The sequence below is a fragment of the Nerophis lumbriciformis genome, linkage group LG09 (genome assembly GCF_033978685.3).
Source record: "Nerophis lumbriciformis linkage group LG09, RoL_Nlum_v2.1, whole genome shotgun sequence".
NCBI lineage: Eukaryota > Metazoa > Chordata > Actinopteri > Syngnathiformes > Syngnathidae > Nerophis > Nerophis lumbriciformis.
In genome coordinates, this window is record NC_084556.2 from 33,037,150 (window position 1) to 33,143,955 (window position 106,806).

Here is a 106,806-nt window from a genome sequence, read left to right on the forward strand (position 1 = left end):
CAAACTGTCATATGGGATCATGACAAGCAAACCGCTAATACAGCAATCTTGAATGCAAACGGGTGGAGCGATCGACACAAATATCAACAGTAACAATACTAAGTATAATATCAGAATATGGTGGATACCACAGTGATTAGATCAAATTGTTTTTTTTAAATCACAAAATAGTTTTTGGATATTTTTGTTTTTGTTTATATACTAAGGAAATAAGAATCAACAGTAGTTTTTGGTTTTGTTTAGTTATTTTGCTGAATGTCAAAATTGCGAATGGCGAATGTAAATGTTAAATCTAAATATTACATGTAAATATTAAATTTAAGGGTTACATCTAAATGTTAAATATATATATATATATATTAACCGCGATAAACGATTGACAAATGTATATTCAACAAGAGTTATAAGAGTCAATATATAGAGTTAACATTTATATTTAACATTATATATATATATATATATATATATATATATATATATATATATATATATATGTTAAATATAAATGTTAACTCTATATATTGACTCTTATAACTCTTGTTGAATATACATTTGTCAATCGTTTATGGCGGTTAATTGGGGCCAAAAATGACCACAATATGTTACACACTGAAAAGGTGAACAAAATGATAAGCAGAAACATAAGCTGAGAACTTTTGTGTGAATCTTTGCTGAAGACAAGAAAAACCTGTTACCTGGATTGTACATTTTAATTATTACTATAATTTTTTGTATACTGCTTTGTTGATTTTGTGTTGTTGAACTGTAAATCTTTTTAGTATAAAGTTAAAGTTAAAGTCCCAACGATAGTCACACACACACTAGGTGTGGTGAAATGATCCTCTGCATTTGACCCATCCCCATGTTCACCCCCTGGAAGGTGAGGGGAGCAGTGAGCAGCAGCGGTGGCCGCGGTCGGGAATCATTTTGGTCATTTGACCCCCAATTCCAACCCTTGATGCTGAGTGCCAAGCAGGGAGGCAATGAGTGCCATTTATATAGTCCTTGGTATGAATAGGAAATTTACAAATCTACACACACAATCAAATGGAGCCAAACATCGAGCCAACATTCCCATCACTAGTAAAAGGGAGCAGATTTGATTTAATTATATCCAACATTCGAGGTCATTGTTTGATAAGGACAGACTGTTACGTACGGGAGGAGTATAGACGGCGCAGACACAAGGGGGCGATGTCGCTCTATGATTTATTATATATATATATATATATATATATATATATATATATATATATATATATATATATATATATATATATATACAATATAATATATATAATAATGAAACAATACTAATAAATGAACTACATAATGGTGTGTGACAAAATCCAAGAGTGTGTATGGTGTAAGACTATGTGTAGGAATTAATTGCTGAGTGTTTACCAGAAGTGATGAGTGAGAGGCGGATGATCAGGAAGACAAGGCAGAGCTTGGAGGTCCGTGAGGCGAGCAGAAAGTCGGGGGCTAAGCGGGGTGTCAACAGGTCTGTGTCCAAAGCGAGGGGTCGAGATCCAAGGGGCAGCCAGAGAACCAGAGAGGAAAAACGAGGAAGACGAGACGAAGATGAGACGCACAGCTCGCCACACAGGAACGGGGATTTGCTGCAGGAACGACACGACGCGACAATGAAACACGGAGGGGAAAACAGAGACAGAGCAGGATTGCATCAAGCATCAGATCCCTTACTGTACGCCAATAGAAGGTTACGTTCTGGCACGGGATAGCAGCTTTTGAAGGCGGGTCTGATCATCAGCTCCGGGTTTGCTGATTGCCGGCAATTGATTGCAGCTGCTCGCTGCTGCCGACCTGGCGCGCGCTTTGTGCGCTCTCGGCGCTGCGCCCGGGCCGTGACACAGACAAGAAATAATGTATAATAAATTATACCAAAGTACTTACTGACAGAAGCATTCTGTAACAATGATAATAATATACTTTATTTGTAATACAGTTTACATTTCAATGAAATCTTAAAAATTCTAGTGATGAATAAATACAGAAAAACAATCATTATTAATAATGATAGAATAGATACAGGAGTTAACACTGATAAGCAATATATAATGAATGAAGAATAGAGTATATAGTAAATAATAAATGATAAACTAATGTTACATGAATAAATGAAGGAGTTAGTGGTATGAGACACTGTGGCTCGAAGCACTTTGTTTCCTCTGTTTACCTAAAAAGCAAAACTGTGTACTATTTCTTAAACTTGCTCATAATATGTCATTGCTTATATTCTATTGCCGGGGACAGCATGGGTCAGGAGGTCGAGTGGGTCGCCCAGTAACCATGTTCCAGTCCTGCCTCCTTTACCTCCCTCCCATCCCTTGGGCAGGATGCATAATCCACACTTCCCCCCTAGAGAAGCCCACACATGGAAGATTTAAGGACCCAGTTGCTGGCGTCGGACCCGGATTTGATCCTCAGGTGGCAAACAATTGGCTGAAATGCAGAGACACAATTTTTCATTGTGATTTTCATGTGACAATAGAAATCTTATATGTTATATGTTCCTCAATTTTACTGCTATTACTGCTGTATGTTTCTCATGTTGTGCGGTCAAACTGTTTTAATTATATTTTTACTTGCAGTCATACTCTTCTCTTGTTGTAAAAACTGTTATCCAGTATCAGAGGGCAGGCTTGAAAGAACCAGATCTAGGAATTTTAATATGCAAATATATTCTGTATTTAATATTTATTAAATTCCAGTTGTTAATGTATGTTTCTAATCTATTATGGCACTTATAGACATTTATTTTTAACACCTTGTCAATGACAACACCAATTATCTGTTTTGCAGTATCTTTTCTGCAATTGTCAGTAAACATTATTTTAGTTTGAATGATGTTCTGTTTTAACCATACTACAGTTTTTTGTTTTGTTTTAATTATTTCCCTTGAACTAAATGTAGCAGTGTCATCTGCAAGTATTGCCTTGTGTTATAACATATTGTGGTTCCAATCCAATCCAAAAAATGCATGTAATACTGTCCAAAAAGAAAAAGAGAACTACTGTAGTTAAATACATGTGGTGGAAGCACATAGGACAGGACTATTCAACTGGTGGCCCGGGGGCAAAATCCAGCCTATTAATGACACCATACCGACCCCGATTTCAGTTCAAAGCTTTGGGAACAAATATTTTTTCAGTAAATTTCTAAAAACACTAGAGAGCTCCTGTTGTATAGAGAAACTTGGACCACTGTAAACACATTGAGATCCTTGCATTGACTTATTAACCTTAATAGCAAACACTGGAGTCCAAACTTGTGATTTACACATAACTGAGAAGTTCCCCTCAAGTCCTCTTGTTTTTGGCAGTTGCAAATGTTTTTCGTAAAATGATTGATGTAATTAAGTTGCTCTCGCTTGTTGACAGCACAAGGCAGACTCTTTTGATGGCAGCTCATCAAAAAAGAACACAGAAGGTAGAAGAGAAGTGAAAGTAGACTAGGAAAGTGGAGAAACGCAGATCAAAATTGGCTGCTTGGCCTCCTCAGATGCTGTAACCATCATCAAGGAATAATATGTGCATCTTTGAAAATATGAAAGTATGCTTAAAAGTGAGAAGTTGTTCCTTCTTTTTGTTACTGTTCCATTTCATTTTTGCATGTAGTCTTCATAGTACTGTATTTTATGTATTTGTATGTGTTCTGTATAAACAGTGTGAGTGTTTTTAGTCTTAATTTAAATATAGGTTCCGACTTACACTACTACTACTTACATCGCTGTCTTAGGAACAAAACATGTGCACAGACCGAGGAATGGTATGTCTTTTGAAACCTTAGAGATTTAATATATTTGTAAAATGTGGACCCAGAATTGATCCTTGGGGTGTTCCACAAAATTGTATGCAAGCATTATAATGTATGCTCTGTCACAAGAGATGGGATTTATGGCTTCTTGAAGGGAGCCGGATCTTGAGAAGCTGTTCCTTTCAAAGAGCCGTGAAAAAGACTGGTTTGTTATGATGGTTATAGTAAACAATTACTGGTAGAAATTATACTTGGATCAGAATACATCAAATGTATACCAGTATTGACTAGAATTAGATTATTGTTGTTTTCACTGTAAACAATACATAAGTTGGTGCCATATCACCATGGGTTGACAGTGACATCAGTATTTGGAGATTTATTTTTTATTTTTTTTATTGTAGCACAAGAGCATTTTAACAATACAGAAATAATACCTTATAATAAAATGTCATATGTACATAAAAAGTAGAAAAACAACTAGAAAAAAATTAGGACATAGTAAAAAAGTGAATACAACATTGTATTAACCTACCTGGTGTGTGTATGCTTGAACTACTTTACACACGCCATACAGCAATAGATGACATCTGCCTATTACCTGACATGTTAGCTACTTCTCTTTGTTTATAATGTTTATAACGTCTATTTTCTACTTCCTGTTGGATCTACTCTCTATTTTATGCTGCTGCTGTCACATATACTGTATATACTGTAATATTGTACATGGTCATTGGTATACATTGTATATATGTTATAGACATAATATAATATATTTGTATATATATTATTCTGTACACACATTGTGCATATATTTGTATATATGTTAGATTTTTTTTTTATATCGCTATATTAGTCTATTTATACCTGCATTGTCCTTTCCATCCTTACACTTTCCATCATTGTAACTGAGCTACTGTGTTGAACAATTTCCCTTGTGGATCATTAAAGTTTGTCTAAGTCTAAGTCTAAGTCTATAACCTCATTAGAACAATAAACCAGAAAATGTAACAACTCGGCTTCATTTTCCAATCTCCTGTCGGGTGGCACACGCATCTGTGTGTGTACATAAAAAACGAATGGCTCGATAATGTACGTGACTCGGTTCTCATTGGGGACGGCGTGGCGAAGTTGGTAGAGTGGCCGTGTCAGCAATCGGAGGGTTGCTGGTTACTGGGGTTCATTCCCCACCTTCTACCATCCTCGTCACGTCCGTTGTGTCCTTGGGCAAGACACTTCACTCCTTGCTCCTGATGGCTGCTGGTTAGCGCCTTGCATGGCAGCTCCCGCCATCAGTGTGTGAATGGGTGAATGTGGAAATACTGTCAATGCGCTTTGAGTACCTTGAAGGTAGAAAAGCGCTATACAAGTATAACCCATTTATCATTGTTTTACTTAAACGAGCCGGTCAAAAGATTTGATTTGTTCGTTAGCAATTATAAATAATTGTATAAATAGTAATATATAAAAATACTCCATGATGTCATGGGTGATTTCCTAATTTATTTTGATTAGTGCCAAGTGCAACAATGTTAAATTGCATGTTTTATGTTTTTATTGGCTGAGGTGGGTATAATAATGGGTTACATCATATCTAGTTTTGAGGCTGATCCGAATCACCATCTGGATTCAGGGCTTTTTTTTAAAATACTATTTGGAGATACATGCTCTCTCTCTCTCTCTCTCTCTCTCTCTCTCTCTCTCTCTCTCTCTCTCTCTCTCTCTCTCTCTCTCTCTCTCTCTCTCTCTCTCTCTCTCTCTCTCTCTCTCATACACACAAACGCGCGCATGCACACAGGTGACTTCACACTTCCTCACTCCTTAAGAGCTTGCGATGGACATCTGGTTGACGGCTCTTGCTTTTAGCTCGATGCCTAGCGCTCTGAAACTCTCATGTGGCGGACCTATGTTCGTGTCCCAGGCGGAACTGAACTCAGGACTGGACCAGGCGAGTTACACATGACTATTTTTGCTTTGTAATTCTAAAGTAACAGTAGTCTGACTTCAGTCCAATTTTTGGCAAGCCTGCCCACCCCAGCTTATTAGCTATCCGATAGTTTTATCTGTGAATTTACCCTTAATAGTTTATTTAACTGTAGACGTCTGGACGTTGTAAAAAAAATGAAATTTACCAGATTGAAACGATGTGGGGCGGGGGCGTGGTTAAGAGGGGAGGAGTATATTTACAGTTCACCAAGTCAAGTATTTCATATATATATAAGAAATACTTGACTTGTGAATTCTAGCTATATATATATATATATATATATATATATATATATATATATATATATATATATATATATATATATATATATATATATATATATATATATATATATATTTATTTATTTTATTATGTATATATATATATATATATAAATAAGAGAAATACTGGAATTTCAGTGTTCATTTATTTACAAATATACACACACATAACACTCATCTACTCATTGTTGAGTTAAGGGTTGAATTGTCTATCCTTGTTCTATTCTCTGTCACTATTTTTCTAACCATGCTGAACATCCTCTCTGATGATGCATTCTGCTTCGTCTCCTTGTTGCGTGCATTGTTGTGCACTGCACTCTCTAAAAGCCCTAGATGTTATTGTCACATATGCATGTACAGTAGATGGCAGTATTGTCCTGTTTAAGAGTGTCACAACATTGCTGTTTACGGCAGACGAACTGCTTTACGGTAGACGAAAACATTACTGCTGTTGTGTGTTGTTACCGTGCTGGGAGGACGTTAATGAAACTGCCTAACAATAAACCCACATAAGAAACCAAGTTCTCGCCCTCGATCATTCTACAGTTGTAACGTGATTGGGCAGGCACGCTGTTTATATTGTGGGAACGCGGACGTGAAAACAGGCTGTCGACACGTCACTCAGGTCCGCCTGAATTTGCGGAAGATTTTCGGGAGAAAATTTGTCCCGGGAGGTTTTCGGGAGAGGCGCTGAATTTCGGGAGTCTCCCGGAAAATCCGGGAGGGTTGGCAAGTATGACTGTTAATGACTCCAACTTGCTAAGGGAATATGTCGGAGGGAATAAAGGAAGCGATTTATTTTGACACCGGAGCTTTGTTTTGAAATTTTCCGTTGCAAAAGAGGAAATTGGTGTGCTCTCGCACACATGGTTTTTACAGGGATGTTTGTAACGGTAATATATATATTGCCGTCACATATTTATATATATATATATATATATACATATATATATATATATATATATATATATATATATATATATATATATATATATATATATATATATATATATATATATATATATATATATATATATATATATTATAATATATAAGAAGGAATGTCTGTCGTTAGAGAGTCCAAAACTTATTGGTTGAAAAGGCATAAAGGTATTTAGTTTGAGCATAACAGTTCGAATATTAGTTGCTGTTTATTCTCCTGTGTTGTTGTTGTTCGATGTTTGATGTAATTGCACTGCTAGTGCTAAGCCATTAGTGCAAACCTGGGAAAATTAAGGCCCGGGGGCCACATGCGGCCCGTTGAGCTTTTCAATCTGGCCCGCTGGACATTCCCAAATAATTTTTTTAGATCTTTAAGATGGAAAGTGTAGCTGCCATTATGATGTGCAGTGATGTTTTCTAATGACCGTAAGTCTTCAACTATACTAAGTCTTTCAATGCTTGGAATCTGCATGATATACTAGTTACTATGGTCATCTAATTAGTTACTATGGTAATGTAATTAGTTACTATGGTCATCTAATTAGTTAATATGGTAATGTAAGTCACAGCAGCTCAGACGAGGCACCAAGCAGTGTGGGTGGGGAGCGTTTCCACAGAGTGTTTCCAGAGCGGCCAGCCTGAAATGCGGGTGTCAGGGACAGACGTGAAAAGAGATTTTTACAACACAGTTCTAAAGCTTAGTGATGTATCAGATATATCAGATTGTAGGTGGGTTTTTTCATGTTTATATTTCGCTGTGTTTGTTGCATTTTTGTTGTGTTTCGCTTGATTGTAAAATATGTGCATTGAGAGGGTGTGTGACGTTCATATGTTGTCAATATTCAGTGTTTTGTCCTTCATAGTTAATATTGTAAACCACACTTTCTTTATTTTCATGTACATTCTGGGTGTCTCATTCAGTAAAAAAATGTTAAATTTCATTCCGTTTTTTTAAGGTGGTCTGTCATCACGTTTTTAGCATTCATTCAGACATTATTGTGAGGTTTTGTGTCAGTGTTCCTAAAAATAGAGATACCGGCCCCCAGACACATTTTTGTCTCTAAATTTGGCCTCCCGAGTTAAAATAATTGCCCAGGCCTGCGTTAGTGTGTCACCGCCCTAAAGGGGAAGTGCACTTTTTTTTTCATTTTTTTTTTTCACATTCATTATGAAAGACATGACAATTGATGTATTTTTTTGAAATGCAAGGGACAAGTGGTAGAAAATGGATGAATAGATGGCATTCTAACTTGTAAATAAATGTCTGCTTACAGTGGAGCCAATGGGAGGTCCTCTATTTCGCCCATCCATCCATCCATCCATCCATCCATCCATTTTCTACCGCTTGTCCCTTAAAATCCAATAAATAGCCATCCAAAAAGCACCAACAATACTCCATTTACATTTCGTGACTTGAACATTAATAAAGTATTACTGATATTGTAATATAAGCGTTAACACAGAATAACTATTTATAGCGGCGCCGTGATTAGGAGCTGTTTCCTCTCTTCCTTTGCTCGTGAATGTTTATTGTAGATCATAAATCATGCTTTTTACCAGGATTGAAGAAGGATCATATTTCATGGGTTTTGAGTGGGTATGTACTCTACGCAAAAATTAAGGCAAAGGTGTAAATATAGATTTGATTAAATAATATAGATGAATAGCATACAGTAAGATTTATTTTTGGAACATACAAGTGTACCTCAATTTAAGAGTGGCCAAACTTAAAGGGGAATTGCATTTTTGGGGGAATTATGCCCATCATTCACACTCCCTATGTAAGACAAGAACACTCATGTTTTTCTTTTTTATATGCATTCTAAATCATAAAATAGTGGTAGGTGGCTAAGAATGTAGCTTATAGGAGTACACTATTCCGCTCATAAAGCCCTCTAAAAAAACATAAAAAAACCGCCAACAATACTCCATTTACATGTCGTGACCTGAAAATTAACCATGTATTAGTGATATTGTTAATATAAGCGCTAACGGAGACAAAATATTTTGAGCCATGCCATGATCACAGAGCAACAACTAGCTTACGCTGCTATATTGACATATTGAGCCGGTGAGCTGCAAAGTCGCCTCTGAGCTGGTGAAAGTTAATTTTAGATTATAAATCATGCCTCTTACCTGGACAGTAGAAGGTTGTGGCCATAAACCGAGAAGTTGTTCAACTTTGACATTCAGCTTATACCCGGAGATGGCGACAAAAACACGAAAATATGCTTGTTTGCGATACGTTTTTTTTTTAACCCCTTTGTGAGGATTAAGATAAATTCTTTATCTTAACGGGAAGATATAAACATCCCATCAGTCAGTATCCCAGTGACAGCACACATTGTACAGTAAGTGATTGTTTTTTATGTTCATTGTTTGTATTTATTGTTTAACAATATGGTTACATGATGTTTAGTGTTTCACCAAGATGGATTTCTTTAGCACACAGCTTTTAAACTTGGAGATCATCCTCCTTATATTCAGGCTCAAAAATATAAAATTGTAGATCATCAAGTAGTCGTTGTTGGCTCTCATGAAGTCTGACATGATTAGTAGTGTTGTTGACTAAGAGAAAAGCGAACGCTTTGATGCATCTGTGAAATTAAGACACCGCCGTATGCTTAAAATTAGGAAAATATATCAACATTACAAGTTATTATGAATGTGCCTGTTACTACCTTACAAATAAGCTTAGGACCAGATTTATCAAAGGTTTGCGTGTACTAAAACACATGCAAACCTGATAGCACACGCAAATCCGATCTACTAAACGTGCAAAGTGGATTGTGTGTGTTAAGTGAGCAGAGAAAGGTGTGCACCCATTTTGCGTTTCTGTCTTCATTAGTATGCACAAATTATGCTGATCATAAAAACGGCCACAACATTGGGAAGAGAAAATGCAAATATATATAACAGCACGCGCAATGTTATTTATCAACACTTGTCACTAGGGATGATGTTCATAATCGGTTCTCCCGGTTGTTCGATAAGAAAAGAACCGATTCCATGGACTCGAATCCCTTTTTGAGAACCGGTTCCCGTTATCGAGGCCACTATAGTAAAGAAAAAGAGTTGGTTCTTTATTCGAATCCCTGGGAACGAATCCCTTCCCACGTACAGGAAATGCCCTGTGGGACCTGCAATGTTATGCCCATTTGATTGTAGACTCTTACTGACACCTTGTGGCGATATGAAAATACTACGCGTCATTAGTTTGGGCACTTCCGGGTTGAGACAATTGAGAAGTAGACAAGTTGTGTTAGCTCTTACAAGCCTTGGAAAAGATACGTCTGTCAGTAAACTGTTTAACTTGTTTATGTAACTCAATATTAAGGTGGAAAGTGTTTAAGTTTGATACTAAGATGTTTATCGAAAAACGATTTTTGTGCACTGTTTCAATGGATGTTTTGAGGACTTGAAATGGCTGCCAGTCGTGTATTTCCACCATCGAAATAGTTTCAACACTCAGAAGTATTTGTTTGATGATAGTACTGTATATTTGTGTGAAGCTAATATTTATATATTGTGTATTACATTCCAGTATGTTAATTGAATCACATAGCTTATACATTTGTCATTGTGTGTATTTCAGTTAAAAAAAAAAAAATAACAGTCCAGTGCAAGACAAAAGTAAAGATAGGAAAAGACATAGCAAGACCAACATCAATAAAGAGCCTAAATGGATTAATCTGCTTTGGATTGTTTGTTAGCTGTCTGCCAAGCTGTATAACCTCAACACGTATAGTGAGGGCAGAACAGGCAATATGCAATTATTGCCAGGCTTCGCTCTCATGTAAGGGGGGAATAATTGTTGATTGATGACTGTGGTGTTCTTAGTGTCATAGTGTGTGTAGCTAGTATGTTCCAATAGCAGCAGAAGTGCACTTTTTGGAGAGCTGTATTATTTTCAGTTTTGTGCCCAAGGGACTGATTTTATTTATCCATCCATCCATCCATCCATCTTCTTCCGCTTATCCGAGGTCGGGTCGCGGGGGCAGCAGCTTAAGCAGGGAAGCCCAGACTTCCCTCTCCCCAGCCACTTCGTCCAGCTCCTCCCGGGGGATCCCGAGGTGTTCCCAGGCCAGCCGGGAGAGATAGTCTTCCCAGCGTGTCCTGGGTCTTCCCCGTGGCCTCCTACCGGTCGGACGTGCCCGAAACACCTTCCTAGGGAGGCGTTCGGGTGGCATCCTGACCAGATGCCCGAACCACCTCATCTGGCTCCTCTCGATGTGGAGGAGCAGCGGCTTTACTTTGAGCTCCCCCCGAATGACAGAGCTTCTCACCCTATCTCTAAGGGAGAGCCCCGCCACTCGGCGGAGGAAACTCATTTCGGCCGCTTGTACCCGTGATCTTGTCCTTTCAGTCATGACCCAAAGCTCATGACCATAGGTGAGGATGGGAACGTAGATCGACCGGTAAATCGAGAGCTTTGCCTTCCGGCTCAGCTCCTTCTTCACTACAACGGATCGATACAGTGTCCGCATTACTGAAGACGCCGCACCGATCCGCCTGTCGATCTCACGATCCACTCTTCCCCCACTCGTGAACAAGACTCCGAGGTACTTGAACTCCTCCACTTGGGGCAAGATCTCCTCCCCAACCCGGAGATGGCACTCCACCCTTTTCCGAGCGAGAACCATGGACTCGGACTTGGAGGTGCTGATTCCCATCCCAGTCGCTTCACACTCGGCTGCGAACCGATCCAGTGAGAGCTGAAGATCTTGGCCGGAGGAAGCCATCAGGACCACATCATCTGCAAATAGCAGAGACCTAATCCTGCAGCCACCAAACCAGATACCCTCAACGCCCTGACTGCGCCTAGAAATTCTGTCCATAAAGGTTATGAACAGAATCGGTGACAAAGGGCAGCCTTGGCGGAGTCCAACCCTCACTGGAAACGTGTCCGACTTACTGCCGGCAATGCGGACCAAGCTCTGACACTGATTATACAGGGAGCGAACTGCCACAATAAGACAGTCCGTTACCCCATACTCTCTGAGCACTCCCCACAGGACTTCCCGGGGTACACGGTCGAATGCCTTCTCCAAGTCCACAAAGCACATGTAGACTGGTTGGGCAAACTCCCATGCACCCTCAAGGACCCTGCCGAGAGTATAGAGCTGGTCCACAGTTCCACGACCAGGACGAAAACCACACTGTTCCTCCTGAATCCGAGGTTCGACTATCCGGCGTAGCCTCCTCTCCAGTACACCTGAATAGACTTTACCGGGAAGGCTGAGGAGTGTGATCCCACGATAGTTGGAACACACCCTCCGGTTCCCCTTCTTAAAGAGAGGAACCACCACCCCGGTCTGCCAATCCAGAGGTACCGCCCCCGATGTCCACGCGATGTTGCAGAGTCTTGTCAACCAAGACAGCCCCACAACATCCAGAGCCTTAAGGAACTCCGGGCGGATCTCATCCACCCCCGGGGCCTTGCCACCGAGGAGCTTTTTAACTACCTCGGCAACCTCAGCCCCAGAAATAGGAGAGCCCACCTCAGATTCCACAGGCCCTGCTTCCTCATAGGAAGACGTGCTGGTAGGATTGAGGAGGTCTTCGAAGTATTCTCTCCACCGATCCACAACATCCGCAGTCGAGGTCAGCAGAGCACCATCCCCACCATACACGGTGTTGACACTGCACTCCTTCCCCTTCCTGAGGCGGCGGATGGTGGTCCAGAATTGCTTCGAAGCCGTCCGGAAGTCGTTTTCCATGGCTTCCCCGAACTCCTCCCATATCCGAGTTTTTGCCTCTGCGACCGCTGAAGTCGCAGACCGCTTGGCCTGTCGGTACCTGTCCGCTGCCTCAGGAGTCCTATGAGCCAAAAGAACCCGATAGGACTCCTTCTTCAGCTTGACGGCATCCCTCACCGCCGGTGTCCACCAACGGGTTCTAGGATTACCGCCACGACAAGCACCAACTACCTTGCGGCCACAGCTCCAATCAGCCGCCTCGACAATAGAGGCGCGGAACATGGTCCATTCGGACTCAATGTCCAGCACCTCCCTCGTGACATGTTCAAAGTCGTTCCGGAGGTGGGAATTGAAACTCTCTCTGACAGGAGACTCTGCCAGACGTTCCCAGCAAACCCTCACAATGCGTTTGGGCCTGCCAGGTCTGTCCGGCATCCTCCCCCACCATCGCAGCCAACTCACCACCAGGTGGTGATCGGTAGAAAGCTCCGCCCCTCTCTTCACCCGAGTGTCCAAAACATGAGGCCGCAAATCCGATGACACAACTACAAAGTCGATCATGGAACTGCGGCCTAGGGTGTCCTGGTGCCAAGTGCACATATGGACACCCTTATGTTTGAACATGGTGTTCGTTATCGACAATCTGTGTCAGGCACAAAAGTCCAATAACAAAACACCGCTCGGGTTCAGATCCGGGCAGCCATTCTTCCCAATCACGCCTCTCCAGGTTTCACTGTCGTTGCCAACATGAGCATTGAAGTCCCCCAGTAGCACGAGGGAATCACCCGGGGGAGCACTCTCAAGTACTCCCTCGAGTGAATCCAAAAAGGGTGGGTACTCTGAACTGCGGTTTGGCGCGTAAGCGCAAACCACAGTCAGGACCCGTTCCCCCACCTGAAGGCGGAGGGAAGCTACCCTCTCGTCCACCGGGTTGAACTCCAACGTACAGGCTCTGAGCCGGGGGGAAACAAGAATTGCCACCCCAGCCCGTCGCCTCTCACTGCCGGCAACGCCAGAGTGGAAGAGAGTCCAGCCCCTCTCGAGAGAACTGGTTCCAGAGCCCTTGCTGTGCGTCGAAGTGAGTCCGACTATATCTAGCCGGAACTTATCCACTTCGCGCACTAGCTCAGGCTCCTACCCCCCCAGCGAGGTGACGTTCCACGTCCCAAGAGCTAGCTTCTGTAGCCGAGGATCGGACCGCCAAGTGCCCTGCCTTCGGCTGCCGCCCAGCTCACATCGCACCCGACCTCTATGACCCCTGCTATGGGTGGTGAGCCCATTGGAGGGGGGACCCACGTTGCCTCTTGGCCGGGCCCCATGGGGACAGGCCCGGCCACCAGGCGCTCGCCATCGTGCCCCACCTCCGGGCCTGGCTCCAGAGGGGGGCCCTGGTGACCCGCGTCCGGGCGAGGGAAATCTGGGTCCTTGTTTTTTATTATTCATGGAGGTCTCCGAGCTGCTCTTTGTCTGATCCCTCACCTAGGACCAGTTTGTCTTGGGAGACCCTACCAGGGGGCATAAAGCCCCCGGACAACATAGCTCCTAGGATCATTGGGACACGCAAACTCCTCTACCACGTTAAGGTGGCAGCTCAGAGAGAAGTGCACTTTTTGGAGAGCTGTATTATTTTCAGTTTTGTGCCCAAGGGACTGATTTTATTTAACACTATATTATTATTTATACACCTATAGTGATCACAGAGACAGGCTGTTTTTGTGTTACTGTATATATTTGTTTTTCTGAAAAATCCCACTTAATATACTTTGGCTAAAAACAGTCAATATATATATATATATTTTTTTAGGGTGGTAACAGTCAATATTTATTTATTTATTTTATTTTATTTTTTCTTATAAAATAAAAGTGAGCTTTTGTTAAACCAAATGTGTTTTTTTCCATATACAACAACCTATCTGGATTTGATAAGAGAATCGACAAGGAATCGGTTCGATAAGAGGATTCGATAATGGGCTCAAACTCGATGACTTCTTATCAAACATCATCCCTACTCATCACCGTTTTGTGAGCTCTATTTTGCTTTTTATTTAGAAGGTGTTAGAAGGATGTGCGAACTGACACAGACACACGGCTGTGAGAAGAGAGGTGCTCACGCTGCAAAGACAGATGATGGACAGATGAGAATCCTAAGTGTGTGTCAACATTTCGGATTGACAATGCAGTTGAAATCCAGTGCCCCCCGCAACCCCAAAAAGGACAAGCGGTAGAAAATGGATGGATGGATGGAATTTCGTTTCATCATTTTATAGCTGCTGGATGACTTAGGGGGCTGATCATAAAAATTAAATTGATGCGTCTTGGACTACGTTTACACTGCAGGCCAAAGTGGCTCAAATCTGATTTTTTTGCAATCTGATTTTTTCCAGCTGACTGTTTACACTGCAAGTGAAATGTGATTTTTATCAGACTCCAGTGTAAACATGCACAGACCCCAATATGGCCCCAATGTGCCTCAACGTCACTTGCATGCGAGTGAAAACAAAGAAAGGTGACTGCAGGAAGTCGCTCCTACTATAAAATAAAATAAAAGTCGCAAGACCTTAAAATGAATGTTTTTTTTACGTGAAAGTAAATTTAATTAATAATGTATGAATATAGTGTAATATGTTGGAGAGGGTTGTAATCTTTCTATGGCTGTTAAGTAGAGGAGACACGGTCATCAGCGTGGATCTACGTGACCTTTATTTTTCAACTCACATGTAAGCAAATGTGCCACAGCGTCAATTCTGGTCTTTCAACAATTTCTTCAGTATCAAAATTTATATTCGTATATTACAAATAGCCTATTATTTGCACACTATTGACAAGTGATGCACCGAAAATTTGGTCTTCTTAAATAGACTTTGCTCACCGAAACCGAATGTTGTGATGAAATATCCATTTCCGCTGGCGACTGCGTTTTTCCAGCGCACACGAATGACATAGCTCACCCAAAGCTGACGAAAAAGTCACATTAGGGTCACATTAGGTCGCATTGCGTTTAAGATGAAGTCACATTTAAAAAGATAAGATTGGATTCCCGACTACCTCCTGATGTGGCTTGAATCTGATGCCAAAAGCTCAGATTTGAAGCACTTTGGAGCATTCGGACTGGCAAAAAATATCAGATCTGTGTCACTTGAGGGCAAAAAAATCAGATTTGGTGTGCAGTGTAAACAGGGCTTTAGTGTCTGCTGGCGTTTTTTTTAATGTTGTTTGATTTTTTTTAAATTTAGGAAATATAAAACTATAATATATCTCCTCATGAAAATAAATCTTTTATCTTGCATTTTCTTGTTTTTGAGTCCTTTTCCAGATGCTCAAATGTGCTGGTGATGCGATCCACAGCATTGTGCACAGAATTAAGTGTCAGTGAGTGTACAGTATGTTTCTGTTGTCTAGATTGCGATTAAGTAAAGCTGTTACAGATTATAGATGTGTGCTGCTGGTTCCACATATTGCACACAGGTAGGACTCCTACACATTCATGTTACCATGTTCCTAAGTAGGTTAGATACAATTACTGAATAAGATTAATAAAATCAAGTGTAAGATTACTAATTCAGTGTTGGAAAAGTTGGGCCCCGAGGTTAAAAAGGTTAAGAACCCCTGTTCTATTGCATTGTTTTTATACAATATTTCAAATCTAAACTTTTGTTTTTATTTAAAAAACAAAAACATTACATGTTGAAAGTGTGCTGTATTGAGGGGTCAAACACCAATTAAATTAATTTCAATGGGAAATGTTGATTTGAGATACAAATGTTTGAGCTAAGAGCTCCATCACAGAACCAGTTAAACTTGTAAATTGAAGTACTACTAGATTTACATGTGGATTGTTTTTCTTTATAGCTCTCAAAGTTTTTCCATTAATAAGGACGTATTAATAAATATATAGATCATCAGTGCAAAAGAGTCAGTGATTCCACTGGGGATGCTACATGTACTGTATATTATTGTTTTGGAAGTCTCTTTAACAACCTTTTTGTGTGTGTTTCCTCCCACAGTCCAAAAACGAGTTCACCATGCCAAAAGTCAGCTGAGTCAGGTTCCAAATCACCCGAAAACCTGAAAAAGAAATTAAATTAATTGGATGGTGAAGTGGTTGTTTCTCAACCTAAAAGGGTGCATGTGGCCTCAGTCTGCTGTGGCTATATTTAACCATCTACTTACCACTTGTCTCATTTATCCTCCGCACATGGCTTCCTGAAGTTTCCACAGCAACATTTGTTATAATAACACTGGAGACGATACAAAAGTCCACTGAATGTATTGGTTGCTAATTTTGTTTTCCCAGTCTTTGTCTGCTCTTCATTAATTATGTTGTATCCATCTGTTGTCATAGCCATCTGAAGTGTTTGGGTAGCTGTATCACTAGTTTTCAGGGCTCTGGTCATATGTTCTTGCTTGACAATGAGAGTCTCAATATCACTAAGCATCTCAATTTTGAGTTTTTGAAGGTCTAAGCATTTTTCATCTTCTCTTTTGTCCTTGGTCTTTGAGTAACTTTGCGATGTGTCACCAACTCCTTGATTTAAGGTCTTCTTTTTCACAAATGTATATTCCTTTTGTTTCCAATATGATTTAACAATCGGGTTTATCACATGCAATTGTTTCTCCAGGTTCTTTTTCATCTCATGACCCTGACACTTCATCTGATCAATATTCCTCTTTTCTGTTTTTATATCTTTCCAGATTTTCCGTAGACAATCGCTTTTAGAAATTCTGGTTACTGGGGAAACACCTCTTTTTATCACTAAATCGGGTATAGTACAAAGCCTCTGTTTGAGTTCATTTTCCACTCCAACACTTCTGGATACAATGAAATTATTATCTTTTGCAGATTGCATGCACTGGTAAGTTACATCCGAATGTTGCTTATTTTCTTCAAGCCTGCACTTCATTTCAAATAGTTCATTTTTCATTGCCTTGTTTGATTTTGCCAAAACAAGATGGGTTGTCTTTCCTTGTTTCAGGATTTCTTTCTCTTGTTTAATGTTGTTCTGCAGTTTGTCTAGGTTTTGTTTTTCCACCAAGAGTTTTGTTTTCAGATGTTTTATTTCTTCTGTTTCTTTCACTATGCTTGAAAGCAAAATGTCCAGCTGAATCCTTCCTCCCATTATTAGTTTGTTGTGGATTGATATTCGATCTCGGCCTTGATTACTATCTTCCATAATGTGCTTTATTCTAAGCAACAATTTTGGTATACCTTCAATCTCTTTGCTCTTTTGACAATGTTCTTGTCTGCGAACACCAAAGTCCTTATGTTTCTGATCCAATGCACATCTGTTGTCATTGACTTCATCTCTTTTAGTCACGACATCCATGTTTAAGTGATAAATATTTTTCTTTTCCTTCTTCATATCCTCAACTAATGTGTCCAATCCTGTTTTATTCTTCTTGAACTCATTTTCTCTGATTTCAAGATCAATGTATCTCTCTTTAGTTATGCGTTGATTATCTTCCAATGTGATCACTTGTTTTTGCATATCAGACTCCAACAAGTCCAGCTCCAGTTTTCCTTTGCTCATTATCCTATAAATTTCCCTCATGATTTCTTTCTCTTGTTTAATGTTGTTCTTCAGTTTGTCCAGGTCTTGTTTTTCCAACAAGAGTTTTGTCTTCAGATGTTTTATTTCTTCTGTTTCTTTCACTACGTTTGAAAACAAATTTCCTACCATTGTTAGTTTGTTGTTGATTGATATTTGATCTCTGCCTCTATTACTGTCTTCCATCATGTGCTTTAATTCAAACAAGATTTTCGGCATACCTTCATTTTTTGCTTCTAAAATGACACATTTTTTGTCAATGTCCTCAAATTTCTTCTTATACTTTGCCTTTAAAACATCTCCCACTCTTTCCATTGACAGGATACAAGACCGAAAGTGATCTTGCAACACCTTTTGCTCAGATTTCAGTTTTTCCATCCGCTTCGTGTCTTTGGCATGCAGTATTTTTTCGGTTTGAAATTTAGCCTTCATTTTGAAAAGCTTTTCCATCTCTGTACTTATTTTGGTTCTGGTAAATGCAATCTCTTTGCTCTTTTGACAATGTTCCTGTCTGAGAACACACAAGTCCCTATTTTGCTGTTCCATTGCACATTTGTTGTCATTGACTTCATCTCTTTTTGTCCCAACACCCATGTTTAGCTGAAGAATTTGTTCCCTTCCCTTCTTCATCTTCTCAGCTATTGTGTCCAGTCCTGTTGTATTCTTTTTAAACTCATTTTGTCTGATTTCAAAGTCAATGTATCCCTCTTTAATCATGCGTTGATTCTCCCCCAATGTGATCAATTGTTTTTGCATATCAGACTTCATCAAAACAACCTCCAGTTTTTCTTTGCTCATGAGCTCATTGGCTTTGCTCAGGATTTCTTTTTCTTGTTTAATGTTGTTCTTTAGTTTGTCCAGGTTTTGTTTTTCCACCAAAAGTTTTGTTTTCAGATGTTTTATTTCTTCTGAGTCTTTCACTACATTTGAAAACAAATTGTCCAGCTCAATCTTTCCCCCTACTATTAGTTTGTTGTTGATTGATATTCGATCTCTGTCTTGATTACTATCTTCCAGCATGTGCTTAAATTTAAGCAACAATTTCGGCATACCTTCATTTTTCGCTTCTAATTTGACAAACCTTTTGTCAATGTCTTCAAGTTTCTTTCTATACTTTGCCTTTAAATCATCTCTCACTCTTTGCATTGACAGGATACAAGACTTAAAGTAATCTTGCAACACTTTCTGCTCAGATTGCAGGTGTTCCATCGTCTCCGTGTCTTTGGCATGCAGTATGTTTTCGGTTGCAAAATCAGCCTTCATTTTGAGTAGCTTTTCCATCTCTGTACTTTTTTTGGTCCTGGAAAATGCAATCTCTTTGCTCTTTTGACAATGTTCCTGTCTGAGAACACTCAAGTCCCTATTTTGCTGTTCCATTGCACATCGGTTATCATTGACTTCATCTCTTTTTGTCACAACGTCCATGTTTAGCTGATGAATTTGTTGCCTCTCTTTCTTCATCTTCTCAGCTATTCCGTCCAATCCTGTTTTATTCTTTATAAACTCGTTTTCTCTGATTTTAAGGTCACTGTATCTCTCTTTGGTCATGCGTTGATTCTCTTTCAATGTGATCAATTGTTTTTGCATATCAGACTTCATCAAAACAAGCTCCAGTTTTTCTTTGCTTATGAGCTCATTGGCTTTGCTCAGGATTTCTTCCTCTTGTTTAATGTTGTTCTTTAGTTCGTCCAGGTTTTGCTTTTCCATCAAAAGTTTTGTTTTCTGATGTTTTAATTCTTCTGATTCTTTCACTACATTTGAAAGTAAATTGTCCAGCTGAATCTTTCCTCCTACTATTAGTTTGTTGTTGATTGATATTCGATCTCCGTCTTGATTACTATCTTCCAACATGTGCTTAAATTTAAGCAACAATTTCGGCATACCTTCATTTTTCGCTTCTAAATTGACAACCTTTTTGTCAATGTCTTCAAGTTTCTTTTCATACTTTGCCTTCAAATCATCTGCCACTCTTCTCATTGACAGGATACAAGACCTAAAGTGATCTTGCAACACCTTCTGCTCAGATTGCAGTTGTTCCATTGTCTCTGTGTCTTTGGCATGCAGTATTTTTTCGGTTTCAAAAGTAGCCTTCATTTTGAGTAGCTTTTCCATCCCTGTACTTATTTTGGTCTTGGCAAATGCAATCTCTTTGCTCCTTTGACAATGTTCCTGTCTGAGAACACTCAAGTCCTTATTTTGCTGTTCCATTGCACATCGGTTATCATTGACTTCATCTCTTTTTGTCCCAACATCCATGTTTAGCTGGTGAATTTGTTCCCTTCCCTTCTTCATCTTCTCAGCTAGTGTGTCCAGTCCCATTGTATTCTTTTTTAACTCATTTTCTCTGATTTCAAGGTCAATGTTTCCCTCTTTAATCATGCGTTGATTGTCCTCCAATGTGATCAATTGTTTTTGCATATCAGACTTCATCAAGGCCAGCTCTCGTTTTTCTTTGCTCATGAGCATATTGGCTTTGCTCAGGATTTCTTTCTCTTGTTTAATGTTGTTCTTCAGTTTGTCCAGGTTTTCTTTTTCCACCAAGAGTTTTGTTTTCAGATGTTTTGTTTCTGCTGTTTCTTTCACAATGTTTGAAAGCAAAGTGTCCAGCTGAATCTTTCCTCCTACTATTAGTTTGTTGTTCAATGATATCTGATCTCTGTCTTGATTACTATTTTCCAGCATGTGCTTTATTGTAAGCAACAATTTCGGCAAACCTTCATTTTTCGCTTCTAATTTGACAACCTTTTTGTCAATGTCTTCAAGTTTCTTTTTATACTTTGCTTTTAAATCATCTCTCACTCTTTCAATTGACAGGATACAAGACTTAAAGTAATCTTGCAACACCTTCTGCTCAGATTGCAGTTGTTGCATCGTCCCTGTGTCTTTTGCATGCAGTATTCTTTCGGTTTCAAAATCAGCCTTCATTTTGAGTAGCTTTTCCATATCTGTACTTATTTTGGTCCTGGCAAATGCTATCTTTTTGCTCTTTTGACAATGTTCCTGTCTGAGAACACTCAAGTCCCTATTTTGCTGTTCCATTGCAAATCGATTATCATTGACTTCATCTCTTTTTGTCACAACGTCCATGTTTAGCTGATGAATTTGTTCCCTCTCTTTCTTCATCTTCTCAGCTATTTTGTTCAATCCTGTTTTATTCTTTTTAAACTCCTTTTCTCTGATTTTAAGGTCACTGTATCTCTCTTTGGTCATGCGTTGATTCTCTTTCAATGCGATCATTTGTTTTTGCATATCAGACCTTATCAAAACAAGCTCCAGTTTTTCTTTGCTCATAAACTCATTGGCTTTGCTCAGGATTTCTTCCTCTTGTTTAATGTTGTTCTTTAGTTTGTCCAGGTTTTGTTTTTCCTCCAAAAGTTTCTTTATTAGATGTTTTATTTCTTCTGATTCTTTCAATACATTTGAAAGCAAATTGTCCAGCTGAATCTTTCCTCCTATTAGTTTGTTGTTGATGGATATTCGATCTCTGCCTTGATTACTATCTTCCAGCATGTGCTTAAATTCAAGCAACAAATTTGGCATACCTTCATTTTTCGCTTCTAATTTGACAACCTTTTTGTCAATGTCTTCAAGTTTCTTTTCATACTTTGCCTTTACATCATCTGTCTCTCTTCTCATTGACAGGATACAAGACCTAAAGTGATCTTGCAACACCTCCTGCTCAGATTGTAGTTGTTCCATCGTCTCCGTGTCTTTGGCATGCAGTATTTTTTCAGTTTCAAATGTAGCCTTCATTTTGAGTAGCTTTTCCATCTCTGTACTTATTTTGGTCCTGGCAAATGCAATCTCTTTGGTCTTTTGACAATGTTCCTGTCTGAGAACACTCAAGTCCTTATTTTGCTGTTCCATTGCACATCGGTTATCATTGACTTCATCTCTTTTTGTCCCAACATCCATGTTTAGCTGGTGAATTTGTTCCCTTCCCTTCTTCATCTTCTCAGTTATTGTGTCCAGTCCCATTGCATTCTTTTTTAACTCATTTTCTCTGATTTCAAGGTCAATGTTTCCCTCTTTAATCATGCGTTGGTTCTCCTCCAATGTGATCAATTGTTTTTGCATATCAGACTTCATCAAGACCAGCTCTAGTTTTTCTTTGCTCATGAGCATATTGGCTTTGCTCAGGTATGCTCTCTCTTGTTTAATGTTGTTCTTCAGTTTGTCCAGGTTTTGTTTTTCCACCAAGAGTTTTGTTTTCAGATGTTTTGTTTCTGCTGTTTCTTTCACAATGTTTGAAAGCAAAGTGTCCAGCTGAATCTTTCCTCCTACTATTAGTTTGTTGTTGATTGATATTTGATCTCTGCCTTGATTACTATTTTCCAGCATGTGCTTTATTGTAAGCAACAATTTCGGCATACCTTCATTTTTTGCTTCTAATTTGACAACCGTTTTGTCAATGTCTTCAAGTTTCTTTTTATACTTTGCCTTTAAATCATCTCTCACTCTTTCAATTGACAGGGTACAAGACTTAAAGTAATCTTGCAACACTTTCTGTTTAGATTGCAGTTGTTGCATCGTCTCTGTGTCTTTGGCATGCAGTATTTTTTCAGTTTCAAAATCAGCCTTAATTTTGAGTAGCTTTTCCATATATGTACTTATTTTGGTCCTGGCAAATGCAATCTCTTTGCTCTTTTGACAATGTTCCTGTCTGAGAACACTCAAGTCCCTATTTTGCTGTTCCATTGCAAATCGGTTATCATTGACTTCATCTCTTTTTGTCACAACGTCCATGATTAGCTGATGAATTTGTTCCCTCTCTTTCTTCATCTTCTCAGCTATTCTGTCCAATCCTGTTTTATTCTTTCTAAACTCGTTTTCTCTGATTTTAAGGTCACTGTATCTCTCTTTGGTCATGTGTTGATTCTCTTTCAATGCGATCATTTGTTTTTGCATATCAGACCTTATCAAAACAAGCTCCAGTTTTTCTTTGCTCATGAACTCATTGGCTTTGCTCAGGATTTCTTCCTCTTGTTTAATGTTGTTCTTTAGTTTGTCCAGGTTTTGTTTTTCCTCCAAAAGTTTCTTTATTAGATGTTTTATTTCTTCTGATTCTTTCAATACATTTGAAAGCAAATTGTCCAGCTGAATCTTTCCTCCTATTAGTTTGTTGTTGATGGATATTCGATCTCTGCCTTGATTACTATCTTCCAGCATGTGCTTAAATTCAAGCAACAATTTTGGCATACCTTCATTTTTCGCTTCTAATTTGACAACCTTTTTGTCAATGTCTTCAAGTTTCTTTTCATACTTTGCCTTTACATCATCTGTCTCTCTTCTCATTGACAGGATACAAGACCTAAAGTGATCTTGCAACACCTTCTGCTCAGATTGTAGTTGTTCCATCGTCTCCGTGTCTTTGGCATGCAGTATTTTTTCAGTTTCAAAATCAGCCTTCATTTTGAGTAGCTTTTCCATCCCTGTACTTATTTTGGTCCTGGCAAATGCAATCTCTTTGCTCTTTTGACAATGTTCCTGTCTAAAAACACTCAAGTCCTTATTTTGCTGTTCCATTGCACATCGGTTATCATTGACTTCATCTCTTTTTGTCCCAACATCCATGTTTAGCTGGTGAATTTGTTCCCTTCCCTTCTTCATCTTCTCAGCTATTGTGTCCAGTCCCATTGTTTTATTTTTTAACTCATTTTCTCTGATTTCAAGGTCAATGTTTCCCTCTTTAATTATGTGTTGATTCTCCTCCAATGTGATCAATTGTTTTTGCATATCAGACTTCATCAAGGCCAGCTCTAGTTTTTCTTTGCTCATGAGCATATTGGCTTTGCTCAGGTATGCTCTCTCTTGTTTAATGTTGTTCTTCAGTTTGTCCAGGTTTTGTTTTTCCACCAAGAGTTTTGTTTTCAGATGTTTTGTTTCTGCTGTTCCTTTCACAATGTTTGAAAGCAAAGTGTCCAGCTGAATCTTTCCTCCTACTATTAGTTTGTTGTTGATTGATATTTGATCTCTGCCTTGATTACTATTTTCCAGTATGTGCTTTATTGTAAGCAACAATTTCGGCATACCTTCATTTTTCGCTTCTAATTTGACAACCTTTTTGTCAATGTCCTCAAGTTTCTTTTTATACTTTGGCTTTAAATCATCTCTCACTCTTTCAATTGACAGGATACAAGACCTAAAGTAATCTTGCAACACCTTCTGCTCAGATTGCAGTTGTTGCATCGTCTCTGTGTCTTTGGCATGCAGTATTTTTTCGGTTTCAAAATCAGCCTTCATTTTGAGTAGCTTTTCCATATCTGTACTTATTTTGGTCCTGGCAAATGCAATCTCTTTGCTCTTTTCACAATGTTCCTGTCTGAGAACACTCAAGTCCCTATTTTGCTGTTCCATTGCAAATCGGTTATCATTGTCTTCATCTCTTTTTGTCACAACGTCCATGATTAGCTGATGAATTTGTTCCCTCTCTTTCTTCATCTTCTCAGCTATTCTGTCCAATCCTGTTTTATTCTTTCTAAACTCATTTTCTCTGATTTTAAGGTCACTGTATCTCTCTTTGGTCATGCGTTGATTCTCTTTCAATGTGATCATTTGTTTTTGCATATCAGACTTCATCAAAACAAGCTTCAGTTTTTCTTTGCTCATGAGCTCATTGGCTTTGATCAGGATTTCTTTCTCTTGTTTAATGTTGTTCTTCAGTTTGTCCAGGTTTTGTTTTTCCACCAAAAGTTTTGTTTTCAGATGTTTTATTTCTTCTGATTCTTTCACTACATTTGAAAGCAAATTGTCCAGCTGAATTTTTCCTCCTATTAGTTTGTTGTTGATTGATATTTGATTTCTGCCTTGATTACTATCTTCCAGCATCTGCTTAAATTTAAGCAACAATTTCGGCATACCTTCATTTTTCGCTTCTAATTTGATAACCTTTTTGTCAATGTCTTCAAGTTTCTTTTCATACTTTGCCTTTAAATCATCTGTCACTCTTCTCATTGACAGGATACAAGACCTAAAGTTATCTTGCAACACTTTCTGCTCAGATTGTAGTTGTTCCATCGTCTCCGTGTCTTTGGCATGCAGTATTTTTTCAGTTTCAAAATCAGCCTTCATTTTGAGTAGCTTTTCCATCCCTGTACTTATTTTGGTCCTGGCAAATGCAATCTCTTTGCTCTTTTGACAATGTTCCTGTCTAAAAACACTCAAGTCCTTGTTTTGCTGTTCCATTGCACATCGGTTATCATTGACTTCATCCCTTTTTGTCCCAACATCCATGTTTAGCTGGTGAATTTGTTCCCTTCCCTTCTTCATCTTCTCAGCTATTGTGTCCAGTCCCATTGTTTTCTTTTTTAACTCATTTTCTCTGATTTCAAGGTCAATGTTTCCCTCTATAATCATGTGTTGATTCTCCTCCAATGTGATCAATTGTTTTTGCATATCAGACTTCATCAAGGCCAGCTCTAGTTTTTCTTTGCTCATGAGCATATTGGCTTTGCTCAGATATGCTCTCTCTTGTTTAATGTTGTTCTTCAGTTTGTCCAGGTTTTGTTTTTCCACCAAGAGTTTTGTTTTCAGATGTTTTGTTTCTGCTGTTCCTTTCACAATGTTTGAAAGCAAAGTGTCCAGCTGAATCTTTCCTCCTACTATTAGTTTGTTGTTGATTGATATTTGATCTCTGCCTTGATTACTATTTTCCAGTATGTGCTTTATTGTAAGCAACAATTTCGGCATACCTTCATTTTTCGCTTCTAATTTGACAACCTTTTTGTCAATGTCCTCAAGTTTCTTTTTATACTTTGGCTTTAAATCATCTCTCACTCTTTCAATTGACAGGATACAAGACCTAAAGTAATCTTGCAACACCTTCTGCTCAGATTGCAGTTGTTGCATCGTCTCTGTGTCTTTGGCATGCAGTATTTTTTCGGTTTCAAAATCAGCCTTCATTTTGAGTAGCTTTTCCATATCTGTACTTATTTTGGTCCTGGCAAATGCAATCTCTTTGCTCTTTTCACAATGTTCCTGTCTGAGAACACTCAAGTCCCTATTTTGCTGTTCCATTGCAAATCGGTTATCATTGTCTTCATCTCTTTTTGTCACAACGTCCATGATTAGCTGATGAATTTGTTCCCTCTCTTTCTTCATCTTCTCAGCTATTCTGTCCAATCCTGTTTTATTCTTTCTAAACTCATTTTCTCTGATTTTAAGGTCACTGTATCTCTCTTTGGTCATGCGTTGATTCTCTTTCAATGTGATCATTTGTTTTTGCATATCAGACTTCATCAAAACAAGCTCCAGTTTTTCTTTGCTCATGAGCTCATTGGCTTTGATCAGGATTTCTTTCTCTTGTTTAATGTTGTTCTTCAGTTTGTCCAGGTTTTGTTTTTCCACCAAAAGTTTTGTTTTCAGATGTTTTATTTCTTCTGATTCTTTCACTACATTTGAAAGCAAATTGTCCAGCTGAATTTTTCCTCCTATTAGTTTGTTGTTGATTGATATTTGATTTCTGCCTTGATTACTATCTTCCAGCATCTGCTTAAATTTAAGCAACAATTTCGGCATACCTTCATTTTTCGCTTCTAATTTGATAACCTTTTTGTCAATGTCTTCAAGTTTCTTTTCATACTTTGCCTTTAAATCATCTGTCACTCTTCTCATTGACAGGATACAAGACCTAAAGTTATCTTGCAACACTTTCTGCTCAGATTGTAGTTGTTCCATCGTCTCCGTGTCTTTGGCATGCAGTATTTTTTCAGTTTCAAAATCAGCCTTCATTTTGAGTAGCTTTTCCATCCCTGTACTTATTTTGGTCCTGGCAAATGCAATCTCTTTGCTCTTTTGACAATGTTCCTGTCTAAAAACACTCAAGTCCTTGTTTTGCTGTTCCATTGCACATCGGTTATCATTGACTTCATCCCTTTTTGTCCCAACATCCATGTTTAGCTGGTGAATTTGTTCCCTTCCCTTCTTCATCTTCTCAGCTATTGTGTCCAGTCCCATTGTTTTCTTTTTTAACTCATTTTCTCTGATTTCAAGGTCAATGTTTCCCTCTATAATCATGTGTTGATTCTCCTCCAATGTGATCAATTGTTTTTGCATATCAGACTTCATCAAGGCCAGCTCTAGTTTTTCTTTGCTCATGAGCATATTGGCTTTGCTCAGATATGCTCTCTCTTGTTTAATGTTGTTCTTCAGTTTGTCCAGGTTTTGTTTTTCCACCAAAAGTTTTGTTTTCAGATGTTTTGTTTCTGCTGTTTCTTTCACAATGTTTGAAAGCAAAGTGTCCAGCTGAATCTTTCCTCCTACTATTAGTTTGTTGTTGATTGATATTTGATCTCTGCCTTGATTACTATTTTCCAGCATGTGCTTTATTGTAAGCAACAATTTTGGCATACTTTCAATTTTCGCTTCTAATTTGACAACCTTTTTGTCAATGTCCTCAAGTTTCTTTTTATACTTTGCCTTTAAATCATCTGTCACTCTTCTCATTGACAGGATACAAGACCTAAAGTTATCTTGCAACACTTTCTGATCAGATTGTCGTTGTTCCATCGTCTCCGTGTCTTTGGCATGCAGTATTTTTTCAGTTTCAAAATCAGCCTTCATTTTGAGTAGCTTTTCCATCTCTGTACTTATGTTGGTTCTGGCAAATGCAATCTCTTTGCTCTTTTGACAATGTTCCTGTCTGAGAACACTCAAGTCCCTATTTTGCTGTTCCATTGCACATCGGTTATCATTGACTTTATCTCTTTTTGTCACAACGTCCATGATTAGCTGATGAATTTGTTCCCTCTCTTTCTTCATCTTCTCAGCTATTCTGTCCAATCCTGTTTTATTCTTTCTAAACTCGTTTTCTCTGATTTTAAGGTCACTGTATCTCTCTTTGGTCATGCGTTGATTCTCTTTCAATGCGATCATTTGTTTTTGCATATCAGACCTTATCAAAACAAGCTCCAGTTTTTCTTTGCTCATGAACTCATTGGCTTTGCTCAGGATTTCTTCCTCTTGTTTAATGTTGTTCTTTAGTTTGTCCAGGTTTTGTTTTTCCTCCAAAAGTTTAATTTTTAGATGTTTTATTTCTTCTGATTCTGTCAATACATTTGAAAGCAAATTGTCCAGCTGAATCTTTCCTCCTACTATTAGTTTGTTGTTGATTGATATTTGATCTCTGCCTTGATTACTATTTTCCAGCATTTGCTTTATTGTAAGCAACAGTTTCGGCATACCTTCATTTTTCGCTTCTAATTTGACAACCTTTTTGTCAATGTCTTCAAGTTTCTTTTCATACTTTGCCTTTAAATCATCTGTCACTCTTCTCATTGACAGGATACAAGACCTAAAGTGATCTTGCAACACCTTCTGCTCAGATTGTAGTTGTTCCATCGTCTCCGTGTCTTTGGCATGCAGTATTTTTTCAGTTTCAAAATCAGCCTTCATTTTGAGTAGCTTTTCCATCCCTGTACTTATTTTGGTCCTGGCAAATGCAATCTCTTTGCTCTTTTGACAATGTTCCTGTCTAAAAACACTCAAGTCCTTATTTTGCTGTTCCATTGCACATCGGTTATCATTGACTTCATCCCTTTTTGTCCCAACATCCATGTTTAGCTGGTGAATTTGTTCCCTTCCCTTCTTCATCTTCTCAGCTATTGTGTCCAGTCCCATTGTTTTCTTTTTTAACTCATTTTCTCTGATTTCAAGGTCAATGTTTCCCTCTATAATCATGTGTTGATTCTCCTCCAATGTGATCAATTGTTTTTGCATATCAGACTTCATCAAGGCCAGCTCTAGTTTTTCTTTGCTCATGAGCATATTGGCTTTGCTCAGATATGCTCTCTCTTGTTTAATGTTGTTCTTCAGTTTGTCCAGGTTTTGTTTTTCCACCAAAAGTTTTGTTTTCAGATGTTTTGTTTCTGCTGTTTCTTTCACAATGTTTGAAAGCAAAGTGTCCAGCTGAATCTTTCCTCCGACTATTAGTTTGTTGTTGATTGATATTTGATCTCTGCCTTGATTACTATTTTCCAGCATGTGCTTTATTGTAAGCAACAATTTCGGCATACCTTCATTTTTCGCTTCTAATTTGACAACATTTTTGTCAATGTCTTCAAGTTTCTTTTTATACTTTGCCTTTAAATCATATCTCACTCTTTCAATTGACAGGATACAAGACTTAAAGTAATCTTGCAACACCTTCTGTTTAGATTGCAGTTGTTGCATCGTCTCTGTGTCTTTGGCGTGCAGTATTTTTTCAGTTTCAAAATCAGCCTTCATTTTGAGTAGCTTTTCCATATCTGTACGTATTTTGGTCCTGGCAAATGCAATCTCTTTGCTCTCTTCACAATGTTCCTGTCTGAGAACACTCAAGTCCCTATTTTGCTGTTCCATTGCAAATCGGTTATCATTGTCTTCATCTCTTTTTGTCACAACGTCCATGATTAGCTGATGAATTTGTTCCCTCTCTTTCTTCATCTTCTCAGCTATTCTGTCCAATCCTGTTTTATTCTTTCTAAACTCATTTTCTCTGATTTTAAGGTCACTGTATCTCTCTTTGGTCATGCGTTGATTCTCTTTCAATGTGATCATTTGTTTTTGCATATCAGACTTCATCAAAACAAGCTCCAGTTTTTCTTTGCTCATGAGCTCATTGGCTTTGATCAGGATTTCTTTCTCTTGTTTAATGTTGTTCTTCAGTTTGTCCAGGTTTTGTTTTTCCACCAAAAGTTTTGTTTTCAGATGTTTTATTTCTTCTGATTCTTTCACTACATTTGAAAGCAAATTGTCCAGCTGAATTTTTCCTCCTATTAGTTTGTTGTTGATTGATATTTGATTTCTGCCTTGATTACTATCTTCCAGCATCTGCTTAAATTTAAGCAACAATTTCGGCATACCTTCATTTTTCGCTTCTAATTTGATAACCTTTTTGTCAATGTCTTCAAGTTTCTTTTCATACTTTGCCTTTAAATCATCTGTCACTCTTCTCATTGACAGGATACAAGACCTAAAGTTATCTTGCAACACTTTCTGCTCAGATTGTAGTTGTTCCATCGTCTCCGTGTCTTTGGCATGCAGTATTTTTTCAGTTTCAAAATCAGCCTTCATTTTGAGTAGCTTTTCCATCCCTGTACTTATTTTGGTCCTGGCAAATGCAATCTCTTTGCTCTTTTGACAATGTTCCTGTCTAAAAACACTCAAGTCCTTGTTTTGCTGTTCCATTGCACATCGGTTATCATTGACTTCATCCCTTTTTGTCCCAACATCCATGTTTAGCTGGTGAATTTGTTCCCTTCCCTTCTTCATCTTCTCAGCTATTGTGTCCAGTCCCATTGTTTTCTTTTTTAACTCATTTTCTCTGATTTCAAGGTCAATGTTTCCCTCTATAATCATGTGTTGATTCTCCTCCAATGTGATCAATTGTTTTTGCATATCAGACTTCATCAAGGCCAGCTCTAGTTTTTCTTTGCTCATGAGCATATTGGCTTTGCTCAGATATGCTCTCTCTTGTTTAATGTTGTTCTTCAGTTTGTCCAGGTTTTGTTTTTCCACCAAAAGTTTTGTTTTCAGATGTTTTGTTTCTGCTGTTTCTTTCACAATGTTTGAAAGCAAAGTGTCCAGCTGAATCTTTCCTCCTACTATTAGTTTGTTGTTGATTGATATTTGATCTCTGCCTTGATTACTATTTTCCAGCATGTGCTTTATTGTAAGCAACAATTTTGGCATACTTTCAATTTTCGCTTCTAATTTGACAACCTTTTTGTCAATGTCCTCAAGTTTCTTTTTATACTTTGCCTTTAAATCATCTGTCACTCTTCTCATTGACAGGATACAAGACCTAAAGTTATCTTGCAACACTTTCTGATCAGATTGTCGTTGTTCCATCGTCTCCGTGTCTTTGGCATGCAGTATTTTTTCAGTTTCAAAATCAGCCTTCATTTTGAGTAGCTTTTCCATCTCTGTACTTATGTTGGTTCTGGCAAATGCAATCTCTTTGCTCTTTTGACAATGTTCCTGTCTGAGAACACTCAAGTCCCTATTTTGCTGTTCCATTGCACATCGGTTATCATTGACTTTATCTCTTTTTGTCACAACGTCCATGATAAGCTGATGAATTTGTTCCCTCTCTTTCTTCATCTTCTCAGCTATTCTGTCCAATCCTGTTTTATTCTTTCTAAACTCGTTTTCTCTGATTTTAAGGTCACTGTATCTCTCTTTGGTCATGCGTTGATTCTCTTTCAATGCGATCATTTGTTTTTGCATATCAGACCTTATCAAAACAAGCTCCAGTTTTTCTTTGCTCATGAACTCATTGGCTTTGCTCAGGATTTCTTCCTCTTGTTTAATGTTGTTCTTTAGTTTGTCTAGGTTTTGTTTTTCCTCCAAAAGTTTAATTTTTAGATGTTTTATTTCTTCTGATTCTGTCAATACATTTGAAAGCAAATTGTCCAGCTGAATCTTTCCTCCTACTATTAGTTTGTTGTTGATTGATATTTGATCTCTGCCTTGATTACTATTTTCCAGCATTTGCTTTATTGTAAGCAACAGTTTCGGCATACCTTCATTTTTCGCTTCTAATTTGACAACCTTTTTGTCAATGTCTTCAAGTTTCTTTTCATACTTTGCCTTTAAATCATCTGTCACTCTTCTCATTGACAGGATACAAGACCTAAAGTGATCTTGCAACACCTTCTGCTCAGATTGTAGTTGTTCCATCGTCTCCGTGTCTTTGGCATGCAGTATTTTTTCAGTTTCAAAATCAGCCTTCATTTTGAGTAGCTTTTCCATCCCTGTACTTATTTTGGTCCTGGCAAATGCAATCTCTTTGCTCTTTTGACAATGTTCCTGTCTAAAAACACTCAAGTCCTTATTTTGCTGTTCCATTGCACATCGGTTATCATTGACTTCATCCCTTTTTGTCCCAACATCCATGTTTAGCTGGTGAATTTGTTCCCTTCCCTTCTTCATCTTCTCAGCTATTGTGTCCAGTCCCATTGTTTTCTTTTTTAACTCATTTTCTCTGATTTCAAGGTCAATGTTTCCCTCTATAATCATGTGTTGATTCTCCTCCAATGTGATCAATTGTTTTTGCATATCAGACTTCATCAAGGCCAGCTCTAGTTTTTCTTTGCTCATGAGCATATTGGCTTTGCTCAGATATGCTCTCTCTTGTTTAATGTTGTTCTTCAGTTTGTCCAGGTTTTGTTTTTCCACCAAAAGTTTTGTTTTCAGATGTTTTGTTTCTGCTGTTTCTTTCACAATGTTTGAAAGCAAAGTGTCCAGCTGAATCTTTCCTCCGACTATTAGTTTGTTGTTGATTGATATTTGATCTCTGCCTTGATTACTATTTTCCAGCATGTGCTTTATTGTAAGCAACAATTTCGGCATACCTTCATTTTTCGCTTCTAATTTGACAACATTTTTGTCAATGTCTTCAAGTTTCTTTTTATACTTTGCCTTTAAATCATATCTCACTCTTTCAATTGACAGGATACAAGACTTAAAGTAATCTTGCAACACCTTCTGTTTAGATTGCAGTTGTTGCATCGTCTCTGTGTCTTTGGCGTGCAGTATTTTTTCAGTTTCAAAATCAGCCTTCATTTTGAGTAGCTTTTCCATATCTGTACGTATTTTGGTCCTGGCAAATGCAATCTCTTTGCTCTCTTCACAATGTTCCTGTCTGAGAACACTCAAGTCCCTATTTTGCTGTTCCATTGCAAATCGGTTATCATTGTCTTCATCTCTTTTTGTCACAACGTCCATGATTAGCTGATGAATTTGTTCCCTCTCTTTCTTCATCTTCTCAGCTATTCTGTTCAATCCTTTTTTATTCTTTCTAAACTCATTTTCTCTGATTTTAAGGTCACTGTATCTCTCTTTGGTCATGCGTTGATTCTCTTTCAATGCGATCATTTGTTTTTGCATATCAGACTTCATCAAAACAAGCTCCAGTTTTTCTTTGCTCATGAGCTCTTTGGCTTTGATCAGGATTTCTTTCTCTTGTTTAATGTTGTTCTTCAGTTTGTCCAGGTTTTGTTTTTCCACCAAAAGTTTTGTTTTCAGATGTTTTATTTCTTCTGATTCTTTCACTACATTTGAAAGCAAATTGTCCAGCTGAATTTTTCCTCCTATTAGTTTGTTGTTGATTGATATTTGATTTCTGCCTTGATTACTATCTTCCAGCATCTGCTTAAATTTAAGCAACAATTTCGGCATACCTTCATTTTTCGCTTCTAATTTGACAACCTTTTTGTCAATGTCTTCAAGTTTCTTTTCATACTTTGCCTTTAAATCATCTGTCACTCTTCTCATTGACAGGATACAAGACCTAAAGTGATCTTGCAACACTTTCTGCTCAGATTGTAGTTGTTCCATCGTCTCCGTGTCTTTGGCATGCAGTATTTTTTCAGTTTCAAAAGTAGCCTTCATTTTGAGTAACTTTTCCATCTTTGTACTTATTTTTGTTCTGGCAAATGCAATCTCTTTGCTCTTTTGACAATGTTCCTGTCTGAGAACACTCAAGTCCTTATTTTGCTGTTCCATTGCACATCGGTTATCATTGACTTCATCTCTTTTCGTCCCAACATCCATGTTTAGCTGGTGAATTTGTTCCCTTCCCTTCTTCATCTTCTCAGTTATTGTGTCCAGTCCCATTGCATTCTTTTTTAACTCATTTTCTCTGATTTCAAGGTCAATGTTTCCCTCTTTAATCATGTGTTGATTCTCCTCCAATGTGATCAATTGTTTTTGCATCTCAGACTTCATCAAGGCCAGCTCTAGTTTTTCTTTGCTCATGAGCATATTGGCTTTGCTCAGGTATGCTCTCACTTGTTTAATGTTGTTCTTCAGTTTGTCCAGGTTTTGTTTTTCCACCAACAGTTTTGTTTTCAGATGTTTTGTTTCTGCTGTTTCTTTCACAATATTTGAAAGCAAAGTGTCCAGCTGAATCTTTCCTCCTACTATTAGTTTGTTGTTGATTGATATTTGATCTCTGCCTTGATTACTATTTTCCAGCATGTGCTTTATTGTTAGCACTAATTTTGGCATACCTTCATTTTTCGCTTCTAATTTGACAACCTTTTTGTCAATGTTTTCAAGTTTATTTTTATACTTTGCCTTTAAATCATCTGTCACTCTTCTCATTGACAGGATACAAGACCTAAAGTGATCTTGCAACACTTTCTGCTCAGATTGTAGTTGTTCCATCGTCTCCGTGTCTTTGGCATGCAGTATTTTTTCAGTTTCAAAATCAGCCTTCATTTTGAGTAGCTTTTCCATCTCTGTACTTATGTTGGTTCTGGCAAATGCAATCTCTTTGCTCTTTTGACAATGTTCCTGTCTGAGAACACTCAAGTCCCTATTTTGCTGTTCCATTGCAAATCGGTTATCATTGACTTCATCTCTTTTTGTCACAACGTCCATGTTTAGCTGATGAATTTGTTCCCTCTCTTTCTTCATCTTCTCAGCTAATCTGTCCAATCCTGTTTTATTCTTTCTAAACTCGTTTTCTCTGATTTTAAGGTCACTGTATCTCTCTTTGGCCATGCGTTGATTCTCTTTCAATGCGATCATTTGTTTTTGCATATCAGACTTCATCAAAACAAGCTCCAGTTTTTCTTTGCTCATGAACTCAATAGCTTTGCTCAGGATTTCTTTCTCTTGTTTAATGTTGTTATTTAGTTTGTCCAGGTTTTGTTTTTCCCCCAAACGTTTTGTTTTTAGATGTTTTATTTCTTCTGATTCTTTCAATACATTTGAAAGCAAATTGTCCAGCTGAATCTTTCCTCCTACTATTAGTTTGTTGTTGATTGATATTCGATCTCTGCCTTGATTACTATCTTCCAGCATGTGCTTAAATTTAAGCAACAATTTCGGCATACCTTCATTTTTCGCTTCTAATTTGACAACCTTTTTGTCAATGTCTTCAAGTTTCTTTTCATACTTTGCCTTTAAATCATCTGTCACTCTTCTCATTGACAGGATACAAGACCTAAAGTGATCTTGCAACACTTTCTGCTCAGATTGTAGTTGTTCCATCGTCTCCGTGTCTTTGGCATGCAGTATTTTTTCAGTTTCAAAAGTAGCCTTCATTTTGAGTAGCTTTTCCATCCCTGTACTTATTTTGGTCCTGGCAAATGCAATCTCTTTGCTCTTTTGACAATGTTCCTGTCTAAAAACACTCAAGTCCTTATTTTGCTGTTCCATTGCACATCGGTTATCATTGACTTCATCTCTTTTTGTCCCAACATCCATGTTTAGCTGGTGAATTTGTTCCCTTCCCTTCTTCATCTTCTCAGCTATTGTGTCCAGTCCCATTGTTTTCTTTTTTAACTCATTTTCTCTGATTTCAAGGTCAATGTTTCCCTCTTTAATCATGTGTTGATTCTCCTCCAATGTGATCAATTGTTTTTGCATATCAGACTTCATCAAGGCCAGCTCTAGTTTTTCTTTGCTCATGAGCATATTGGCTTTGCTCAGGTATGCTCTCTCTTGTTTAATGTTGTTCTTCAGTTTTTCCAGGTTTTGTTTTTTCACCAAGAGTTTTGTTTTCAGATGTTTTGTTTCTGCTGTTTCTTTCACAATGTTTGAAAGCAAAGTGTCCAGCTGAATCTTTCCTCCTACTATTAGTTTGTTGTTGATTGATATTTGATCTCTGCCTTGATTACTATTTTCCAGCATGTGCTTTATTGTAAGCAACAATTTCGGCATACTTTCATTTTTCGCTTCTAATTTGACAACCTTTTTGTCAATGTCCTCAAGTTTCTTTTTATACTTTGCCTTTAAATCATCTGTCACTCTTCTCATTGACAGGATACAAGACCTAAAGTGATCTTGCAACACTTTCTGCTCAGATTGTCGTTGTTCCATCGTCTCCGTGTCTTTGGCATGCAGTATTTTTTCAGTTTCAAAATCAGCCTTCATTTTGAGTAGCTTTTCCATCTCTGTACTTATGTTGGTTCTGGCAAATGCAATCTCTTTGCTCTTTTGACAATGTTCCTGTCTGAGAACGTTCAAGTCCCTATTTTGCTGTTCCATTGCAAATCGGTTATCATTGACTTCATCCCTTTTTGTCCCAACGTCCATGTTTAGCTGATGAATTTGTTCCCTCTCTTTCTTCATCTTCTCAGCTATTCTGTCCAATCCTGTTTTATTCTTTCTAAACTCGTTTTCTCTGATTTTAAGGTCACTGTATCTCTCTTTGGCCATGCGTTGATTCTCTTTCAATGCGATCATTTGTTTTTGCATATCAGACTTCATCAAAACAAGCTCCAGTTTTTCTTTGCTCATGAACTCAATAGCTTTGCTCAGGATTTCTTTCTCTTGTTTAATGTTGTTATTTAGTTTGTCCAGGTTTTGTTTTTCCCCCAAAAGTTTTGTTTTTAGATGTTTTATTTCTTCTGATTCTTTCAATACATTTGAAAGCAAATTGTCCAGCTGAATCTTTCCTCCTATTAGTTTGTTGTTGATTGATATTCGATCTCTGCCTTGATTACTATCTTCCAGCATGTGCTTAAATTTAAGCAACAATTTCGGCATACCTTCATTTTTCGCTTCTAATTTGACAACCTTTTTGTCAATGTCTTCAAGTTTCTTTTCATACTTTGCCTTTAAATCATCTGTCACTCTTCTCATTGACAGGATACAAGACCTAAAGTGATCTTGCAACACTTTCTGCTCAGATTGTAGTTGTTCCATCGTCTCCGTGTCTTTGGCATGCAGTATTTTTTCAGTTTCAAAAGTAGCCTTCATTTTGAGTAGGTTTTCCATCCCTGTACTTATTTTGGTCCTGGCAAATGCAATCTCTTTGCTCTTTTGACAATGTTCCTGTCTAAAAACACTCAAGTCCTTATTTTGCTGTTCCATTGCACATCGGTTATCATTGACTTCATCTCTTTTTGTCCCAACATCCATGTTTAGCTGGTGAATTTGTTCCCTTCCCTTCTTCATCTTCTCAGCTATTGTGTCCAGTCCCATTGTTTTCTTTTTTAACTCATTTTCTCTGATTTCAAGGTCAATGTTTCCCTCTTTAATCATGTGTTGATTCTCCTCCAATGTGATCAATTGTTTTTGCATATCAGACTTCATCAAGGCCAGCTCTAGTTTTTCTTTGCTCATGAGCATATTGGCTTTGCCCAGGTATGCTCTCTCTTGTTTAATGTTGTTCTTCAGTTTTTCCAGGTTTTGTTTTTCCACCAAGAGTTTTGTTTTCAGATGTTTTGTTTCTGCTGTTTCTTTCACAATGTTTGAAAGCAAAGTGTCCAGCTGAATCTTTCCTCCTACTATTAGTTTGTTGTTGATTGATATTTGATCTCTGCCTTGATTACTATTTTCCAGCATGTGCTTTATTGTAAGCAACAATTTCGGCATACTTTCATTTTTCGCTTCTAATTTGACAACCTTTTTGTCAATGTCCTCAAGTTTCTTTTTATACTTTGCCTTTAAATCATCTGTCACTCTTCTCATTGACAGGATACAAGACCTAAAGTGATCTTGCAACACTTTCTGCTCAGATTGTCGTTGTTCCATCGTCTCCGTGTCTTTGGCATGCAGTATTTTTTCAGTTTCAAAATCAGCCTTCATTTTGAGTAGCTTTTCCATCTCTGTACTTATGTTGGTTCTGGCAAATGCAATCTCTTTGCTCTTTTGACAATGTTCCTGTCTGAGAACACTCAAGTCCCTATTTTGCTGTTCCACTGCAAATCGGTTATCATTGACTTCATCTCTTTTTGTCACAACGTCCATGTTTAGCTGATGAATTTGTTCCCTCTCTTTCTTCATCTTCTCAGCTATTCTGTCCAATCCTGTTTTATTCTTTCTAAACTCGTTTTCTCTGATTTTAAGGTCACTGTATCTCTCTTTGGCCATGCGTTGATTCTCTTTCAATGCGATCATTTGTTTTTGCATATCAGACTTCATCAAAACAAGCTCCAGTTTTTCTTTGCTCATGAACTCATTGGCTTTGCTCAGGATTTCTTCCTCTTGTTTAATGTTGTTCTTTAGTTTGTCCAGGTTTTGTTTTTCCTCCAAAAGTTTATTTTTTAGATGTTTTATTTCTTCTGATTCTTTCAATACATTTGAAAGCAAATTGTCCAGCTGAATCTTTCCTCCTACTATTAGTTTGTTGTTGATTGATATTTGATCTCTGCCTTGATTACTATTTTCCAGCATGTGCTTTATTGTAAGCAACAGTTTCGGCATACCTTCATTTTTCGCTTCTAATTTGACAACCTTTTTGTCAATGTCTTCAAGTTTCTTTTCATACTTTGCCTTTAAATCATCTGTCACTCTTCTCATTGACAGGATACAAGACCTAAAGTGATCTTGCAACACTTTCTGCTCAGATTGTAGTTGTTCCATCGTCTCCGTGTCTTTGGCATGCAGTATTTTTTCAGTTTCAAAATCAGCCTTCATTTTGAGTAGCTTTTCCATCCCTGTACTTATTTTGGTCCTGGCAAATGCAATCTCTTTGCTCTTTTGACAATGTTCCTGTCTAAAAACACTCAAGTCCTTATTTTGCTGTTCCATTGCACATCGGTTATCATTGACTTCATCCCTTTTTGTCCCAACATCCATGTTTAGCTGGTGAATTTGTTCCCTTCCCTTCTTCATCTTCTCAGCTATTGTGTCCAGTCCCATTGTTTTCTTTTTTAACTCATTTTCTCTGATTTCAAGGTCAATGTTTCCCTCTATAATCATGTGTTGATTCTCCTCCAATGTGATCAATTGTTTTTGCATATCAGACTTCATCAAGGCCAGCTCTAGTTTTTCTTTGCTCATGAACTCAATAGCTTTGCTCAGGATTTCTTTCTCTTGTTTAATGTTGTTATTTAGTTTGTCCAGGTTTTGTTTTTCCCCCAAAAGTTTTGTTTTTAGATGTTTTATTTCTTCTGATTCTTTCAATACATTTGAAAGCAAATTGTCCAGCTGAATCTTTCCTCCTACTATTAGTTTGTTGTTGATTGATATTCGATCTCTGCCTTGATTACTATCTTCCAGCATGTGCTTAAATTTAAGCAACAATTTCGGCATACCTTCATTTTTCGCTTCTAATTTGACAACCTTTTTGTCAATGTCTTCAAGTTTCTTTTCATACTTTGCCTTTAAATCATCTGTCACTCTTCTCATTGACAGGATACAAGACCTAAAGTGATCTTGCAACACTTTCTGCTCAGATTGTAGTTGTTCCATCGTCTCCGTGTCTTTGGCATGCAGTATTTTTTCAGTTTCAAAAGTAGCCTTCATTTTGAGTAGCTTTTCCATCCCTGTACTTATTTTGGTCCTGGCAAATGCAATCTCTTTGCTCTTTTGACAATGTTCCTGTCTAAAAACACTCAAGTCCTTATTTTGCTGTTCCATTGCACATCGGTTATCATTGACTTCATCTCTTTTTGTCCCAACATCCATGTTTAGCTGGTGAATTTGTTCCCTTCCCTTCTTCATCTTCTCAGCTATTGTGTCCAGTCCCATTGTTTTCTTTTTTAACTCATTTTCTCTGATTTCAAGGTCAATGTTTCCCTCTTTAATCATGTGTTGATTCTCCTCCAATGTGATCAATTGTTTTTGCATATCAGACTTCATCAAGGCCAGCTCTAGTTTTTCTTTGCTCATGAGCATATTGGCTTTGCCCAGGTATGCTCTCTCTTGTTTAATGTTGTTCTTCAGTTTTTCCAGGTTTTGTTTTTCCACCAAGAGTTTTGTTTTCAGATGTTTTGTTTCTGCTGTTTCTTTCACAATGTTTGAAAGCAAAGTGTCCAGCTGAATCTTTCCTCCTACTATTAGTTTGTTGTTGATTGATATTTGATCTCTGCCTTGATTACTATTTTCCAGCATGTGCTTTATTGTAAGCAACAATTTCGGCATACTTTCATTTTTCGCTTCTAATTTGACAACCTTTTTGTCAATGTCCTCAAGTTTCTTTTTATACTTTGCCTTTAAATCATCTGTCACTCTTCTCATTGACAGGATACAAGACCTAAAGTGATCTTGCAACACTTTCTGCTCAGATTGTCGTTGTTCCATCGTCTCCGTGTCTTTGGCATGCAGTATTTTTTCAGTTTCAAAATCAGCCTTCATTTTGAGTAGCTTTTCCATCCCTGTACTTATTTTGGTCCTGGCAAATGCAATCTCTTTGCTCTTTTGACAATGTTCCTGTCTAAAAACACTCAAGTCCTTATTTTGCTGTTCCATTGCACATCGGTTATCATTGACTTCATCCCTTTTTGTCCCAACATCCATGTTTAGCTGGTGAATTTGTTCCCTTCCCTTCTTCATCTTCTCAGCTATTGTGTCCAGTCCCATTGTTTTCTTTTTTAACTCATTTTCTCTGATTTCAAGGTCAATGTTTCCCTCTATAATCATGTGTTGATTCTCCTCCAATGTGATCAATTGTTTTTGCATATCAGACTTCATCAAGGCCAGCTCTAGTTTTTCTTTGCTCATGAGCATATTGGCTTTGCTCAGATATGCTCTCTCTTGTTTAATGTTGTTCTTCAGTTTTTCCAGGTTTTGTTTTTCCACCAAGAGTTTTGTTTTCAGATGTTTTGTTTCTGCTGTTTCTTTCACAATGTTTGAAAGCAAAGTGTCCAGCTGAATCTTTCCTCCTACTATTAGTTTGTTGTTGATTGATATTTGATCGCTGCCTTGATTACTATTTTCCAGCATGTGCTTTATTGTAAGCAACAATTTCGGCATACCTTCATTTTTCGCTTCTAATTTGACAACCCTTTTGTCAATGTCTTCAAGTTTCTTTTCATACTTTGCCTTTAAATCATCTGTCACTCTTCTCATTGACAGGATACAAGACCTAAAGTGATCTTGCAACACTTTCTGCTCAGATTGTAGTTGTTCCATCGTCTCCGTGTCTTTGGCATGCAGTATTTTTTCAGTTTCAAAAGTAGCCTTCATTTTGAGTAGCTTTTCCATCCCTGTACTTATTTTGGTCCTGGCAAATGCAATCTCTTTGCTCTTTTGACAATGTTCCTGTCTAAAAACACTCAAGTCCTTATTTTGCTGTTCCATTGCACATCGGTTATCATTGACTTCATCTCTTTTTGTCCCAACATCCATGTTTAGCTGGTGAATTTGTTCCCTTCCCTTCTTCATCTTCTCAGCTATTGTGTCCAGTCCCATTGTTTTCTTTTTTAACTCATTTTCTCTGATTTCAAGGTCAATGTTTCCCTCTTTAATCATGTGTTGATTCTCCTCCAATGTGATCAATTGTTTTTGCATATCAGACTTCATCAAGGCCAGCTCTAGTTTTTCTTTGCTCATGAGCATATTGGCTTTGCCCAGGTATGCTCTCTCTTGTTTAATGTTGTTCTTCAGTTTTTCCAGGTTTTGTTTTTCCACCAAGAGTTTTGTTTTCAGATGTTTTGTTTCTGCTGTTTCTTTCACAATGTTTGAAAGCAAAGTGTCCAGCTGAATCTTTCCTCCTACTATTAGTTTGTTGTTGATTGATATTTGATCTCTGCCTTGATTACTATTTTCCAGCATGTGCTTTATTGTAAGCAACAATTTCGGCATACTTTCATTTTTCGCTTCTAATTTGACAACCTTTTTGTCAATGTCCTCAAGTTTCTTTTTATACTTTGCCTTTAAATCATCTGTCACTCTTCTCATTGACAGGATACAAGACCTAAAGTGATCTTGCAACACTTTCTGCTCAGATTGTCGTTGTTCCATCGTCTCCGTGTCTTTGGCATGCAGTATTTTTTCAGTTTCAAAATCAGCCTTCATTTTGAGTAGCTTTTCCATCCCTGTACTTATTTTGGTCCTGGCAAATGCAATCTCTTTGCTCTTTTGACAATGTTCCTGTCTAAAAACACTCAAGTCCTTATTTTGCTGTTCCATTGCACATCGGTTATCATTGACTTCATCCCTTTTTGTCCCAACATCCATGTTTAGCTGGTGAATTTGTTCCCTTCCCTTCTTCATCTTCTCAGCTATTGTGTCCAGTCCCATTGTTTTCTTTTTTAACTCATTTTCTCTGATTTCAAGGTCAATGTTTCCCTCTATAATCATGTGTTGATTCTCCTCCAATGTGATCAATTGTTTTTGCATATCAGACTTCATCAAGGCCAGCTCTAGTTTTTCTTTGCTCATGAGCATATTGGCTTTGCTCAGATATGCTCTCTCTTGTTTAATGTTGTTCTTCAGTTTTTCCAGGTTTTGTTTTTCCACCAAGAGTTTTGTTTTCAGATGTTTTGTTTCTGCTGTTTCTTTCACAATGTTTGAAAGCAAAGTGTCCAGCTGAATCTTTCCTCCTACTATTAGTTTGTTGTTGATTGATATTTGATCGCTGCCTTGATTACTATTTTCCAGCATGTGCTTTATTGTAAGCAACAATTTCGGCATACCTTCATTTTTCGCTTCTAATTTGACAACCCTTTTGTCAATGTCTTCAAGTTTCTTTTCATACTTTGCCTTTAAATCATCTGTCACTCTTCTCATTGACAGGATACAAGACCTAAAGTGATCTTGCAACACTTTCTGCTCAGATTGTAGTTGTTCCATCGTCTCCGTGTCTTTGGCATGCAGTATTTTTTCAGTTTCAAAAGTAGCCTTCATTTTGAGTAGCTTTTCCATCCCTGTACTTATTTTGGTCCTGGCAAATGCAATCTCTTTGCTCTTTTGACAATGTTCCTGTCTAAAAACACTCAAGTCCTTATTTTGCTGTTCCATTGCACATCGGTTATCATTGACTTCATCTCTTTTTGTCCCAACATCCATGTTTAGCTGGTGAATTTGTTCCCTTCCCTTCTTCATCTTCTCAGCTATTGTGTCCAGTCCCATTGTTTTCTTTTTTAACTCATTTTCTCTGATTTCAAGGTCAATGTTTCCCTCTTTAATCATGTGTTGATTCTCCTCCAATGTGATCAATTGTTTTTGCATATCAGACTTCATCAAGGCCAGCTCTAGTTTTTCTTTGCTCATGAGCATATTGGCTTTGCTCAGGTATGCTCTCTCTTGTTTAATGTTGTTCTTCAGTTTTTCCAGGTTTTGTTTTTCCACCAAGAGTTTTGTTTGCAGATGTTTTGTTTCTGCTGTTTCTTTCACAATGTTTGAAAGCAAAGTGTCCAGCTGAATCTTTCCTCCTACTATTAGTTTGTTGTTGATTGATATTTGATCGCTGCCTTGATTACTATTTTCCAGCATGTGCTTTATTGTAAGCAACAATTTCGGCATACCTTCATTTTTCGCTTCTAATTTGACAACCTTTTTGTCAATGTCTTCAAGTTTCTTTTCATACTTTGCCTTTAAATCATCTGTCACTCTTCTCATTGACAGGATACAAGACCTAAAGTGATCTTGCAACACTTTCTGCTCAGATTGTCGTTGTTCCATCGTCTCCGTGTCTTTGGCCTGCAGTATTTTTTCAGTTTCAAAATCAGCCTTCATTTTGAGTAGCTTTTCCATCTCTGTACTTATGTTGGTTCTGGCAAATGCAATCTCTTTGCTCTTTTGACAATGTTCCTGTCTGAGAACACTCAAGTCCCTATTTTGCTGTTCCATTGCAAATCGGTTATCATTGACTTCATCTCTTTTTGTCACAACGTCCATGATTAGCTGATGAATTTGTTCCCTCTCTTTCTTCATCTTCTCAGCTATTCTGTCCAATCCTGTTTTATTCTTTCTAAACTCGTTTTCTCTGATTTTAAGGTCACTGTATCTCTCTTTGGTCATGCGTTGTTTCTCTTTCAATGCGATCATTTGTTTTTGCATATCAGACCTTATCAAAACAAGCTCCAGTTTTTCTTTGCTCATGAACTCATTGGCTTTGCTCAGGATTTCTTCCTCTTGTTTAATGTTGTTCTTTAGTTTGTCCAGGTTTTGTTTTTCCTCCAAAAGTTTATTTTTTAGATGTTTTATTTCTTCTGATTCTTTCAATACATTTGAAAGCAAATTGTCCAGCTGAATCTTTCCTCCTACTATTAGTTTGTTGTTGATTGATATTTGATCTCTGCCTTGATTACTATTTTCCAGCATGTGCTTTATTGTAAGCAACAGTTTCGGCATACCTTCATTTTTCGCTTCTAATTTGACAACCTTTTTGTCAATGTCTTCAAGTTTCTTTTCATACTTTGCCTTTAAATCATCTGTCACTCTTCTCATTGACAGGATACAAGATCTAAAGTGATCTTGCAACACTTTCTGCTCAGATTGTAGTTGTTCCATCGTCTCCGTGTATTTGGCATGCAGTATTTTTTCAGTTTCAAAATCAGCCTTCATTTTGAGTAGCTTTTCCATCCCTGTACTTATTTTGGTCCTGGCAAATGCAATCTCTTTGCTCTTTTGACAATGTTCCTGTCTAAAAACACTCAAGTCCTTATTTTGCTGTTCCATTGCACATCGGTTATCATTGACTTCATCTCTTTTTGTCCCAACATCCATGTTTAGCTGGTGAATTTGTTCCCTTCCCTTCTTCATCTTCTCAGCTATTGTGTCCAGTCCCATTGTTTTCTTTTTTAACTCATTTTCTCTGATTTCAAGGTCAATGTTTCCCTCTATAATCATGTGTTGATTCTCCTCCAATGTGATCAATTGTTTTTGCATATCAGACTTCATCAAGGCCAGCTCTAGTTTTTCTTTGCTCATGAACTCAATAGCTTTGCTCAGGATTTCTTTCTCTTGTTTAATGTTGTTATTTAGTTTGTCCAGGTTTTGTTTTTCCCCCAAAAGTTTTGTTTTTAGATGTTTTATTTCTTCTGATTCTTTCAATACATTTGAAAGCAAATTGTCCAGCTGAATCTTTCCTCCTACTATTAGTTTGTTGTTGATTGATATTCGATCTCTGCCTTGATTACTATCTTCCAGCATGTGCTTAAATTTAAGCAACAATTTCGGCATACCTTCATTTTTCGCTTCTAATTTGACAACCTTTTTGTCAATGTCTTCAAGTTTCTTTTCATACTTTGCCTTTAAATCATCTGTCACTCTTCTCATTGACAGGATACAAGACCTAAAGTGATCTTGCAACACTTTCTGCTCAGATTGTAGTTGTTCCATCGTCTCCGTGTCTTTGGCATGCAGTATTTTTTCAGTTTCAAAAGTAGCCTTCATTTTGAGTAGCTTTTCCATCCCTGTACTTATTTTGGTCCTGGCAAATGCAATCTCTTTGCTCTTTTGACAATGTTCCTGTCTAAAAACACTCAAGTCCTTATTTTGCTGTTCCATTGCACATCGGTTATCATTGACTTCATCTCTTTTTTTCCCAACATCCATGTTTAGCTGGTGAATTTGTTCCCTTCCCTTCTTCATCTTCTCAGCTATTGTGTCCAGTCCCATTGTTTTCTTTTTTAACTCATTTTCTCTGATTTCAAGGTCAATGTTTCCCTCTTTAATCATGTGTTGATTCTCCTCCAATGTGATCAATTGTTTTTGCATATCAGACTTCATCAAGGCCAGCTCTAGTTTTTCTTTGCTCATGAGCATATTGGCTTTGCCCAGGTATGCTCTCTCTTGTTTAATGTTGTTCTTCAGTTTTTCCAGGTTTTGTTTTTCCACCAAGAGTTTTGTTTTCAGATGTTTTGTTTCTGCTGTTTCTTTCACAATGTTTGAAAGCAAAGTGTCCAGCTGAATCTTTCCTCCTACTATTAGTTTGTTGTTGATTGATATTTGATCTCTGCCTTGATTACTATTTTCCAGCATGTGCTTTATTGTAAGCAACAATTTCGGCATACTTTCATTTTTCGCTTCTAATTTGACAACCTTTTTGTCAATGTCCTCAAGTTTCTTTTTATACTTTGCCTTTAAATCATCTGTCACTCTTCTCATTGACAGGATACAAGACCTAAAGTGATCTTGCAACACTTTCTGCTCAGATTGTCGTTGTTCCATCGTCTCCGTGTCTTTGGCATGCAGTATTTTTTCAGTTTCAAAATCAGCCTTCATTTTGAGTAGCTTTTCCATCCCTGTACTTATTTTGGTCCTGGCAAATGCAATCTCTTTGCTCTTTTGACAATGTTCCTGTCTAAAAACACTCAAGTCCTTATTTTGCTGTTCCATTGCACATCGGTTATCATTGACTTCATCCCTTTTTGTCCCAACATCCATGTTTAGCTGGTGAATTTGTTCCCTTCCCTTCTTCATCTTCTCAGCTATTGTGTCCAGTCCCATTGTTTTCTTTTTTAACTCATTTTCTCTGATTTCAAGGTCAATGTTTCCCTCTATAATCATGTGTTGATTCTCCTCCAATGTGATCAATTGTTTTTGCATATCAGACTTCATCAAGGCCAGCTCTAGTTTTTCTTTGCTCATGAGCATATTGGCTTTGCTCAGATATGCTCTCTCTTGTTTAATGTTGTTCTTCAGTTTTTCCAGGTTTTGTTTTTCCACCAAGAGTTTTGTTTTCAGATGTTTTGTTTCTGCTGTTTCTTTCACAATGTTTGAAAGCAAAGTGTCCAGCTGAATCTTTCCTCCTACTATTAGTTTGTTGTTGATTGATATTTGATCGCTGCCTTGATTACTATTTTCCAGCATGTGCTTTATTGTAAGCAACAATTTCGGCATACCTTCATTTTTCGCTTCTAATTTGACAACCCTTTTGTCAATGTCTTCAAGTTTCTTTTCATACTTTGCCTTTAAATCATCTGTCACTCTTCTCATTGACAGGATACAAGACCTAAAGTGATCTTGCAACACTTTCTGCTCAGATTGTAGTTGTTCCATCGTCTCCGTGTCTTTGGCATGCAGTATTTTTTCAGTTTCAAAAGTAGCCTTCATTTTGAGTAGCTTTTCCATCCCTGTACTTATTTTGGTCCTGGCAAATGCAATCTCTTTGCTCTTTTGACAATGTTCCTGTCTAAAAACACTCAAGTCCTTATTTTGCTGTTCCATTGCACATCGGTTATCATTGACTTCATCTCTTTTTGTCCCAACATCCATGTTTAGCTGGTGAATTTGTTCCCTTCCCTTCTTCATCTTCTCAGCTATTGTGTCCAGTCCCATTGTTTTCTTTTTTAACTCATTTTCTCTGATTTCAAGGTCAATGTTTCCCTCTTTAATCATGTGTTGATTCTCCTCCAATGTGATCAATTGTTTTTGCATATCAGACTTCATCAAGGCCAGCTCTAGTTTTTCTTTGCTCATGAGCATATTGGCTTTGCTCAGGTATGCTCTCTCTTGTTTAATGTTGTTCTTCAGTTTTTCCAGGTTTTGTTTTTCCACCAAGAGTTTTGTTTGCAGATGTTTTGTTTCTGCTGTTTCTTTCACAATGTTTGAAAGCAAAGTGTCCAGCTGAATCTTTCCTCCTACTATTAGTTTGTTGTTGATTGATATTTGATCGCTGCCTTGATTACTATTTTCCAGCATGTGCTTTATTGTAAGCAACAATTTCGGCATACCTTCATTTTTCGCTTCTAATTTGACAACCTTTTTGTCAATGTCTTCAAGTTTCTTTTCATACTTTGCCTTTAAATCATCTGTCACTCTTCTCATTGACAGGATACAAGACCTAAAGTGATCTTGCAACACTTTCTGCTCAGATTGTCGTTGTTCCATCGTCTCCGTGTCTTTGGCCTGCAGTATTTTTTCAGTTTCAAAATCAGCCTTCATTTTGAGTAGCTTTTCCATCTCTGTACTTATGTTGGTTCTGGCAAATGCAATCTCTTTGCTCTTTTGACAATGTTCCTGTCTGAGAACACTCAAGTCCCTATTTTGCTGTTCCATTGCAAATCGGTTATCATTGACTTCATCTCTTTTTGTCACAACGTCCATGATTAGCTGATGAATTTGTTCCCTCTCTTTCTTCATCTTCTCAGCTATTCTGTCCAATCCTGTTTTATTCTTTCTAAACTCGTTTTCTCTGATTTTAAGGTCACTGTATCTCTCTTTGGTCATGCGTTGTTTCTCTTTCAATGCGATCATTTGTTTTTGCATATCAGACCTTATCAAAACAAGCTCCAGTTTTTCTTTGCTCATGAACTCATTGGCTTTGCTCAGGATTTCTTCCTCTTGTTTAATGTTGTTCTTTAGTTTGTCCAGGTTTTGTTTTTCCTCCAAAAGTTTATTTTTTAGATGTTTTATTTCTTCTGATTCTTTCAATACATTTGAAAGCAAATTGTCCAGCTGAATCTTTCCTCCTACTATTAGTTTGTTGTTGATTGATATTTGATCTCTGCCTTGATTACTATTTTCCAGCATGTGCTTTATTGTAAGCAACAGTTTCGGCATACCTTCATTTTTCGCTTCTAATTTGACAACCTTTTTGTCAATGTCTTCAAGTTTCTTTTCATACTTTGCCTTTAAATCATCTGTCACTCTTCTCATTGACAGGATACAAGATCTAAAGTGATCTTGCAACACTTTCTGCTCAGATTGTAGTTGTTCCATCGTCTCCGTGTATTTGGCATGCAGTATTTTTTCAGTTTCAAAATCAGCCTTCATTTTGAGTAGCTTTTCCATCCCTGTACTTATTTTGGTCCTGGCAAATGCAATCTCTTTGCTCTTTTGACAATGTTCCTGTCTAAAAACACTCAAGTCCTTATTTTGCTGTTCCATTGCACATCGGTTATCATTGACTTCATCTCTTTTTGTCCCAACATCCATGTTTAGCTGGTGAATTTGTTCCCTTCCCTTCTTCATCTTCTCAGCTATTGTGTCCAGTCCCATTGTTTTCTTTTTTAACTCATTTTCTCTGATTTCAAGGTCAATGTTTCTCTCTATAATCATGTGTTGATTCTCCTCCAATGTGATCAATTGTTTTTGCATATCAGACTTCATCAAGGCCAGCTCTAGTTTTTCTTTGCTCATGAGCATATTGGCTTTGCTCAGATATGCTCTCTCTTGTTTAATGTTCTTCTTCAGTTTGTCCAGGTTTTGTTTTTCCACCAAGAGTTTTGTTTTCAGATGTTTTGTTTCTGCTGTTTCTTTCACAATGTTTGAAAGCAAAGCGTCCAGCTGAATCTTTCCTCCGACTATTAGTTTGTTGTTGATTGATATTTGATCTCTGCCTTGATTACTATTTTCCAGCATGTGCTTTATTGTAAGCAACAATTTCGGCATACCTTCAATTTTCGCTGCTAATTTGACAACATTTTTGTCAATGTCTTCAAGTTTCTTTTTATACTTTGCCTTTAAATCATATCTCACTCTTTCAATTGACAGGATACAAGACTTAAAGTAATCTTGCAACACCTTCTGTTTAGATTGCAGTTGTTGCATCGTCTCTGTGTCTTTGGCGTGCAGTATTTTTTCAGTTTCAAAATCAGCCTTCATTTTGAGTAGCTTTTCCATATCTGTACGTATTTTGGTCCTGGCAAATGCAATCTCTTTGCTCTTTTCACAATGTTCCTGTCTGAGAACACTCAAGTCCCTATTTTGCTGTTCCATTGCAAATCGGTTATCATTGTCTTCATCTCTTTTTGTCACAACGTCCATGATTAGCTGATGAATTTGTTCCCTCTCTTTCTTCATCTTCTCTGCTATTCTGTCCAATCCTGTTTTATTCTTTCTAAACTCATTTTCTCTGATTTTAAGGTCACTGTATCTCTCTTTGGTCATGCGTTGATTCTCTTTCAATGCGATCATTTGTTTTTGCATATCAGACTTCATCAAAACAAGTTCCAGTTTTTCTTTGCTCATGAGCTCATTGGCTTTGATCAGGATTTCTTTCTCTTGTTTAATGTTGTTCTTCAGTTTGTCCAGGTTTTGTTTTTCCACCAAAAGTTTTGTTTTCAGATGTTTTATTTCTTCTGATTCTTTCACTACATTTGAAAGCAAATTGTCCAGCTGAATTTTTCCTCCTATTAGTTTGTTGTTGATTGATATTTGATTTCTGCCTTGATTACTATCTTCCAGCATCTGCTTAAATTTAAGCAACAATTTCGGCATACCTTCATTTTTCGCTTCTAATTTGACAACCTTTTTGTCAATGTCTTCAAGTTTCTTTTCATACTTTGCCTTTAAATCAACTGTCACTCTTCTCATTGACAGGATACAAGACCTAAAGTGATCTTGCAACACTTTCTGCTCAGATTGTAGTTGTTCCATCGTCTCCGTGTCTTTGGCATGCAGTATTTTTTCAGTTTCAAAAGTAGCCTTCATTTTGAGTAACTTTTCCATCTTTGTACTTATTTTTGTTCTGGCAAATGCAATCTCTTTGCTCTTTTGACAATGTTCCTGTCTGAGAACACTCAAGTCCTTATTTTGCTGTTCCATTGCACATCGGTTATCATTGACTTCATCTCTTTTCGTCCCAACATCCATGTTTAGCTGGTGAATTTGTTCCCTTCCCTTCTTCATCTTCTCAGCTATTGTGTCCAGTCCCATTGTTTTCTTTTTTAACTCTTTTTCTCTGATTTCAAGGTCAATGTTTCCCTCTTTAATCATGTGTTGATTCTCCTCCAATGTGATCAATTGTTTTTGCATATCAGACTTCATCAAGGCCAGCTCTAGTTTTTCTTTGCTCATGAGCATATTGGCTTTGCTCAGGTATGCTCTCTCTTGTTTAATGTTGTTCTTCAGTTTGTCCAGGTTTTGTTTTTCCACCAACAGTTTTGTTTTCAGATGTTTTGTTTCTGCTGTTTCTTTCACAATATTTGAAAGCAAAGTGTCCAGCTGAATCTTTCCTCCTACTATTAGTTTGTTGTTGATTGATATTTGATCTCTGCCTTGATTACTATTTTCCAGCATGTGCTTTATTGTTAGCACTAATTTCGGCATACCTTCATTTTTCGCTTCTAATTTGACAACCTTTTTGTCAATGTTTTCAAGTTTATTTTTATACTTTGCCTTTAAATCATCTGTCACTCTTCTCATCGACAGGATACAAGACCTAAAGTGATCTTGCAACACTTTCTGCTCAGATTGTAGTTGTTCCATCGTCTCCGTGTCTTTGGCATGCAGTATTTTTTCAGTTTCAAAATCAGCCTTCATTTTGAGTAGCTTTTCCATATCTGTACATATTTTGGTCCTGGCAAATGCAATCTCTTTGCTCTTTTCACAATGTTCCTGTCTGAGAACACTCAAGTCCCTATTTTGCTGTTCCATTGCAAATCGGTTATCATTGTCTTCATCTCTTTTTGTCACAACGTCCATGATTAGCTGATGAATTTGTTCCCTCTCTTTCTTCATCTTCTCTGCTATTCTGTCCAATCCTGTTTTATTCTTTCTAAACTCATTTTCTCTGATTTTAAGGTCACTGTATCTCTCTTTGGTCATGCGTTGATTCTCTTTCAATGCGATCATTTGTTTTTGCATATCAGACTTCATCAAAACAAGCTCCAGTTTTTCTTTGCTCATGAGCATATTGGCTTTGCTCAGGTATGCTCTCTCTTGTTTAATGTTGTTCTTCAGTTTGTCCAGGTTTTGTTTTTCCACCAACAGTTTTGTTTTCAGATGTTTTGTTTCTGCTGTTTCTTTCACAATATTTGAAAGCAAAGTGTCCAGCTGAATCTTTCCTCCTACTATTAGTTTGTTGTTGATTGATATTTGATCTCTGCCTTGATTACTATTTTCCAGCATGTGCTTTATTGTTAGCACTAATTTTGGCATACCTTCATTTTTCACTTCTAATTTGACAACCTTTTTGTCAATGTCTTCAAGTTTCTTTTCATACTTTGCCTTTAAATCATCTGTCACTCTTCTCATTGACAGTATACAAGACCTAAAGTGATCTTGCAACACTTTCTGCTCAGATTGTAGTTGTTCCATCGTCTCCGTGTCTTTGGCATGCAGTATTTTTTCAGTTTCAAAAGTAGCCTTAATTTTGAGTAACTTTTCCATCTTTGTACTTATTTTTGTTCTGGCAAATGCAATCTCTTTGCTCTTTTGACAATGTTCCTGTCTGAGAACACTCAAGTCCTTATTTTGCTGTTCCATTGCACATCGGTTATCATTGACTTCATCTCTTTTCGTCCCAACATCCATGTTTAGCTGGTGAATTTGTTCCCTTCCCTTCTTCATCTTCTCAGCTATTGTGTCCAGTCCCATTGTTTTCTTTTTTAACTCTTTTTCTCTGATTTCAAGGTCAATGTTTCCCTCTTTAATCATGTGTTGATTCTCCTCCAATGTGATCAATTGTTTTTGCATATCAGACTTCATCAAGGCCAGCTCTAGTTTTTCTTTGCTCATGAGCATATTGGCTTTGCTCAGGTATGCTCTCTTTTGTTTAATGTTGTTCTTCAGTTTGTCCAGGTTTTGTTTTTCCACCAACAGTTTTGTTTTCAGATGTTTTGTTTCTGCTGTTTCTTTCACAATATTTGAAAGCAAAGTGTCCAGCTGAATCTTTCCTCCTACTATTAGTTTGTTGTTGATTGATATTTGATCTTTGCCTTGATTACTATTTTCCAGCATGTGCTTTATTGTTAGCACTAATTTTGGCATACCTTCATTTTTCGCTTCTAATTTGACAACCTTTTTGTCAATGTTTTCAAGTTTATTTTTATACTTTGCCTTTAAATCATCTGTCACTCTTCTCATTGACAGGATACAAGACCTAAAGTGATCTTGCAACACTTTCTGCTCAGATTGTAGTTGTTCCATCGTCTCCGTGTCTTTGGCATGCAGTATTTTTTCAGTTTCAAAATCAGCCTTCATTTTGAGTAGCTTTTCCATCTCTGTACTTATGTTGGTTCTGGCAAATGCAATCTCTTTGCTCTTTTGACAATGTTCCTGTCTGAGAACACTCAAGTCCCTATTTTGCTGTTCCATTGCAAATCGGTTATCATTGACTTCATCTCTTTTTGTCACAACGTCCATGTTTAGCTGATGAATTTGTTCCCTCTCTTTCTTCATCTTCTCAGCTATTCTGTCCAATGCTGTTTTAATCTTTCTAAACTCGTTTTCTCTGATTTTAAGGTCACTGTATCTCTCTTTGGTCATGCGTTGATTCTCTTTCAATGCGATCATTTGTTTTTGCATATCAGACCTTATCAAAACAAGCTCCAGTTTTTCTTTGCTCATGAACTCATTGGCTTTGCTCAGGATTTCTTCCTCTTGTTTAATGTTGTTCTTTAGTTTGTCCAGGTTTTGTTTTTCCTCCAAAAGTTTCTTTTTTAGATGTTTTATTTCTTCTGATTCTTTCAATACATTTGAAAGCAAATTGTCCAGCTGAATCTTTCCTCCTATTAGTTTGTTGTTGATTGATATTCGATCTCTGCCTTGATTACTATCTTCCAGCATGTGCTTAAATTTAAGCAACAATTTTGGCATACCTTCATTTTTCGCTTCTAATTTGACAACCTTTTTGTCAATGTCTTCAAGTTTCTTTTCATACTTTGCCTTTACATCATATGTCACTCTTCTCATTGACAGGATACAAGACCTAAAGTGATCTTGCAACACCTTCTGCTCAGATTGTAGTTGTTCCATCGTCTCCGTGTCTTTGGCATGCAGTTTTTTTTCAGTTTCAAATGTAGCCTTCATTTTGAGTAGCTTTTCCATCTCTGTACTTATTTTGGTCCTGGCAAATGCAATCTCTTTGGTCTTTTGACAATGTTCCTGTCTGAGAACACTCAAGTCCTTATTTTGCTGTTCCATTGCACATCGGTTATCATTGACTTCATCTCTTTTTGTCCCAACATCCATGTTTAGCTGGTGAATTTGTTCCCTTCCCTTCTTCATCTTCTCAGTTATTGTGTCCAGTCCCATTGTATTCTTTTTTAACTCATTTTCTCTGATTTCAAGGTCAATGTTTCCCTCTTTAATCATGCGTTGGTTCTCCTCCAAAGTGATCAATTGTTTTTGCATATCAGACTTCATCAAGGCCAGCTCTAGTTTTTCTTTGCTCATGAGCATATTGGCTTTGCTCAGTAATGCTCTCTCTTGTTTAATGTTGTTCTTCAGTTTGTCCAGGTTTTGTTTTTCCACCAAGAGTTTTGTTTTCAGATGTTTTGTTTCTGCTGTTTCTTTCACAATGTTTGAAAGCAAAGTGTCCAGCTGAATCTTTCCTCCGACTATTAGTTTGTTGTTGATTGATATTTGATCTCTGCCTTGATTACTATTTTCCAGCATGTGCTTTATTGTAAGCAACAATTTCGGCATACCTTCATTTTTCGCTTCTATTTTGACAACATTTTTGTCAATGTCTTCAAGTTTCTTTTTATACTTTGCCTTTAAATCATCTCTCACTCTTTCAATTGACAGGATACAAGACTTAAAGTAATCTTGCAACACCTTCTGTTTAGATTGCAGTTGTTGCATCGTCTCTGTGTATTTGGCGTGCAGTATTTTTTCAGTTTCAAAATCAGCCTTCATTTTGAGTAGCTTTTCCATATCTGTACGTATTTTGGTCCTGGCAAATGCAATCTCTTTGCTCTTTTCACAATGTTCCTGTCTGAGAACACTCAAGTCCCTATTTTGCTGTTCCATTGCAAATCGGTTATCATTGTCTTCATCTCTTTTTGTCACAACGTCCATGATTAGTTGATGAATTTGTTCCCTCTCTTTCTTCATCTTCTCAGCTATTCTGTCCAATCCTGTTTTATTCTTTCTAAACTCATTTTCTCTTATTTTAAGGTCACTGTATCTCTCTTTGGTCATGCGTTGATTCTCTTTCAATGCGATCATTTGTTTTTGCATATCAGACTTCATCAAAACAAGCTCCAGTTTTTCTTTGCTCATGAGCTCATTGGCTTTGATCAGGATTTCTTTCTCTTGTTTAATGTTGTTCTTCAGTTTGTCCAGGTTTTGTTTTTCCACCAAAAGTTTTGTTTTCAGATGTTTTATTTCTTCTGATTCTTTCACTACATTTGAAAGCAAATTGTCCAGCTGAATTTTTCCTCCTATTAGTTTGTTGTTGATTGATATTTGATTTCTGCCTTGATTACTATCTTCCAGCATCTGCTTAAATTTAAGCAACAATTTCGGCATACCTTCATTTTTCGCTTCTAATTTGACAACCTTTTTGTCAATGTCTTCAAGTTTCTTTTCATACTTTGCCTGTAAATCATCTGTCACTCTTCTTATTGACAGGATACAAGACCTAAAGTGATCTTGCAACACTTTCTGCTCAGATTGTAGTTGTTCCATCGTCTCCGTGTCTTTGGCATGCAGTATTTTTTCAGTTTCAAAAGTAGCCTTCATTTTGAGTAACTTTTCCATCTTTGTACTTATTTTTGTTCTGGCAAATGCAATCTCTTTGCTCTTTTGACAATGTTCCTGTCTGAGAACACTCAAGTCCTTATTTTGCTGTTCCATTGCACATCGGTTATCATTGACTTCATCTCTTTTCGTCCCAACATCCATGTTTAGCTGGTGAATTTGTTCCCTTCCCTTCTTCATCTTCTCAGCTATTGTGTCCAGTCCTATTGTTTTCTTTTTTAACTCTTTTTCTCTGATTTCAAGGTCAATGTTTCCCTCTTTAATCATGTGTTGATTCTCCTCCAATGTGATCAATTGTTTTTGCATATCAGACTTCATCAAGGCCAGCTCTAGTTTTTCTTTGCTCATGAGCATATTGGCTTTGCTCAGGTATGCTCTCTCTTGTTTAATGTTGTTCTTCAGTTTGTCCAGGTTTTGTTTTTCCACCAACAGTTTTGTTTTCAGATGTTTTGTTTCTGCTGTTTCTTTCACAATATTTGAAAGCAAAGTGTCCAGCTGAATCTTTCCTCCTACTATTAGTTTGTTGTTGATTGATATTTGATCTCTGCCTTGATTACTATTTTCCAGCATGTGCTTTATTGTTAGCACTAATTTTGGCATACCTTCATTTTTCGCTTCTAATTTGACAACCTTTCTGTCAATGTTTTCAAGTTTATTTTTATACTTTGCCTTTAAATCATCTGTCACTCTTCTCATTGACAGGATACAAGACCTAAAGTGATCTTGCAACACTTTCTGCTCAGATTGTAGTTGTTCCATCGTCTCCGTGTCTTTGGCATGCAGTATTTTTTCAGTTTCAAAATCAGCCTTCATTTTGAGTAGCTTTTCCATCTCTGTACTTATGTTGGTTCTGGCAAATGCAATCTCTTTGCTCTTTTGACAATGTTCCTGTCTGAGAACACTCAAGTCCCTATTTTGCTGTTCCATTGCAAATCGGTTATCATTGACTTCATCTCTTTTTGTCACAACGTCCATGATTAGCTGATGAATTTGTTCCCTCTCTTTCTTCATCTTCTCAGCTATTCTGTCCAATCCTGTTTTATTCTTTGTAAACTCATTTTCTCTGATTTTAAGGTCACTGTATCTCTCTTTGGTCATGCGTTGATTCTCTTTCAATGCGATCATTTGTTTTTGCATATCAGACTTCATCAAAACAAGCTCCAGTTTTTCTTTGCTCATGAGCTCATTGGCTTTGATCAGGATTTCTTCCTCTTGTTTAATGTTGTTCTTCAGTTTGTCCAGGTTTTGTTTTTCCACCAAAAGTTTTGTTTTCAGATGCTTTATTTCTTCTGATTCTTTCACTACATTTGAAAGCAAATTGTCCAGCTGAATTTTTCCTCCTATTAGTTTGTTGTTGATTGATATTTGATTTCTGCCTTGATTACTATCTTCCAGCATCTGCTTAAATTTAAGCAACAATTTCGGCATACCTTCATTTTTCGCTTCTAATTTGACAACTTTTTTGTCAATGTCTTCAAGTTTCTTTTCATACTTTGCCTGTAAATCATCTGTCACTCTTCTCATTGACAGGATACAAGACCTAAAGTGATCTTGCAACACTTTCTGCTCAGATTGTAGTTGTTCCATCGTCTCCGTGTCTTTGGCATGCAGTATTTTTTCAGTTTCAAAAGTAGCCTTCATTTTGAGTAACTTTTCCATCTTTGTACTTATTTTTGTTCTGGCAAATGCAATCTCTTTGCTCTTTTGACAATGTTCCTGTCTAAAAACACTCAAGTCCTTATTTTGCTGTTCCATTGCACATCGGTTATCATTGACTTCATCCCTTTTTGTCCCAACATCCATGTTTAGCTGGTGAATTTGTTCCCTTCCCTTCTTCATCTTCTCAGCTATTGTGTCCAGTCCCATTGTTTTCTTTTTTAACTCTTTTTCTCTGATTTCAAGGTCAATGTTTCCCTCTTTAATCATGTGTTGATTCTCCTCCAATGTGATCAATTGTTTTTGCATATCAGACTTCATCAAGGCCAGCTCTAGTTTTTCTTTGCTCATGAGCATATTGGCTTTGCTCAGGTATGCTTTCTCTTGTTTAATGTTGTTCTTCAGTTTGTCCAGGTTTTGTTTTTCCACCAACAGTTTTGTTTTCAGATGTTTTGTTTCTGCTGTTTCTTTCACAATATTTGAAAGCAAATTGTCCAGCTGAATTTTTCCTCCTATTAGTTTGTTGTTGATTGATATTTGATCTCTGCCTTGATTACTATTTTCCAGCATCTGCTTTATTGTAAGCAACAATTTCGGCATACCTTCATTTTTCGCTTCTAATTTGACAACCTTTTTGTCAATGTCTTCAAGTTTCTTTTCATACTTTGCCTGTAAATCATCTGTCACTCTTCTCATTGACAGGATACAAGACCTAAAGTGATCTTGCAACACTTTCTGCTCAGATTGTAGTTGTTCCATCGGCTCCGTGTCTTTGGCATGCAGTATTTTTTCAGTTTCAAAAGTAGCCTTCATTTTGAGTAGCTTTTCCATCCCTGTACTTATTTTGGTCCTGGCAAATGCAATCTCTTTGCTCTTTTGACAATGTTCCTGTCTAAAAACACTCAAGTCCTTATTTTGCTGTTCCATTGCACATCGGTTATCATTGACTTCATCCCTTTTTGTCCCAACATCCATGTTTAGCTGGTGAATTTGTTCCCTTCCCTTCTTCATCTTCTCAGCTATTGTGTCCAGTCCCATTGTTTTCTTTTTTAACTCATTTTCTCTGATTTCAAGGTCAATGTTTCCCTCTATAATCATGTGTTGATTCTCCTCCAATGTGATCAATTGTTTTTGCATATCAGACTTCATCAAGGCCAGCTCTAGTTTTTCTTTGCTCATGAGCATATTGGCTTTGCTCAGGTATGCTCTCTCTTGTTTAATGTTGTTCTTCAGTTTGTCCAGGTTTTGTTTTTCCACCAACAGTTTTGTTTTCAGATGTTTTGTTTCTGCTGTTTCTTTCACAATATTTGAAAGCAAAGTGTCCAGCTGAATCTTTCCTCCTACTATTAGTTTGTTGTTGATTGATATTTGATCTCTGCCTTGATTACTATTTTCCAGCATGTGCTTTATTGTTAGCACTAATTTTGGCATACCTTCATTTTTCGCTTCTAATTTGACAACCTTTTTGTCAATGTTTTCAAGTTTATTTTTATACTTTGCCTTTAAATCATCTGTCACTCTTCTCATTGACAGGATACAAGACCTAAAGTAATCTTGCAACACCTTCTGTTTAGATTGTAGTTGTTGCATCGTCTCTGTGTCTTTGGCATGCAGTATTTTTTCAGTTTCAAAATCAGCCTTCATTTTGAGTAGCTTTTCCATATCTGTACGTATTTTGGTCCTGGCAAATGCAATCTCTTTGCTCTTTTCACAATGTTCCTGTCTGAGAACACTCAAGTCCCTATTTTGCTGTTCCATTGCAAATCGGTTATCATTGACTTCATCTCTTTTTGTCACAACGTCCATGATTAGCTGATGAATTTGTTCCCTCTCTTTCTTCATCTTCTCAGCTATTCTGTCCAATCCTGTTTTAATCTTTCTAAACTCGTTTTCTCTGATTTTAAGGTCACTGTATCTCTCTTTGGTCATGCGTTGATTCTCTTTCAATGTGATCATTTGTTTTTGCATATCAGACTTCATCAAAACAAGCTCCAGTTTTTCTTTGCTCATGAGCTCATTGGCTTTGATCAGGATTTCTTCCTCTTGTTTAATGTTGTTCTTCAGTTTGTCCAGGTTTTGTATTTCCTCCAAAAGTTTTGTTTTCAGATGTTTTATTTCTTCTGATTCTTTCACTACATTTGAAAGCAAATTGTCCAGCTGAATCTTTCCTCCTATTAGTTTGTTGTTGATTGATATTTGATTTCTGCCTTGATTACTATCTTCCAGCATTTGCTTAAATTTAAGCAACAATTTCGGCAAACCTTCATTTTTCGCTTCTAATTTGACAACCTTTTTGTCAATGTCTTCAAGTTTCTTTTCATACTTTGCCTTTAAATCATCTGTCACTCTTCTCATTGACAGGATACAAGACCTAAAGTGATCTTGCAACACTTTCTGCTCAGATTGTAGTTGTTCCATCGTCTCCGTGTCTTTGGCATGCAGTATTTTTTCAGTTTCAAAAGTAGCCTTCATTTTGAGTAGCTTTTCCATCTCTGTACTTATGTTGGTTCTGGCAAATGCAATCTCTTTGCTCTTTTGACAATGTTCTTGTCTGAGAACACTCAAGTCCCTATTTTGCTGTTCCATTGCAAATCGGTTATCATTGACTTCATCTCTTTTTGTCACAACGTCCATGATTAGCTGATGAATTTGTTCCCTCTCTTTCTTTATCTTCTCAGCTATTCTGTCCAATCCTGTTTTATTCTTTCTAAACTCGTTTTCTCTGATTTTAAGGTCACTGTATCTCTCTTTGGTCATGCGTTGATTCTCTTTCAATGCGATCATTTGTTTTTGCATATCAGACCTTATCAAAACAAGCTCCAGTTTTTCTTTGCTCATGAACTCATTGGCTTTGCTCAGGATTTCTTCCTCTTGTTTAATGTTGTTCTTTAGTTTGTCCAGGTTTTGTTTTTCCTCCAAAAGTTTCTTTTTTAGATGTTTTATTTCTTCTGATTCTTTCAATACATTTGAAAGCAAATTGTCCAGCTGAATCTTTCCTCCTATTAGTTTGTTGTTGATTGATATTCGATCTCTGCCTTGATTACTATCTTCCAGCATGTGCTTAAATTTAAGCAACAATTTTGGCATACCTTCATTTTTCGCTTCTAATTTGACAACCTTTTTGTCAATGTCTTCAAGTTTCTTTTCATACTTTGCCTTTACATTATATGTCACTCTTCTCATTGACAGGATACAAGACCTAAGGTGATCTTGCAACACCTTCTGCTCAGATTGTAGTTGTTCCATCGTCTCCGTGTCTTTGGCATGTAGTATTTTTTCAGTTTCGAATGTAGCCTTCATTTTGAGTAGCTTTTCCATCTCTGTACTTATTTTGGTCCTGGCAAATGCAATCTCTTTGGTCTTTTGACAATGTTCCTGTCTGAGAACACTCAAGTCCTTATTTTGCTGTTCCATTGCACATCGGTTGTCATTGACTTCATCTCTTTTTGTCCCAACATCCATGTTTAGCTGGTGAATTTGTTCCCTTCCCTTCTTCATCTTCTCAGTTATTGTGTCCAGTCCCATTGTATTCTTTTTTAACTCTTTTTCTCTGATTTCAAGGTCAATGTTTCCCTCTTTAATCATGCGTTGGTTCTCCTCCAATGTGATCAATTGTTTTTGCATATCAGACTTCATCAAGGCCAGCTCTAGTTTTTCTTTGCTCATGAGCATATTGGCTTTGCTCAGGTATGCTCTCGCTTGTTTAATGTTGTTCTTCAGTTTGTCCAGGTTTTGTTTTTCCACCAAGAGTTTTGTTTTCAGATGTTTTGTTTCTGCTGTTTCTTTCACAATGTTTGAAACCAAAGTGTCCAGCTGAATCTTTCCTCCTACTATTAGTTTGTTGTTGATTGATATTTGATTTCTGCCTTGATTACTATTTTCCAGCATGTGCTTTATTGTAAGCAACAATTTCGGCATACTTTCATTTTTCGCTTCTAATTTGACAACCTTTTTGTCAATGTCCTCAAGTTTCTTTTTATACTTTGCCTTTAAATCATCTGTCACTCTTCTCATTGACAGGATACAAGACCTAAAGTGATCTTGCAACACTTTCTGCTCAGATTGTCGTTGTTCCATCGTCTCCGTGTCTTTGGCATGCAGTATTTTTTCAGTTTCAAAATCAGCCTTCATTTTGAGTAGCTTTTCCATCTCTGTACTTATGTTGGTTCTGGCAAATGCAATCTCTTTGCTCTTTTGACAATGTTCCTGTCTGAGAACACTCAAGTCCCTATTTTGCTGTTCCATTGCAAATCGGTTATCATTGACTTCATCTCTTTTTGTCACAACGTCCATGATTAGCTGATGAATTTGTTCCCTCTCTTTCTTCATCTTCTCAGCTATTCTGTCCAATCCTGTTTTATTCTTTCTAAACTCGTTTTCTCTGATTTTAAGGTCACTGTATCTCTCTTTGGTCATGCGTTGATTCTCTTTCAATGCGATCATTTGTTTTTGCATATCAGACCTTATCAAAACAAGCTCCAGTTTTTCTTTGCTCATGAACTCATTGGCTTTGCTCAGGATTTCTTCCTCTTGTTTAATGTTGTTCTTTAGTTTGTCCAGGTTTTGTTTTTCCTCCAAAAGTTTCTTTTTTAGATGTTTTATTTCTTCTGATTCTTTCAATACATTTGAAAGCAAATTGTCCAGCTGAATCTTTCCTCCTATTAGTTTGTTGTTGATTGATATTCGATCTCTGCCTTGATTACTATCTTCCAGCATGTGCTTAAATTTAAGCAACAATTTTGGCATACCTTCATTTTTCGCTTCTAACTTGACAACCTTTTTGTCAATGTCTTCAAGTTTCTTTTCATACTTTGCCTTTACATCATATGTCACTCTTCTCATTGACAGGATACAAGACCTAAAGTGATCTTGCAACACTTTCTGCTCAGATTGTAGTTGTTCCATCGTCTCCGTGTCTTTGGCATGCAGTATTTTTTCAGTTTCAAAATCAGCCTTCATTTTGAGTAGCTTTTCCATCTCTGTACTTATGTTGGTTCTGGCAAATGCAATCTCTTTACTCTTTTGACAATGTTCCTGTCTGAGAACACTCAAGTCCTTATGTTGCTGTTCCATTGCACATCGGTTATCATTGACTTCATCTCTTTTTGTCCCAACATCCATGTTTAGCTGGTGAATTTGTTCCCTTCCCTTCTTCATCTTCTCAGCTATTGTGTCCAGTCCCTTTGTATTCTTTTTTAACTCATTTTCTCTGATTTCAAGGTCAATGTTTCCCTCTTTAATCATGCGTTTATTCTCCTCCAATGTGATCAATTGTTTTTGCATATCAGACTTCATCAATTCCAGCTCTAGTTTTTCTTTGCTCATGAGCATATTGGCTTTGCTCAGGTATGCTCTCTCTTGTTTAATGTTGTTCTTTAGTTTGTCCAGGTTTCGTTTTTCCACCAAGAATTTTGTTTTCAGATGTTTTGTTTCTGCTGTTTTTTTCACAATGTTTGAAAGCAAAGTGTCCAGCTGAATCTTTCCTCCTACTATTAGTTTGTTGTTGATTGATATTTGATCTCTGCCTTGATTACTATTTTCCAGCATGTGCTTTATTGTAAGCAACAATTTCGGCGTACTTTCATTTTTCGCTTCTAATTTGACAACCTTTTCGTCAATGTCTTCAAGTTTCTTTTCATACTTTGCCTTTAAATCATCTCTCACTCTTTCCATTGACAGTATACAAGACCTAAAGTGATCTTGCGACACCTTCTGCTCAGATTGCAGTTGTTCTATTGTCTCCTTGTCTTTGGCATGCAGTAATTTTTCAGTTTCAAAATAAACCTGCATTGTAAGTAGCTTTTCCAGCTCTGCACTTATTCTGGTTCTGGCAAATTCAAACTCTTTACTCCTTTGACAATGTTCTTGTCTGTTAACATATAAGTCCCTATTTTGCTGTTCCATTGCACATCTGTTATCATTTACTTCTTCTGTTTTTGACATAATATCAATGTTTAGCTGATGAATTTGTTCAATGCCCTTTTTCAACTTTTCACCTATTGTTTCCAGTCCTGTTGTATTCTTTATGACCTCTTGTTCTTTTATTTCAAGGTCAATGTATCTCTGTTTAATCAAGCTTTCTTTCTCTTTCAATGTGATCAATTGTTTTTGCATATCGGACTTAATCAAGTTCAGCTCCAGTTTGTCTTTACTCATAAGCCTATTAGCTTTGCTCATGTATTCTTTCTCTTGTTTAACATCGTTCTTCAGTTTGTCCAGGTCTTGTTTTTCTCCCAAGAGGTTTGTCTTCAGATGCTTTATTTTTTCTGTTTCTGTCATCATGTTTGAAAGCAAGTTGTTCAGCCAGATCTTTCCTTCCAGTATTAGTTCGTTGTTGATTAAAATATGATCCCTTCCTTGATTACATTCTTCCAGCATATGCTTCAATTCAAGCAACATTTTTGGCATACTTTTAATTCTCTCTTCTATAATGACAACTTTTTTGTCAACGTCTTCAAGTTTCTTCTTAAACTTTGTCTTCAAGTCATCTGCCACTCTTTCCATTGACTGTATACAAGTTCTAAAAGGATATTGCAACACCTTCTTCTCGGATTGCAGTTTTCTCATCGTCTTTTTGTCTTTGACATGCAGTATTCTTTCTATCTCAGAGTTAGTCTTACTTGTATGTAGCTTCTCCACATCTGTTGTATTTTTTATCTTGGCAGATTTAGACTCCTCTCTTTTTTTATCATTTTCTTTTCTGATAGATTTTGTTGCTTGCGTTTGCCCTAAGTTATTTGATACATTCGGGTCATCTCTTTTCTCAATGGAACATGATTGAAATTCAAGGCCTTGCCTTCTGAGCTTAGTTTCAAATCCTTTTAAAATATCAATTTTTTTACTTTTTTCCTTATTTTCTTTTTGAGCAACACTTTTTTCTTCCCTTGGATCTGTGTTTATTAGATTCTGTGCTTTATTTTTAGTCTTTTGCATATGGCCTTGCAGGTGATTTATTTCCATTATGATTTTGTTAATCTCACAATAAAATGTCCCCATGCCCCCTATTGATTGATTGATTGTCTTTTGCAGTTGTTGTTCTTGCTCCATCAGTTTATGTATTTCATTGTTAATGTGATCCTCTTCTGTTATCAAATCACGAACAATACCTGTTTTGTCATCCATTTCATTCCAATTTACTGGCATGTCATCTTGTTCAACTTTATTTGTTATTTTGTTGAAGGAGTCTTTGTTTGTCTTACACATGTCTTCTTTAAGTTCATATGGAATTGCAGAAGAGGGATTTTTGATTGAAGAGCTTCTAAATTTCCATGCAATGTTCTGAGTAGTAATCTGTAAGCCAAAAAGGATACATATTTTATTAAAAATGAATGAAGAGAGAAAACATTGTATTTGCTGTAATTGCTTCATTACACTGTATACATAATCAATTAGGTATTGATTGTAGATTGGAAGCATTCATTGTTCAATTATAAAAGATATGACCTGATTTCTCTGCGTTTATAGCAACATTACATCTGAAAACTTTGAGAGGAAAATCCAAACCTCCTTAAAACCCCAAAATAAAAATTTTAGCTAATAGGAGTCACCATTTTAGCAAGAAAATATGCGTTGTTACAGTTACTGGGGGATTCATTTACCCCAAAATGTTCAAAGAGATTTTTATTGTATTCACATATAGTAATTCTATAACTGTTGCTACTGATAATTATTGTAATTTGTTTTATTTCTCTAAAAACAGAATAATAAGTTAAAAAAGGGAATTCAAATCAAAATGCATAAAAGTTCATAAGAAGGCTATATTTAAGTTACTATGGTTAAAAATGTAATTGCATGCCTTTTTGTTAAGTTTGTGGGCATACTTTTATTTTGAAGTGTCTCGTTTGGTCTGTCTGATGTAAGGAAGCTACTTCCGGGTATGAGTAAACATTTTTGATGCCATGTGAAGGCAGAAAAAGAGAGACTGACTGTCACAAAGACTAAAAAGTGTCACAAGGACTCTAAGCGTTTGGGCTATAAGAGCCTGAAGATCACAATTTCCTCCTAAAAGAAGCATGCGGGCCAACGAGGTATTTGTTTGTCATTTCTATTTGTATTTACTTAGGTAAAATGTTTGATCCACATGCTGTGCATGTTGTTATTTTTAAGTTTATAACGTGCTTTATTTTATTTCAGTTTTCAAGGTGAATTTGAAGGGAAAGGAAGCCTTCAAATAAATCAGTTCAAGAAAGCCATTGTGTCTGTGCTATTTGGAGGGAGTTACAAATTTGTAGTGTCAAAGTTAACGTGATAATAACGCATTAATTATATATTTCAATTACGGCACTTTATTTTTGAAAGGACGATTAATGCGAAAACTTCCTTTTTGACACTCCTGCCGTGCCGTAGCAAGGGAACTTTGCTGCAGTTCACTTGGTACTGATAAGCCACAAGCGAACAGAAATGGTTAAAGAAAAGGGCACAATTTGGAAATATCAGGTTCAAAGCCATAACATGTTGTTCTCCCGACTAGAAAGGACTATTTTTGTCGTGAAAAGAGACAACATCCCTGCAGCAAACGCCTGCTGTGCACGTCTTTCGAGAGGTGGGTGGTGCTTGACTTCCGTGTTCAGATTACGGTTAAGGTGCAGTAAAAACATAACATTTAGATTGTCACTGTGACTGATTTAGTAAGTAAGATGACATAAAAGCTCAACAGAAATGAAAGACAGTCGGCAGGATGTCAAAAGGAGACTTTTTTTTATTGCAAACAGTTGATCCGACATCAAAACATGTCAAGACCATTTCTCAAACCAATCACACACTTTTCTGTGTTCAAAATAAAAGTGCTACGCTATACATCTAGTTTAACTATGTTTAGGGTTTCTCCTTAATGTACTGCTATATACTAACCGCCACACCTAACAAAATAAAGTCATATAATGTATTGTAACATCCAGAAGAAAACAAACAAAGTCTGGGGCTCTTTTTAGCTTTTATGGCCAATTTTATGCTAATGTTGGGCCTAATTCCAGCAAGTATTTCCTCCGTGCACACACATCTGCCTCCGTGCTTCACTCCTAGACACACAACACTGGTTCATTCTCTGCCGACACGGTGTGTTCAAACACACTTAACATACACATTAACACCAGCCATACGTACCGGGTTGTCTGGAGCGGCGGTAGACGTACTTTAATATATTCGAGATATACCCACGGACAGCGATCTTCACAATTTAAGACGACACTGGCGGTTTTTAACGAGAGAAAGGCTGCCAGCAACGCGAAGCAAGTGTGACATCAGGCTCTCTGCAACTAGCTTTTCGTCACAGACATGGCGCAACAGAAGTATTTAAACAGAGTCTCTAAACACGAGTACAGTCGCCAGAAATAGATGCTAGATTTGTTGCCAGTCTTTTTTATTACAGAAAAAGTGACTAAAAGGATTGGAGAAATCTCAACAACAAAAAAATTCTCAACAAAGTACATTGTACAATAAGCAGCAACAATTTAAAAATAGAACACAACAATATTATGTAAGGAAAATATATATGTTAATACCAGAGGTGGGACCAAGTCATTGCTCTGCAAGTCACAAGTAAGTCTCAAGTCTTTACCCTCAAGTCTCGAGTCAAGTCCCGAGTCAAGACAGGGCAAGTCCGAGTCAAGTCCAAAGTCAAGACTGGAAAGTCTCAAGTCAAGTCCCAAGTCCTGCATTTTGAGTTTCGAGTCCTTTCAAGTCGTTTAACCACAGACTAATATATTTACACAGATTGTGTATGCTTTTAAAACGCTGTATTTATTTATTAAAACAAGTGCATTTGAAATTGCAGGGAAAAAGATAGTGCTGACATTGCACTTCATAATAGCACTATTAACCAGTCATTTTAAACATGTAACTCATTCCTTTACAGAATAAACACATTTGAAAAAAACAAGTGCAACTGTACTTATTTGCACCAAAGTGTTAACATCGTATTTCCATGGCATATTGCATTGTAACTAGTTCCACAGCAGTTTCTATCCTGTTCTTACCTTATCTCATTGATCTCATCTCATACTGTATGTGTGTTTAAGTGTGCGTACACATGAAAAACCTAACAAATATATGAACATAACAATGAACAGAGTTGTACTTTTTAGATGTCAGGACCCTATGCAATATGTACACATATTCTTAATATAGTATAAATTTTAACTGACCTTTATTTGACTATGTTTGTCTTTTTGTAGGTGGCTAAAATACGCGGTGCTGCTGACTGCCGTCTAACGTTACGTTACTGTGTGTGATACATTGACTAACGTAATGTTACTGTGTGTGATACTTTGACTAACGTAATGTTACTGTGTGTGATACATTGACTAACGTTACGTTACTGTGTGTGATACATTGACTAACGTAACGTTATGTATAGGTACCTCATGCAACCCTGCTTAAAAAAAAATCACTTGACAAAAAGTATGAATAAGGTAGCAAACTGCAGTGGACGCAACAGATTGCCGTTTTTGCAATGACGTTATAACCATAGACATCTTATAAGTAGACGCAGCATTGGCTGCTGTGACGTGAGCAATTTGGCCGCCATCTTGAAGTGGTGATGAGGAGCCGGCGAGCAGCCTAAACTGACAGTTGAAAGGTAGAAAACAAAGATGGTGTTCAGCGTTTTTCCTGCTCAAATGAGCGGACTGTTGAAAATAGGAATCGGGGGATTACTTTTCACAAGTAAGATTTAACATTAACGTACTATTGGTTGTATTTTATGAAAATAATATTACCACAGAGTTGAGAAGGAGCAAAGATCTTCAATATTTGTATGTGAAAATCACAAAGAAATCTTCTGGGGGAGGATGACGCCCCTACAGGGGTTTGGTTTACAAACTTTCAGCCCCACCTAAAACAAAATTCACCAGCCGCCACTGATTATGATGCATTCTCATTTTAGGCAAAGTATAAGACAATACTTTCTTAACAGTATAATTGTAACCAGGAATCAGTCTTCAAGTAACAATATTCAAATACTAACACAGAATTTGGTTTTATTCTGAATCCAGTGAAACAGATTGGTGGTTTTAGCTGATATGAAGACTTTCAGGTGTTTATATATCCAAAGTGACTTACATAAAATAATACATATAAAACAATCACTGCAAACATGATCATTTAAGGGAAGAATGTAATAGAAAATATCAATACAAAGTGTCAAGACAGAATAAAATCCCTGCTGCTGAAGCAACAGAGATACAGTCTATAGGTCCCTAAGATATATAGATATCTAATGTATTCATACATTGTTTATGTAGGATACACGCATATGTATATATAACCTAATCATATTGTTTCTTCAATTTAAAAATAGCTTACCGTTTTTTTCCCCCTTCTCTGGGATTATATTCCCAGTTTTGATCTGGGACGTCTGGTCACTTATAGCGTATAAGAATATTATATTACTGTTAAGCAAACTATGAATAATAAAACACGCCAAAACATGTGTCTGTTATCGTAGCTACACGTATGACAAAAAAGCCCGTGAAAATCAGTGGTATTCAGTGAGGTAAGATGAATTAAATGCGCTGACAGTTCATTGCTCCTGCCAAATGAATTGCACTGAGTGGAGCGGATCACCACTCCAAGATGGCGGCCCCGCGTCTCGTCTGCGCCAGTAGGCAGTAGCGCTCTATGCTGCGTCTACTTATAAGATGTCTATGGTTATAACGTTAGCAGTGAGTTTGCAGCCTCACTGATTTAACTACACAGCAAATAAAAGTCACGTTACTTAGCCAATAAACGTTATCTTACATTCAAAACTTACCCTTCTTTGTGCAACTTCGAATGTCGAACGAAGTTGGAAGTTGGAAGTTGTTGCGTCTCCGTCTGTAATATTCGAACTGCGTGATTTGCATACGGCAATTCGTTTTTTGTTGACCAAGTCGTAGATTTTATACCCGAACGAAACCAACTTTAACATAATTGTTTCTCACTGGCACATTGTTGGACAACTCTTCCTCATTGGTTGTACTGCAATTTGATTGGATGAATGCTGTGTGATGAAAACAACGTAGATCTAATTTGATTGGCTGTTGTACTGACAGCACACCAGCTGACAGGAATAACACGCTGTTAGACAGACGAAGAAAATGAAAAATACGGAGCGCTCCCAAATAACTTTTTAAGCTTTGGATTTTGGGGAAAGTGGCAAGTCATGTCAAGTCATGTCAAGTCAAAAGGCTCAAGTCCAAGTGAAGTCACAAGTCATTGATGTTAAAGTCTAAGTCGAGTTGCAAGTCTCTTTACATTTTGTCAAGTCGAGTCTAAAGTCATCAAATTCATGACTCGAGTCTGACTCGAGTCCAAGTCATGTGACTCGAGTCCACACCTCTGGTTAATACTATACTTAATAACATATTTGATTTAAATGTATAATCACATCCTTTTTTAAAGAATATATGCATCATAGCAAATCATGCAATGGCGTTATATCGACTACGCTCATAACCAGGCCCCCAGCGCCACAGGTATTTTGGCAATTTAGGGGAAACCCTGACACACAAAAAATTAAAATGTCTTAAATTACGATCATACTTTGTCAGAGATGTTTTGTAATATTATTCTGTGATATGTTCACCTAAATAAATGCTAATACATCAGTTGAGGAATATAGGGGTGGGGGGGATTTTTCTGGCTGACTGAAATATTGCGTAATTTATTTTATAACATGTTCTGTAATTGAGTTCTCAATTACAGAATGATTAGCAGGCTGAATATTACATGTTATTAGCTAATAGACATTGTCATGCAGCAATATGAAGCCACCCCCCCTGAAAATGATCTGTCTAGGGCACACTTATTAATGGTGAAAAAGTATACCTATCTGCGATTAATCGCGATTCATTTTGAGTTAACTATGTACAAAATGTGATTAATGACGATTAAATATTGTAATCGTTTGACAGCCATAATAATCATATTAAAATTATTTATTTATTCCCTTTATTGCATACAAATGTATAATGAAGTCTGTAGTGCAAAATAACTGAACAAAGGTATAAACTATAATTGAGATTTTCTTGAGTTTGTAAACAATAACAAAAATGACAAAAAGTGATTTTATAAAAATAAAAATATTGATCTGATCACTGTATTATCGACCATACTCTGATACAAACTTGGTGTCGTTACAGTTGATTTTAATGTCGATCTGCCCACCCATGTTTACATTCAAGAGCATAGAGAACATCACCCTCCTGCCCTCAGGCAGGCACTTCAGGTGCCTCAACACTTGAACTACTACTAAATTACTACACTTCTGGACTTGATGTTAAACCACATTTTGCTACCCTGTATTTTTTTATGCACGTGTAATGACAATAAATTGAACCTTAATCCTTAAAAACATTGTTTATTTTACGCAATGGAGACGAGAATTAGTGATTTACTGTCGAAGCTGCACTAAAGAGGAATGGTTGCCGCAAGCTCCTTAGTGAGGACGCTACGTTTTGTTATGGACCCTTTTTTGCTTGTCGCTGTCCAATTTGCGGGACACAGCTAGAATGTGTCACCGAATTGCATTATCACAATATGACAATAGTATTGAAAGTCCTGTCATTGGCCTAATTTATATTATTTACAGTATATCGTCTATATCGTGCAGCCCTACTGCAAAGCGTAATCTTTTTGAGACGGCTCATTCCCGAACAACACATCACGAGTTTGATAGCCGTTCTGCCTAAAGTCTGATGGTTCAATTTCATAAAAAGGACACAGATTTCTCCTGACATCATAGGCTTTTAAACTAATGTACCGGGTACAATTGCAAAAAATTGACAGATGAATACAAATGCTCTTTTTTCCTAATATGTAACTCTCACAACTGAGGATGTGCTAAAATATACAATACAACATACATTTTACATACATATACATATACTGCAGATAATGGTCTATTTGCTTACCGTCTCATCTGATATCCTTGTCATTTTCTGAAGGTGTACTTCTTCTGCTTTACAGCAATGAGGAGTGTTCATCACAGCCATTGTTTGCATCAAACCCTTGTCTTCAAGTGTATCTAGTTGTTTATATACCTTGAGCTTGAGGATTTCTAACTCATCCCTCTCTTGCATAATTCTCTCTCGTCGTTGGTCAAGTTCTCGATTTATTTTTTGTGTTTTATATTTCATTCTCTTATTTTTTTTTCGTTCTTCTGCAATGTCCTTGGCACTTTGTTTCTTCTCCGTGTGCATATTCTTTCTAACTTGTTTTACCTTAGAAAGCAGTCTGTACATTTTAGCTGTCACTTTGTGAATGGGATACATTTTCAAGCGTTCTTCAATTGCCTTTCCCTTATCTACAGTATCTTTCATTATGTTTCCAAATATTTGTTCGCGGTTTTCCAGCACAAAGGATTTAAAAAACTTAGTTCTTTCATTAATTGTTCTTTGTTTAAATCCTGTGAATATTGCTGTTTTTGTTTTAGTATGTGTTTGTAATTGAGGCCAAAGTTGCTTCATAAGATTGACAATCATAATCATCTTGTTATTGATGTGCTTAGTTTGATCTTTAAGGTATAAAACATTTTCTTCATGTCTGTGTAATTCTTGTTTGAAATATCCCATGTTTATTTCCAATTGTTCCTTGGTCTGCTTTGTCAAAATAACTGTTTGTTTACTATTTTTCACTAGATTTTCAATCAACCACTGTTGTCTCTGGGGTTTAGGTTCTTTGAGTACTCCCTTATGTTTCTGTGATTGTTTCCTACAATTTGGGATAATTGATTCTAATCTGCTTTGCTTGGTTTTAATTGCACTATGTTGTGTCCCCAGTAGTTGTGTCGTTTTGTTAATTAAAGTCAAAGAGTTCTGAAGAAACATTTTTTCTTTTACGGCTGTCTTTACGCTTTCCTTGACTTTCTTTGCAAAATATTCCATTTGCAATCTCAAAGTTTTTATACATAGGGTCTGGTCATAGTTTTCAGATTTTAGTCTTTCAATTTCCTCGTGTTGCTTCCATATTTTTGTCCTCAGGAATTCAATTTCATGTTCACCACCTTGTGCTCTTTTCCAAACACGTTCAGAATCATGCTTTTCATGACAAATCCTTGTTGTCTGTCTTTTAAGAAGCTCTGGTTGGGTTTTCATGTCAGTATTCCTTTGTTGTTCTTTTCTTTGCTTGTTATCCATTTGGGCCATCTTGCTGTTCAGTCCCGTTTGTCCTGCAAAATAAACAATGTCCATATCAGACATTGAAAAATTGATAGTGATACAAATTTGAATACATTTTGTAGAAAAGTGTGGCCTAACTTGACCCCATCAGCTCACTCTGCTATCATACTGACTTTAGAGCTGGGCTATTCGACTAAATTGTTTATGGGGGAAAGTAAAAGACCGGGGGGCCAGACTTTTCCCTCACTATTAGTCTTACTTTGTAAATTCCAGAGAAGCAGCGTCCTCCAGGCATTAGATTTTGGTCTATTTTGTCAGAGTTGCAGGAGCGCTGAGCTTTTTTTTTAAGGACATTCTGCAAAGAAAATCTATTCCAAGGTCATCTATGACAATCACAACAGTTTTTAAGAATTATTTTTAAGAATCTGCTGCAAAAATGTGAGTGAGTTGAAATTGTCGGCCATCAGTTAAATAGCCCAAATAATGAAAAAGAGAGGAGCTAAAATGGAACTTTGAACAACACCACTCGTTTACATGGTTTAACAACCGGCACAATTCCAAAATGTTTTACCTCCCGTGCAAACACTTTTGTCTTTGTGCTCCCCCAGACACACAACACTTCATCATTCTCCGCCAATCTGCTTTCAGGCACGCACGGTGTGTTTGTGATCGTGGGAAAAGTTAACATCAAATCAAAACCACATGAACATAAAACATACCACAAGAAGATAGTTACAGCATGAATTGATATGTATAGTCTATTATGTGTGCATTATTGGCTCCTGATCCACAGAAAACTCAGCCAGCAAAAAAAGGCTTTGATCACCGAAAACAGCTCTGCCGACACCGTATGTTAATAAGACACATGCGATTGTTTGGAGCGTCGTCAGCATGTCTGCGATGTGGACGTAGCTTTAATGTATCCCAAATATACCTGCGGACAGCAATCTACAAAATGTGCAAATATTAACATTTTCAAAATCAGCTTAAAAATTGCAGCAGGACAAAGCGGCGAACTGTTCCCACCCAAAGAAAAGTGAAAGTTGGCAGACTGGGAACATTTGGGTATTTAATATATTACCAGGGAGTCATTGAAGACGATGGGTCACCCATTATAGTGCAGCATTTTCGGGATCACCACCCAGCTTTACACGCCAAAGTAAAGGCAAGACATAATAACTGAGTTCAGTTATGTTTGTGGCAAGTTACCTAATGAAGAAATGACTTAAATATAAGCACACAATCAGTAGCTTAGCGTTGAGTCAGTTCAGTGAAAACAAACAGCAACAGGTACTTAATTCAGTGACCATTTAATCTAAGAGATTGTTTCTTCATTTCTGTGGTGAATAAACATCTATCTATACATTGTAATTTAGTATAGAAAGTGTAAAACACTAAAATAACGCCAGTAGCTTGTAGAATAACAGCACTATACCATGGGTTCAAATTAAGTGTCCAGTTATTGACACATGTTATTAACACTTTAATTTCTTTAAAATGAATAAATAGGCATGGATGACCGTTAATGACAATACCAATAACAATCTTGAATTTATTACCCGAGTGGATATTATTTTCCCCTGTGGGTTCAATAAGGTTAACCTTGTATTACCAATACAATTAATGCATTTATCTACTAATAATCATACTTTTTGATTATATTTATTATTTTGTACTGTTATAATAGTTATAATATTTGATTACTGTTTTCCGACTATAATAAATAACTTCAAAATCTCTAAGGAATAATTTTGTACATTTTTTGTTGTGAAATTAACTAGCATTTACTCAGGCTATAATCGTACAGTCAAAATCTATGATCATTGTATCCCTAACATACTCTACATTGACTTTTACAACAGTGTACTAATATTACATGGTAATGTGAAAAACTAATAGTCTGTATCTAAATGGACCTTTGGTCTTCCTATTTTTTTGGAGTATAAAGGGTCTTAACTGCCAACATCCTCTTTTCCACCACATAAAACAGAAGAGTGTATGTTAAAAGATTTTACCTACCTCACCTCTAAAAAGATGTGCATTAAAAATGTAAATACAAAAACAATAATAAAAAGGGGTCAACAACTTTCAAGTAGGGCTAGGCAATTAATCAAATTTTGATTTTCATGGCTTCCCACGATCATAAAAATATTATAATTGGGAAAAAAACAATAAATAGGCGGCGCAACATGCATGCAAATTCCATAGCTTTTAACAATGAAACAGATAAGGCGCAAATTAGTATTAAAAAAAAAAAAAAAAAAAAAAAAAAAAAAAGGAGCATATCTACTAGACGTTTGGGATCTCACCATGGTTGCTACTTTTTTTTTTGGACACAGCACTAGTATGACTAATCAATAATCACTAAATTCAACAAAAAAGGTAAGGCATATGATATCCGTGGATGGAATCACAGAAAGGGCCAATAAAACGGAATCCGCTGTTAAAGGCAGAATATCACGGAAATTGACATACATGTAAGTGAAATGCTGTCATTGTCATTTAGTTAACAAACATTTTATAAAATATTAATGACACAAAAAGCACACACTCTACGGTGGTAAAATAGGTGTAGAAAGTAAAAAAAAAACAGAATTCCAAAGAATTAGATTGCTATTGTTATTTTAATTGATTGTTGTTTCTCTTATTATTTGCTTACTTGTTGTGGTTTATTTGTTACTAATCTATATCCATTATTCTTTTAAGTTATATTTAAAGTTGATTTTTGGGGTACATAAATTACTTTCAATTTATTATATTTAATAATTGTGTTAATAATTTTATTTCAATATCAATCAAAAATATTATTATTACCATAATCGTCCAGCGCTACTCTCTCATATGCATTACTAAATAATCTTACTAAATGCCATTGCAGCAATACTAGCAATGAAGTCAATAGTGTGTTTGACATTAACGAAAAAAAGTAACAAAGTGAAAAATGGCAAAAACGTAATATCGGTAATACGCTCTTGATTCCTTTATTATACTATGGATCGAAAGCTGTTGTTTTCACACTATGAACCTGTGTATGTGTAACACAATATACATAACATAACTGCCTACCTCAAGTTGACTTTGTCTTCAGTTGTGCAGAAAAAGATAGTCCAGAAAAGTCATTTCAAACAGCAATTTACAAAAAATGAAAATTCCTTTTAGTGGTGCGGGATGGTGTGAGAAATGTGACACGCAATGTGTTTCTTAAGTTGTGATGCTGAGTGACGTTTGAAAGGTGAAATATCTTGTACTGAGCGTCTGCTTTCAACTGATAAGTTGAACCCTGTTTTGGAATACATGCCCAAAGCTTATCTCAAGTCTCCACAGTATGTGCTCAAAAACATACTCATGTTTAATGTTGTCAAAGGACATACAGTAAGCCTACTTTAAAGTACCAATAGAGTAGAAAAATGAATTGACATTATATGCTTAATTATTAGTGCTGCGAATCTTTGGGTGTCCCACGATTCGATTCAATATCGATTCTTGGGGTCACGATTCGATTATAAATCGTTTTTTTCGATTCAAAAACGATATTTTTCCGATTCAAAACAATTCTCTATTCATTCAATACATAGGATTTCAGCAGGATCTACCCCAGTCTGCTGACATGAAAGCAGAGTAGTAGATTTTTTAATTGTAAAGGACAATGTTTTATCAACTGATTGCAATAATGTAAATTTGTTTTAACTATTAAATTAACCAAAAATATGACTTATTTTATCTTTGTGAAAATATTGGACACAGTGTGTTGTCAAGCTTATAAGATGTGATGCAAGTGTAAGCCACTGTGACACTATTGTTCTTTTTTTTTTTTATAAATGTCTAATGATAATGTCAATGAGGGATTTTTAATCACTGCTATGTTGAAATTGTAACTAATATTGATACTGTTGTTGATAATATTCATTTTTGTTTCACTACTTTTGGATTGTTCTGTGTCGTGTTTGTGTCTCCTCTCAATTGCTCTGTTTACTGCAGTTCTGAGTGTTGCTGGGTCGGGTTTGATTTTGGAATTGGATTGCATTGTTATGGTATTGCTGTGTATTGTTTTGTTGGATTGATTAATTAAAAAAAAAAAAAAAAAAAAAAAAAAAATTAAAATTAAAATTTAAATGTTTTTGAAAAATGAGAATCAATAGTGAATCGTACAACGTGAGAATCACGATTTGAATTCAAATCAATTTTTTCCCACACCCCTATTAATTATGTTTCATTGTGACTGCGTGGGTTCCCTCCGGGTACTCCGGCTTCCTCCCACCTCCAAAGACATGCACCTGGGGATAGGTTGATTGGCAACACTAAATTGGCCCTAGTGTGTGAATGTGAGTGTGAATGTTGTCTGTCTATCTGTGTTGGCCCTGTGATGAGGTGGCGACTTGTCCAGGGTGTACCCCGCCTACCGCCCGAATGCAGCTGAGATAGGCTCCAGCACCCCCTGCGACCCCGAATGGGACAAGCGGTAGAAAATGGATGGATGGATGTACCCATTAGACAATTTTACTTACAATCCGCAAAGTATGTGAAAATACCATCTAAACGTCACAAAATGCCACAAATTCAGTTCGCTATTTTGAATATTTTGCTCCAAATATCTTCGGCAACTTCCGTAGATTCTACATCACGACAGGAATGCTTCTGCACTCTTATATTATCAGATCATCCATCCATCCATCCATTTTCTACCGCTTGTCCCTTTTGGGGTCTCAGCTGCATTCGGGCGGAAGGCGGTGTACACCCTGGACAAGTCGCCACCTCATCACAGGGCCAACACAGATAGACAGACAACATTCACACTCACATTCACACACTAGGGCCAATTTAGTGTTGCCAATCAACCTATCCACACTAAAAATACGCAAAAACTGGAAAGAGATGTGCTGTTCATCATTCACAATCCCTATAAGACAAGAATACATATGCTTGTTTTTTTTTTTTTTTTGCATTCAAAATCGTAAATAAATAGCTAACAATTGAGTCAACAGATCGAGGGTCCCCTATTGCGGTCATTATACCCTCTCTAAAAACATCCAGAAACCGCCAACAATACTCCTTTTTCATGTCGTGACCTGAAAATTAACCAAATATGAGTGATATTGTTATCATAAGCGCCAACGCAGACGGCCTATTTTAGCCACGCATTGATAGCAGTGAGCTAATGCTAGCTTATGCTTCTATTGTTGACACACTGAACCGACGGCTGCTTCTGCTTCTTCTCAAACATGCAAAAAAGCTAATTCTACAATATAATTCTTACATCTTTCACCTGGTAGTAGACAAATGTGGCCATGGACCTAGAGGCTGGTCGACTTTGACATCCCCTGAGATGGCAAAAAAGACTTACCGTATTTTTCGGACTATAAGTCGCAGTTTTTTCATAGTTTGGTCGGGGGTGCGACTTATACTCAGGAGCGACTTATGTGTGAAATTATTAACACATTACCGTAAAATATCAAATAATATTATTTAGCTCATTCACGTAAGAGACTAGACGTATAAGATTTCATGGGATTTAGCGATCAGGAGTGACAGATTGTTTGGTAAACGTATAGCATGTTCTATATGTTATAGTTATTTGAATGACTCTTACCATAATATGTTACGTTAACATACCAGTTACCTTCTCAGTTGGTTATTTATGCCTCATATAATGCAGTGGTCCCCAACCACCGGGCCGTGGATCGATTAGTACCAGGGCGCACAAGAAATTAAATTATTAAATCATTCTGTTATTAATATTTCTGGTTCCTAAATTATATATGAATATAGATCAATACAGTCTGCGGGCATACGGTCCGTGGGACACATTTTCGAGCGTTGACGGGTCCACAGTTACAAAAAGGTTGGGGACCACTGATATAACGTACACTTATTCAGCCTGTTGTTCACTATTCTTTATTTATTTTAAATTGCCTTTCAAATGTCTATTCTTGGTGTTGGGTTTTATCAAATAAATTTCCCCCAAAAATGCGACTTATATATGTTTTTTTCCTTCTTTATTGTGCATTTTCGGCAGATGCGACTTATACTCCGGAGCGACTTATACTTTGAAAAATACGGTAGTTGCTGCAACTTTTTTAACCCTTCATGAGGATTGTGATTTAATCTTCATCCAAACGGAATTATGTGAGCGTCCTGTCGGTCGTGTGATTCACTACAATAGTCTAACAGCTGCTGATGGTGAGGCAAGCAAGGTTTACTGTTAAAAGAAAAGTGGCGATAGGCTACATTGAAACTCAGGGTAGGTACGCACAAAAAAAAATGGGCGTTTGCGTACTAGGTCGCATTGCGCCGGCGGACGGCGGACGGAGGGGGTCTTAAACGGTGGCATTGTGTGTGTGTGGACAAGGATAAGGTTAGGTGGGATATAGCCTAGATAACCTTAGCAGAAGTGCAGAAGGGGCCTTAATGTCCTCTTGGCGCTGCGCCAGAGCACACCTAAGAAGCTGTGCTTTATCCTTTTTTTGAGGTGGAAAAAGTTGCAAATAAGATATTTGGTTTGCTCACTGTAATGAAAGACTATATTCTTTTTATAAATGCCTTTAGATTTGACTGATCATCAACGATAGGCAAAATCTATTGGATCAGATTTGACTGTGACAATTCTTAATTGAACACAGCCCTAATAATTGTAGACCATCAAACCTACCTTTTTATGTTTCTAAATTAGCTAACCTTTTTATTGAACTGCCTGGTTCACAGCAGTTTTTGTTGTATTATTCTTTTATTGACCTGACGCTTACTTGCCAAACACAGATATCATGTTGTATGTTTGTTTTCTGAGCACTTATGGTTTGTTCACAGGCCTCACCCTTTGCTGCCAGCACCACCCCGCTTATCAAGCCAGAAGCAGCAGCACTTATCTGGCACCAAATGGACATCTAATCGCCTACATGCAATTTTAGGTGCTCGTGTTTTTAGTAACTGCAATGACTCCTGTATTCAACTTTGTACCACAGTGCCCTGTCCTGATCCAAACATTCCTATCCTGTTTTATTTGCTCGCTGCAGGCTGCAGAATAAATGTACAATTTTGTAACTCAAGACATTAGCTTGCACAAAAAGTACAGTCCTGCAACCAGACCCTACTCTTACAACTGCAATCAGATCGCAAGTTTGGGTCATTTGCACAAGACCAAAAAGAGTGTTATGTTTTTTTCATGTGTCACTGTCACCCAAGAAGGAAATTATGGTTTGTTCTTTTTTTTTTTTTTTTTTTTTGCTATTCATTTATTCAATTATTTGCTGTGTTTTGTGTGTAAACTTGTTTTACCTGGGGTTGAGTTTTAGATCATTTACTTATTTTGTCTTTACTTATTTGTTTACCTTAAAGTGTAGTTTTATAGGCTGGTATTTATTTATTAAGTATGTGTTGTCTTATTAAATGCATTACTGTAATTCAAACGTGGTGTTTGTTACCTCATTACTGATCACACACTACTAATTGCATAGTCATATAACTATAAAGGCTCATAATAACAATATAGCTTTAAGATGATTAAATATGTAGTTTAGTGAAATATTTTTGTTACGTTGGTGTCACTTGGCTGCGCTGGTAGTGTTCCCTCCAACGCACAAAACAAGCTGGAGCCGCGTCTAGGTAGGATTATAGTTTTAATTATTATTAAGGCAGGATCAAAAATATAAAACTGAGGACGCTAACAAACGAGGAGCTAAAAAACCAAAATGTCACCAAGGGTGAAAAAGGAGGAATACTAGTGTGTAGAAAAATCACTAGAGCGAGGAGAAAAACCAGGAGAACATAATTGTTGCGTATAGCAAACATTGACCCAGCAACTACTGCTGGGTGACAGAAAACTATAAAGGGGAGTGATTAACCAAAACACCTGGTGGGAACACTAATTGCTAAACAAATACAGGTGAGGAGAATCAGTGCCCATGGAAACAGTTAACAGGGAAAGAGGGTGCACCCAGGAAACAGACTAAAACAGGAAAACTACCAAACATAAATCATGCCAATTTTGTCCTTTGGGGTAAATTTTTGATTATTTTTGGCCATACGTTTGTTTGATTTAGTCTGATTGTGTCATGACCTGTGTCTTGTGTTGTGTTTGTTGTTATTCTTCTTAGTTTAATGTATATTTACAGTATGTTTCTAGTGCTCCTAGTCTTGCCTTGTTTATTTTCCAAATGCTAGGAGCGCTAAGCATTACACAACGGCCTCTGGTGATTAGGACACACTTGCTGTCAATCCCAATCATGCCCATTTTGATACATGCTTCTTGCTCGCCACTGGCGACTGTTTAGTCGGTTTGCTTGATGATACTATTATGTTTTGCACGCTAGCGTTACGTTACTGTTTGCAGTTCATGTTTTTGCTCATGCCATGGTAGGCTTGATGTGCGCTTCCCAGCCGCAAGACTGTGGTTTTTTTTGCCTTGTTTAATTATATTTTTGTAGAGTGAGATTCCAAAAATGTGTTAGCGGTGTAGTATCATAGGGACAAATAAGATAAAATATATAATTCTTACCTGCGAGCTGCCTGCTGTCCTCCGCATCTTGGAAGCGCAAACACCATATTTCAACAATGAGTAGCTAAAGGACAAAAAAGTCTTCAGGGAGTTAGGTGTGAATAAAAACACTATGGATTCAAATTTTGTTCGACAAACCCCGTTTCCATATGAGTTGGGAAATTGTGTTAGATGTAAATATAAACGGAATACAATGATTTGCAAATCCTTTTCAACCCATATTCAATTGAATGCACTACAAAGACAAGATGTTTGATGTTCAAACTCATAAACTTTATATTTTTTTGCAAATAATAATTAACTTAGAATTTCATGGCTGCAACACGTGCCAAAGTAGTTGGGAAAGGGCATGTTCACCACTGTGTTACATGGCCTTTCCTTTTAACAACAACACAGTAAATGTTTGGGAACTGAGGAGACACATTTTTTAAGCTTCTCAGGTGGAATTCTTTCCCATTCTTGCTTGATGTACAGCTTAAGTTGTTCAACGGTCCGGGGGTCTCCGTTGTGGTATTTTAGGCTTCATAATGTGCCACACATTTTCAATGGGAGACAGGTCTGGACTACAGGCAGGCCAGTCTAGTACCCGCACTCTTTTGCTATGAAGCCACGTTGATGTAACACGTGGCTTGGCATTGTCTTGCTGAAATAAGCAGGGGCGTCCATGGTAACGTTGCTTGGATGGCAACATATGTTGCTCCAAAACCTGTATGTACCTTTCAGCATTAATGGTGCCTTCACAGATGTGTAAGTTACCCATGTCTTGGGCACTAATACACCCCCATACTATCACAGATGCTGTCTTTGACACTTTGCGCCTATAACAATCCGGATGGTTCTTTTCCTCTTTGGTCCGGAGGACACGACGCCCACAGTTCCCAAAAACAATTTGAAATGTGGACTTGTCAGACCACAGAACACTTTTCCACTTTGTATCAGTCCATCTTAGATGAGCTCAGGCCCAGCGAAGCCGACGGCGTTTCTGGGTGTTGTTGATAAACAGTTTTCGCCTTGCATAGGAGAGTTTTAACTTGCACTTACAGATGTAGCGACCAACTGTAGTTATTGACAGTGGGTTTCTGAAGTGTTCCTGAGCCCATGTGGTGATATCCTTTACACACTGATGTCGCTTGTTGATGCAGTACAGCCTGAGGGATCGAAGGTCACGGGCTTAGCTGCTTACGTGCAGTGATTTCTCCAGATTCTCTGAACCCTTTGATGATATTACGGACCGGAGATGGTGAAATCCCTAAATTCCTTGCAATAGCTGGTTGAGAAAGGTTTTTCTTTAACTGTTCAACAATTTGCTCACACATTTGTTGACAAAGTGGTGACCCTCACCCCATCCTTGTTTGTGAATGACTGAGCATGTCATGGAATCTACTTTTACACCCAATCATGGCACCCACCTGTTCCCAATTTGCCTGTTCACCTGTGGGATGTTCCAAATAAGTGTTTGATGAGCATTCCTCAATTTTATCAGTATTTATTGCCACCTTTCCCGACTTCTTTGTCACGTGTTGCTGGCATCAAATTCTAAAGTTAATTATTATTTTCAAAAAAAAAAATGTTTATCAGTTTGAACATCAAATATGTTGTCTTTGTAGCATATTCAACTGAATATGGGTTGAAAAGGATTTGCAAATCATTGTATTCCGTTTATATTTACATCTAACACAATTTCCCAACTCATATGGAAACGGGGTTTGTACTTTTTTTGCTCAAATCTGTTAATTTACTTCAGTCCTAAATAAAAATAGCAAACATTTTTGGAAGTTCTAGCCCTTTTGAATCCCCATTTGATCAAGTTGTCTTTTCCGAGTAAATAGGGCGTATGTACTTGTGTAAAGATCAGGCTTAAATACACATAGGATTAGCAATAAAATTATATTTGATGCGTTAATATATTTTTGTAGAGTGAGATTCCAAAAATGTGTTAGCGGTGTAGTATCATAGGGACAAATAAGTCCTGTTGAGTACCATTGTAATTACAATGTTTCACTGTGCAGTCTGTACACAATATAATTATACATTTTATTTTGGATAAAAAGAGAACACTTTGTCATATTTATTAGTGTTTGGAATAATATGGGACATTTTGGGTCAAGTCTTTCTCACAGAACACCGGACCTTGGCTTCCGGTGGGGGAGGGGTGCTACGTAATGACGTAACAGTCGCTGACGGCCATGCAATACAAAACTAAATAAATGATTAGGAGCTCGAACAAAGTTCCTTTTTGTCGTGTTTTTTGTAGCGTGCGTGCATGTGTGCTGCACACGTGGAGAGACTGGCCCGACAAATACTCGCCTTTGCTTCCAAATGAAACCCTGAAATGAGAAGATGCATGAATACATATGTAATTATAATGGTAGTCAATCAGGACTCATTTGTCCCCATCATACATCTTACTCCTTTTATTGTTGGATGAACTCACAGCGTGGTGTGTACAACTACACTTGACCTGACGGAATATTAATTATGATTGACATTATGCATTATTTTGTATTCAGACTCAAATACTACGGCTTTATAAATTGCATAAACAATTGTGGTATCACGTTCCAACCGAATCTGTGAGAAACCGGCAGATTGATGTACCCAAAATAACCACTAGATGGCGACAAACACACATTGATAGTCACCATATCACACAGCAGCAGTCGACAAGTCACAAAAAGGATCTCTAATAATGCACCGAACTTGAATCGATTATTTCAATAATCAATTAGTTGTTCAATTAATCGGATAAAACATACTTTACAGCCTCGATGTGTATTGTAGGGCAAATGGTTGAAATGCAAAGATGTTTCTGCTTGCCATAACCTTTATGTCATGTCTGTGATCATGTTTTGTTTAGTTATGTTTTGCTTGGTTTTTGGACACTTTTTAGTTCTTGTCTTCACGCCCTTGCTTTGTCACCATAGCAACCATTAGTTTCACCTGGTTCACATCCTCATGTCACGCACCTGTCTCACGTTTTCACATTTTGAGTCACGCACCTGTTTCCACTAATCATGTCACCAGTATTTATAAATAAATGATAAATGATAAATGGGTTATACTTGTATAGCGCTTTTCTACCTTCAAGGTACTCAAAGCGCTTTGACAGTATTTCCACATTCACCCATTCACACACACATTCATACACTGATGGCGGGAGCTGCTATGCAAGGCGCTAACCAGCAGCCATCAGGAGCAAGGGGTGAAGTGTCTTGCCCAAAGACACAAAAGATGTGACTAGGATGGTAGAAAGTGGGGATTGAACCCAAGTAACCAGCAACCCTCCGATTGCTGGCACGGCCACTCTACCAACTTCGCCACGCCGTCCCCATTTAAGCTTGTTGTTGCCAGGCAGTCGGCCTGGTGACATTATCCTATCTTACCCCTGACATTCTGGATTTGCTCTGTACTGACTTATTTCATGCTTGTACTCCATGCCATAGTTTTCATGCTTTTCACGTCACAGTAAGTGTAGTTTTTCTTGTCCATAGTTTCTGTCTAAGTGTTTTTTTGTTTCTTAGCCAAGTTTATCTCCGCCTTTGTGCGCACCTTTTGTTTGCACCTTTTTTTTTGCACCTTTTTTTTGTAGTTTAGAGTTAAAAATAAATCATGTACTCACCTTCACGCCTTGCCCGCGCCAACTTTCCTTTGCATTCCGGGAAAACAAAACCCCCCACGATACACTTTCTGACACTTTATTCATTCCATTTTGCTTATTTTAACTGTAATTTACCTTATTTTTACTTTAATTCACATTATATACCTTGGTTTGCCCTTATTTACCATCCTTTACCTTCTATTTAACTTGTTTTACCCTCTTCTACTTTCTTTTCACTTTTATTTGCCTTATTTGACCTTTTTTCACCTTCTCTTACCTTGTCATTTGTCTGCTCTTACCTTTTTTGTTTACCTTCTATCTTTTTTTACCTTCTACTTACCTTTTCTTTACCTTATTTACCTTCTATTTACCTCATTACAATATATTATGTTCTTTGATCTTTTCCTCATCTTTCTCTACCTTCCATTTACTGTTTTCACCTTTAAATGTTCCTTTTTTAAACCTCCTGTTTACCTTGTATTGTCTTCATTTACCTTCTAATTACCGTTTTTTACCTTTTATTGCTTGCATACTGTCACATGACTTCTTCCCAGAAGTGAAAAAAAGTGTTGGTCAACCAAGCCAGGATGGCTGTTGTGCTGCAAGTAGTGCACACACTCTAACAGTATGCAAGGGGCCTAGATCTTCCTGCAAAAAGTAGGTATGAACAAAAATCAAACAATGCAACAAAATAGATCCACATACTTTATCAAAGTTCCCAGACATATCGAACCATCTGGTACTGCAGATGTCATTATGTACGTCAAAACAGATGAAAACTTGGGAAAGCATGCAGGCTTCTTTGTGTGTGGCTGGGTCAAGGAAATGGTGTTTTAAAGACTCTCCTGGATAAATATGCATCGTTCTTGCTCGGGTAATGTTGCGATTTAAATTTGCGTTACTTGCCTTGCACGCGCCAGTTACGAGTAGTGTGTCTTTCCCCGTCTCTATCCAAATATAACTATAGATGTAAACATTGTGTATGTGCTGAAGGCTTCATTTATAACTTCGCTCACATTTGCTTTCTTTTATTTAGGCTCCCAATATCAAGATAATACTTAAATGGGAAACACTAAATATTAAAAGTATATCAAACAAACCTTTAATGTAGTGATCACTGCATTCTTCGACTCTGCTCCCTTGGACTGGAGGGTGTGCCACTTTTCTCATAGTCGTTTGATAAAATCTTGCACTCGTCTGCCCTTCTTGATTACCTCTCCAGGAACTCTGAAGAAACGTGTACCGTATTTTCCGCACTATAAGGCGCACCGGATTATTAGCCGCACCTTCTATGAATTACATATTTCATAATTTTGTCCACCAATAAGCCGCCCCGGACTAAAAGCCGCGCCTATGCTGCGCTAAAGTGAATGTCAAAAAAACGCTGCGCTAAAGTGAATGTCAAAAAAACAGTCAGATAGTTCAGTCAAACTTTAATAATATATTGAAAACCAGCGTTCTAACAACTCTGTCCCAAAATGTACGCAAATGTGCAATCACAAACATAGTAAAATTCAAAATGGTGTAGAGCAATAAATAGCAACATAATGTTGCTCGAACGTTAATGTCACAACACACAAAATAAACATAGCGCTCACCTTCTGAAGTTATTCTTCATTCGTAAATCCTTCGAATTCTTCGTCTTCGGTGTCCGAATTGAAAAGTTGCGCAAGTGTGGGATCCAAAAATGGCCGGCTCCGCCTCGTCGAAGTCATCGGATTCAGTGTCGCTGTTGTTGTGCAGCAGTTCTGTGAATCCTGCCTTCCGGAAAGCTCGGACCACAGTTGTGACCGAAACTATCTGCCCAGGCATTTACGATCCACTGGCAGATGTTGGCGTATGTCGACCGGCGCTATCTGCCCGTCTTAGTGAAGGTGTGTTCGCCTTCGGAGCTGTGTGAAAAAAGCCACCCGGCCTCTTCGCGTAAACTTCCCTTAACCACTCGCTCATCTTTTCTTCATCCATCCATCCCTTCGAGTTAGCTTTTATGATGACGCCGGCTGGAAAGGTCTCTTTTGGCAAGGTCTTCCTTTTGAATATCACCCTGGGTGGAAGTTAGCATGGCAAGCTAGAACCACAGTGAAGGATGACTCCTCATTCCCTGTGGTGCGAATATTCACCGTACGTGCTCCCGTTCCACAGTGCAGTTCACAGGAATATCAGTTGCTGTGAAATACGGTAGTAATCCGTGTGCGGATGGAGAGATTGCGTCTTTTTATGAACCGGATCCTTGTCCTTTGTAGGAGCCATTTTGTGGTCTTTACAGATGTAAACAGGAAATGAAACGTACGGTGATATCCGCGCGTTTTTTCTTCTTCTTCCGGGGGCGGGTGAAGCGCTTCCTGTTCTATGGGGGCGGGTGAAGCGCTTCCTGTTCTATGGGGGCGGGTGCTTTCCTTGGCGGTTGCTTGCGTAGAAGAAGAAGCGCTTCCTGTTCTACCGGGAAAAAAGATGGCGGCTGTTTACCGAAGTTGCGAGACCGAAACTTTATGAAAATGAATCGTAATAAAGCGCACCGGGTTATTAGGCGCACTGTCAGCTTTTGAGAAAAATTGTGGTTTTTAGATGCGCCTTATAGTGCGGAAAATACGGTATCCTTTTCGCGATTTGAACAGTTCCTACAGCTGAAACCCAACTCTCTCGTTAGAGTCACACGTTACGAGTGTTACTAAAACGGCCTTCTTTCATCTCCGTAATATCGCTAAAATTTGTTCCATTTTGTCCACTAGCGACGCTGAGATCATTATTTATGCGTTCGTTACGTCTCGCCTCGATTACTGTAACGTATTATTTTCGGGTCTCCCTATGTCTAGCATTAAAAGATTACAGTTGGTACAAAATGCGGCTGCTAGACTTTTGACAAGAACAAGAAAGTTTGATCATATTACGCCTATACTGGCTCACCTGCACTGGCTTCCTGTGCACTTAAGATGTGACTTTAAGGTTTTACTACTTACGTATAAAATACTACACGGTCTAGCTCCAGCCTATCTTGCCGATTGTATTGTACCATATGTTCCGGAAAGAAATCTGCATTCAAAGAACTCCGGCTTATTAGTGATTCCCAGAGCCCAAAAAAAGTTTGAGGGCTATAGAACGTTTTCTATTCGGGCTCCAGTACTATGGAATGCCCTCCCGGTAACAGTTAGAGATGCTACCTCAGTAGAAGCATTTAAGTCCCATCTTAAAACTCATTTCTATACTCTAGCCTTTAAATAGACCCCTTTTTAGACCAGTTGATCTGCCGTTTCTTTTCTTTTCTCCTCTGCCCCCCTCTCCCTGTGGAGGGGGAGACACACAGGTCCGGTGGCCATGGATGAAGTGCTGGTTGTCCAGAGTCGAGACCCGGGGTGGACCGCTCGCCTGTGCATCGGTTGGGGGGTTACCCACATATGTGGTCCTCTCCAAGGTTTCTCATAGTCATTCACATCGACGTCCCACTGGGGGGAGTTTTTCCTTGCCCTTATGTGGGCTCTGTACCGAGGATGTCTTTGTGGCTTGTGCAGCCCTTTGAGACACTTGTGATTTAGGGCTAAATAAATAAACATTGATTGATTGATTGATTGAAACCAACGCAAGTATAGGGCATTTTTCTTCAAGAAAGGCTAATTGGTGCCTAGTACCCATTTTATTGATCTTATTTTACCTTCCTTTAACTCCTAGTTATCTTCTATTATCTTATTTACCTTTTTAATCACCGTTACCTTCTATTTAACTTATATTATTATTTTTTTTTTTTACATTTTCATCACTCAAACGGTAAATCAAAAGGAAACAATATAAGATCACCACTTTTTTCTAATCGAATTATTTCATTTAATCGATTAATCGCTGCAGCCCTACACATAAGACTCTTAAAAGTGACATAATCTTGTCACTTTAACTTTAAACAAATTATTTACTTACAACCATTGCTTTCTGAAGTGTATAAAGGCAAAAACATGACACGTGACATGACGGACATTCACTGCGTGTTCAGAGGCATGACAAAACAGAAGATTAGTTTCCCATCATGCATTGTCACTTCCACATACGCTGTCAAAATAAAGCACACTGGAGCAATACAATTGTCAACTTCCTGTCAAGATAACATGCAGGGCAGAACAACAAATAATTATCTAGACAGTTTGATTCTCACTTATTCAACATGTTAAAACACACTAATTATGTCTGAGTGCACTGATGAAATAAAATGAGCCTAAGTGTACGTGTTCAATTCCTTTATGTGTGAAGGTGGGGGCTTAGTCAGCTGCAGAGTGTGTTTGAACCATACTTGCCAACCTTGAGACCTCCGATTTCGGGAGGTGGGGGGTGGGGGGCGTGGTCGGGGGTGGGGCAGGGGGGGCGTTGCTGGGGGCGTGGTTAAGATATATATATATATATAAGAAATACTTGACTTTCAGTGAATTCTAGCTATATATATATTTTATTACATATATATATATATATATATATATATATATATATATATATATATATATATATGTATGTGTGGGGAAAAAAATCACAAGACTATTTCATCTCTACAGGCCTGTTTCATGAGGGGGGTTCCTCAATATATATATATATATATATATATATATTAATAAATAAAAGAAATACTTGAATTTCAGTGTTCATTTATTTACACATATACACACACACACACATAACACTCATCTACTCATTGTTGAGTTAAGGGTTGAATTGTCCATCCTTGTTCTATTCTCTGTCACTATTTCAGAACACACTCATTATACAAATATACATTATAAAATCAATAAGAAAACGGGAGCTCTAATTTGGGAGTCTGAATTAGGATCAGAAGTTCCTATATAAACATTGCGCACTCACGTCGCCTTTTTGTATTGATTACTGCAGCTGTGCACTGGATTCATTCACAAATACAAACTACAACTCACAAACACTTTAGAGTTAGGCTCCACCATCAGAATGTGTACTTAAACTTATAAAGATCACATGGATATTATTCAGTGAGTTGATTCACCAAAACTAACCTGTTATACAGGAGGAAAAAGCACACAGGACGTTTCAATTGTTCACAGACTGGTCGCGCTCATCAGAATGACAAGACACTTCCGGTCTGCAGGTGATAGCATTCAATTGGGAAGAAATGCCCTACTGCCCCCTACTGACCAATGTGAATACTGATAAATGTGTAATGACAGCTCCAAAAACGAATTCAAACCACAAAATAAAATAAATAAATCAACACAAAAATGTGACACATTATGGGTGGGTCACATAAGCATGTACAGTAGATGGCAGTATTGTCCTGTTTAAAAGTGTCACAACATTGCTGTTTACGGCAGACGAACTGCTTTAGGTAGACAAAAACATGACTGCTGTTGTTGTGTGTTGTTACCGCGCTGGGAGGACGTTAATGAAACTGCCTAACAATAAACCCACATAAGAAACCAAGAACTCGCCCTCCATCATTAGCTGTTTATATTGTGAGAAAGTGGACGTGTGAACAGGCTGTCAACACGTCACTCAGGTCCGCATGGAGCTGGAGGGGGCGTGGCCTCCAGCTCCGCCTGAATTTCGGGAGATTTTCGGGAGAAAATTTGTCCCGGGAGGTTTTCGGGAGAGGCGCTGAATTTCAGGAGTCTCCCGGAAAATCCGGGAGGGTTGGCAAGTATGGTTTGAACATGATATCTACAGTACCTAAAAGAAGTCTCAGCAGGATGACAAATACAGTATTAACCATCCATTTTCTACCGCTTGTCCCTTATGGGGTTACGGGGGGTGCATTCTCATCATGTTGTTTCAATGTGTTTTCACTACATTTCAAGATGTCCATGTTCCTGTGTGAACCGGGGGTCATCAACTCTCAGCTCTAGAGCCACATGAGGCTTATTAGCGCCTCCCTGGAGCTTTTTCAAAAATGTGTGAAAATGGAAAAAGACTGGGAAAAATATATATTTTTTGTTTTAATATGTCAAACATGACACAACCCTTCCTAATTGTTAGAAATCCCACTGTTTGTACTAAACATGCTTCACTGATGAGAGTATTTGGCGAGCGCCGTTTTGTCTTACTAATATCAGCGGTCCTTGAACTCACCGCAGTTTGTTTACATGTACAACTTTCTCCGACGCTGCCACAGAAAGACGTGTTTTTTGCCACTCCTTTGTCTCATTTTGTCCACCAAACGTTGTATGCTGTGCGTGAATGCACAAACATGAGCTTTGTTGATGTTATTGACTTGAGTGGAGGCATATTTGATCACTACATGACTGCAAGTTAACAGATGCTAACATGCTATTTAGGCTAGCTGTATGTACATATTGCATCATTATCCCTCGTTTGTAGGTATGTTTGAGCTCATTTAATTTCCTTTACTTAATTCCTCTGTGTATTTAATTTATATTTGCATGTTTCATGACATATTATCTGTATGCAATATTGGCTGCATTTCTCATAGTTGTTTGTGTGCCATGTTGTTCCAGACCACAGCAAACGTTACCTAGCTTGCCAAGATTGTAATGAAACAATTAGAAGAATACAACCTGCTGTTTCCTTTAACTTGGACACACACATTTATACCTTTGGCCAATCTAAGCCAGTCATTTCCAGGAACTATGTCACCCTCTGAGAAGCCTCCATCTTATTAAGGTTTTCCAATGTTGTAAAAATGTGTACAATAAATATTACATTTCTGTCAACAAAGATTTGCATCAGCCTGCGACACACGGTCAATTTGATAGTAGGCTTTTATAGCTAATAGAGACACATCATGTGTTGCATTCATTATAAGACGTGTATGAAGCTTTTAATTTTTTGTGGCTCCAGACGATTTAAAAAAAAGGATTTTTTAAATATTCTTTCAACATTTTGGGTTGCTGAACCCTCATGTGAAGACAACTGGAGTAAAACAAGTGAAAATATTCTAATAGTATCAGTTTAGCTCATTATGCAGTCCATGCAGGATTTCATGGGCTTTGTTTGTGATTGTTCTGGCCTAAAATGCATGAAATTGTGGCAGCTTTTCCAGAAAGTTAGGGCAAAAGTTGCAATGTTTTTAAGCTTAGTCTTTTCGATAACAATAAAGGGATCATATCATGATTTTTTTTTTCTTCTTTATTCATTGTGGTCTACATTAAATGTCATGGTGGTTCTTTGGTAAAAAAAAATGTCATACATTTTGTTTTACAGACCTACTTTTAAGCCATTTTGTTCCTCCCTGAGAGGCGAAGTTGTTTGATGCAAATGAACTTCTCACAACGCCGCCTCACGCTGAGTGCGCATTTTCCCCCGCCCGGGTAGAAATGTTTTGTTGTTTTTAACTCTCTTGCTTTTATTGTGCAATTTGGACATCGATGACTGCTGCCAGCCATTGAATAAAGGCTCAAGGCTTCAAGGTACGCTATGAGCGTTTGTCCGCTACTAGCGACATCGCCGTCGTAAAAACGCATTATATTACTAACTGGTCCATTGCCAAACACAGTAGGCACTGATGAAAATAAAAATAGTAAAAAAAATCTAAAACAAATCTTTATTTTGCGGGGGACGAATTGATGTTAATGTCATACATTACAGAGCTAAGTTAGCTACACAACAACTCATGCTAACATATCATTCACACATTTCTAGCCTACTGTTATTACTTAGCATCTCCTCCATTACCATGAATAATAGTCACTGACTGCGCCATTGAACGTAGTTTTTCGGAAAATCATTCTTCATTTTGCCGCAGGACGGTGACGTTAATGTCTTACATTAGAAAGCTGAGTTAGCGACACAGCAACACGAGCTAACAATGCTAACGTATCATTCACACATTTTTAACCAACTGTTAATACTTACCGTTTCATTGTCTCCTTCATTGCCATAAATAGTGGTCACCGACTACCTCATTAAACTTATTTTTTCGGGAAAATACATCTTTTTGTGAAAGTTTTTGGTTGAAGCAGGACTATTCTTTGCACACATTCGAAGCAACTTTTTCTACAGATGAAGGCACATTGCCACAAATTATAAAAGTTAAAAGTAAGGCACTTTTGATTTTAAATGAGTAACTTGTGAGTTGTGCTGGTTAAAGCAAACATCCATCCATCCATTTTCTACCGCTTATTCCCTTTGGGGTCGCGGGGGGCGCTGGAGCCTATCTCAGCTACAATCGGGCGGAAGGCGGGGTACACCCTGGACAAGTCGCCACCTCATCGCAGGGCCAACACAGATAGACAGACAACATTCACACTCACATCCACACACTAGGGCCAATTAAGTGTTGCCAATCAACCTATCCCCAGGTGCATGTCTTTGGAGGTGGGAGGAAGCCGGAGTACCCGGAGGGAACCCACGCAGTCACGGGGTGAACATGCAAACTCTACACAGAAAGATCCCGAGCCCGGGATTGAACCCAAGACTACTCAGGACCTTCGTATTGTACAACAGCATTTTCTTTCATTGGGTTTCATCATCAGCATGATGTAACACAGCAGATTTTACATACATTTAAATTGGCTGAGCCACGCAAGGATGTTTGGGTAAATGTCTAACATGTATGGATAATCTGCTGACCTCACACTTGGTAGGAAGGAAGGCAAGATTGTTTTATAAATATCTCTGCAATGCTTCACGGTTTGATTTATATTTTTCGGGACTTATGCAGATCCAAAATACACATAAGAAGCTACCATAAGGTAACAAAAGTTGGTTTTGTATGATAGGGACCCTTTAAATCAACTTGTGATTTTATGAATGTGTTATCACTGTTTTGAGTGTTTCTTTGAACTTCAAAAAGCACAGGATTTCATTACAAATTGGAAAACAAAAGCTGTATTGATGTTTTACTCATTTCATACGGCAGTCTTAAGACTAGACAGTAGACACTAGATGGCAGTAAAAGCACATACTCAGAGCTCATTGTCAAAGTACTGTAATGTTTAAATTCATTGTAAATAATACATTACAGAAAGAAACACCAAAAAAGGATTCCTTATTATCCGCTGTCAGGTCTGTCGTACACAAGTTGCAGACATTCTCTGTGTATGTTTTACGCTTAAAAAGTGTTTGTCCATCATTAATGTTCATCTATGTTCAAACACATTTACCCCAGTTCTTTAGGAGAATGTGTGATCTGTTGAGAGCGATATGTAGCAGTAATGTTTGTTTGTAAATGAGAGACAATAAGAGATTATCATCACATTGCTCATGAAAATATATTTTTAATTGCCCTATTTGGATAAATATATAAATACAAACCCGTTTCCATCTGAGTTGGGAAATTGTGTTAGATGTAAATGTAAACGGAATACAATGATATGCAAATCCTTTTCAACCCATATTCAATTGAATGCACTACAAAGACAAGATATTTGATGTTCAAACTCGTAAACTTTATTTTTTTTTTGCAAATAATAATTAACTTAGAATTTCATGGCTGCAACACGTGCCAAAGTAGTTGGGAAAGGGCATGTTCACCACTGTGTTACATGGCCTTTCCTTTTAACAACACTCAGTAAATGTTTGGGAACTGAGGAGACACATTTTTTAAGCTTCTCAGGTGGAATTCTTTCCCATTATTGCTTGATGTACAGCTTAAGTTGTTCAACAGTCCAGGGGTCTTCGTTGTGGTATTTTAGGCTTCATAATGCGCCACACATTTTCAATGGGAGACAGGTCTGGACTACAGGCAGGCCAGTCTAGTACCCGCACTCTTTTACTATGAAGCCACGTTGATGTAACACGTGGCTTGGCATTGTCTTGCTGAAATAAGCAGGGGCGTCCATGGTAACGTTGCTTGGATGGCAACATATGTTGCTCCAAAACCTGTATGTACCTTTCAGCATTAATGGCGCCTTCACAGATGTGTAAGGTACCCATGTCTTGGGCACTAATACACCCCCATACCATCACAGATGCTGGCTTTGACACTTTGCGCCTATAACAATCCGGATGGTTCTTTTCCTCTTTGGTCCGGAGGACACGACGTCCACAGTTTCCAAAAACAATTTGAAATGTGGACTCGTCAGACCACAGAACACTTTTCCACTTTGTATCAGTCCATCTTAGATGAGCTCAGGCCCAGCGAAGCCGACGGCGTTTCTGGGTGTTGTTGATAAACGGTTTTCACCTTGCATAGGAGAGTTTTAACTTGCACTTACAGTTGTAACGACCAACTGTAGTTACTGACAGTGGGTTTCTGAAGTTTTCCTGAGCCCATGTGGTGATATCCTTTACACACTGATGTCGCTTGTTGATGCAGTACAGCCTGAGGGATCGAAGGTCACAGGCTTAGCTGCTTACGTGCAGTGATTTCTCCAGATTCTCTGAACCCTTTGATGATATTACGGACCGTAGATCAGCGTTTCTCAAAGTGTGGGGCGCGCCCCACTGGTGGGGAATAGAGACATGACAGGTGGGGCGCGAGGAACGGGAGGACATTTCACTTTAATTTTTTTTTTTTAAATTATATACTTAGATTTATTTTTTTTACTATGCTTTCATTTTCTATAGACACTGTAAATCACTTTGTGATTCTGTCTGTGGAATCCGCTATATAAATAAATGTAAATTACTTATTTTTCCTGTAGGCTTTAAATTTTTCAGTAGGAGCGAAAGTTTGACAGACATAGCAACAGTAACTAATGGGGGCGGGGCTAAGCGGATCAAACTTTCGCGCGGATGGGTAGTAGGCTAATGTGTGGACCACAATTACACAAAATGGATACATTTGTGACTGGCACCTCAAAGGTCGTCGAGCCAGAGCCAGAGCCAGCGCCTGCAGAAAAACAAAAATCTGACGGGCCTAATCAACCATAAAGACAACCGAAAAGAAAATATGATGAAGGGTATCTTAATGCTCTTGGACTCACGGCAGTGGTGGTGGAGGCAGAGGAGAGACCCCTGTGTGTTCTGTGTCTAAAAGCGCTAGCAGCAGACAGCATGAGACCCAACAAATTAAAGAGACACCTCGAGACCACACACCCCAATCACGTCAATAAGCCACTTGATTTCTTTCAAAGAAAACTGACAGAGTACCGTCAACAGGAGAAGCGCATGGTAAAAGCTGCATCAGTAAACAGTAACGCTCAAATGGCTTCATATAGAGTTGCATACAGAATTGCACAATGCAAAAAAACACATGTTATGTCCTCGGTTTCACCTATGTGCTTATTTAGGTGTCTCAATTTAATAATAATCAGGCAACACGTTTCAACTCAATGCCTCGGATCGCTCCCGTTTATTAACAACTTCGAGAGTCCAAACTCTCCCTCCCTCCCGTGACGTCACACACTGAACACATGCTACAGTGGCTCGGACATGACAAAACAGTACATGACACCTCACACAATTGCTGAGCAGCTCATTCTCCCCGCTGCAATAGACCTGGTGTCAGTCATGCTTAGTTATTTTATTTATTATTGAACTTGATGCAAGTTATACCACAGCTGCACAGTTATTTTATTTATTATTGAACTTGATTTTATGTTATGTTATTGAGTTTGAATGTATACAACTTGATGTTACTTGATGTTCAATAAATTTGAAAATGTTAAGCTTGGCATTAGCGTTCTGTTGGGGCGATGGGGGCAGGTGGGGCTTGAAAACTCCCCCTTGTCCATCTACTGCCGTAGATGGTGAAATCCCTAAATTCCTTGCAATAGCTGGTTGAGAAAGGTTTTTCTTTAACTGTTCAACAACTTGCTCACGCATTTGTTGACAAAGTGGTGACCCTCGCCCCATCCTTGTTTGTGAATGACTGAGCATTTCATGGAATCTACTTGTATACCCAATCATGGCACCAACCTGTTCCCAATTTGCCTGTTCACCTGTGTATGTTCCAAATAAGTGTTTGATGAGCATTCCTCAACTTTATCAGTATTTATTGCCACCTTTCCCAACTTCTTTGTCACGTGTTGCTGGCATCAAATTCTAAAGTTAATGATTATTTGCAAAAAGAAAAAATGTTTATCAGTTTGAACATCAAATATGTTGTCTTTGTAGCATATTCAACTGAAAATGGGTCGAAAATGATTTGCAAATCATTGTATTCCGTTTATATTTACATCTAACACAATTTCCCAACTCATATGGAAACGGGGTTTGTACATGTAAGCTACGAAGTAAATGTTTATATACCACATTACCCAGAAGGGTTAGCGCTGTGGACAAGGACAGGAAGTAAGTCTGAGCTATGCAATAGGACGACAATTGTGTCGTTTGAGCAATAAAAAGTTGATATATTGTTACACGTTGCTGTTTCTGCTGCGTCTACACAAGAAACGGACATGTTTTGATTCGACCGTCGACGTGCGTGTTTGAGTGCCGCTCAGAGACGAATTAGATTGTTCAAAATGACGCTGATTGGCCAAAATATGTGGGAAAGTTGCGGTCATTGGACAAAGTTGAGAGGCTGCGCATGTTCACGGTGATTGGTTGAATTTGGCGCAATTGCTTCCTTGCGAAATACTGCAGGTACTGTTTGTGAAGATGGAAATATGGTGAATGTTTTGTGAATAACATTATCCATTATCAATAGGCAAATAAAAACATATTCTTAATCATTGTTAATTGTCAAGACTTGGTCTTTGGGTTTTGTTTTTCCAGGAGGCAACGGAAAGTTGGCTCGGGCGAGACGGGAATGTAAGTACATGATTGTTTATTACTATCAAAAAAAAAAAGTACAAAAGAAAAGCGCGCACAGTGGCGGAGAACAAACTATGAAACCAAAAGACTATAGCATTAATAAACAAAAACTTACTTGGCTTGGACTAAAGTAGCAGCATGAAAGATGGACATGAAAACAAGTGTCAGGAATGTGCAGAGCATAATTGTGGGATGTCGCCAGAAAGACAAACTGAAAACAATGAACTTAAATACTACAGACATGATTAACGAAAACAGGTGCGTGACTCAAAACGTGAAACAGGTGCGTGACGTGACAGGTGAAAACTAATGGGTTGCTATGGTGACAAACAAGAGTGCACAATGAGTCCAAACGTGGAACAGGTGAAACTAATGGGTAACCATGGAAACAAGACAAGGGAGTGAAAAGCCAGAAACTAAAGAGTCCAATAACTAAACAAAACAAAACATGACTAAAACAAAACATGATTACACAGACATGACAGTTAATATGAAAGGGACAAGCGGTAGAACATGGATGGATGGATGATGTTAGTGTTTGTACTGTACAATTAAAAAAAAAAAAAAAGAGACTGCAGTAATAGGAATAATACATCATTTGTCAGTCTTTGTTTGCTAAGTAAAAACAAGAAAAAACTTTTTTTGCCTCTAGTTTAAATCCTATATTTTTTCCGTTAAAGTCCTCCTGTGTCCAATAACTTATTTTTCTGAGTTTGTAAACAACAACAACAACAAAAAACACATGTTCATAAAAAATATTGATGTAATCACTGTAGTATCGCCTCTTTACTGACACTATATTTGGTATGGTTACTGTTGATATTTGCATCAATCTGCCCACCCCTGTTTACATTCAATAGCTCCAGTTTAGCAATTAGCATGGCTTCTTGTATTCTCCTATGGTGTGTAGAGTAGCATGTTTAGCTATTGCTTGTCCTCAAGTCTTCCAGTGATAATGATATTTGTAAGAAACCCAAAAACTTAATTTTCCGGAGATTAGTGAGCCGCTATCTCACTAGCAAGGATGCTACATTTCCTTGTGGATGCGGTCGTTGGCTTGTCGCTTTCAAATTTACAGGACACAGCTCCAACGTGTCATCAACATACATGATCACAATATGGCGATAGTATTACACGCTGGCCAAATTTATATAATTAATATCCTATCTCTTCTATAACATGCAACCCTGGTAGCTAGATTATGCTGTTATAAAACTCTGTAAATACATTATAATATATTGTTTATAGTATTTCTGTCTTAGAGCAAATGAGACGTGTTGTCTGTGGGAAAAAAACAACATATTTTGAAGGGGGAAAAAATGTACATTTAAAAAAATAAAAACATACTGTATGCACAATTGTGGAGTGGCAAATGCTGGATTAAAAATATCCAGGGATCTTCTGTATGCTGCTTATGCAAATGAAAAATACTGTAGGAAAATACAATATAAATACAGACAAGCTAATTCAGCTTAGCGGTTTTGCACGAGTGCCCCGCGGTTGTATTGTGGTCCTCTGCAAAGAATGCTTTAAGCCCCTCCCACCTGCAGCTAAGCCCCTCCAACCTACATCTCCTCTGGAGCCTTCTGTAAACTAGTTTTTATTCAAGAAGGAGCAACAGAGAAAGGTATGCTAAGTTATTACATACTTCTATTATTTTGTGTACTGCGAATATTATAGTATTTTTTCCTGCTGTGTATTGTCAACACTATTCCACCATTTATTATATGCTTTGTCGATAGTATACTTGTAGTCTGTAAACTTCACATTCTTAGTTTTCCAAGCTCAATGTAATATTAGACATTGAAAATATGTTCATTTTCATCATCATTGCTCATTTTTTAGTTTCAGTAGTTTAATATTTACTTCTGAAGAACCTTTTTGGACCAATAATGTTTACCATGTGTTGGGTTTTACTGCTGAGAGAAATGCTTTGATATAACAGCAAAGTCAAATGCTCCCTGTTTGTTTGCTTGTGTTCAAAATGAAATTTATACATGGGAAACCTGACAGATCAATAAATAGTTTTAGCAGAAATATGTGACAAATTAACTGAACTGCAAAACATTGACAAAGTGCTTTGTCACATAAACTGCTTTTTTAAAGAACTTTCTGACATTAAAAAAACACGAATAGTGTAAAAAAAAACTAAGTCTTCACTTTTTAATATCAGTTTAAGATACAAAGCAGTTGCTTTCAATGAAGAAAAAGTCCAATAAACAAGCGTTGTTTCTCAATAACACCATGTGGTTATATTCAACAGTTTAGCCAACAAAAATGTCCACAAGTGATACCTCTCACATCTGCCTCACTTACAACTCAGTGTGCTGTCACTTTACAGCCATACAGTCCATTGTTCAGACCTGGGCAATTATTTTGACTCAGGGGCCACATTGGTCGGTAAAAATATATCTGGGGGCCGGTGTGTGTTATATATATATATATATATATATATATATATATATATATATATATATATATATATATACATATATATATATATATATATATATATATATATATATATATATATATATATATATATATATATATATATATATATATATATATATACATATATATATATATATATATATATATATATATATATATATATATATGTATATATATATATATGTATATATATATATATATATATATGTATATGTATATATGTATATGTATATATATATATATATATATATATATATATATATATATATATATATATATATATATATATATATAAACAGTAATTATAGTCTGCAAATGATGTGTTGTTGTTGAGTGTCGGTGCTGTCTAGAGCTTGGCAGAGTAACCGTGTACCGTAATATTCCATATCAGTCGGTGGCAGCCGATAGCTAATTGCTTTGTAGATGTCGGAAACAGCGTGCAGGTAAAAGGGTGTCTAATGCTTAAACAAAAAATAAACAAAATGTGAGTTAGGGAAGGCTATGCAGAATTAAACTAAAACTGAACTGGCTACAAAGTAAACAAAAACAGAATGCTGGACGACAGCAAAGACTTACTGTGGAGCAAAGACGGCGTCCACAAAGTACATCCGAACATGACATGACAATCAACAATGTCCCCACAAAGAAGGATAAAAACAACTGAAATATTCTTGATTGCTAAAACAAAGTAGATGCGGGAAATATCGCTCAAAGGAAGACATGAAACTGCTACAGGAAAATACCAAAAAAAGACAAAAAGCCACCAAAATAGGAGCGCAAGACAAGAAGTAAAACACTACACACAGGAAAACAGCAAAAAAGTCCAAATAAGTCAGGGTGTGATGTGACAGGTGGTGACAGTACACCTACTTTGAGACAAGAGCTATAGTGATGCATGCTTGATTATGCTTTAAAGTCATATCGAACAATTGCGACAATGACTTTTTACTGTCAACTGAGTTTTGTTTTTTAATGATTTCTGCTGGTGGTGTGCCTCTAGATTTTGTCAACGCAAAAAATGTGCCTTGGCTCAAAAAAGGTTGAAAAACACTGGTCTATATCATGCAACCGCAGTTGCAATATTGTGTAAGTGTGTATTGGTGTGTGTCTGTGTGTGTGGAGGCGTAGTACAGCTGAGTCGAGAATTGTGCAACAACACGTAAACAATTCTTATGACTTGTGTGTATCTTCTGTTGTGTGCCAATGTCTCAAGTTATTTGTGTGTTACAACTTTTTTCTTTATTTCTCACTTCTGGCAACAACGCTTCTGTTAAAACAATTGCGTGTCTGCACTAGCGGTGGGACAATATATCGATTGCCCAGCTGTACTGTTGTGTGTGACCTGAGCAGGAGCTGGAGAATATTTGACTGCCTTAGTGCAAGTTTACAGACTGAGACTGTTGAGCACTTAAGCTTACTGAGTGTAACTGTTACCCCTGTTAATAAAGTGGTGAGGGCGGCTTAGCAGCTATTTGGGACAAGACTTGCTCCGGCTCTTGGCAGTGGCGAATGTGTACGACTTTGGTCTTGTCGGTAAAGCCACCTGCGGGGCTTTGGGGCTCATTCAGTGTGCTCTTTTTGTTCCTGCTTGTGGCGCATGTTCCCGCACTACGGCGTGGGTTGGCTGCTATCAAGCGCGTGTCAATCACGCGTCAAAAGTAGCGTTAACTTTGACAACACCCATTTTAATATTTTTTCCACTTGGGTTTTTCACTCGTAGGTGTGTCCCAATCTGATGTTGATATCAGATATCCGTCCAATACCAGCAAAATGATAAGTATCAGATATATTGGCTCGCATAAAAAAACAAAAAACGATATATGAGCAGTCCGATACAAACAATCTTGCATGTTTAACACATGTATCATGTTGTAATTGTATGCATGTCCGAAATAATCTCAAACCATAACCATAACATAATGATTAATTTCTTTCTTGAAGACAAAAACATAAGTTGGTCTATTACCTGATTCTGATGACGTGCATTGATTGCAATCAGACAGGATTCACAGTAGTGCTGATAACTTCCACATTTTCGGATTTACACTGTGTCTTCCTTTCTGGCCAATACCACATGAAAGTGGTTGGTTTTTGGCATCTTTTTTGTCCAGCTTACAAACACGTTTTTAAACACTTTACAAGAAATACATTGCTCGTGTGCGCTAGCTTTCTAAGACTCTTATTTTGTTAGCACAGGCAGGATGGAGCAGCACTTTTATTGTAAAGACAGGAACTGTGCAGTCGGTCTTTAGGCTTTTTACAGTTGTCTGTCTGTCGAAATAAAAAGTGTTTCTTGCCTTCCTGTCAGTCGTTTTTTTTCTGGATACTGAGATTGCAGCACCCAGCGTCATCTCACACGATCCTCAGGTGCCGCGAATGTCAATCAAGTGACGAAAGTGACGTCATAGTGAAGATTGAGGATCGCTAAATTTTCTTTCTATTTTTGTAATGCCTGGCTGGCAATCTACTGACACATAGTCTGCAATGCGATCGACGTAATGGGCACCACTGGCTTAAGTCATTTAGCATTTCACAAAATATCAAAAGTGTTTGTATCGTATCAGATCAATATCGATATCAACCAATACTCAATACTGCAATATCAATATTGGTATAAGTATCGGAAGTGAAATGTTAAATCCATCCCTATCCACTACACACTTTATTTTATTCCTTGATTTAAAAAAAAAAAAAAAAAAGCAAAACAGCAACAACAGATGTTCGCGTTCGTTTCAAATATGTTTGACAATAAAGGTACAACTAACCAGAGGTAGGAAGTAACGCGCTACTTTTTTTTATCGATCTACTTGAGTAACTTTTGGGATAAATTGTACTTCTAAGAGTAGTTTTAATGCAACATACTTTTACTTTTACTTGAGTATATTTATAGAGAAGAAACACTACTTTTACTCCGCTCCATTTATCTACATTCAGCTTGCTACGCTCTACTGATTTTTATCGATCTGTTAATGCACGCTTTGTTTGTTTTGGTTTGTCAGACAGACCTTCAAAGTAGGGTCTATCGCATGCCTGCGTTTCACCAATGAGATGCAGTCACTGGTGACGTTTGACTTTGTTTCACCAATCAGATGTAGTCACTGGTGACGTTTGACTCTGTTTCACCAATCAGATGCAGTCACTGGTGACGTTTGACTCTGTTTCACCAATCAGATGCAGTCACTGGTGACGTTTGACTCTGTTTCACCAATCAGATGTAGTAACTGGTGACGTTTGACTCTGTTTCACCAATCAGATGCAGTCACTAGTGACGTTTGACTCTGTTTCACCAATCAGATGCAGTCACTGGTGACGTTTGACTCTGTTTCACCAATGAGATGCAGTCACTGGTGACGTTTGACTCTGTTTCACCAATCAGATGCAGTCACTGGTGACGTTGGACTCCGTTTCACCAATCAAACAGAGCCAGGCGGTCACATGACCGTCACACGTGGAACCCAACTTAAACAAGTTGAAAAACTTATTGGGGTGTTACCATTTAGTGGTCAATTGTATGGAATATGTACTGTACTGTACAATCTACTAATAAAAGTTTCAATCAATGAATCAAAAGTGTGAAGGAAAAAAGACACTTTTTTATTTCAACCGTACCTCCCGTCAAAAGCCTAAAGACTGACCGCACAGTTCCTGTCTTCACAATAAAAGTGCCGCTCCATCGCGTCTGCGCTAACAAAATAAGAGTCTCCGTAAGCCAGCGCAAACAAGCTAGCAAGCTACGCAGTTTGCCGGCAATGTATTTCTTGTAAAGTGTATAAAAACGAATATGGAAGCTGGACAAATAAGATACCAAAAACCAACCACTTTCATGTGGTATTAGACAGAAAGGAAGAACTTTTTTTCTTCTCCATTTGAAAACGTGGACGTTATCAGCACTGCTGTCTGATTCCTATCAATGCAAGTCATCAGAATCAGAAAATACACCAACTTATATTCTTGTCTTCATGAAAGAAAGGAATCTATATGTTAAACATGCATGTATATTCATTAAAACACCTTTAACGTGAACAAAAACGTCAAAATAAATAAATATAAATTATATACTGTATATATAAATGTATGTGTATATATATATATATATATATATATATATATGAAATGTGTGTGTATGTATATGTATATATATGAGGTAGATCTCCTTGACTTGGTCATTTAAAAAGTAGCTCGCCTGCTGAAAAAGTGTGGGCACCCCTGGCTTACATGAACTCAACGTAGTAGATATTTTGGCTGTCACCGTAGGCTGATGTTAGCTTCCCTGCTATGAATCACTGTCAAATGTACATCGTGTGGGGACATTTATTAACGCACTCCAGACTCACAGACACACACACACACACACACACACACACACACACACACACACACACACACACACACACACACACACACACACGCATGCATAGAAACACCAATCAGAAGTGCACAGTGTGTTTACCATGAATTGATTAACGTTGAAAACTTATTGGGGTGTTACCATTTAGTGGTCAATTGTGCGGAATATGTACTGTACTGTGCAATCTACTAATACAAGTTTCAATCAATCAATGAATGCCTACTGAGCCTATGGTGCTGTTAAGTTATTGTGGCTCAATTTGCCTTTTTTTAATTTATTTTGATGTATTATTATTTAATATATATTATTGTTTTAGTTGCTTAAGAGATATTCCTGGCTCTGAATTTGCTCGTTGCTATTTTTATGTTTTTGTGCATTATTTGTTGCCGTCATCATTAAACGAACAGGTTACTCATCAGTTACTCAGTACTTGAATAGTTTTTTCACAACATACTTTTTACTTTTACTCAAGTAAATATTTGGGTGACTACTCCTTACTTTTACTTGAGTAATAAATCTCTAAAGCAGGGGTAGGGAACCCATGGATCTTTTGATGACTGCATCTGGCTCTCAGATAAATCTTAGCTGACATTGCTTAACATGATAAGTAATGCATAATTCCGCTGGTAATCACAGTGTTAAAAATAACGTTCAAAATGTAAAACATTCTCATGCATTTTAATCCATCCATCCGTTTTCCACCGCACCTGTTCAAGAAGTCGCATTAATGGTAAGAAGTATTTTATTTATTATTAGTTGGCTTCAGAAAAGTTCAACCCGGTGGACGAGAGGGTAGCTTCCCTCCGCCTTCGGGTGGGGGAACGGGTCCTGACTGTGGTTTGCGCTTATGCGCCAAACGGCAGCTCAGAGTACCCACCCTTTTTGGATTCACTCGAGGGAGTACTTGAGGGTGCGCCCCCGGGTGATTCCCTCGTTCTACTGGGAGACTTCAATGCTCATGTTGGCAGCGACAGTGAAACCTGGAGAGGCGTGATTGGGAAGAATAGCCGCCCGGATCTGAATCCGAGTGGTGTTTCGTTATTTGACTTTTGTGCTCGTCACAGATTGTCAATAACAAACACCATGTTCAAACATAAGGGTGTCCATATGTGCACTTGGCACCAGGACACCCTAGGCCGCAGTTCCATGATCGACTTCGGATTTGCGGCCTCATGTTTTGGACACTGAAGAGAGGGGCGGAGCTTTCTACCGATCACCACCTGGTGGTGAGTTGGCTGCGATGGTGGGGGAGGATGCCGGACAGACCTGGCAGGCCCAAACGCATTGTGAGGGTTTGCTGGGAACGTCTGGCAGAGTCTCCTGTCAGAGAGAGTTTCAATTCCCACCTCCGGAAGAACTTTGAACATGTCACGAGGGAGGTGCTGGACATTGAGTCCGAATGGACCATGTTCCGCGCCTCTATTGTCGAGGCGGCTGATTGGAGCTGTGGCCGCAAGGTAGTTGGTGCTTGTCGTGGCGGTAATCCTAGAACCCGTTGGTGGACACCGGCGGTGAGGGATGCCGTCAAGCTGAAGAAGGAGTCCTATCGGGTTCTTTTGGCTCATAGGACTCCTGAGGCAGCGGACAAGTACCGACAGGCCAAGCGGTGTGCGGCTTCAGCGGTCGCAGAGGCAAAAACTCGGACATGGGAGGAGTTCGGTGAGGCCATGGAAAACGACTTCCGGACGGCTTCGAAGCAATTCTGGTCCACCATCCGCCGCCTCAGGAAGGGGAAGCAGTGCACTATCAACACCGTGTATGGTGAGGATGGTGTTCTGCTGACCTCGACTGCGGATGTTGTGGATCGGTGGAGGGAATACTTCGAAGACCTCCTCAATCCCACCAACACGTCTTCTTATGAGGAAGCAGTGCCTGGGGAGTCTGTGGTGGGCTCTCCTATTTCTGGGGCTGAGGTTGCTGAGGTAGTTAAAAAGCTCCTCGGTGGCAAGGCCCCGGGGGTAGATGAGATCCGCCCGGAGTTCCTTAAGGCTCTGGATGCTGTGGGGCTGTCTTGGTTGACAAGACTCTGCAGCATCGCGTGGACATCGGGGGCGGTACCTCTGGATTGGCAGACCGGGGTGGTGGTTCCTCTCTTTAAGAAGGGGAACCGGAGGGTGTGTTCTAACTATCGTGGGATCACACTCCTCAGCCTTCCCGGTAAGGTCTATTCAGGTGTACTGGAGAGGAGGCTACGCCGGATAGTCGAACCTCGGATTCAGGAGGAACAGTGTGGTTTTCGTCCTGGTCGTGGAACTGTGGACCAGCTCTATACTCTCGGCAGGGTCCTTGAGGGTGCATGGGAGTTTGCCCAACCAGTCTACATGTGTTTTGTGGACTTGGAGAAGGCATTCGACCGTGTCCCTCGGGAAGTCCTGTGGGGAGTGCTCAGAGAGTACGGGGTATCGGACTGTCTGATTGTGGCAGTCCGCTCCCTGTATGATCAGTGCCAGAGCTTGGTCCGCATTGCCGGTAGTAAGTCGGACACGTTTCCAGTGAGGGTTGGACTCCGCCAAGGCTGCCCTTTGTCACCGATTCTGTTCATAACTTTTATGGACAGAATTTCTAGGCGCAGTCAAGGCGTTGAGGGGATCTGGTTTGGTGGCTGCAGGATTAGGTCTCTGCTTTTTGCAGATGATGTGGTCCTGATGGCTTCATCTGGCCAGGATCTTCAGCTCTCACTGGATCGGTTCGCAGCTGAGTGTGAAGCGACTGGGATGAGAATCAGCACCTCCAAGTCCGAGTCCATGGTTCTCGCCCGGAAAAGGGTGGAGTGCCATCTCCGGGTTGGGGAGGAGATCTTGCCCCAAGTGGAGGAGTTCAAGTACCTCGGAGTCTTGTTCACGAGTGGGGGAAGAGTGGATCGTGAGATCGACAGGCGGATCGGTGCGGCGTCTTCAGTAATGCAGACGCTGTATTGATCCGTTGTGGTGAAGAAGGAGCTGAGCCGGAAGGCAAAGCTCTCAATTTACCGGTCGATCTACGTTCCCATCCTCACCTATGGTCATGAGCTTTGGGTTATGACCGAAAGGACAAGATCACGGGTACAAGCGGCTGAAATGAGTTTCCTCCGCCGGGTGGCGGGGCTCTCCCTTAGAGATAGGGTGAGAAGCTCTGCCATCCGGGAGGAGCTCAAAGTAAAGCCGCTGCTCCTCCACATCGAGAGGAGCCAGATGAGGTGGTTCGGGCATCTGGTCAGGATGCCACCCGAACGCCTCCCTAGGGAGGTGTTTAGGGCACGTCCCACCGGTAGGAGGCCGCGGGGAAGACCCAGGACACGTTGGGAAGACTATGTCTCCCGGCTGGCCTGGGAACGCCTCGGGGTCCCACAGGAAGAGCTGGACGAAGTGGCTG

The 106,806-nt window shown here is 38.0% G+C and overlaps 1 protein-coding gene across 3 annotated transcripts; it reads right to left on the reverse strand.

Moving 5' to 3' along the window:
* Window positions 1–1,099: 1,099 nt before the first annotated feature.
* LOC133607370 (uncharacterized) lies at window positions 1,100–75,175 on the reverse strand. 3 transcript variants are annotated; one of them, XM_061961914.2, is made up of 5 exons: window positions 16,860–25,388; window positions 16,668–16,754; window positions 2,338–2,466; window positions 1,708–1,855; window positions 1,100–1,622 (listed from the first exon to the last, which is right to left on the reverse strand). In XM_061961914.2, exon 1 carries the CDS (start codon window positions 25,322–25,324, stop codon window positions 16,868–16,870), a length of 8,457 nt encoding a protein of 2,818 aa, XP_061817898.2. In that variant the 5' UTR covers window positions 25,325–25,388; the 3' UTR covers window positions 1,100–1,622; window positions 1,708–1,855; window positions 2,338–2,466; window positions 16,668–16,754; window positions 16,860–16,867. The 3 variants fall into 3 exon arrangements, 2 of the variants coding, with proteins under 2 accessions (XP_061817898.2, XP_061817897.2); XR_012050608.1 differs by lacking the exons at window positions 1,100–1,622; window positions 1,708–1,855; window positions 16,860–25,388 and adding exons at window positions 64,075–64,165; window positions 70,765–72,020; window positions 75,037–75,175 and having other exon boundaries at window positions 1,887–2,466; XM_061961913.2 differs by lacking the exons at window positions 1,100–1,622; window positions 1,708–1,855 and having other exon boundaries at window positions 1,875–2,466.
* Window positions 75,176–106,806: the final 31,631 nt, after the last annotated feature.

Bases quoted from the DNA above. Each gene is read 5' to 3' on its own strand.
- LOC133607370 (XM_061961914.2), bottom strand. From the start codon at position 25,324: ATGGAAAAGCTACTCAAAATGAAGGCTGATTTTGAAACTGAAAAAATA.